The sequence below is a fragment of the Pistacia vera genome, unplaced genomic scaffold (genome assembly GCF_008641045.1).
Source record: "Pistacia vera cultivar Batoury unplaced genomic scaffold, PisVer_v2 Contig557, whole genome shotgun sequence".
Lineage (NCBI taxonomy): Eukaryota > Viridiplantae > Streptophyta > Magnoliopsida > Sapindales > Anacardiaceae > Pistacia > Pistacia vera.
The window spans coordinates 204,120-312,232 of record NW_022196398.1 but is presented as its reverse complement, the minus strand read 5'-3'; the positions used below and the strand labels follow the sequence as shown (position 1 = coordinate 312,232).

At 33.6% G+C, this 108,113-nt stretch overlaps 9 protein-coding genes, 1 long non-coding RNA gene and 1 pseudogene across 10 annotated transcripts; 8 read left to right on the top strand and 3 right to left on the bottom strand.

The window, feature by feature from the left end:
* Positions 1-16,697: 16,697 nt before the first annotated feature.
* On the top strand, positions 16,698-21,052 carry LOC116108213 (probable pectate lyase 8). Its single transcript, XM_031394480.1, has 6 exons — positions 16,698-16,912; positions 17,320-17,373; positions 18,052-18,120; positions 19,139-19,781; positions 19,870-20,112; positions 20,202-21,052. The coding sequence occupies exons 1-6, from the start codon at positions 16,809-16,811 to the stop codon at positions 20,424-20,426; spliced, it is 1,338 nt and encodes a 445-aa protein (XP_031250340.1). The 5' UTR covers positions 16,698-16,808; the 3' UTR covers positions 20,427-21,052.
* A 1,695-nt stretch (positions 21,053-22,747) lies between these two features.
* Positions 22,748-27,696, bottom strand: LOC116108226 (inosine triphosphate pyrophosphatase). The gene is made up of 8 exons (XM_031394493.1): positions 27,491-27,696; positions 27,353-27,417; positions 27,201-27,264; positions 27,087-27,096; positions 24,851-24,882; positions 24,652-24,764; positions 23,110-23,186; positions 22,748-22,980 (listed from the first exon to the last, which is right to left on the bottom strand). Exons 1-8 carry the CDS (start codon positions 27,621-27,623, stop codon positions 22,860-22,862), a joined length of 615 nt encoding a protein of 204 aa, XP_031250353.1. The 5' UTR covers positions 27,624-27,696; the 3' UTR covers positions 22,748-22,859.
* A 6,150-nt stretch (positions 27,697-33,846) lies between these two features.
* LOC116108224 (receptor-like protein kinase 2) lies at positions 33,847-37,620 on the top strand. The gene is made up of 2 exons (XM_031394492.1): positions 33,847-36,815; positions 37,048-37,620. Exons 1-2 carry the CDS (start codon positions 33,893-33,895, stop codon positions 37,557-37,559), a joined length of 3,435 nt encoding a protein of 1,144 aa, XP_031250352.1. The 5' UTR covers positions 33,847-33,892; the 3' UTR covers positions 37,560-37,620.
* Positions 37,621-56,225: 18,605 nt separating this feature from the next.
* On the top strand, positions 56,226-56,756 carry LOC116108194 (glycine-rich protein 5). The gene has a single exon (XM_031394463.1). The coding sequence runs from the start codon at positions 56,226-56,228 to the stop codon at positions 56,754-56,756; it is 531 nt and encodes a 176-aa protein (XP_031250323.1).
* Positions 56,757-58,899: 2,143 nt separating this feature from the next.
* On the bottom strand, positions 58,900-59,548 carry LOC116108193 (glycine-rich cell wall structural protein 2-like). The gene is made up of 2 exons (XM_031394461.1): positions 59,527-59,548; positions 58,900-59,297 (listed from the first exon to the last, which is right to left on the bottom strand). Exons 1-2 carry the CDS (start codon positions 59,546-59,548, stop codon positions 58,900-58,902), a joined length of 420 nt encoding a protein of 139 aa, XP_031250321.1.
* Positions 59,549-62,935: 3,387 nt separating this feature from the next.
* On the top strand, positions 62,936-67,117 carry LOC116108192 (annotated as a pseudogene).
* A 331-nt stretch (positions 67,118-67,448) lies between these two features.
* LOC116108191 (mitogen-activated protein kinase kinase kinase 17-like) lies at positions 67,449-68,426 on the bottom strand. The gene has a single exon (XM_031394460.1). It carries the CDS (start codon positions 68,424-68,426, stop codon positions 67,449-67,451), a length of 978 nt encoding a protein of 325 aa, XP_031250320.1.
* Positions 68,427-69,959: 1,533 nt separating this feature from the next.
* Positions 69,960-70,785, top strand: LOC116108222. The gene is made up of 3 exons (XR_004124606.1): positions 69,960-70,050; positions 70,128-70,220; positions 70,715-70,785. It is a non-coding gene; the product is annotated as an uncharacterized LOC116108222 (long non-coding RNA).
* A 133-nt stretch (positions 70,786-70,918) lies between these two features.
* On the top strand, positions 70,919-76,628 carry LOC116108221. Its single transcript, XM_031394490.1, has 4 exons — positions 70,919-71,008; positions 71,902-72,051; positions 73,218-74,809; positions 75,268-76,628. The coding sequence occupies exons 1-4, from the start codon at positions 70,925-70,927 to the stop codon at positions 76,163-76,165; spliced, it is 2,724 nt and encodes a 907-aa protein (XP_031250350.1). The 5' UTR covers positions 70,919-70,924; the 3' UTR covers positions 76,166-76,628.
* A 4,549-nt stretch (positions 76,629-81,177) lies between these two features.
* On the top strand, positions 81,178-81,757 carry LOC116108178 (S-protein homolog 6-like). The gene has a single exon (XM_031394449.1). The coding sequence runs from the start codon at positions 81,218-81,220 to the stop codon at positions 81,644-81,646; it is 429 nt and encodes a 142-aa protein (XP_031250309.1). The 5' UTR covers positions 81,178-81,217; the 3' UTR covers positions 81,647-81,757.
* An 18,432-nt stretch (positions 81,758-100,189) lies between these two features.
* On the top strand, positions 100,190-101,711 carry LOC116108189. Its single transcript, XM_031394459.1, has 2 exons — positions 100,190-100,436; positions 101,269-101,711. The coding sequence occupies exons 1-2, from the start codon at positions 100,190-100,192 to the stop codon at positions 101,709-101,711; spliced, it is 690 nt and encodes a 229-aa protein (XP_031250319.1).
* Positions 101,712-108,113: the final 6,402 nt, after the last annotated feature.

Below are 108,113 nucleotides of genomic sequence, written 5' to 3'. Positions count from 1 at the left end.
ATCGCTAGGATGAAGATGGGTCACAGAAAAGAGGAAATTCCAACAAAAAATGGGTCAAATTTGGTCAGGGATGGAGGAGGATGGTGATGGGAGGTGAGTCAGCTGAAAAAGATGAAGTAAAAAGGAAAGAAAGCAAGCAAGAATGCCTACGATGACAACTTTGAAGAAAAAAGGTGGAAGATGAAGAGTTGACAGAAGAAAAGGGTAAAATAACATTATTACCCTTTTATTTATTTTTGAATTTACTATCCTATTATTCTATGATTAAATTTAACAAACAAATATTATCAGAAAGTGGATGTTTATCATTTTTAAACTTTTTAGTTACCAAATTATCTTTACGATAAATTATAAATGAGTGCATGTCGTTTGACCTTTAATTAATTATGAAACCATCTAATTCTTCACCCACAATCAATTATTAGATTGATTCTCGACAGGTCTAAATGAAGCGAATATAAAATTTTTCATGCTATATATTTTTACAGTTGGGGAATCCTGGTTGGATGATCTACTCATCCCGAGGATAACCATAGATAATTAATGTGTTGAAGTTATTTATAACGTTGTAAATACCTATGAAATGGGCACCAGTGGATTTTAATTAATTATTGTTTTATATTTTTTAACATTTTTTTGTTTACTTTTATGGTTTTTTTGACACTAGAATTTAAAGTTTAATTGAGATGATCTTGCGCACGAATTCATACAAATTTCTTCACCTCCATCATTGGAAAATGATTGTTAGTTGGAAGTTGGAAGGTAATTCTCATTTTATTTATCAATTTAATTTGTTTTCATTTGCTCTTTTCGACTTAATTTTTGCTTTTTTTTTTTTTGTTTTTTAATCTTTTCGTAGTTTTATTTTGGATGCAGTTAAATATTTTATTGTTGTATATGTGACAAAAGAACTTTATTTCTTTTTATTCCTATTTCAAATCATTAACATGTAGATATATATAATAAAGTCGATGCTTCATGTTTGAATAGGAAAAAAAAAACAAATAGAAGAGTCTTTTCCATATATATTGATGCAGGGCCGCGGGATGAATACTATCGTTAGTGCCAGAATGCTCTAAAATTTGGCAAGGCACTCCGAAACTGCCAAACAAATTAGGCTCATTGTTTTCGTAACAAGTTTTGTCTTTTTTAATTCTTTTGGCATCGTTTAAATGGGTTTTTGGACGTTTTTATTGTTTCTAGGGGTGTTTTTTAAGTTTCGGAACTTTTTAGAGTTTTTTAATAATTGTTTAATTTTCCTTTTCCTTTGATTTTTCGGATTAGGGTTTTTTTTTGGAAAATTATTTAAAAGTTGGTTTAGCCGTCACAAAGAAGTTTTTTTTTTATGAAATATTGAAAAACCTTTTACGATCTTTTTCAATTTATCCAATATCTAAATCTTAATATAGTTTAATAGTGATTTTTCGTATCCTTATTTTCTTACGTTTAGTCATTTCTTAGTCATTTTGACATTATATATGCCTGTATTTGTAGAGGACTATGTTATAAATTGACAAACATCTCCACATTATTGTCATTGTAATTATTGTATAGTGAATTTTTATGTTACTATATAAAATATAGTCAAAGATAACACGAACAAAATTCACATGTTTTTATAAAATACAATTGAATCATTTAAGTAAAAATAAAATATTGTTTATCATTTTAATTAAAAATTGGTCCAACAACATTATTATTAGTCCCGTACGTATAATTGTCTCTATTGTACATTAGATTAGATACAGCAGGTGAGTCATCGTTATGTGCAAAATAATCACAATTGCTTGCAGATAAAAAAATAACAAAATAAAAGAAATGACAGATATATTATAATTTCAATTAAATAATAAATTTCTATATGTTATACAACTTTATCATTAAATAATCAGTTGGGGATGTATTTATAATTTAGGTTAATTGACAGCCTCAATTGGACTTGGAATGATTAATTTTTGGTTCCATTAATTACTTGATGGAGCATCAAGATCCTAGGGTCTGGGTGTTAATTAATTTGAGATGGGATTGCTTCAATTTATTGCAATATGAAGTTAATTAAATTAATTAATGAAGAAGTCTTAGGTCATTAAAACAATAGCTTATTACTTAGGCAAATTGATTCATTGCTTTGAAAGGGTAAAGGTTAGACTAGGATTTATTATGCTTAAACCACCTAATCATCAGTTTCAACTTCTAGTTAGCACCACAACCATTTTATTTTTTTCTTCGTTTACTTATTAACAAGCTCTTGCTAATTATTATGATATGAAGCCATTTTACTAGTCATTATTGGAATATTGAAAAAGTTGTCTACAATGACATGATTTTATCGACTTCGAAGAAAACATTTATCCAGTACGTCATTCTGTCATCGAACGAAATTAGATTTTTTAACTTATAAACTGATATATCCCAACGCGTTCAATATGAAAACACAACTAAAGTTAGAACAAGTTCTTTCAATATGAAAACTTCCCAACGTTTTTTTTGATAACCAGGGTGTTCGGGTCAACTTTCTCAACTAATTTCCGCGATCCATTAAACACTTTATAAACTCAATGGACTAGGTAAATCATAAATATAGTAAGTGATCACTTTGTGAGACTCGAACATAAAACTTCTAAGTAACTCAACCAGATAGTTAAAGTTTTGTCGTTCAACTACAAGACTAGTGATTAGGACTAACAGATTCCATGCGTAGAAACTTGATAGCTTTGTAAATTAAATGCTCAGATGCCACATTTGCATAGATGTGAAGAAATTAATATTGGAGGAAAAATAAAAATTGAGAGCGAAAAATTGTTGAAAGTTAGATATGAAATGAACATGAACATGATGAAAAGTGCGGTTAATGAGTAATATTTGATATGGGGACTCAATAATGGCTAAGTGAAGATGCAATAATGAGGGGTTATTAGATGTCAAAATATGCGTTAAAGAGTAATAATCAGTGGGGGATTTTACTAATTTGCGAAAGATTTTGGAGCCCACTTTGTGTCCTTGTGTTTATTTTGGTTGGTGGTGTTAGCAGCTATTAACCAAACAAACATCCAAATTCAGGAAAAGTGATTTTAACCCATGTTGCGGTGGGGTTTAGCTTAATTTACCCCAAACCTAATCAAGTTAAATTAAATAATTAAATTATCCATTACTTTTTATAATGTTTGATGGGCTATAAGGGAAGATTATTTGTTATGATTTAAGCATATTGATGGGGCTCAATATTTCTGCTTCAATTCCAAGTTATAATCATAATATGATGTTAATTGCATGAGAGTGCATGCAAACAAGCAATTCAACCTCAAATCATCCATTTTTTTGAAGCATAATTTCATAAATTAAAATGCTTACTTTTTCTCAAGCATAATTGCAATTATAGTTTGTGGGAGCCTAAAATAAATCAAAAAATATATTTTGTTGATTCGTGATCTGAAACTGAAATACAATTCATTTTATGAGTTGTATCATAATATTTGAAAAATATGTTTGATATATATTTAAAAAACTGTAGAAAATTGTGAAAACGACTTTTAATCGTTTTTTAATTTTACATTAGATTTAAGAGTTGTATCCGAAAACATGTTTATAAAACATTTTGGCTCATTTTTATCAAACGAATTATCATAAGATTGGATGGTCAGACAGTCAATTGAGACTTTTGGTTGTATTATTCAAAATGTCTTGAATTTTCTTTTCGGTTGCTATAGGAGTGACCACTGAAGGATTATTTGTAACTTTAGGACTTCGGGGATTAATTGAGGTGGCTGCAAGCTAGTTCGGACACCCCTAGTTAACAAAAAAAAAAAAAGTATCACCTATATTAAAAATAAAAAGTGTATTTAAAATTCTATAGTAAGCAAGGTTTTTTTTTTTTTTTTTTTTTTTATAAATTTAATTTAGCTTATATATTATCATCCAAATCCTTTGCATATTGAAGCCTATTGTAGTAATATATATTCAACATTTATGTGAAAAAAAACTTAGTTAGGTTTGTTTAAATTCTGGTACAACGTCTTATTGATTCTAATAAATGAAATAAATACCAATAAATCCATATAGTATTGTGAAGAAACAAATGGGCCAAATGGAGGGCTAAACGAATGACAATGCAACAACGCCCGAGGAAGATTAAGATTAATGAAGGGGGTGGGGGGGTCTTAACTATAATTAATTAACTTGTAAATTACACCATGAAATGAAACTTGACTTGACTTTGTTTTAATTTAATGATCAATAGCTCCTTAATTAAGTTCTATTCTAATGCCCTTGATTCCCACTACCTATATAAATTTAGATGTAAAAAAAGGGGAGATGATTAGGGCTTTTTCTCTCTGTCAACCACTCACTGATAAACCAACTGGATAAGACATCCTTTATTCTAGCTCAGATTCTTCCGTTACCATGTTTGCCAGTTGCCACAACCTTACCGTACTGCCACCTCCTCATTCTCACATGCTCTTCTTTTGCCTTTTCATTATTCAAATGTAAATTACCACCCACAAAATACTGTCATTGACCCAATAATTCTCTCAAAAGATATTTAAATTAAATTAATAAATTATGTAAAATTCATATAATCATATTGTGGTCAATAAAATTTATCAATTATTGTTATCATTTAGTAAAAAAAAAAAAAAATTGCTTAAATAATTCAAACAATTTTCTTTTTTGTATAGTGTTCCAATTGAAATCTCTCTTTAATTGTAAAAAAAAAAAAAAAAAAAAATCACAAGTAGAATATATATCATATCACCTATATTTTTATTTTCTTCGAATTAAATAATCACCCTTATAACACATGATTAGTTTATTTAATATAAAGTTAATAGATTTCAATGATTTATACGTTTCTCTATGAAACCGTGATCAAAGTGAAAGGGAATATAAATTGAAATACATAATATTACATGTAATATAAATATTCAAATATTTTAAATTTATATTTTAAAGTATAGAGTAAAAAAGGGAATGCCGGCAATCTCCGCAAGCAAGATGAAGAGGAAGAATAAAATTAAATTAGTTGATAAAAGCTGGAGTTGTTAACCAATCAAACACTTCCTTAATGAGCGGTGAGTGGGCATGTGCCATTTTCATCCATATTTGGTCGGCGTTTTTGGTTCCTCATTTATGATGGTTCAACCTTGGGTCTCATTCTTCTATTTCAGATTAGCTGGCTGTATCCTCAAAATTTTAATTTTTAATTCCGTACACGTAACAATATACGATGATAAAAATTATACATTTTAATGACAACAGAAAGATTGAAGCTTGAATAAACAACAATAGATTAGATGAGGATAAAAGCTTGGCACCAGGGATTTGATCATTCTGTGCTTTCAAATTCGAATCATAAGAACGGTTGTTAATATTGTTGATCACGAATTAAGACTTATCTGTTTTGAAAGCCTTGTTCGAGTTTAAAAAACTAATCAAGATGTACATAAACTGATCCAGACATTTCCAATAAAAAAAAAAAATTTGAAGCTTGAAAGCACTATTAACAAAAGGGTTGACCATATTACACTGATTAAAAGGCGTAATCTTTTTGTCAATTGGTCAAATTCCACAACCCCAATTAATGTTAAAGTACAGTCAAAATTAGGTGCCAAATCATTGAATTCATCACACGCAAATTAAATTAAATAAAATATGGTTTTAGCCATAGCAGCGTGACAGATTGTCAATTGGGACAAACAAATATTGCTATACTTTTGTGACTATGACGTCTTCTGGAAATAAATAAATATAAAATGGATAAATGTCTTAATCTATAAGAATGTATTAAAATTCATGCTTGAGTTAGAAGTTGCAGGTATGTTGTTAAATTGATGTTAAAATAATTGGTTGAACCTCTTAAATTGACCCAAGGGTCGTCACTGAAATTGATGGAATAAGTTAAGTATATTTAAAGCACAGTATTATATCTACTGAAACCAAGATGACGTGAAAATGACCCATCCTATAATTTTTTGGGAGGATTTGGTTACTTAAAATTGACAATGACTAGATTAGACATTATGTATTTGTGATTAAAGTATAAAATTTTGTCCAAACCCCAGTATCTAAATTATAACTAATCTCACTACAATGAGATTGAGACCGCGGTTAGTATAAGGATAAGTCGAATTTCACCAGCTTTGTTAAAATTATAATATAGCTATAATAAAAATAATATCAGGATATTCAAATGAGAAGACAAAACTATCTCTAGATGACGAGTGGTTCGATAGGATTTTTTGATATATTAATCAAGAGTTTGAGTCATTCTCCAGTTGCTAATAGGGTAGTCATTGGAGCTCTTATCAGCCGATAGTTTTAGAGTCTTCGAAGATTAGTTGAGGTGCGTATAAGCTGACATGGACACCACCAATATCAAAAGTTATACAAACTAATTACCCAAAAAAAAAAAAAAAAAAATAGTGAAGAACATTATATTTGTTTCTAAATGAAAATTCTATTGTTCGATGACCAATAACTTGATGCATGCAAAAGTGGTTTAGATTTATGAATATGATTTTTTTTTTTTTATCACCAAAGGTGTTCGAGCCAGCTTGCACGCCCTCAATTAATCCCTTGGAGTTTTGGAATTACGACTGGGTAAGAGCTTTAGTGGCTATCCCTATTAGTGCATAGGAGAATTCGAACTAGGAGTATGAAGCTTCCTTTTACTCTTTTACCATCAGACCACCCAATGATGGTTTACAAAATACGATTTTTCCTTTGACAATTCCGTAAAGTTATTTTTGTTACAATTCACTACATTTTCAAAATCAACATATCTAACAATCTACGAATTCACACATAACCAGATTGCAACTGTCCTAAAATTATCTTGTGTGCAACGAGGACCTTCCCTCATGTTGTCTCCTTTGATAATAATTGATACATATCAAGCAAAATTAACCCTTAAAAGCCAAGTTGTATAAAAACAGTATTTAAATGTTCATAAACCTAAGAATATAGAATTCAGTTGGGGTATTACATTCTAAATACAAATGTTTATCCTTCTATATTTAAAGATTGATTTACATAAAACACGCAATTTGGAGTAGACAAAAGAAAGTGGGAAAGAATATTATGAATAGTAATAGGCAAAAATAGAGAAGGGTTCCACCATGCACATGGGACAACATGCATGGTCGATCCATGGTCATTATCCGAACAAATATAGGCAGCAAAAAGATTGGATAAAATCTCCAATACGTGTCGAAATCAGTTGGGGATGGCACATGTGGGTTGGAAACATTTGGGGTCATTTGATAACACTACTTGTTCGTATCTTCTCAAGCACATACCTAATTTTATTAAAACCACCATGTTGTTCTTCAATCATTCAGATAATGACTCTATTCATTGCCACTTTTATCATCAATTAATCCTTCCTAAAATAATCCCATTCATAAATTACTATAATCTTTATTAATTAGGGCCAGCGTTACATGTCCCTTGTATTATTGATCAAAATATTATCCCTTTTTAACTGTGTGAATTGAGAAATAGTCTATTTGTATAAGTCTTTCCGAAAATAATCTTATTCCAAAATTTTATTACTCATTCCACTAAAATACCCCTTTCTTTTCTTTAAATGGAAAACTTAAAGGAATTGACAACAACTAATATCTATCAGTTGGTTATTTGTTTATATCAAATAAAGTTTGTCTTGTTTTAAGATTATATTCGATAAAAACCGATAAAATTTCTATCAAAAAAGGGATCGATAGTCAATCGATAAATACTTTGGAGTTTTTTATTAAAGAGAGCTTTCGTCTCTTAGTGTCAGTACCAGCTCAATGGAGTGCTTTCGCTGTGGGTGTTCTTTCCAATCTCTATACATTTCACCGCTCCATCGGAAATTCCCTTTGCCTCTACCGTTTTGGTAGTTTTCACCGCTTGTCTAGGGTTGAGCCTTGGGATTTGAGGGCATACTAATTTGGTCAAAATGGGTGTTGAAATTTTGAAATATGGTTATTTCCTAAGACACATTTAGAATCATGTTATTTTTCAATTGTGACTACAAAAATGGGTTATTTAATGTAATTTCCCATCAAACAACACCCGGTAAAATAAAGAAGCAATCACTTTAGGGGAAAGATAAAATGTTAAAATCAATTGAATGAGAGAACATTCGAAAGCACAAACTTTGGTCAATTGCAGCTTGAATAACCAACAATAGATTAGATGAGGATAAAAGCTTGGCACCAAGGATTTGATCATTCTGTGCTTTCAAATTCGAATCATAAGAACGGTTGTTAATATTGTTGATCACGAATTGTAAGACTTATCTTGTTTTGAAAGCCTTGTTCGAGTTTAAAAAACTAATCAAGTGTACATAAACTGATCCAGACTTTCCAATAAAAAAAAAAAATTTGAAGCTTGAAAGCACTATTAACAAAAGGGTTGACCATATTACACTGATTAAAGGCGTAATCTTTTTGTCAATTGGTCAAATTCCACAACCACAATTAATGTTAATAGTACAGTCAAAATTAGGTGCCAAATCATTGAATTCATTCACACGCAAATTAAATTAATATAAATACTATGGTTTTAGCCATAGCAGCGTGACAGATTGTCATGGACAAACAAATATTGACTATACTTTTGTGACTATGACGTCTTCTGGAAATACAAATAAATATAAAATGGATAAATGTCTTAATCTATAAGAATGTATTAAAATTCATGCTGAGTTAGAATTGCAGGTATGTTGTAAAATTGATGTTAAAATAATTGGTTAACCTCTTAAATTGACCCAAGGGTCGTCACTGAAATTGATGGAATAAGTTAAGTCTAATTTAAAGCACAGTATATATTCTCTGAAACCAAGATGACGTGAAAATGACCCATCCTATTAATTTTTTTGGAGGATTTGGTTACTTAAAATTGACAATGACTAGATTAGACATTATTATTTGTGATTAAGTATATAAAATTTTGTCCAAACCCCAGTACTAAATTATAACTAATTCTCACCTACAATGAGATTGAGACCGGCGTTAGTTATAATGGATAAGTCGAATTTCACCAGCTTTATTTAAATTATAATATAGCTATAATAAAAATAATATCAGGATATTCAAATGAGAAGAACACCTATCTCTAGATGATCGAGTGGTTCGATAGAGATTTTTTGATTATTACTCAGAGGTTTGAGTCATTCTCCAGTTGCTAATAGGGTAGTCATTGTAGCTCTTATCCAGCCGATAGTTTTAGAGTCTTCGAAGATTAGTTGAGGTGCGTATAAGCTGACATGGCCACCACATTATCAAAAGTTATACAAACTAATTACCCAAAAAAAAAAAAAAAAAAAAGGGAAGAACATATATATTTGTTTCTAATGAAATTCTATTGTTTCGATGACCAATAACTTGATGCATGCAAAAGTGGTTTAGTTTATGAATATGATTTTTTTTTTTTTTATCACCAAAGGTGTTCGAGCCAGCTTGCACGCCCTCAATTAATCCCTTGGAGTCTGGAATTACCGACTGGGTAAGAGCTTAGTGGCTTCCCTATTAGTGCATAGGAGAATTCGAACTCAGAGTTTTGAGCTTCCTTTTACTCTTTTACCATCAGACCACCCAATGATGGTTTACAAATATTTTTATATAAATTTAATTTAGCTTATATATTATCATCCACATTCCCTTTGCATATTTGGAAGCCTATTTGTATGTAATATATATTCAACATTTATGTGAAAAAAAACTTAGTTAGGTTTGTTTAAATTCTGGTAACAACGTCTTATTGATTCTAATAAATGAAATAAATACCAATAAATCCATATAGTATTGTTGAAGAAACAAATGGGCCAAATGGAGGGCTAAACGAATGACAATGCAACAACGCCCGAGGAAGATTAAGATTAAGATTAATGAAGGGGGTGGGGTCTTAATCCTTATTAATTAATTAACTTGTAAATTACACCATGAAATGAAACTTGACTTGACTTTGTTTTTAATTAAATGATCAATTAGCTCCTTAATTAATGTCTATTCTAATGCCTTTGATTCCCACCTACCTATATAAATTTAGATGTAAAAAAAGGGGAGATGATTAGGGCTTTTTCTCTCTGTCAACCACTCACTGAATAAACCAACTGGATAAGACATCCTTTATTCTAGCTCAGATTCTTCCGTTACCATTGTTGCCAGTTGCCACCAACCTTACCGTACTGCCACCTCCTCATTCTCACATGCTCTTCTTTTTGCCTTTTTATTATTTTAATGGGATTCTATATTCAAATCTAAATTACTACCCACAAAATACTGTCATTGACCCAATAATTCTCTCAAATAGATATTTAAATTAAATTAATAAATTATGTAAAATTCATATAATCAATATTGTGGTCAAATAAAATTTATCAATTATTGTTATCATTTTAGTAAAAAAAAAAAAAAAACAAAAAATTGTTTAAATAATGCAAACAATTTTCTTTTTTTGTACTAGTGTTCCAATTGAAATTATCTCTTCAATTTGTTAATTTGTGAAAAAAAAAAAATCATAAGTAGTAATATATATCATGTCACATATATATTTGTTTTCTTCAAATTAAAATAATCAACCTTATAACACATGGTTAGTTTATTTTAATATAAAGTTAATAGATTTCAATGATTTATAACGCGAAACCGTGACCAAAGTGAAAGGGAATATAAATTAGCAAAATAAATAAATTATATATGTAATATAAATCCTCAAATATTTAAAATTATATATTTTAAAGTATAGAGTAAAAAAGGGAATGCCGGCAATCACTCCGCAAGCAAAGATGAAGAGGAAGAATAAAATTAAATTAGTTGATAAAAGCTGAAAGTTGTTAACCAATCAAACACTTGTATTTCCTTTCCTTAATGAGCGGTGAGTGGGCATGTGCCATTTTCATCCATATTTGGTCGGCGTTTTTGGTTCCTCATTTATGATTGGTTCAACCTTGGGTCTCATTCTTCTATTTCAGATTAGCTGGCTGTATCCTCAAAATTTTAATTTTTAATTCCATACACGTAACAATATACGATGATAAAAATTATACATTTTAAGACAAACAGAAAGATTGAAGCTTGAATAACACAACAATAGATTAGATGAGGATAAAAGCTTGGCACCAGGGATTTGATCATTCTGTGCTTTCAAATTCGAATCATAAGAACGGTTGTTAATATTGTTGATCACGAATTAAGACTTATCTGTTTTGAAAGCCTTGTTCGAGTTTAAAAACTAATCAAGATGTACATAAACTGATCCAGACATTTCAATAAAAAAAAAAAATTTGAAGCTTGAAAGCACTATTAACAAAAGGGTTGACCATATTACACTGATTAAAAGGCGTAATCTTTTTGTCAATTGGTCAAATTCCACAACCCCAATTAATGTTAAAGTACAGTCAAAATTAGGTGCCAAATCATTGAATTCATCACACGCAAATTAAATTAAATAAAATATGGTTTTAGCCATAGCAGCGTGACAGATTGTCAATTGGGACAAACAAATATTGCTATACTTTTGTGACTATGACGTCTTCTGGAAATAAATAAATATAAAATGGATAAATGTCTTAATCTATAAGAATGTATTAAAATTCATGCTTGAGTTAGAAGTTGCAGGTATGTTGTAAATTGATGTTAAAATAATTGGTTGAACCTCTTAAATTGACCCAAGGGTCGTCACTGAAATTGATGGAATAAGTTAAGTATATTTAAAGCACAGTATTATATCTACTGAAACCAAGAGACGTGAAAATGACCCATCCTATAATTTTTTGGGAGGATTTGGTTACTTAAAATTGACAATGACTAGATTAGACATTATGTATTGTGATTAAAGTATAAAATTTTGTCCAAACCCCAGTATCTAAATTATAACTAATCTCACTACAATGAGATTGAGACCGCGGTTAGTATAAGGATAAGTCGAATTTCACCAGCTTTGTTAAAATTATAATATAGCTATAATAAAAATAATATCAGGATATTCAAATGAGAAGACAAAAACTATCTCTAGATGACGAGTGGTTCGATAGGATTTTTTGATATATTATCAAGAGTTTGAGTCATTCTCCAGTTGCTAATAGGGTAGTCATTGGAGCTCTTATCAGCCGATAGTTTTAGAGTCTTCGAAGATTAGTTGAGGTCGTATAAGCTGACATGGACACCACCAATATCAAAAGTTATACAAACTAATTACCCAAAAAAAAAAAAAAAAAAATAGTGAAGAACATTATATTTGTTTCTAAATGAAAATTCTATTGTTCGATGACCAATAACTTGATGCATGCAAAAGTGGTTTAGATTTATGAATATGATTTTTTTTTTTTTATCACCAAAGGTGTTCGAGCCAGCTTGCACGCCCTCAATTAATCCCTTGGAGTTTTGGAATTACGACTGGGTAAGAGCTTTAGTGGCTTCCCTATTAGTGCATAGGAGAATTCGAACTAGGAGTATGAAGCTTCCTTTTACTTTTACCATCAGACCACCCAATGATGGTTTACAAATACGATTTTTCCTTTGACAATTCCGTAAAGTATTTTTTGTTACAATTCACACATTTTCGAAATCAAACATCTCTAACAATTACGAATTCACACATAACCAGATTGCAACTGTCCTAAAATTATCTTGTGTGCAACGAGGACCTTCCCTCATGTTGTCTCCTTTGATAATAATTGATACATATCAAGAAAATTAACCCTTAAAAGCCAAGTTGTATAAAAACAGTATTTTAATGTTCATAAACCTAAGAATATAGAATTCAGTTGGGGTATTACATTCTAAATACAAATGTTTATCCTTCTATATTTAAAGATTGATTTACATAAAACACGCAATTTGGAGTAGACAAAAGAAAGTGGGAAAGAATATTATGAATAGTAATAGGCAAAATAGAGAAGGGTTCCACCATGCACATGGGACAACATGCATGGTCGATCCATGGCATTATCCGAACAAATATAGGCAGCAAAAAGATTGGATAAAATCTCCAATACGTGTCGAAATCAGTTGGGGATGGCACATGTGGGTTGGAAACATTTGGGGTCATTTGATAACACTACTTTTTCGTATCTTCTCAAGCACATACCTAATTTTATTAAAACCACCATGTTGTTCTTCATCATTCAGATAATGACTCTATTCATTGCCACTTTTATCATCAATTAATCCTTCCAATAATCCCATTCATAAATTATATAATCTTTATAATTAGGGCAGCGTTACATGTCCTTGTATTATGATCAAAATATTATCCTTTTTAACTGTGTGAATTGAGAAATAGTCTATTTGTATAAGTCTTTCCGAAAATAATCTTATTCCAAAATTTTATTACTCATTCCACTAAAATACCCCTCTTTTCTTTAAATGGAAAACTTAAAGGAATTGACAACAACTAATACTATCAGTTGGTTATTTGTTATATCAAATAAAGTTTGTCTGTTTTAAGATTCTATTGATAAAAACCGATAAAATTTCTATCAAAAAGGGATCGATAGTCAATCGATAAATACTTTGGAGTTTTTATTAAAGAGAGCTTTCGTCTCTTAGTGTCAGTACCAGTCAATGGAGTGCTTTCGCTGTGGTGTTCTTTCCAATCTCTCTACATTTCACCGCCCATCGGAAATTCCTTTGCCTCTACCGTTTTGGTAGTTTTCAACGCTTGTCTAGGTTGAGCTTGGGATTTGAGGGCATACTAATTTGGTCAAAAGGGTGTTGAAATTTTGAAAATAGGTTATTTCTAAGACACATTTAGAATCATGTTTATTTTCAAGTGACTACAAAAATGGGTTATTTAATGTAATTTCCCATCAAAACAACACCCGGTAAAATAAAGAAGCAATCACTTTAGGGGAAAATAAAATGTTAAAATCAATTGAATGAGAGAACATTCGAAAGCACAAAATTTGGTCATTGGGCAAAGAGAAAAAAAAAAAGGTATGGAGCATAGACCCGCCAGATTTTGGTTAACAAAACCTGCCCAACAATATCTAGCTTTACACTTTGTAAAGATGGAATTGAGTAAAACTCCCCTGCTTCTGCGGTCTTTCGTGTGTGTCAAGCTTGATTTCTTAGGTGGGCCTCCCTCTATTATTTAAACAAATAGTGATTGATGGAAATTGTAAAATACAAATTTGAAACAAAATATATAGAGTATGAAATTGACAGATAGTACAAATAATCCATTTAAATAACATTTACTATCCAAGTATTATAATCAAAATACAATTAATTTCGGAAACAAGAATCAAAACCATGATGATTAAGTTGATTTTGGATGATTTCTGATACCCCACCTGCCAAATCTAGACCGTCGAAGGGTATGAGTAATTATTAGATTATAGTTGTAAAAATAAATTGATGATGAAATTTAACTTCTAACTAAAAAGTCAAAACCAAAATAACTAACCCACGCGAGAAATGGTCCACATAATCAATGGTCCTAGTTGTTTCCGTAAGATGATGATGCTGTTGGGTTGAACTTTATAAACGTGAGGGTAAAATGGTAAATAAATATTGTTTACAAAGCGTGAGTGGCTGCTATGATTGGAATCACTTGGTTGTTGCCACGAACATAATCCTGCCCCCAAAAAGGCAATAACCAATTATTAATCAATGAAGGGGTCGAAATACTTTTAAATAATATAAAATCCCAAGATAAAAAAAAAAAAAAATCTTTTATCTCAGTGGTTTTTACAATAATAACTTAAAATTTGACTTCCCGCCTTAAAGTCAGTCAGTCACCACTTGCACCTTTTACTTCATGTGGATGGCCTAAGCAACCAATCCAATTTTATTTTAATTTTTTTTATATTGTCTTATTAGCAATGCAAATTGAGTAGCTAATAAAATGTGAATCTGAGGGAAGAAATGAAATGAAATAAAAACGACGAGGTTTTAGAATTAGAAGCCAACTCAATCCACGTCAATTCCATGTGGAAAGAAGCATTTGTAATATAACTGAGTTGTCTAGAATCAAGCCTTTAATTATGAATTAAACCAAACTTATTTTGGTATTAACATATTCACATGCAATTGCATTTCTTCTTACTCACATGTGTAGCTTTGAGATTTTGGGTCTTGCATTCAAACCAAAACAAACTAATTCTGTTACTCACATGCTACAATCAAAAAAAAAGGGTGACGTGGCTAATCAATTTTTTCTTTTAATGATCAGGAGTGTCTCGATCAATTTACATGCATCCCAATTAATCCCAAGACTTGAAAACTACAATTGGATAAAACTATCGTGATATCCTATTAACAACGTGAAAACTCGAACTCGAAAAACTTGACTAATAAATTCAATCATATAAAATTTTGAAGATTCCAAATTATTTTAAACATAATTATCATTAAAAATAAAATTATAAAACAAATTTCCATTTATGGTGAATATATACATTATATTTGTAATCTATGCATGGAAAAATTCGCGGAGAAATGTTAAAGTTATAAATTAATTAAATATTCTACAGAAGTTGACAATTACGTTAAGTTGGTGGATAACAAAAACAATTAAAATTTGAATAATTCTCTCACATCAAGGTTATGATTGATTAATATATTATAAACCTTTTTCAACCATTGACATTGATGTAACAGAACTTGGAGTTGGTTTAACTTAGTTATATCCCAATCAAAATTTTATTTTCAATCAACTTCTAGATGTATAAGTATAACAATTATCATACATACATTCAATTCAACCCATTTCAATTTTTATTTATCACACTTAACAATAATTCCATCTAATTACAATTATAAATTACTAAACAACAATAATAGTATCAATTTTTTATCACCAATGTAGACACAAATTTTATTTTTTGTCGAAAATTTATTTAAGTAAAAGAAAAAATTTAGAAAGGAAAAAAATAAATAAATAAAGGAAGTGACTAGTGAGAGGTACGAATGGTTCGTTGGGTTGAACCCTGTTTGGGGTCAAAAGACTTTATTGGCCGTGATTGGCGCCTGGAAAAACAAAATCCCACCACCCTCACTCTGCCTGCCTCCCTTAATAGTAATTTTATTTAATATTAAAAAATAAAATTCTCGTGATTTATTAATTTATTTTGTATTTGTATTATTATATGTATACTCACGCCCACACGCAATATATCCTATGCCGCAAAGTCAGCAGAAAACCGTGACATCTGCTCCCGTACGGACATCTCCCCGTAACGTCCTCGCTCACGTGGCAACTAACTCACTGCCTCCGTAATTTTATTATATTTATTCTACCGTAATTGAAACCATTTATTTAGTTATCTTTAATTGTAGTCATTTACCGTTGTTGTTCTCCACTATTAAAATAGATGTTAGTTTAATTTATTTATTTAGAAAAAAAAGGCTACGATTACAACCCCTAAAGTTAGTTGATATTTTTAACTCAATTTATGCAAATTTAGTATATTGATACGTAATTATATGAAATCTTGTGGGATTCGGATTTTATCCAAATAGGAATGATGGCACGGGGTTGGCACGTGAGGTTGTAGCGGTTAGTGAGGTGGTTAAAAGCGGGTGGTGTGGTTAGGGGTTAGTTTGTTTTTAAGATTAAACCTAACCTAACCACGGTAAAAAAACTGAACTCCTACAGTTACTTAACGGCGTTAATTTGAGTGAACTGTTTATTTTTTATTTGGTTACGTTAACGATGGAGTCTATAAAAAGGCCGTTTTGTTGGAGCTCGTACCTGACTCAGTACACCTCACTTCTCTTCTCTTCGCTGCTTCTCTGTTTTGTAGGAGTCTATAAAGTGTGTGTTTGGAGGGTGAGAAAGTGAGGGAAAGTAGAGAAAAAAAAAAAAAAAAAACAGCAATGGCGGTTACTCAACGTGGTGTTTGTCTTTGCTTGGCTGTTGTTCTAATGTTCTTCGTCGGAGTTCTGGCGACTGTACGGAACGATGATCTCTCTGTTTCAAGGTTTCTCTCTGCTCTGTCTGGCTCTGTTTTTGAGAGAACCAAGCATTTCTCTTTTGTTTTCTCGGTTATTACTACTAAAATTCAGCTGCATTACTCAACTTTTAGATTCCATTATATCTCTGGTTTTTTATTCCAAAATTCAGCTACAAATATTCCACATTATGTTTAGAAAAAAATTTCAATATTTTTAGATGTTCTTTTCATTCTCGTAAATTCAATGGAGTCTCTTTGCTTCACATTGACAGCTACTTGTAGACGCCATTAATGGCTGTTTTCAGTTTTCACCGACATTTTAGAGTTTCAATGCTCTCTGTCTTTCCATAGAAAGACCCTTTACAGTCTCCTTACAGTTATATTGTTTTAACTTTTCAAGCTTAAATGTATTTTTTTTCCTTTTATTTTGATAGGAAGGTGAAGACAGAGCAGTTGCAGAGCTTAACCAACTCAACAATGGCCGCCAGGTAAATAATAAAGTGACTACCATCTACCAAAGTAGATCCCAACGTTAAGGCTTTTTGTAAATTTCGATCCGTCGGTTTTGTCTCTGGAGTATTTCGTAACCGTCGGATTCGTCTTGTTTTGTCGGCTTAATAGTAAATAACGATCTCAGCCATTGAGATCTGGATCCTTAGATCTGGATCGTTTATTCCGTTATTTGTTATTGTTAGAAGTCGGTTCCTTGGGATTCATTCCTTCGTTGTTTTTATGACAGACCTAAAACCTTCCATTCTTTTCAACAAAAAAAAAAAAAAAAAAAAAAACCCTTCCATTCTTCCCACATTTCCTTAATTACCCTCACATAATTGTTCTCTATTCCTACCTCCTAAGAGGTCATTTGTGTAATTCTGGCCGACGGTTCCCCTCGCAGTTTATTTCCCTTGAAGCGCTTTTCTAACGGTTTTTATAGGATAGTGAGTGCCTCGTTCTGGAGCAGTGTACTTTTTGTCCATCTTCCTTTTGTTACAACTCGCTTCATTGGACTGACACGTGTCCCCTACCTTAAACAACCAAACATAAATGCTGGGGATCAATTAAGTAAATATATAAATAAATTTTGATGGTAGTAAATGGGTAGTTGTTAGTTATATAATGGAGATTTAAAATGTGTTACATAATTTGGTTGGTTTGGTTGTTTTCAGGAGTGAAGACGATGATGTGCATGCGCATGCCGTGAATAACCCAGAGGAAATTGCTGCGGAGGTTGAAATGTGAGTCTCTCTTTAACGCATAACCTGAAAAATCTCACTCAATTTACTGGTAATAAATAGGAAAGTGGTTGGTGTGGGCAAGGGGTAGCTCTAGTTCAGTTGAGTTGAGTTGAGGGCAGGGTACTGGAGATGGTGGTGGTGGTGGTGGTGGTGGTGGTCCTTCACTCCTTCACTTTGTTGTATTTATTATTAAACAAACTCGCAACAATATTTACTATTTCAATAATGCTCACTTTACTCTTATCCGTGCAAAGATCTTCTTTATTCTGTGATTTCTCCGAATTGCCCTTGTCGTTTTGTGTTTTTTCACTGGCTAGTGAGAAAGGAGGAATCCTCCTCCACGTTCTTCTTCTGCTTTTCATGCTGTCTCCTCAGTGACTCTCTCCAATTCCCACTGTTCACAGATCCGTGTTTAAAGTAAAATTTTCCGTCTCTTTCACGGTCTAGTACTTAAGGGTGCAACTTTAATTTCACATAAATAAGTTCTTAAAAATATTTTACTCGTGAACAAGGAAATTAACGGGTTGGTTAGATTAAGATGGAGCAAAATTGATTGTCAATGTCACTGTCAATGGTTCTTGTGTATAAATATTGCTATATTGGTATTTTATTTTATTTCACATGCGACAAGATTGTGCCATGTGTGGCTAAAGGACGAAACTTCTTTAGCTCTACTCTTTCACTAAAAATTAAAAAATATCAGAGCAACGGAAATTTAATCCGTTACACAGATCGTACCAATAAATTGACAGAAGGAATACTTCTTTTGTCATTACATGATCTTGGTAATGGCTGTCTGGAGCCAATTAGATAGCTAGAAGTCTAGTCTCTTCCACCGACACATACCACATTGGAGAACTACTTGTCTTTCATGTAGCAATCTTATCTGTACAAGACTGTAAACTGTACAGTTTTTTTTTTTTAATACGATAAAGACATTCTAACTGGTATCAATTTGTACGTATGGAGCCTCAAATTAATTTAGATCTAAAACAACAGTGCATTTGATGAATTGTAGGAGCATCCGCAACAGCACTGAGAGGAGGCAATTGGGTTACTTCTCGTGTGGGACTGGTAATCCTATTGATGACTGCTGGAGGTGTGACCCTAACTGGCAGAAGAATCGCAAACGCCTTGCGGACTGCGGCATTGGTTTTGGAAGGAATGCCATCGGTGGTCGTGATGGCCGCTTTTATGTTGTCACTGACCACACTGATGACGATCCTGTTAACCCCCGACCTGGCACTTTGAGGCATGCTGTAATCCAGGACAGACCTCTCTGGATTGTGTTCAAGAGGGACATGGTGATCACATTGAAACAGGAATTGATCATGAATAGCTTTAAGACCATTGATGGTCGTGGAGTGAATGTACACATTGCTAATGGAGGGTGCATCACCATCCAATATGTTACCAATGTCATCATTCATGGTCTCCATATTCATGATTGCAAACCCACAGGTAATGCATTGGTTAGGAGCTCCCCTAGTCACTATGGTTGGAGGACAATGGCTGATGGTGATGCCATATCCATTTTTGGGTCAAGCCATATATGGGTTGATCACAATTCACTCTCCAACTGTGCTGATGGACTTGTTGATGCTGTCATGGGTTCTACTGCAATTACCATTTCAAATAATCACTTAACCCACCACAATGAGGTTCGTAACATTTTTGGGTACATTCCAGATTAATTTAACTTAAACAGAAAGGAGGCTGATAAATCTTGTTTTATGTGGTAAAATGCAGGTAATGTTGCTGGGCCACAGTGATTCTTATACCAGAGACAAAAATATGCAAGTTACAATTGCTTACAACCATTTTGGGAAGGGACTGATTCAGAGAATGCCAAGATGTAGACATGGGTACTTCCATGTAGTGAACAATGACTATACTCACTGGGAAATGTATGCCATTGGTGGTAGTGCTAACCCCACCATTAACAGCCAGGGCAACAGATATGCTGCTCCAACTAATCCGTTTGCCAAGGAGGTATTGCCTCTCTCAACTCTATTGCCCTTTTTCTTTACAATAAACATCACAAACTCAATTTGCTGATTAAACTAAATTTGCCTCAACAGGTAACAAAGAGGGTGGACACCGAATCGAGCCAGTGGAAGAGCTGGAATTGGAGATCAGAGGGAGACCTCTTGTTGAATGGTGCCTACTTCACCCCATCTGGGGCAGGAGCCTCCGCTAGCTATGCTCGCGCCTCAAGCTTGGGAGCCAAGTCTTCCGCAATGGTTGGGTCCATGACTTCTGGTTCTGGTGCACTTTCCTGCCGCAGAGGCCGACAGTGCTCCTAGCTGTACTCAATCAATTAAATTGGCCAAAGCAAAAGGCCAACCAATATCTGTTTGATTTTTTTTCCTTTTTATAATTTTACTACTATATAGTATCATCAATCATCCCATATCCATTCTGTCAATTGTTTCTCAATCAATTATCTTCTATTACATATATTGGCAAGTGTACATTTTTTGCACATGTCATTTATATTATTCCCACCTTTTTCCTTCAAACCACGTTTGCTCAACCTCCGCCTGTTTCAACTGAAAAACAAACAGTACTATTCCAGGTGCGGAAGTGTTGCTGATATTATTCCTTCTCCCTTTTTTGCCATTTCCTCCTCCTAACTACATGTGCCCCTCTATTTGTGTCCAATCTCAATCTTGGTCTCTACATACTCTTCTTTTTTTCTTGGTCTTTTGGGTTTATAGGTTCTGAATGATTTTGTGATTTGTTGTGTCTAGTCATACAAGCAATAGTATTGAATGTCAAACTTGAGTCTTTGAAGAAAAACTTTGTTCCAAAATGATGCATAGACAATATCAGTGATGTTCCTTTACTCTTTTGAGCTTTTGTTTTTTGTTTTTACTTTTTGGTTTGTGGAATTGTGATTATTTCTATAATATGTTTCTTTATGGTAGCAGCAGCAGTTGTGATTTTTTTCATGTGCGCATCCAACACACCCACATGATATAAAGTTGTCAACTAAATAACATCATCTCCTTTTTCTTTCAAAGCTTTTATGGTCTTAGCCAAAATGATGCTATCCAATTCGCCCTTTGGAAACTTTTTTCAACCACTGTGTTTTCCATTAGGTTATTCATTCCAAAACAGTGATTTCATATTTGACTTTTGGCCTTTTCCAATTGACAGGATTAAAATTAAAATGCACACACCTACCAAACCAAACTTATTTCTCAACAACAATTAAATTTAAGGAACAAACTGGAATGATACATGATCCAACCATCAGCAGTAAATGAGGCCTAATTCTTGATGAATGAATTCACATGACATTGCATGTGTAATTGGGGCCCTTCATCATGTGAGCCATTCTTGCACCAGCAAACCGTGGGACCAGTCTCATTCCCTGCACTGCATTCACCATCTCCATCTGCATTTCTCCAAATCTCTTCTATTCTTTTCACACTAAAAATCTTCAGCCTTATAAGTAAAGTTCCATGCCTCGACAAAAGGTCTTTATGACTCTGCAGAAATATCATAGCTGTAAACAATAAACATTGCCGGCAAAAACTATTACAGGAACCTTTTTGTCAACCCAGAAATTTATTTCACTCCTGTGCTTTTACCCAGAATATTGTCAATTAATGAACATATTTTGGCTTGAAACCCTGTGTAAATTCCCAACTGTCTGATACTATGAGGCAACTGCCTAACTGTAAACAGACACCCCAATTTTCATTTTATCTCCTAACCAAAGCCTTAGCATTTTTTTGCTTAAAAATGTTTAGAAGGTGGTGCAAAAAGTGACACCTGATATTAAAAATAAACTACTATAAACATTAACACTCTAGTTTTGGTAGGGTTGGCAAATCTTTTAAACAAGGATATATCACAATCTTCTGGTTCTGGGGCATGCCATACGCAACTAAAAATGAATTCATCTGTCGTATCATTTATGAGCCACATTAATGCTTTTTTCCGATCTGTTCCTGACGCTGGAATATATTTAAGTTTGGATTAAAATTTATTTTACCAAAATCATAATGGTATTGAGATCTTTAAAAGAATGTAGAGTAATTTCAATGCTATGTCTCCGGATTATAAGGTCATTGAGATGGGGAAAATTGACAAAAATTACATTACACTTAAAAGTAGTTTAGTTTCAGCATTTAAAGCAAAGATTCGACACTTCACCCTCGTGCCCTTGTTTCAAACAAAAAACATGTAACAACACGTTTTATAAATAATATAAAATTGGGTGTGAATTGTGAAATCCAAGTGTAAAGAGCCAGTTTATTAGTGACATTTAACATGAAACTTGAGCTATTTTTGACCTAAATGTGGGAATATCTTCATGTGTATACAAATGGTAATTGATTACTTGATTTTGACTTATGTATGTAAATGCAAACAGCTAATAGTTGGAAAAATGGAACACCAGAGAACATGACACTCAAGAAAAAAAGAGGCAAGGTTCACACCAATCATCTTCAGGTTGAAATTCTGCAACTCGAAAAAGATTTTACTCTAAAATGATAACACCTTTCAATTGTAGTTACAAAGCTAACGTCAAGGTTTTCCAAACTTCTCACTCTGGAATTACATATGTATTGAAGCTGCTTGCCAAATTTCTATATGCAACCAAAGCATTAAATATTGTGAAGGTCTCCTTTCATCTATTGCCCCAATCACAACAGGATTATGGGGATAAAGAACATTTAATACTACAAGGAAATGATTTTGGCTGTCTGTCCTATAGCTTACTTTTATATAGAGGTGTCTATCTGGAAAGTATATCCTGCTTCGGCAAAGTGGGCTTTTACCATAGCAAGAGCCTTGAAACGATGTGAAATCTTATTCTTCTCTTCTTTTGGCATCTCTGCATATCTGCCAAAACAGAAAAATTGGCCAACATAAATATATCTACAGCTTCGCTTTATCCTTATGGACCATTAGCACGAAATAATGAATCACCAAGACAAAACAACAGAAATGAAAGCGGAAGAATTGACTTACGTTATCTCGTAACCATCAGGCTGAAAGATTGGATCCCAACCAAAATCATTGGGTCCTCTAGGAGGAACTATCTTTCCCTATAAATCAAACATAAATCACATTTTAGTGCTACTGATGCAAATATCAGTATTGCTAAGTACTTCAACCTACTTAAGTAACTAAACCCATAAATCAGCCATGGGTAGTGCAAAAGAAGCACTATTTCTCAACTTATTTAGCAGGAAAGATAAAACAACAGAAAGTATACTTCTTCAGTAAAACCTAACTCCTATTGTATCAATCTCCAATTAACCTTAAATCAACTAGTTAAAGCTTAAAAGCTATTGTTGAGCACTTACTTATTAACTTAAGCTTCTAGTCAAGTGATTATTTCAATAGTTTAAGAACTAGATTGACCAAGTGGTTCTGTGTTTGAATTCTTCCATTCTTTTAATCAAATTATATTTATAATTGTATTTGTGGTTGTAGCGTTTTCAAACCATGCACAAATTGCAAATAAGAAGCGTGTTAGAGCTTAAAACTTATTGTTAGGCTCTTAATTATTGGCTTAAACTTTTTGATCAAGAGGTAACCCAACACAACCAATTTGAAAATCCTAGCTCTAATTTCCATTTAAGCGTCAAAATCTAGAAATACATTGTATCAAGCTATTTCTTCCATTCGAAAACTTAGCCGAAATCTTCCCAAACTGACAGAAGGCTGAAAGATCAACCTGAGCTAAATATACAGATTCTTAGCTAGTCTGTGCAGCCTTTTTGGTTAGGAGATCGCTTATTGTTTGGTATCAACCTAGATAATCTCATCTCCTAACTAATAATTTCTTTCCTACAATCTGCTCATCTTTTTACTTATACAAAGTTTATGGTTTCTTATCAAAAAAATAAAAGTTCCTAAACAAAAATCAGAATAAATTCATAAAAAGGTGACATTCATTGTATACTTCTTAGCTTCTGGCATACCATGGGGCAAGAAACTGTTGTTACATGTATGAATGGACATAAAAGTGTCACGTTTAGGCTGAAAATTAGTTGGAAATCTAAATTCTGCAGCTTTAGCAAACTTGGGGGTAAGATATATGGTGGAAACTTACCCTACTAGAGGAACAGATAGAAAAGAAAAATACATTGAAATCTGAAATTTTGCCCAAAAAACTTGCACTTGTGATTACAGCTCATATGTATAGTTTCCTCTAATAAACTTGGTTTCAATGCAAGTCAGTAGGACAAACATTATTTTAGTTCTAATTAACTAGTTTAACAAGCAAGCCGACTTATAGAACCAAACCTTATAAAATCAAAACCTAGAAGACTGAACCTATTAAGGCCTTGGAAAATTCCTTAGATACCTTTTAATTGGTAGATACCTCAAAAACAAATCATACAAATTGAAAAAAAAAAAAATTCAAAACTTAATTTAGTGGGGCCAAACATTATTTTAGGATAGCACTTCAGAAAAGAAGTATTACTCTTACAAGCATGTATCCAAACACACACATAAATGTTGCTTTGAAAACAGCCAAAAAAAAAACTCATAAAAGCCTACCGGAGTTTTTCCTAGGAATGTAATAGGCTCAACATTGGGTCCAAGAGCAAAAGCAAATCCACACAATGCATAAGCTGATTTATCTTCATATGCCATCAACAAGTTGTTCAAACCTAGAATACGTGATATACACAGAGGTTTAACCAAATCATTGAAAAAAATATGAGAAGGAAGAAAATAAAACAACGCTAGTGACAACCTTCATGACCAATCTTCTGCAGGAACCACTTGCTGCATCATTTAAAAATAAGATTAAACCAAGCAATACTGTTTTATTAGAAAGATGAAAATGAGTGACCTAGATGGAAGTATTAAATGTTGAAGAAAGTTAGACAGGGGCAAAAAGGGTATAGCAATCCCCGTACATTTTCCGTCTACACTTAATATATAGGCTTTGTCAGAAGGTAGCACTTCACTCAAAGCCAATAAATGTGATCCATATATAACATACCATATTCTACCAAAAAAATTGATCCACAAAACAAAATTTGTGATAATGAGAAATAAATCAAGATTAAGTATCAGTCTATATTTTATTTCATTTCATTTTACATTTGGATGAATACAAAGGAGATATAAGGGATTATAAATTAGCAAAGTATATGTACAATAACCTTTTAAGGAAAGAAAAAAGATATTATAAAAGAATATGACTAGCTATAATTAGTGGCAAGAAAACATATTTTCTAACTTTTAGTTATTATCTTTGTTTATTACAAGAAGAAAAAAAGAAAAGAACTGAAAAGAGAAGAAAAAGAATTATCTCATCGTTAAAAGGAGAAGGAAGCATTGAAGAAAAAGGTACAGAATAGGTAGATTCCTACCACAACCTAGAGAGAACTTAAAACTCAAGCATCGAAAAGATCTTTCCGTCAAAAACGTCCTTAAAGCACAAACATGGCACAACTATGAAACTTAGCATTAAAACCTTGCTGATTCATCGAGATCATGTAACTATAAAAGTTAATGATCTAAGGATCTAATGAATATTAGCAAAAAAAAAAAAAAAAATCCAATAAATTTTGAAAAAGTTATGTTCCACAAATCTGTTCTTTCTCTGGCAAACCAATTTGACACAGGGGTACTGGATATACATTGTCTATGGGGGAACTGGCTAATCAAAATAAGAACATCTCAAAAGAATTATGACATCACAGTATAATTGTTTACAATCACAATCTAAGTTATTAATAATGCATCAAGAAAAGCAAAAGCAATTGCAGATCATTATTCTTCCTTCAAGCATTCTAACACATAATTCCAACTTCTGCTATTCAGCAGCCCAAGATAACTACTGAATTGTTGTGGCACTTTTGAGGACCAGAGAAGAGAAGTAAGACAAAATGATGAAAATAATCACAATTATGGATCATATAAGGAATTTTAGGAGAGAAAACCTTTTGTTCTGTGCCAATCTATAGTTAAGTTTACAATTAATTCCACGAGAAAGCAGAATCAAACATGCTTTCTTAGAGATGGAGAGAACATAAAGACCAAAAGAGATAATAGAAGTAGCAAATTCAACCATAAAAAATCCAAAGAAAAATATATGCCACCACGTTAGTGTAAGCATTATGTCTTCTACGTGCTAGAATAGTAGTATTCAATCAGATAGTTAGGCTCCAGGTTATTGGTAAGTTGCTCTAACAACAAGGACTCCCATCTATTGTAAGCCATAGAACCATTAGGAATTGTTCTTGCATCCATGTTGACAAAACCTAATTGCACCCAATTTGGGGACGACAATACTAAAACGTAAAAATCAAATTTGATAAAAATCAAAAGAGCTTTTCCCTTATCCCCTACGGCCTTATAGAAGACCATAGAAATTCTCCCTTATAAATTTCTAATATGAATCCACTAAAATCTACCTTTAAAATTTTAAACATTCACCACAAAATGTGTACAAGATTTTTTTTAGAGTTAATTTATATCACCACAAGCAAATTAATACAATATCTCAGAACATCATAGTGCATAACATGAGAAAATAAATTTGCTCGTTTATTTCAGCATTCATAAAGTCAGGAGAGTTTTCGCTACAAAAAAAAAAAAAATTCTTTACAGAGTTGAGATACAAATATCATAGTTGAAATTAAATACTGCAGATTTATTGTCGAGATATTAATAGCCAATTTAAACTAGTAAACATTCATACTATTCATCCAAACTTCATTTGCCAGCACATAAAAATTTCCCCTTAAAATTGAAAAAAATATATATATACATTTTCCAATTTATACTAATTGAAAGAAATGGTTTATAAGCATCAACCACACCCATTTTTAATCAATTTGAGCTGATTTTATTTCCATGATTGTGATCCTATTATAATGCCAAAATCCCTCAATTGAAGTAAATACAAAAACTTGAATAAAGAGAGTAAAAACAGAAGATCACCTCAAGAGTAGGACAAGAATAAAATACAAACTTACATGTAAGGCCCTGCAAAAAGAAACTAAGAGGAATGTCATTTGACAATTAAAAAAGCTTGCGACCTTGCGTGGTTGTGTGCAGAGCATAAATTAAAAGACAAAAAGAAGACATACCGGGAAGACCCTTTAAGGCATTGAAGCAGAGGCAAGTATCTTCCACCAGCACCGGCCCATTCACCTGCTCATTCATTCAATAAAAGAACTAACTTTTTACTCTGCTACGAACGTATAAAATAATAGGGATATTGTTATGCATAAAATAGTACCTGAATAGCAGCCAAACGAGCCTTCTCTTTGGAGATATCTTCAGGTTCGCCTTGCAATTCAGGCACTGTAAAACAAATAACATAATTAATTAGAGAAAGCGAGACAATATGTTTAAAATAACAGAGAGTGTTCGTTACAGTCAAGCTTGAGCGACTGGAAGGGAATGGACTGGCCCAAGATGGCTTTGACTTCCTCAAGCTTCTTGGCATTCCCTGTCACGAAAGTGACCGGCCGTGAAATTACAATTCCTGGTGCTCTTGCCGCCGCCATTGGGTTCCGTAGTCAAGCGTGGGAGAGCTGCCAATTCCAAGTTGCAGCGACTGTTTGGGATTCCTAAGCAAAGGTTTGGTTAACACTCGATAAAAATATTGGCAGCTGCAATGGTTTTATGTGAATCTTTTATTTTTAAAAGTATATTAGAAAATGAAAATAAAAAAAAAATAAAAAATTGGAAAATATATTTTATTTGTAATAAAATTGTATTTTCTTATTAGAAGTATGAAATGTTGTAATTATTTTTTATTTCTTTTCTTTTCTCTGTTTCTTATCAATGATGTTGAATGCTTTTAAGTCAATAATTCATATCTAGAAAAATAAGAAGGGAATATTTAGACTTGATTAGGCTTTTTGGAAACTTTTCGAGTTTCTTACTATAATTTAGCATCACAATGTCCTTACCTTTCAACCACCCTTGAATGATTGGATGAAATGATAAGGACTCTTGAGTGTATTACTTAAGAAATCTTAAATTCGATTTTTCTCGATTGCTANGGGTGTTTGTCTGAGCTTATGAAAATTAGCTTATAAGCAACAATTGCTTATAAGCTAAAATTAACTTATAAGCACTTGAAATTTTAAGCAATTACGTGTTTGGTTAAAGTACTTATAAGTGACTGATAAGTAATTGACGTGTTTGGTAAAATGTGGCTTATAAGTATATTTTATTATAAAATTACTAAAAAATATACTACATTAAACAATGTCATACTATGGAATTTTAAAATTAAATAAGGATAATATAGTAATATACTTGGTCAAACTAGCTTATAAGCAAAGTGCTTATAAGCCCAAAAAAAAAAAGTACCTCCCCTCCAACTTATTTTTTTTAGCTTATAAGCTCAACTTATAAGCTCAAAAAAATTATAAACAAACATGTCAGTTTAATTTTACAGCTTATAAAAAGTAAGTTTGATCAGCTTATAAGCTTAGACAAATACCTCCTTAGTGCAAGTACACGGTGGAATGGGAGTCTACAGTCCATTTCACCGTTTTAAGGAGCAAAGTAAACAATGGCGTAAGTTTCTAAACTCGGACTCTTTGTTGCTTAAAAGAATATTACTATGAATTGAAACTGCAATGGCCAAGAATTGCTCCATCTCATTTATTTGTTTCGATATATATAATTAAAATATTATTCATTAAGAAAGTATATGATTTCAGAACAATACTTGATTGAGCCGACATCCCCTAGACCAAACCATTTATAAGTGGACTGGGCCATCCGGGCTTATAAATTTCAACAATTTGGTTGTATATCAAAAGTGCTTATAATATTTTAAATAAGCTATTACATAACTTATCCCATAAATTATTTTTGAGTTTATTTAAAGTGCTGATTTTTTTTTTAATTATTCTATTTTAGATATTTTCTTGTTTATTAAAAATCCTCTTTAGTAAATTAATATATAAACTCTTCTTTGATAACCGGTATCAAATGGACCCTAAACCAAATGTGAAGAACTTGGGCCAACCTGTTAAAGGAAAATTGAACAACCACTCCAATTGACTAGTCATTATTTAGATTTGATAGTCTTATGTCAGCAGCCATCCTAGGCCTTTATTTTGTGGTGAGTGATTTGATATTTAAAAATATTGGTGATGTCAGTATTCAATTTTCATTCTGCTCAACCTTGGATCACTTTCAAAAACTCAGCTTCCCTTTTAAAAATTTATTCCACGCGATTGCCTTCATAGTAAGCCCCAACACCTCCTCCTTCTCACCAATTATTTTCTACTTTAACAAAATAATTCATCTTCGATTCATACGAACATAAATCTAAAGTGAAACATTTCTTATATGAATATTGATAAATAAATATATGATGGAATTTTATAGTTTATTGTCTTTGTAATATCAAATGCTTTCACTATTGTTGAAACCTTTTATATATCAAAAACTTCTTAGAAATATTAAAAACTCTTTGATATGAATACTGAAAACTTTTCAATAATGGAATATTCACTACATATTATGTGATTTTATAGGTAAGGGTGTGCAAAACACACCTGGACTCGAAATCCGACCTAGACTAAACCGACTCTTAACATATTGGTTCCATTCCAGTTATATGAGTATAAAAATGCAGAATTGAATATTTTGCAGTTCGGTTTGGAGTACATCAAACAAAACCGAACTCAACCTTGACCTCAACCACCCGATGACTTGGGTTACAAGGTAAATAAACAAATGATAAAATATGTAGGAAAATAATTGATACGGGGCTTATGATAATTAGTAGACAATCAAAGGGCTGGAAATGAGAGGTAACAATGAGGTTGCTCCTCTTCTGATCTAATCCTCCTCTTAAAAATAAAATAAAGAAAGGTGAGAAATGGGCTTTGGTTGGGCTTGTGACGGAAACAAAAACGTGTGTAGATTCCATTGGGGAAATTCCCAAGGCCACGACCCTTAAAGCAGGGGGCTCTGTAGCCAACTGCGCCGTTTGCCTTTTTTTTTTTTTTTTTTTTTTTTTAATTTGGCCCTTTATGTTTATGGTCCTAAAGTTCTACTCTAATTAAATATTAAATATTAGTTATTAAATAAAAAGAGGGATTTGTTTGTGTTTGGTTAGGGGAAATTAGTGTTTCAGAAAAGATGGATTCTTAAAGACACGTGATATGGCCTCAAAATCAGGGATGTGTTGTGGGTAAAGTTCCACTTCAGTCCAAAAGTCTTCAATATTAATTATTTCTCACTTACCTTATTTTGTTTGTTTGTTTCTTTTGATGATTGACCCATTTGACCTCTCTCACTCTCTCTCTCTCTTTGTCATTTGATTTCTTCATCTTGAGCTTCCTGTAATACTTTTTTTTTTTATTTATTTATTTATGAGGGGTGTTCAGATTGACTTATGTGCATTTCATTATACTCTATATAAACCTCCTGTGTTATTTCATTTTTAAATCACCAAAACCAGTCTCCCTAATTGCAAACTGGGCTATGGCTAAATCTAAACCTGCTTATTCTTATTCTTATAGCAAACTAGTAGTAGAAATTCATAATCTTGACCAGTCCAATGGAATGGACCCCAATTGAATTGAATGTTGTTGCTGACTCACATATAATTAATGTAAGATGCTCCTCTTTTTTTAATACAGGTATTTTCCTTAAAGTCTTAATTCTTCAGAGATTGTATTCACAAATTATATCAACATTTTAAAAACTTTTGGACTATGCTTTGTAAACATATTTAAATAAAATAAAATGCCATTGGATCTAATGGCGATCTGCGCCTTAATGACCTATTTCTCTTCTTTCGAAGGATGCTCTTATACTTACTTAATTGTCAGCTGTCACTTATATTTTATCAAATCATATGCTACCCATACCCCCTTTTGTTAGTGCGGGCTTTGACGCGTTTACATTACAAGTAAATTTTAGGCTTTGTATTTTATTTTTTATTTTTATTTTTTAGTAAAATCGATGTGTTTGGTTCAAACCATTTTAATATCATCTATTATATTTGTGGTTTTCTTAAAATATTGAGTTTGTAGAATGTTCAATGAGTTTCAAATATGAATTGAGGTGTACGTAAATTGATTGATACTCTGATTAAAAAAAAAAAAAATTCACGTGTTTGATTTTTAGTAATAATTATCCGATTAGTTTTGGAAATACGATTCTAATCTTGTGTGTTTGACTTTTCTATAGTGAGCATCTTTTAGTTTCGAAAATATCATCAATGCAACATTCATATTTATCAATAAAACCTTCAAAAAATATATTAATCTCTTAATATTGTTAACAATTTTTTTTGTTAGATTCATTTAATTTGGGTGAATAGTAAAAACGCCATTTTTTTCAAACTTAAATACAATAACCTAATAGTTCGTAAAAAATAGGGGTTAAGGTCGTAATTTCGAAGCTAACAAGTGCTTACTATAAAAACTTGCGAATACTCGTTAAAAAAGGTCAAACATACAAGATTCACATTTTAAAACCCAAATTAAAAAGGAATTTTATTAATATTGATTATTCATACTAGAAATGTAATGTATAGGTTTAAATAATAAGGCAGGCCTTAGGGCGCATGGCATTTGGTGGTTGCGGAAACAGCAATCCACGATCACATTTTGTGATGATAATTTTGCATTTACGAGAGTCAGACTTGTAATGCAGGCAAAACACACGCATTATGTTTAACTAAAATCACTCAGAGATGGTCTAATATCTTGCTGCCATACATCATCATATCTTTATTCTTCAAATCATGCCTCTGGTTTTACTCTCTTATCTCTTCGTCTTTATCGTTTTAAATACTAGAAAACTCTCCTTACTTTTAACACATATTGTCAAATTCGTTACCTAAAACTTAAATGACAAAAATACTCCTAAACAGTAATATTAAAAAAAAAAAATCCTTAAACCTATTATATAAATTGCATAGTTAAAAAAATAATTTATTAAAACATTACTATCTAAAGCTGTAATTAATGGATTTTACAAACTACAATTTCCTAGTCTTTGAAGTAGGGGTAGGCAGGTTTAGGTACTTGCCAAAATTCAAAAGAATTAGAATCGGAATCGGCCGATTCCTTGGATTTGGAACCGAAATCTGAAACATAGATTCCGATTCTGGTTACCCAGATTAATTTAATTACCCCCTATATTTAAAAAAAATGACAAATAAACCTTCTAAAAATTAAATAAATACACCCCCAATAATTTACAAAAGTTACAATTTAGTCTGGGTACCCGGATCTCGATTCCGGTTTAGGCCAGTTCTTTTGCAAACCCATACTTTGAGGTGGCAAATATAAACCCAATTGACCGAAACCTCCTTAGGAAAATGTAGTTAAGTCTCAAATTTATCCAAAATATATATTTAATATTAGTTTGACTTTGGATTGATAAAGGCACAAAAAATTGAAGACATTGAATGAAAAGTAAGATGAAATTTAGTTAGGTAGTGGAAGTAGGTTGTGTGCACAAAACTGAATACGGTCTCAACGAAAGCAAGTAAAGTGTACAATATTAAGAAGAAGACAAGATGAACAGTCACGCACTTCGCAAAACTTTCTCTCTATTTAAAGCCATTAAATTTCTCTCATTCATTCCTTAACCTATTAATGGGTTCTCTGGTGAAATCCTTTACTCATTCATTTTGTTTCAAAAGTATTAAATACTTTTATTAAGGGATTTTCGATAATTTTTATAAAGGGATATTTAATATTTTTAAGGGGTTTTTGTATTTTTTATGAGAGTTTTTGATAATAATATAAGTATTTTTTAAATACTTTGTAAACGAACCAGATAAGTCTAATATTAATCGATCTTTCAGGTGAAAAATACAATAAACCCACCTACTAATCTAATTTTAGTGATACCATTAATGGTTTGGTGAAACTTTTCTGTAAAATTCTACTTAATATGAGTGCTTGTACAAGCCGAACTCTATCTAATGTAACTGATAAAAAAAACATTTATTCCTCTGTAATCATTGATATATTTTCTCTTATTTCAGGTGGGAAAGCTGTCGTTTGCCCAAAATAAGTAACAAAATAACACTTTACTCATCATAACCATAGATCCATAAATAGTTACCCTCTTAATTTGGTATATAAATGGTCCAAATATTTCACTATTTTCCCAGATTTTCTATGAAAAAAATTAAGAATATGCATAAGCTTGAAGCTAAAAGACTAAATAAGAAGTTGCATAGAAATAATGGGTGCCAGAGAGGAGCCGAATGAGAGTAACTGAACCCAGAAAGCTTCCAAAATGAGCAAAATAGGGAAAAGAGTAAAGCTCAGTGTCTGTTTGTGCAGCTAAAAAATGGTTTTATAGTTAAATAATCAAGCACTTTTTTCTTTTTTCTGTAATTAATCTCTGTTTATATTTTTCTGACTGAGCAACAAAGTTAAACAAATTACATGTGTAAATGAAGGCAGAGGTTGTGTCTCTTCATCCCTGCGCGTGAAACCATGTAGCAATGTCTCTATATTATAAAAATATTAATGTGCAGAAAGAAAAAATATATATAAATTAAGAGAGAGGCATCCAAGGAGTAGTGAGGTCGTGGAGGTGGAGGTGGAGGTGGAGGGTTCAGTTTTTTGTTGATCTCAAGGCGTTGGTTTTGATTTTTTTTAATGTTTTACTTTGTTTAAGTGTGTGTTTTATGTTTTGTGAGATGCTGGTTGTTTTGAGTTTTGAGTTCAAAACAAGCAAGAAATATATTCAGCAGCACGGAGAAAGAGAGAAAAACAGCAAAAACCTCAATGATGCAAACCCGAGAAGAAAAGTTTGGAAATTGAGGCAAATGTCGATGCCCAGCTCGAGGCACTCCTCCTTCTTCTCCTTCTACAACGTCTCTTCTTTGCCTTTCTTTCTCTTCTTCTTCACTCTTATTCTCTCTACTCTTTTCACCACCTTCACTGTTGCATCTCAAAACCATGAAGTCTCCATTCTTTTTTCATGGCTACACTCTTCTCCTTCACAACCTTTATCTTCTTTCTCTAACTGGAACATTCTTGATGCTAATCCATGCAACTGGACCTCCATAACGTGTTCTCCACAAGGTTTTGTTACAGAAATTTCTATGCAGTCTGTCCCTCTTCAACTGCCAATACCAACCAACCTTTCTTCCTTTCGCTCTCTCCGTAAACTAGTCATTTCTGATGCAAATCTCACTGGAACTATCCCAGTTGATATTGGTGATTGTGTTGAACTTAAAGTTCTTGATTTTAGCTCAAACAGTCTTGTTGGCTCCATCCCTTCAAGTCTTGGCATGCTACAGAACCTTGAAGACTTGATTTTTAACTCTAATCAGCTTACTGGGAAAATCCCAGTTGAGTTATGTGACTGTAGAAGCCTGAGGAATCTACTGCTTTTTGATAATCGCTTAGGCGGGAATATACCACCTGAGTTAGGGAAATTATCAAATCTTGAAGTGCTTAGAGCTGGAGGGAACAAAGAATTTGTGGGGAAGATTCCTGGTGAGCTTGGAGATTGCAGCAATTTGACTGTTTTGGGGTTGGCTGACACAAGAGTTTCAGGTTCTTTACCGGCTTCATTGGGTAAACTAAGCAAGCTTCAAACATTGTCAATATATACTACAATGATCTCTGGTGAGATTCCTTCTTCTGTAGGTAACTGTTCTGAGCTTGTAAATTTGTTTCTGTATGAAAACACTCTCTCTGGGTCAATTCCTCCAGAGATAGGGAAACTTCAGAAGCTTGAACAGTTGCTTCTGTGGCAAAATAGTCTTGCTGGGTTTATCCCAGAAGAGATTGGCAATTGTAGTAGCCTACAGATGATTGATCTCTCTTTAAATTTCCTATCTGGGACTATACCATTGAGTTTAGGTGGCCTTTTGGAGCTTGAAGAGTTTATGATTAGTAATAACAATGTGTCTGGTTCAATACCTTCCAATCTATCCAATGCTACAAATCTCTTACAATTGCAACTAGATACAAATCAGATTTCAGGGTTGATCCCACCAGAGCTTGGGATGTTGTCAAAGCTTACTGTATTTTTTGCTTGGCAGAACCAGCTTGAAGGAAGCATTCCTTCAAGTTTGGCTAGTTGTACCAGTCTACAAGCTCTAGACTTATCTCACAATTCACTCACTGGTAGCATTCCTGCCGGGTTGTTTCAGCTTCAAAACCTCACAAAACTTCTCTTGATTGCCAATGACATTTCCGGTTGTATACCGACAGAAATTGGCAATTGCCGATCTCTTGTGCGGTTGAGGCTTGGAAATAATCGTATTGCTGGTGGGATTCCTCGAGAAATTGGGGGTCTCAAAAGCTTAAATTTTCTTGATCTATCAAGCAACCGCCTTGCTGGGTCAGTGCCGGATGAGATTGGTGATTGCACAGAATTGCAGATGATAGACCTCAGCAACAACACTTTACAGGGTCCCCTGCCTAACTCATTGTCATCATTATCTGGGCTACAAGTCCTGGATGTTTCAGTGAATCGATTTGGGGGCCAAATACCGGCAAGCTTGGGGCGTCTTGTGTCGTTGAATAACCTAATCATGTCCAAGAACTCCTTCTCTGGAGTGATACCTTCATCTCTTGGCCTCTGCTCAAGTCTCCAATTGCTTGATCTTAGCGCCAATGGACTAACTGGTAGCATCCCAAGGGAGCTTGGTCAAATGGAAGCCCTTGAAATAGCTCTCAATCTCAGCTGCAATGGACTCACTGGGCCAATCCCAGCTCAGATATCTGCTCTGACTAAGCTTTCCATCTTAGACCTTTCACATAACAAGCTTGAGGGAAATTTGGATCCACTTGCAGAGCTAGATAATCTCGTATCTCTCAATATCTCTTACAACAATTTCACAGGTTATCTCCCCGACAACAAGCTCTTTAGACAGTTATCACCAGCAGACCTAGCAGGAAATGAAGGCCTCTGCCCTTCAAGCCGGAACTCATGTTTCTCGAGTGATGTTGGCAGGACAGGACTAGCAAGGAATGAAAATGATGTGAGGCGCTCACGGAAGCTTAAAGTAGCAATTGCATTGCTCATTACTCTGACAGTGGCAATGGCAATTATGGGGACACTTGCATTGATTCGAGCACGTAGGACTATTAGAGATGACGATGATTCTGAGTTGGGAGACTCTTGGCCATGGCAATTTACTCCTTTCCAGAAGCTGAATTTCTCAGTAGAGCAAGTTTTGAGATGCCTAGTAGATGCCAATGTGATAGGAAAAGGATGTTCTGGGGTTGTATATCGCGCTGATATGGAGAATGGGGAAGTCATTGCAGTGAAGAAACTCTGGCCAACAACAATGGCTGCAACTAATGGATGTAATAATGAAAAGAGTGGGGTTCGGGATTCCTTCTCTGCAGAGATAAAAACACTTGGCTCAATTCGCCATAAGAATATTGTTAGGTTCTTGGGTTGTTGTTGGAATCGAAACACTAGATTGCTTATGTATGACTATATGCCTAATGGGAGCTTGGGTAGTCTCCTTCATGAGAGGACTGGAAACTCCCTGGAATGGGAACTTAGGTATCAAATTTTGCTTGGGGCAGCTCAAGGCCTTGCTTACTTGCACCATGATTGTGTTCCTCCTATTGTTCACCGGGACATCAAAGCCAACAACATCCTCATTGGCCTCGAATTTGAGCCTTACATTGCTGATTTTGGTCTAGCCAAGCTTGTGGATGATGGTGATTTTGCTCGGTCATCCAACACAGTAGCTGGCTCTTATGGATATATAGCTCCTGGTAAGCATCTTTTGATTTATGAGATGGTTCAATATTCACTCATTCCATTTTACTGGCACTTTCTTATTCTAATAGCTACTGTTTTGCTTAATAGAATTGTATGGTCAACTTGATTTTAGTTCAAATTAACATGTCCACAATTGAATATGAATGTGCAAACTTTTCAATATGCAAATTAACTGATCCAAAGCTATTTTAACAATCTTGAACTAATATTTTCTGTTCTGTTCAGAATATGGTTACATGATGAAGATCACAGAGAAGAGTGATGTTTATAGCTATGGTGTTGTGGTACTCGAAGTCTTGACTGGGAAGCAACCGATTGATCCAACCATACCGGACGGTTCCCATGTGGTGGATTGGGTGAGACAGAAGAGAGGAGGGATAGAAGTACTTGACCCTAGCATACTATCTCGTCCGGAGTCAGAAATTGATGAAATGATGCAAGCATTAGGCGTAGCCTTATTATGTGTAAGTTCATCTCCTGATGAGAGACCAACCATGAAAGATGTGGCTGCAATGCTTAAAGAGATAAAACATGAAAGAGAGGAGTATGCCAAAGTTGATGTCCTCCTCAAGGGATCACCAGCAACTGATTTTCAAGAAAATAAGAACTCGAGCAGAATTCCAGCACCGTCTTCATCGAAACAACAAAGCATGCATCTGAAAAGCAATAACACAAGTTTCTCTGCCTCCTCACTACTTTACTCATCTTCCTCTAGTACCAAAATGAGTTTCAAGTGATAATCTAAATTGTTAACACCTAAGCAGAGGGGGAGTTTGTTTCATTACCAGATTTTTCAGTTACAAATCTCTTTTGTTTTTTGTTTTTTTTTTTTTTTTTAATGTAAAGAAGAAAAAAAGGGTGTTATTTATTATAACTTAATGCAGCATAACAAATAGAGCTAATACTTGCAGGCTTGGCTTTTGGAGTACTAAGTACATGCAAACAACTTCAACTTCCTTCAAAATTTTCAAGTTTCAGTTTAGAAATTGCAAGCATAACCTAACAGTAGGCAACAATCAAAATAAAGTAATTATTTTTAGCATCTTATGTCTTTATATATTTGTTGAAAAACAACAACATACACTGGCATTGTCATCATAGTCTCATATATATTACCTTGTAGATTAAGCAATTTGATTTGTTAAGACATGGAATTGGTTTTCCTTATTGGCAGAAAGAAAGAATTGGGAAGAGTGTTAAATGATTGTGATAAGCTGAGAGGAGATCTTTGAAATGAAAGCATTTTTAGGAAGGATAGAAAGAATCTAACAAAAAGTTGATGAAAAGTTCAATGACAAGATAATTCACAGAGAAAGATCAAGTGATTGATTTGACACATAAAAATGAGATGGGGCCCTTGATAAAATTGGGTCCCTAATGCCCTTCAGGTGTGCCTGCATGATGAAGTTTGGCTGTTACTGCTTAACTTTTTATCATTCCCCAGGAAGTAAAAGCCCTCATGAGTGTCAAAGAATTGATTCCTCATTTGCTCCACCTTTCCAAACTTGTAGACTGCTGTGCTTCATTTTTCATGGCAGACCCTTTTTTTTTTTTTTTTTTTCAAAAGTACTGCACTTTCAGATGCTAATTATTCAGTAGTACCAAAATATAATGTCTCAGAGAAAATGCTTTTACCTAATTGTACGTATAATTTATTTTCTTTTGCTTCAGATTCCAAAGTATAGTGTACTTCTGATAGAAATTGATGTGTTAATTAGTTTCTAGTTTGATCAAATAAGAATAAAGCATCCTCAGCATGAAAACAAAGCAATGCATTTGCAGAATCTTTTGATGTTTCACTTCACATGAACCTAATTTTGCAAAGGGCAGTGCCCAAAACAAGTAAATTATATATCGTCTTCAAGGATTCCTTTCTGGTAATGACTTCCAGGACACCCTTTGCACTTTTCTTACACAATCTCGTTCCAAAACCAAACATTGGTAAATGGGCAAATTTCATTTTTGAGATTTGGTTAAACTATACACAAAAAAACAAACCCACTTGCTTACTTCACTGCTGACGATTTCTTGAGGAATTATGAAACCAGTAAAATCAATGTGTTTTTTATGGTCAAGGAAAAAAACATTACTGCGGTCATGTGGGCGAGGGAAGTAAAGAAGATTGAGACAACACACCATGACCATATGCAAATGTCACTTCAATATACAAATCATCGCTTTCAAGTTGACCAGACTGAAACGAAGCTCATTTCTTTTCAGGTTTTGTAAAGAGTCCTTCAAGTAACGAACCGACAATTCATTGAATAACAAGTTTGATTAATTTTAGTACACAAACAACTTGATCCACATTATGGGCCTATTTACTTCCAGTTTAAGTATATACATCTCGCCATTAAGCAAATAGACCAGCAACTCAAAATTTGAGAATTATGTATCTAGATTTGCCCAAAAACATTTAGTAGTTTGCCTTAAGTAGGAGGAACAAAGAACCTGTAAACTCATAATAAACAACTTGAAATTGCACAAGATGGATCTCCATTGATGCATATAGCCAGCTGGGCAAACACAGTAACTCTCTCTGGAGTTTCAGTTTAGTCCAATCAACTGATCACCTGGAAAATCTCATATGTTGTGTTGATAAATATTTGATATACAGCTGAAAGAACGTAAATGAAGTTGTACTTTTTAACTTTTTGATGATGAACTTCACGTGGACCCAGTTTCAATACCAGCCATGTTTATTTGCCTAAATTCATTACAACTCTTCACTGATAGATCTACCTTTTTCTCTGATGGGGTATTTTCCCAAGGACTTTTTTGAATCAGTTAACCAAAACTACACGACGTACTGCTTGAATGATTAGCTATCTATACGCCATGCTTAATAATCCACAATTTTATTATTAACAAGAATTAATCCCATATGCTATCATCATTTTCAAGATGCTTCTATACACATAATTTCCCCACCAACATGAATTGTATCCTTTTTAGGAATCAGAGGATGCTAATATGTCCCCGAAAACAGAAAAAAAAAAAAAAAAAAATTCCCTCTTAAATTAACTTCTTTTAAGAGAGATATATATATACACACAAAAATTATCCGATAAAAAGTTTTGCTATTAATTTTCCAAGGATCCTAGATTAAAATATCTGTTGAAATAATATTTTGTAGATATGTAAGAACCTAACGATGATTAAGTATATATATGATCAAGATATAATTAAGATTTAAGACTATGACCTTTTTTATTAGAAGCTTCATTAGCTTTCTTTTTTGTTTTTTTAGAAGTTAACTAAATTATCTTAAAATTGAATTCCCTTGTATCGATCATTTCAAGATTATTAGATTCAAATACAGACATGGAAGATTGAAATGGTGATCTTTATTCTCTTATGTCACGTTCGATACATCAATTAATGAGGAAAAAAAAATACATCAGAAGCTAAATGTAGAGAATAAAATGAACTTAAATCGTTAACCACTGAAATTATGAGAAAATTTTGAAGGTGAGTTAAGAAGATATTGCAGAATAACAAAAGGTATTGTTGATCTTGAGGATGAACAAATTATACAAAATTTTACTTGTCTTTAATTTTTTCCTTGATGGCTTCCCCGGTTGCCTTGGTTGCATCTGAGACGAAGTCCTTTGCTTTATCTGCGATTTCTTCAGTCATTTTGTTCACCTGAATTTCCCAGACCAAAACTTGAGGGGTTTTACATAATTGACCAACTCTCGAATTTCAAGCCAAATATGTTATTTTAAATATCAAAATGCCCTTGTTCCCATCCTTCAACAACGCACAAAAATTTACGTTTTGAGAAAATTTCAATTAACTCCATAAACAATGTTAATGAAGATAACAAACATTCTTGACTGTTAGGTCAACCTCTTGGGGGTTTACATTCTAAAATATTTATTCACACAAAGTGACAAAAGATTTTTTCGCTTCACGTGGTGTTCATCTCTTATGATAAAATGCAAAATTAAACTTCAAACACAATTAAAACTGCCACTTTGCGCGAAAAAACCAAGTTCGCGTGGTGGATCCTCATAATCGTATGATTCACTTTGCATGATACACCACACGAATTGGGTAATTTTACGTGAAGTGGTCGTGAATAAAGGATTCTAACAACAGGGGTTCGATAGTAGTTTCTGAAATTTAAGGGGTCTTTTTGTAGTGTTCCTTTTCATTTTTGAAAAATGGGGAAAACGGCTTTATTTGGCTAGAGAGGTGTATATGGATTGGAAATATTAGTAAATCAACAATTAAATGAATTGAATCACTCACATTGACATATTGTTATAGCATATGTAAATATGTATCAGATTATGGTTTCGGCTCTTACACTTCCAGCAGTAACAGCAACCGTGTCTTTCACATATTTACTAGTCTTTTTCACTACCTTTGCCCCTTCTTTAAATGCATCCGCCGCTTCTTTCACTCTTTGGCACGCGTCTATTATCTCTTCATCCTTTTGGGACTGTGATTGGACATAATTAATTTCCTTTAATTACCTCTTCAATATCATATTATAATTCACAAATAAGACATCAAAATACGTAAACCATGCATGTTATTCATCCAGTAACATTAAAAATCGATTAGAACGTCACTAATTATGTATAATATAATGTAGAATTCACTGAAAATGAGAGTTTTAAACTTACTTGTGAATATCTGCGGATAGCATTGACCCAAAAATTTCTGGCCACAAATGATCTGGGAAATTTTGCAGTTGTCATTTTGTTTAATTCTGATTACACTTACAGGGTTTCCTTATGATGAAGTAGAACTTATATAATGGTGAGGAGGATTCAATGCAATCGACACTTGTCACTTCTCAAACATTTTTTGTTTCTCCATGGATATCTGCCTCATGTTTATCCATGTATTCCGGGTCTGATGGGTCCATTGTTCAGTAATTTCAGGTTTCATGAACCGATTTCTATTCAATTAATGATAATTTTTGTATTAGTTTTGCTGGTTATTTTTAATTTTTGGATTTGACATTGGTAATTAATTATTGATTTCAGATTGGATGTGTTTTTTTGGGTCAACTTTTGAAGGGTTAATCGGTAAAATTTTGAATTTAGAGAGACACACGTGAATATATATGATTTGTTGGGGAAGATGATATAATTTATATTTTTTTTTAAAGAAATTCTTTAGGAAGACTATTTTAACCCTTTCTCAAGTTAAATTTATAGAGATTAGGTATTTAGGTTGTATAGAATAGACCATACATGATATTCCACTTACTAATTTCTCTTATATTTATGTGAAGTAGTAAAAAATCTTGGGGTTGAAGTAAATTACTGAAAATTGCAGGCTGTAAAAGGTTTTGACTCTTTAGAAATAGAATAATGCTAACGGTACCGATAATTTACACCGAATTTTTGTACTGACGTACGTGGCATCCAGTTAGACACAGCCACGTTGGAGACAACATTCGTCTTTCATGAAAGAATGGTCGTCCAACAATTATGGACGCCCGTCTATATTTGATGGACGACCGTTCATCACGAATGAATGACTGTCCAACAATTATAGACGGCCGTGCATTAAAAATGGACCATCGTCCATCAATCTGGACGAATTCTTATATCGAAATAACAATGGACTCCTAGCCATATTATATGGACGGGAGTCCATTTCCTATGGATGTATGTCCACCTTGAATGGACACCCCTTCATAATTTAAATTATAAAATAACAAGGGTGGACGCCTGTCCATATTATATGGACGGGTGCCTATTTTCAATAATAATAATAATAACATACTAAAAAATGTATGAGTTTTTATTGGTCTCTAATATGGGGAAATACAAAGCTGTAGACTTTAGAAGTCAAAAGATGCTTTTGTTTTACACGAAATTCATTGTTGGCCCTGTAAAATAAAAATAAATCAATATACCATTTACCAACATAAGAATATGTCTGTAATCAAATGAGAAGAAAAACTAAAATATTCAAAATAATCAATACCTTGGTATCTGTATGAGGCAAATAAAATCTTTTATTTGCCAATCCTCATCTCCGCTTTTCTTCTTCGTTCTTCGTTCCTCATCTCATCTCAGCTCTTCTTCTTCGTTCTTCTCATTTGCCGTTGTTCTTCTTTGCCGAAGTTCCCCATCCGCTGTTCTGTTTCTTCGTTGAAGTTCCTCATCTGCCATTGTCATTGTGAGTGTTCGAGTTTATTTGGTTTTTGTTTATATGTTTCGTTGGTTTTGATTGATGATTGAGGTTGATTGAATTGTAAAGAACTCAATGAGATGCTAGAAAAAAGTGAAATTTAACTAGTAAATGTGTGATGTGGGTTAGATTGCTTGGAACTTTAACCAGTAAATATGTGAATGTGTGAATTGTTTGGCCGTGATCCTCAATGCAAGCCTATTATAGATTGTTGGAACTCTAATCAAGGGTGATGCCTGTTGTACATTGCTGGAACTTTAATCATGTGTGATGTGGGTCAGAGCTTGGAACTTTAATCATGTGTGTTGTGGGTCAGATTGCTTGGAACTTTAACTAGTAAATCTGTGAATGTGTGAATTGTTTGGCCGTGGTCCTTAATACAAGCTTGTTGTAGATTGGTGGAACTTTAATCATGTGTGATATGGGTCAGATTGCCTGGAACTTTAACTAGTAAATTTGTGAATGTGTGAATTGTTTGGCCGTGGTCCTCAATGCAAGATTGTTGTAGATTGGTGGAACTTTAATCAAGGGTGGTGCTTGTTGTAGATTGCTAGAACTTTAACTGGAACGTTAACTAGTAACTAGCCTGTTGTAGATTATTTTGATTTCTTTTGGGCCTTTGCTTTTGACTAAAAAGACTGAAGGAGTCCTCTTTGAAAACTGAAAGTATTGCTACAAGTTTAGCTCTCTTGTCCTGAGAGTTGAGAAATTGGTATCATTTTTGGTGCAAATGCCACAGTGATGACACAAATACTAAGGCTTTCTGCCATCGTAGGCATGATATGATGCTAATGATTCATGAACTTCTTGACTATGGATCTGTAGAGTTATGTTCTATTGTTCCACCTTAGTCTCTCTAATGTAGACCAACAAAAGCTTAGTTACCCACTTATGGTTCCGTTTTTGCTAATTAATGTCAACTCATTTGCTAATTTGACCCTTTTTTTCATAGCCTTTTTAGATTCCTTATTGAGTGTAATGGGTTGCTACTAGCTAAACCATCTCCGGTTGGTAGAATTATCTCCTAAGTGACCCCTTAAAGATGCTTATGTACAGTGCATTAATGTTATAATATATGCTATTATTATCATTTTAAGGTCATTATCATGAATTCACAACCGTACAATAGATAGCCTACTCATACACAACCAATGACCAAAATACTAAAAACAAAACAGCTGAATCAGCATACAACTCAACTACATTTGTCAGAAATTAACCAAAGCATGAATAATTTCTATCAAATACAATTCTATATGCTTCAACCTGTCAACAATATCAAATCTCTCTCAATGAAACATGTTCATAATTTACAAACTCCTGCCCAATACAGAAATTACTTTTTCCTGCGAGATTCTGAACCGGAGTAGTGGACAACTATCAATGTTTAACAACCGCAATTTAGCACACGTTATAGAAAACTTAAGCCAATTACAATTATACAACATACATAACACATACCTGGGTAGCAACAACATCATTTGACAACACTTGAGTTTCTTGTATACTATTAACAATATTGATGTAATCATGTGGGAGACATCGGCCACGAAAGTAGATGAAAGAAATTGTTCATTTTCTCGCTCTACTGATGATCATTTTCCTAAAAAGTGGCATAACACATTAATAATGAAGCTGATATTATTATAAACTTCAAATATGTTTCAAAAAACAAATATCATGTAAGAATAGGTGTATAACTCATACCAATTCTTTGTTTTTGTAATTTTTTATTTTTAACCGTACGAACAATTTCTTCAACCTTCGATTGCTTTCTTCTACATGGAGGACGACCTTGCTACGAGCTGCCTGTGGACTAATAATTAGACTATTCACCTATTTCGAAGGACTGTCCCATCTTTACTACTAACCAGTTGTGGAAGAGATGTTTACTTTTCTACCAAGCCCTCCCTCACTTTTTTTTTTGCTTCAACTTTTTTCTCATGTCAATCATAAATTCCATCGACATATTATAATCTTCCTCATTGTTTGATGTCATATCGGCTACTGTCAGCATTATATTAGACAACTTATCAAAACGTTGTCTTTCAATGTTAATGCTCCACCTATTATAACTCATCTTAATTTTCATATGACATCTGTTTATATTTTTCCTCCAATGCCGTAAAATGTACTTTTTTGGAATGTGTAAAACCCTTTTATGAATCAACACAATAATGACATGTCTGTATAAAATCCCTTTGAACTCAAACAAATGACAAGTACAACGAATATCACACGAACTTTCTTCAAAGTATATCACAAAGGGAACACAGAGACTACTTTCTCTAAACCAAACATCTTCTAAAACCTGATACTCCTCGTATGAATCACAATTTTTCAAAAAAGATAATTCACAATAAATCTTCCCCGCAATCTCTTCTTGAAACTCTTTAAAATTTGCAGTTGTATATGCACTTTGAAATTGTTTCTCAATAGGGTAATTAGTTATGCATGGTATCCAAGATTTGAAAGATAAAAAATCAGCCTCCCTTTCTTTTTCCACTTTATCTCGCAATGCATTATCATATTGTTCCACAAATTGTTTCAAAGTTGTTTTGGAATTTACATATCCATCAAAAAATGCATGCATACTTTCAGTACGTTGGGTAGTAGACATACTACCCAGAAAGTATCTTTAAGAAATGCAGGCACCCACTATACTCTTTCTTTGTACAATCCACATAACCATTCATTCTCGTGAAGGTTGTGCATATCAACAAATTGGTTCCACCGTTCTTCAAACTCTTCACACGTAAAGGAATCATACACAATATTTTGCAACTTAAACTTTATAGTTTCATATTCCTTATACCCTCTTAACTTTTCAAGCAGTTTCTTCATTATATGCCACAAACACCACCTATGTCTTGTATCAGGGAAAACAATCTCAATTACATTTTGCATAGCCTTATCTTGATCAATGATAATTCCATTAGGAGCAACATCTATGCATTCAAACCAAGAATGAAATAGTCATACAAATATCTCAGTGTCCTCATGAGACATTAACCCACAACCTAACAATGTCGAATGTCCATGATGATCAACGATCGCAAAAGCAACAAATGACATATCATACTTGTTCGTCAGATACATTGTGTCGAAGGTGATAACATCGCCGAATTCTTTATATGTGGCCCTACATCTAGCATTAACCCATAACACATTCTGTAATCGACTCTCTTCATCTACATTAATCATGTACCAGAATTTTGAATTCTCCTTTTGTATTTTCATAAAATACTCAAGTACTGCCGAAATATCTCCAACTCTAAGTCTTAGCCTTCTTAGTTTTTCAATGTAGTTCCTACAATCTTTTTGTAGAAACGTCAAATTCTCTACACCTCTTGCCTCAACTGAATATGACTGAAAATTTTTACACGGTCTAATCCCAGCCACATCATTAACTTCAAGCCTCCTTTTCACATAAGGTTGTATCGTTTAGTTAACCTTGAAATATCTTCTTTTTGTCGGACTTGTAAGACCATGGTTATGTTCAAGTACAACTGATTTAATTTCCTATTTGCATTGCCATTCAAAGTTGCATTAATCCAACTCTTACAATCTGTTTTGGCAACATGTTGCTTTTTCAAGGTACTTCTGGATTTACATCTCTCCTTCCCAGAACAAGAACACGCCATTGTTACATATCTCATCTCCCCATCATCGTCTTTCTTTAACATATGTATCATTGTTTCAAAACCCATTTTGTTACCATACTATTTGTAATATTTCACCAAACTATCAACTAAATCAAACACCATTCCAATATGAGGCTCCACTTCTTCCTCCGCACATCCCATATCTTCTAATTCATTATGTTCATTTTCCTGATCATTTAATAGTTTTATAATAGACAAAATTAGAATGTACTAATACAACACATCATAAGAAACAATATGATATAACACATTTAAAATTATGTTAACAAAAAAGTTAAGGTTTTGAGCACAATTTACCTCAACATCATTGAAATGAGGCAAACTAGACTCTTCCATATTTTGTAATTTCATGCAAAACCAATACTAGTATTTGCGTTCATGAATCTTATTCACAACAATCACCAACAAATATTCTCTATCAATTATTTTCTATTGTAACATATATTCAATCCAAAATAGAATACAAAACTAAATAAATGCATAAGTTAAATAAAAAGCTCTTTAACTACCTCAACAAATCTTTCTAATATGAACAAATTTTGATCTCCCTAAGTCCCTTTCCATCCTAAACGATTGTCTCATGAAAAATTGGTGGCTTTCTTTCTTGTCACAGTAGCTTGTTGTTAAGGAAAAAACCGGTTGTGGCTATTGAGGAAGAAACTGATACAACACTAAATATAACACACATACAAGAAGAGTGCAGACGCGAAGAACAGACGGGAACGATGAAGCAAAAGGTAATAGGTATAAAATGAAGTTTTCTTTTTTTTTTTCGTGTAAAAATTTTGGTGCTTATTTTGGAGAAGTTGTATTAGACAAGCTAATGGTTTTTACAAATAAAAAAATGTAAATTAAAAAAAAAAAACATTTTATTTGCGTATGGACGATCGTCCATATTATATGGATGAGCATCCATTGTTATATTACAAAATGTCTGCGAACCAGAAAACTCAATTGAACAGCCTTCTTCCTTTCATGTGCATCTTCATCTTTCTCCTCTGACTTTCTTGGTTGGACCAACCCAACCCGCTTGGAAGGCTTCATCCAGGTAGCACATCCCTCTTTTTTCGTTTGTTTGGATTACTAAAAAAACCAAACTAAAAGCATGGATGGCATTGAAGAGCCGGATGAGGAAGAAGTGTTCGAAGAGAAGATATACTTTTTTTTCTCCTAATAGGGACACCCATCCATAACATATGGACGGGTGTCCGAAAACTTTGTATTAAAATTTTTATTTTAATTGAAGGTATGGACGAGTGTCCATTTTATGTGGATGCCCGTCCATTATTAAGGGACACCCGTCCATAATATATGGACGGACGCCCATATCTGTTGTTTTAAATATGTTTTTCATTTAAATTATGGACGGGCGTCCATTTAGTATGGACCCCCGTCCATTGATTATGAACAAGAGTCCATTTAAAATGAACGGCCGTCCAATAATAGTGAATAACCATCCATAGTTGGTGAACGATCGTTCACTCGCAAAATATTTTGTTAACGTGATACGTGTTTTGTCTTCCATGAATGAAGATATGTTTTGTCTCCAACGAGGTCGCATTGACTGGATGTCATGTCTTTTGGTACAAAAATTCTATGCAAAAAATCGGTGTCCGTAGCATTATTGTTAGAAATAAGTGGGGTGTTTTTAGCATCACTTCATTTGAAATTTTGAACACTCTTAGAAGGCCGAAAGCTTCATTGAAATGAAGGTTAGGCTAAGGTTTGTAATTTTGGAGGCCATAATAAAAGCAAAGTGCAGTTCATTTTGGATCGACCAAGTCCAAGTTATTTTATTCTTGATTGTTCTATAATTCCAATTTTAATGAAAATCTATATTTCATAAGTCAACAGGTTGTAATTCATTCAATTATATAGTATAAATTGGTTTAGTTTTGACATGTCCTTTTTTTTTTTTTTTTAATCACCAAGGGTGTTCATGTTGGAGTTATCAACCATTTCAATAATAACGGACCAGGCAGATGTATCTGGGGGTCTCATTGCCTCCGGGCTCGTAGGCGGTTTGGGCATATTCCTAGAAGAGTCATTGAAAGATTTCTCTAAATAATTAATTCCTAATTGGGTTTGGGCATAGGAAAAGGGACATTTGTAATATTAGGTTTTACTCTTTAAACCTAGTATATAAACTTATTTTTCTATTGTGAGTGTGATAGCAAATCATAAGACAAATTACATTCATTGTAATGAGAGAGGTGAGACAATATTTCAATAATATTGACTCTGCTGGATGTAGCTTGTTTGTTTGTTTGTTTTTTGGTAATTAATCTTTAAATAGAAACTTAAAAATAATGTACAAAGAGATTTATAAAGGCGGTCAGCCTACCAAAGGACAAACCCCTAAGATAGGATAAAAAACAAAATTCTAACCAAGACAAAAGAGCTACACAAGAATGCATATCCTACCACAGGACAAACTCTGGGTTAGGACAAAAAAAAAAAAAAAAAGCCTATACAAGACCATCTCCAAAACGTACACAAGACAACCATCACCAAAACAAAGCCAACCAACAAAAAATCACCCTTTAAAAATGCACATTAGTAACACCCAATCTTGAGCAAGACTCTTATTACTAATGGTTCTCTTCATCTTCTTAAGATATATAGCTTTATCCTTCACAATTAACTTAATCATAGTAACGATTAAATTTGTATCATTGTACTCCCCACCAAACACTCTATTGTTTCTTTCCCTCCAAATCTAATAGACAGAAGCACTCAAACACAACTTCCCTAAGACATACTTCAAGTTATTCCTCTTCCAATCAAGGGACAAGCCCTTGATATAGTCATTCCAAGACACTCTCCTATAACCCATAGAGTTTATATCAAGAACCCGACACCAAATGGACTTAGTAAAGTTACATGAGAAGAAAAGATGGTCCATTGATTCATGGGCAGAAATGCAAAAACGGCAAGAAAAGTTTTGAGAGATACCATACCTCTTCAATTTGTCCTTGGTGTTGAGCTTCCCTTTGATGGTCATCCAAAGGATCAAAGCATGGCTAGGGATAGATTTAAGAAACCACACAAGATGGCCCCCAATCAACCTTAATGAGTCTTCCTCACCCAAATTTCATTCCAAGCCAAGTTAACTGAAAAGCCTTTAGATACAAAAGGGACCCAAACCACTCTATCCACCCCCATAGTATAGGTTTACGGATCAAATTTATGCGGTGGAATATAAAAAAATATTTGATCCATAAACCTTTGAACCCAACGATCCTTATACTGATTTACATCATTCATGCATATAATTATATTAAACACAAATATAGTTTCATACTAGCGTTTGGAGGCTCCTTTAATTGATTTTGAGTGTGTTTGCTTTCACTCCAAGGAAGGAATGCATGAGCGGTATCCACATAAAGACAGAACGACAATCATCAATAGGTTTATGTGCTAGCTAAACTAATCGGTTCAAGAACAAGAATGCAGAATTTTCCTCTCAGAAAAATTCTCTTCTCCAACAATGAAGGCTCATGGTTTTTTTTGGAAAGAGAGAGAGAGTAGCTAGGGTTTCTTTGATTGAATGAATTCATTTGTTTTAATTTTAGTTGCACTTAAATAGTGCACTAATTAAAACCCTAATCTAATATGGAATAGCCATCTACTTATTCCATATTTAGAGTAGCATTATTCCATTACCAAAACAAAGTAATTTTAATTTTGGTATTTTAATTTTGAATTTGAATTTGAATTTGAATTTATATTATATTCATTAATATTAACATTATTTTAAATATTAATATTAACTAATAATATAACATTTAAATATACATATAATTGTAATATATATATAAATTCAAATTCAAATTCAAAATTAAAATACCAATATTAAAATTACTTTGTTTTGGTAAGTGAGACGGGTATTTTCGTCTTTTAAGATAAAACAATATTTTGGTAATCTCACAGTGTAATTAAATTTGCTGAAGTCGTTGTCTATATTTAATTTTATATGGAAATTAAAATAAGTGACATATATATATTCTCACTTACTTATCCTTTATCTTCTATGTGTGTGACCCGAATACTCCTCATTATATTGGTAGTAAGTAGTATCACAATTGACACTAAATCAATCGTCTCTCTAAACACAGATCAAAATTAGCCTCTAGCAAGACATTGTGGCCACTTAATAGATTTGGATTTAGCGAAACAGCTATCTATCAACGATATGGTTATTTTACAATCAAATCCCTTCATCATTTATTATCTCATCAAGGCTGAGGTATAGATCAAGTAGTGTCAACCTCATATATTGTTGATCTCTTTGTATTCGGTTATTGGACCAATGACGAGAATAGATTGGATGGAGGTACAACTCAATCCCACTGTGGCCACAGATTTAGTATCATTGCCATTTATCGAATTGCTTAGTGAGATAATTTCTCTCATACCCGGGATTGATGAATCCTTTGTTAATCTACCATAGTCTTGATACAATTCTTGATGTAGCAAATCATTACCATTCTGATTGTCCTGAATAAAACTACGTTGAACTAGTGTCAAACTACACCAATTGGTGCACAAGACGCTCTGGTGATCTCAAGTCAAAGGATCACATACACCACCATTCGTTAGAAAATTTATTCCACAGACACTAGAGTTACCATCTATGTGCAATCTTCTAGGGGGTCTGTCCATTGAACTCTATAGCAAGAACTTATGTGTTGCACTAGGTTGTCAGGAAACAACCTTGACAAGTGAGACTAGTCACTGCCTTTCGATAAGATCATTCAACATTATGATAACCTTACTGTATTATCTGTGTCTTTAGTCAGAATAAAATTGGGGCTACGAAATTTTTAGAATGGCCAAACCATATGTGATCATAAGGTCCTCACTTGATACCCTCATCATGATTCTACCATTCTAAAGACATACATCACAACGTATAATGAATACAAATTACATGATGTAGAAAAATGCATTTTATTGATAAACATTCTTACAAAGAGTCAATATTATAATAATGAATTGGCTCTAGGGCACCTACTCTAACAAATAGTGGCGTTGAAATTAACCCGCTTTCATCTCCAATATGGCACAAAAGTTTGCCACCAGCCATTTCCACTCACCAAGGTTACAAATCTCACTAATCTTGGCATCATTGGGTAAATCAAAGTTATAAATGATACGGGGGCTATATTTGAGAGTAAGAGGACCAATATTATGCTAATAATCATGTCGAAGTCTAATGTGCCTCCCATCCCCAACCTCCCACTTGATTCCCAATCTAGCCTCTCCTCTAAGCTTAAGAATATTCCTCGAAACCCAAGAGCAATCATGGGGGATTAGGATTTCCCAAACGCTTCTATTCTTAAGAAGATACGATCTAACCCAAGAAGTCTAACCCGAAATGGAGTGAATTTGGGATGAATTCCAAAGGTGCTGCATCATGGACACTTTGTTCCACTCCTTAGTTCTCATGATGCCAAGCCCCCCTTCATCTTTTGAAATGCACACATCATCCCATGCAACCTTATCTTTAGTCTTCTTCATTTCTGACCTAGACCAAAGGAAAGCCTTTAAGGAGGCCTCAATCTCCTTGTGCACTTTCGAGGGAAGAATAAATAAGGAAGACTAATAGACTTGAATGCTGCACAAGATGACTTTGATAAAGATAACTCTACCCGCATATGACAATAATTTACTTCTCCATGACTTGATCCTAGCAAGGATTTTATCAATAAGAGAAATGCAATCAATATACTTCAACTTACTTGTTATAAGCGGGACACCCAAATACTGAATCGGAAGCTCTCCTTCTCTAAATTTGATAATCTACAAAATATCATCCTTTTCCTCCTTGGATATACCAGAAAAAAAAAAAAGTTACTTTTACTAGGATTAGCCTCCAACCCCCGACCAATTCTTGAAGGTACCCAAAGCTTGTTCAATGAACCCAATTGAGCCCACATCTACATTACTAAATATCATTAAATCATCCACAAAACAAAGCTGAGTGATGTTTACCAACCGACACCTCGGATAGAATTTGAACCTAGGGTCCTTAGCCATTTTCCCCAGAGTTCGAGAAAGCACTTCCCTTGCTATCACAAAAAGGTACGAAGAAATAGGGTCCCCTTATCTCAACCTTCTAGAGTTCCCAAAGAACCCGCCCAACTCGCCATTAATAGATATAGAGAACATAGGAGATTTAATTCAAGCCTCAATCCAAAGAACAATTTTGAGGAGGAAAACCATACCTCCTAAGAATTTCAATGAGGAAGTCCCAATTAACCGAGTCATAAGCTTTCATCAAATCCACTTTCAAAGTGTACATTTCTTGCTTTTGTTCGATTTTCTCCCATAGTTGCGCACCGACTCTTGGCAAAGGAGAATATTATCCCCAATTTTCCTACCCTTAATAAAAGCGGCTTGGGCCAAGTTAAGGAAATCCGGGAGGGACATCTTGATTCTATTTGCAATGATCTTGGATATATATTTATATATAGTATTACAACAAGAAATATGCCTAAAATCATGGCAAGAGGAAGGATTCTCACATTTCGACATAAAAGCTATAATATTGCAATTAATCTCCTTAAGGAGTTTACCAGAAGAGAAAAAACTGAATAGCCCTTATCACAACATTTCCCACAATACTCCAAGCTCGTTTAAAGAAGTAGGCTCCATACCCATCGGGACTAGGGCTTTGTCATTACCAAGCTCAAACATAGTCTTCTTTATCTCATCACTAGTCACCTCGGCTTCCATAAGAGTTTCTTCAATTTGCACAATACGTGGAGCTATAATCTCATCAAGACCTTCAAAATTCCTTTCCGGTTCCTTCTCACAAAAAAGGTGTTTGTAGAAGGCCAGAAATTCCTCTTTTATTCTATCATTCTCCTTGGTTTCCTCACCATCATCAAGCTTCAAGGAAGAAATTTTATTCTTATTCCTCTTACCATTGATAGTTTTGAAGTAAAAAGTTGTATTTTGGTCACCTTCCTTAAGCTAATTAACCCTCACATTTTGCTTAGCAAGGCTCTCTTCTGCCATGCTCAACCGCTTGAAGATAAGAGCTTTAGTATTCTCTTCTTCAATAAGGAGGCTATTGAAAGGATCAATGTCCAATTTATTTTGAACCTCTAGGATGGCTTCCCTAGCTACTTTAACTCTCTCTGATATACACCAATACTCCATCCTATTGAGCATCCTAAGACCTCCTTTAAGCTTCTTTAACTTAGTCACTAATCGGTACATAGGATTTCCATCCACATTATCTCTCCAAACCGACTAAACAATCTCCAAGAATCTCTCATCATGAGCCCAAAAATTGAAGAACTTAAAAGGAGTTTTCCTAACACCCCTAAGCATGCCACACTCAGTGATGGCTGGGCTATGGTCGGACACACCTGGAGGGCGAACGAAGCAATCAAACTTGGGAAGGAAGAAAATCATTCATCGTTGACAAGGACCGTATCAAGCTTGCAAACAATCCTATTACTCTCCTTACTCCTATTACTCCAAGTGAAAAAGCATCGCATATGTCTCAAGAAATCAAGATTAGCATCAACACACATCCTACTCATATCCAAATATTCTGGCTTCCATTTATTAGAACCACCCCTTTAATTGGGTGAAACAGGGTAAATTACCCACATTATTATTTCTCTTTACTTGTGTGTGTTTATTGTTTTTGATTTTGTATCACTCTAGATTGTTTTAGTCCGGATCAGTTTGCGTGCATCTTTACTAGTCCTTCAAGACCTTAGAACTACTGGTTGGGTAAAAGCTCTAGTGGCCACCCCTATTAAGGGTTGTGGAGACTCGAACTCAGAAGCTTATGTAAACTTAGATTACTCATTTGCACTTTTACCATCAAGCCACCAAGTGGCAGTTGACATGTCCTTTTAATGAACTAATACGTTTAACCTATTTATTTTTTTAATACAAAAAAATAAAATGTTAAATAAATTTATTAGTTTAATTCTTTAAATTTATCAATTTTATTGTCCATGTCTTATTTTCAGGAATAAAAAAAGTTTTAAAAAAGAAATTGACAACAAAATTGATTTCTAGGCTAATAATAAAAATGATTTGTTGTATTAGCTTGTTTAAAGTCTTCAAAATTCCAATTTCCAAGCCCAGCCAGTGGCAGATTAATTTCCTGTATCCTGTATAACGAAAATCAGTCATGACTCATGTCTACTTTTATTGCTCCTCTGTATACATCTACTGCGGACCAGAGAGGAAAATTGGTGTGGAGAATTAATGGTTCAGCTAATGTATATGAGGCTGCAGCATCAAAAGTCTGACTTGGTGGGACTCTCCCTTTCTCCTCCCTCTGATATAAAGACTTTACTTCTTCATCATCGTGATCTGCCTTCCTGCAAAATTATTCGATCGATATTGTTTCCTTCCGTTGTCTCTTGAAGTTTTTTCCTCCTGGATGTCCTTTATGAGTTGCATTTTATATGTTCTTGGCTTTCCAATGTCTGAACAATCCTTTCGCACATATTTTGTATATATTTTTCTTTTCTCGGGAATAGCTACCTTTTGAAAACCTTTAAATTGAGCACCATACGTTCCTTTGTTTTGCCAATGCATGCAATGATTCTTATTTTCTTATGGACCATAAAACTTTCCAAGGTACATGAAGAGAAGAAATTAATTGGAAGAAATGTACTTGAAGATCTCAAATCTTGTTAGGCAATGAGCCAATGATAAACTTTTATGTCAATACATGCATAAATACTTCAACTGCACACCAGTTTTGGATCACAATCAAACTTAAACTAACAATGATCTCAAGTCAGCTATTGTATCTAAGTTCTTAGATTCTTCATTTTGTTTCCCAGCGCGATATGCCACTCACAAGTGCTAATCAATCTCAAAATTCATCTAAACCATATTTCATGACCAGTGATATCAGAAAATTAACGTCGACATATTTATTGAGTTGACATTGATTCAACCTTGTTTATTTTGGGATTGGACGGTACTACACAGCAACTTATTATTATTGTTTAAATTCATCAAATGAGGAAAATATATTGAATTTGGAATTCATCAACTATATGTTATTACTACTAGACAATTTGTCAAGCAATGATACCATTTATTAGATTTAATTGTGCCCTTTTGCATATACATTTCAGCCATTTAAACTTCTAAGAATCTTGCAAAATATATATGACCATATATATATATATATATATATATATGATCAGAGTTGTTTTAGTATTTTTGTCAACAATATGAATAAAAAAACTTCATAGATACTGGCTAAAAAACTAAATCCGTAATTAATATGGGAATTTTTGTTGTCCAATGAAGGCATTGCACAAGTCAAACCCCCAAAAAAATCTGACAATTCAATTGAACCGCACAAGACACAGGACCTCCTTAAATTTCCATTCTTTTGATTCACCTAACATCTGATCCCAATTCAAACAATTTCCCTTCTCGAGATCGCCAGAGTAAAGTGTCAAATGCCATTTACTTGAATCCCTTAATTACTCTCAACTGTCACCAACCCCTTCATCGTCTATATAACACACAACCTCGAACCAAACCTGACAGTGTTCTTTTCAGACTGAGAGAAAAATGGCAAGGTGGTCAGTCCTTTTTGTGCTAATTGTTTCAGTGGTTGCTCATGCAGCTTGCGCACGTAATGTGCCTAGCGATGTGGATCTCAATGAGCAAAATCTAGTGAGTGGTAATGCACCAAAAGAAACTACTCTCAACAATGCCCCAAATGAGCAAACTATTATGGATGCTGATGCGCCGAAGGCGGAGTCACCCGGTGGCGCTGGCCTCGCTGACAAAAAGAATTTTATTTATGGTGGCGTTGGAGGTTATGCCGGTGTGGGTGGCTTTGCTGGTGGCATTGGGCTGCCACTTCTTGGCGGACTCGGTGGCATTGGGAAATTTGGTGGAATTGGAGGAGCTGGTGGCCTAGGTGGGTACACTGGCGTTGGTGGTCTCGGAGGTCTCGGTGGTGCAGGAGGTCTTGGTGGTGCAAGTGGTCTTGGTGGTGTCGGTGGTCTTGGAGGTGTTGGCGGTGGCGCTGGTGGTGCTGCCGGTGTGGGTGGTGCTGCTGGTGGAGTTGGTGGTGGTCTTCTCCATCATCCTTGAACTTAATTCCAGTAATGCTTTGCTTTTGGTTATATATTTAAGAGTATGGACTATGGTGTTAGTGATGTTGGGTGTGTGTTGTTTGATTTTGAGGTTTCAGTTATGGTGGTTAATTTGTGTGTTGTTTTATTTTGTCGCTGTGTTTTGGGAATTAAAGTTTCAGCGGCAACAGTCTGAAGTACTTTGAATTTTATGCATGCATGTATTTGATGTTTTTGGTGAAGTAAATTTCGATATTTCTTTCTTTCCCTCTTCCGTTCAATCTAATGAAATTAACATAGAAAAGGATCTAACTCGAATGCATGAAGAAAGCTAAAATGCGACAGATTACGTGCATGCATTTGCATGGAGGATCTTATATAGGTTATATATATGAAACACAATATCTACATAAAAATACAAGGTGAATAAATTTATTACATCAATCACATTCTAAACATTCAACGGAACTCAATACAGAGATAATTAATACAAATTCAGGTAATAGATATTCTCAATAATATCAAAAAATGAATTGAATTATATATACTACACATATAAAGAATTTGCATTGGAAACCTCAAGGGGTGGGGTTGACAATCAAAGAGATTTGTTTTATTCCTTGAATTTTTGCGTTCAAATTTTAGGATCATTTATCATAATATATTGTAGTTTACCTGATCTTTTAGGCTTATAGAGTATTCAATAGATTCCAGAAATTTATTGAGATACACACAACTTGCCCGAACACCCCGTCACCAAGAAAAAAAAAAAAATAAATTTGCCTTGTAACGTCTGATAATATCTTTTTCACCGCTCCCATGTAACACTTCTAATAGAAAAGAATTTTTAAATCTGTAATATCGAAAAAAGAATTGAATTATGATTAATTTAATCCAAACTAATCTGTAAGATTTCTACGCAAGAGGTTTTTAGATCTAACATCACTCTAGCCTAGTATGTCATCATGTCTTTATTAACATATATAACAAAATGAAGGAAACTCCTAAATTAAGTTCTGATACTTTTCATCAGGTACGTATCTAATATTATATACTGTTAAGCGTATATAAACTGTATATAAAACAGCAAAGAAAAAGGATATATAAAACGAATTTAGTGAATATGATATATATATATATATATATATATATTAGCTAGTTTACGACACTACATAGGAATGTGAATGTTATCAGACAATATAGACTTTCCCCTGCGTCTGTGTACAATTAATAACGTATGAGCAGGCACTGTGGATGAAGTAATGATATTCATGCATTAGATGATCACCATCACAAGTGAAGTATATGTACACCAGCCCTATTTATGAAGTAACATGAATTGCAGTAATTGCATTGCATGCTGGAATCGTTAATATGCTCAGAGGTCTTGCATAAAATTTACTTATTACCTCTGCAAACTAGCAAATGAAAAATCATGAAAACTACCATTTTGCATGTCCACCACCTGGCTGTACGCCATCAACCATGCCACATTTTACATCTGCTCCTTTTAATGCCTTCATTGCCGCAAGCCGGCCCAGTGCCACTGCCACTGCCGGCTCAACCATATTGGAGGCCTAAGTCAACTGAGAGCCGGCACTGCCCAATGCTAGCTACTCTCATATTAATGTATGTCTTGAGAGGAGAGCACAGTATACTGAAAACTTTACTGTTTATTTACATTGTTCACTTCCTTTATTAATGGCTGGGTTATTACTTATTACACAGTCTACATCATCATTCATCACTCAATTTCAAATTTCACTTCCTATCTTTTTAAAGGCTTTATAATATTTACATCATCTCTTCAATTGGCCCAATTTTATTTGTGTAGTGAATTTCTTTTATCTTACTCTTTATTGTCTATTACAATGTTTGTATTCATTTACTTAAAAAAGATATCTTCACGCTTTTTAATTTATATATGATAGTATAAACAAATTAAAATGACATTTTATATCATAAAATATAAAATTATTTTTATTATTTCATATGAAAGTGAAGAAAAGGCTCCAGTCACTAGAGACTAATAATATTATTAAAAATCATGCGTTGAGCATTAACTCAAGTAAATTAACAAACATGAGGATGGATTTAGGCTAATTAAACTCCGGTTTGAACAAACACAATATTTTAAACTTGTGATAAGCTGCTTCAATTAATCAGCGTCCATGGCTTCCATTATCTCCACCACCGCCACCTCCACCTCCTCCTCCTCGTCCACCACCACCGCCTCCTCCTCCTCCATATGCACCTCCATAGCCAAAACCTCCCCCATATCCACCTGATCCACCACCACCACCACCACCACCACCTCCACCTCCTCCTCCGCTGGAGTTAGAACCACCATTGTCTCCCAAACCTTTCCCACCACCCCTTTCTGTACCACAAGCATCACCATCATCATAACAATTGCCACTGCCTTCGCCTGGTCCATAATTTTCACCTCCTCCTTCACTACCATCTCCCTCATCATCACAATATTTTCCATACTGCAGCCCATTCCCTTTAGCACCGGGAGTGGAGTTGGAGTTACAAATAGAAGAGAAGAAGGATAATACTATAAGACTCAGAAAAATAAACAGAAAATAAAACTGCTTCATATTGCTGCAGGAATTAAGAATTATTACGATAGTTATTTCTTCAAAAGACGATCATTTATATAGAATTTTAATCAAGTCGAGTTGCATGGCATCATGTGAATCTGTAACTCTTGTGAGAAGCAGACCTCGTGAAAATCAAATGTGTTTGAAAGGATGGGTTGATTTTCAAGAAGACGTGAATCTGACAGAGAACTGGTGTCAGTGTCATTTCATACAATGCCAGATTAGTTGTTGGAGTTTTATCTCTTGAAGTTGAGATAAGGAATCCGATTCCGCCGAGGAATGGTGGGAAGAAAGCTGCAAATTAACCCGTGAGAGGAGGTGGAGGTGGAGATTGTGCATGCAGCTGTTGGCCTGTTAAGTTGAGAAGCGCTTCTAATTATGATCTAACAAGAACAAAACTTTTCTAGAAACAAAAATAAATAAATAAAATTTCTTTTGTATGATGGTATCAAATTAACTAATGCGCTGTGCCTAATTAGATTTAATTTCATTGTAAATCCTTTTAAGATTTTCAAATATCATCGTTGAAATAATACAAGTTTGAAGTTTCAAGCATTGCAGGTTGTCAAAATTTGTTTTCCGGAACCCAAGGGGTTGGCCTGTGGCTGGTGGTCAAAGAGGTGCTGTTTCCTTTCTTGAATTTTTGGGTTTAAACCTTGAGATCATATTATAATGATAACATTATGATTTATTTAATCTTTTAAGTTTATAGGATATTTAAAGCCCCATAATTAGTTGAGAGGTGTCCAAACCTGGTTAAAAAAAGAAAATTTGTTTTCCGAAGATTTTAAACATAATTTTACAAAAATATATTTTATATGAATTTATTGAGAAAATCTAGGGTTGTGTTTGGCTTAATATTTTTATTCATATTCTGGATCCTATTCTCCAAATAATGTTTGGCACATTATTCCAGAAATATTACCCTATTTTTTTAATTACTTTTAAACCCCATAAGGTTATTAATTTCAGTAAATACCCCCTAAAAAAAAAGTTTAAAAATTAACAAAAACACCCCCATCAACCCAACTTGTCAGATTCCGGCAACCACTGTCGGTGATAGTCAAAATCTGTACAACGGCCTAACTTCTGACCAGAAATGGCCGGAAGTTCACCAATGTGGCCTTTTCTGGTCAGATCCACCACGGATCTGGCCGAAAAAGGCCAGATCTGGCCGTCGTTGACCGAAAATGTTTGGCCTTTTCCGGCCGTCGACTACCATAACAGACCGTAGATCTGGCCGGAAAAGGCCATAACGACGTATTACGGCACAGATCCGATCGGTTTGTGCCGTAACGAAATTTTTCGGTCAGATTCCGGCGGTGGTGGCCGGAATCTAGCACTGCAGGTGGTGGGGGTGTTTTTGTCAATTTATATGTTAGGATCTTTAATTAAATTAGTAAACCTAAGGGCTTTTTCATAAATTTTTAAAATTTACCTCGTAATACTCCCCTATTCAATAACACAATACTATCTCCAAAATCCTATCCAAAATACTAAACCAAACGCACCCTAGAATACCCTCAGTCACCAACTCACCCCAAGCCACTTAGAGATTAACACAAGTCAATCTCAACAAATTGATTTGATACCACAAATCACTTAGAGGTTGGCATGTGTCAATCTTATTAAAGAATCAATTTAATGTTTAATATTTTTAAAATTTAAAATTGAAACGTAGTTTCTTTCAATTACTTATTCCGTCTTCTTTCTCATGTCTCATGTTGTCCTCTCCGTTAATGGAATTTCTCTCAGCTTCCCTTACTAACTACAAGATGTTACTAACAAATAGTTTTACCACTAATTGCGAAAATTAATATATAAAACAGAGCAAATAGACAAATTCCTGATGAACATTCAACAACTCAATGCAATCACATTGGCACCAAGTGAGAGTTATTTCAAGTCGATGGACACAATACTGTTATTCCAATTTCTAAATTTAGATTTTTTCAAGAAACCTCTCAAACACCAATAGGAAACATACCCTAAACAAATATTATTCTTAACTCCAACTCACTCGATAAGCTAACCGCAACCTCAGTCTTAGGAGTTGTTTGTCTGAGTTTATAAACTCTAAAATCAAATTGATTTGTTTGTTTTTAATTTTTTTTTTGTTTATAAGTTGGACTTATAAGGGGGGAAAAAACGGTTGAGGGAGCCTACTTTTTTTTTTTTTTCCTCATAAGCACTCTGTTTATAAGCTACTTTGACTAAGTATATTACCACATTACTCTCATTTAATTTTAAAATTCCATCCTATAACTTTATTTATTATTTGATAAAATACTCTCTATCCTAACTTTAATTAATAAATTACAAGCTTTTATATATTTTATTTTTTAATTCTCGCCTCTATTAAGTCTCTTTGTAGGAAAATGCAAAATGAAGAATTAAAATTTAAATAGTCCATTAGATTTAAATAAAAATTTTGTTCATCATATTTAGAAATTAATGAAGAAACTCATTTATTTATATGAAAAATATTTTTTAAAATAAAGAGAATTATTGAAAATGTTCAAAACACTAACTACTTATAAGTTAATTTTTATAAGTTCGGCTAACATGCTCTTAATAATAAATAGGAACATCAACACAATAAACATGATTAATTAAGCAGTGAATTGGTATTTTGTAATGAAGCGACAAAAACAATATTGACTAAGAGTGACTAAGAAAACATAAAGTTGTTTAACAGAAATATCATGTCTTAGAGCATTTTCGATGGTGCTCTTTAAAATAAATAGTATATTTCATATAAATAAAGAGTATCTTCAATAATTTTTAAATATGAAGAACAAATTTTCTAATCAAATCCAATAGACTCTTTAAATTTTAGAAGAGATAATATGTTTTTTCAATAAAAAAAACTTAATAGGAGAGATAAATAATAAATAAAATGCATATAAACTTATAATTTATTATTTAAAATTAGGATACAGAGTTAACTTTGACTTTCTAGATGTGAAGAGTAAATTCACTCTTTAATGTATATTTAAAGAATAAAGAGTCTGTTAGATTCTTATTTTTATGGATAAACTCTTTATAATAAAAAGTTTGAGTCATATAAAGAATCTTTTGAAGATGCTTTTAGGGATTATAATTAAAAAAAAGTAGAGTGTTCAGAATTTAGTTTTAATGAGATTAATAGGTGTCAAATTATAAGTGGTTAGTTTTAATGAGATTAATAGGTGTCAAATTATAAGTGGTTTGTGGTACCAATTCAACTTACCAATTTGGTATCACATGGATATTTTAGATTTTTGTTAATCTAATTTTACTTAATGATGTACAGATACATGGCATTTATATAAATTATATTAAGGATTAATTATTTTTATTTTATTTTTCCTTTTTAATTTTTTAAATAATTTAATTATTGTAGAAAACTATTTTCACGAAACATGGAACGCTAACGCTTTCTTTCTCTTCCATTCCAGACGTCATTCTAATTTCTAATAGGATTAATGGGAATTGAGAAATTTATACTTCAATAAAAATCAAAATCCAAGAGGTTATCTTATGATATTTGGGCCATTGGGCTATTTTAGATTGACCTCAAATTTTCTTTTTATGTTTCCGTTGTGTGTTCATTGGCTCCCATGTTTTGGATATAATAACGGACAAAAAGAGCTCCATTTTATCCAAACAAAAATCTCAAGGTATACTCAAAACTCACCCAGGAACACCCTTTTATCTGTCTAAATTTAGAGTTAAGTTTAAGTTGATCATTGAATTTTCTGGTTATCATGGCTTCTTTTAAGTTGTCAATCTCTTTGGACTCAATTGAATCATGGAAGTTCAGTCTCAGTTTAAACCCAGTTCATTTGTCTGATAACTGTCCCATTTTTTTCAGTTTCTAGATATATTAATTTCACTAGGTGTTGTATAATCTCTACTTTGAATTGGGTCAAACATGCTAATGTTTGTGCTTCAGAAATTGGGTTGTCTAACAGTAATGAAGTAAATGAAACTGATAATGAGACTGTTTTGTGAAAAAAAAAAAAAAACAAAAAAAAAGTGATCTGGGAAATGGCGGTTTAAATGTAGAAAACCCGAATTTTTGGCGTAAAGTTAGGAGGAGAGGTTATGGGGTGAAGTTTGAAGAAAGGGATTAAAAGAGATTTGCGTTTGAGTTTTAGTTTTAGTTTTAGGAATGTTGGGAGCAAGAAAAGGTGGACTTTTTTGTTAATTATGGTGAATTGAATGTTGATTATTCTCTAATTAGGGCTAATTTGAGAGTGGGGCGATGCAATGCATTTTTTAAACGGTTTGAGATGTTTAATGATGGCAACACTTTGAAGTTATTTGAGTGGATGAGCAGGAAATTGGAAAAGAATTTTACTGCTTATGATTTGGTTCTTCGAGTGTTCGGTATGAGAGAAGATTGGGATGCAGCAAAAAGAATGATTGGGGAAGTGAATGGTGACTTGGATAGTGAGATGTATTTTCAGGTTTTTAATACGCTTATTTATGCGTGTAGTAAACATGGTAACTACAGGAGTAGCTTTTGTGTTTGATTTGTGAAGAATGCGTTGCAGGATTGATGCAGCAAAATAATGCTATGGTGTTTTCTTAACAGAAAACTAGAATTCTCAGCGAAAGATACGACTTTAGTAATATATTTCTTTCAGTCATGATTTCATTCTGTCATATTATTCTGTAAAATCATTTGTGACTATTAAGATTCCAGATTTCTGTTCTCCAAATACTGAGATTTATACATCCTTATACATAATCTTCCCCAAGTTTGACATCAAGGATTCCTTGACATTTCGACTCCTCGACTTGATTAATATTTAAGATTGTATAAGATCACTTTGTCTGCATAAGGTAGTGTAAAAATCTCTTGATAATGTAATTCTGGATTTATTTCATATTGAAATTGCTCCTGAGATTGGTTATATGCAGTTCTTTGGATGCCAAATACCTGTTTCTAGAACTTATATTTAAATTCTTCTTTGATTCTAATATGTTGTTTGTTTCTTTTTTCTGATAATCAGACTGCCTCAGTCGAATAATCCGATTGAATATAGTTTAAAAATGTCCACATGTCCTTTAGATAGCTGTCCTAAGAACATTACTTGTGAATGTTATGGTCAGATTTTCCAGAATGATTAATTTTTACTTTTTCTTCTTTCCCTCGTTTGTCTGAATGCAATTATATCTGACAACTATCACCACCTTGCAGTTGCCAACATTCTGTTTTTTTATTCCCCTGCTGGAGTTGGTTTCTCATATTCAAATACTTCCTCTGACCTCTTGAACAATGGTGATAAAATGACTGGTAATACTTATTTTACTTTGTGTCTCATAATTCTACTTTGAACTTCAGGTCATTGTTGCTTGTTTGATTCCCCTGACCTCCTTAACTTATCATATTTGATTTGCAGCTGCAGACTCCCTAGCATTTTACTAAAGTGGCTTGATCACTTCCCACAGTTTAAAGGAAGGGATTTCTCTATCACTGGAGAAAGCTATGGAGGTATGAAATATGCTATGATTTGTATCTCTTCAGTCGACAATTAAACATGTAGTTTTTGTTTTGCTAACGTTCTGTTGTGAAAGCATAATGGTATGAGACTGTACTTTTTAATATAAGATTTGTAGCTTTACATAATTAATGCCTATAATGGCTGAGGATTGTATTAAAGGCTTTAAATGTATTTGACATTATTATATCTTTTTAACTTTAAGCAATGGCATTGGAACTTCTTTTGAGTAGGCTCAAAATGCCGTAACCTGCCAGGACATTATGTTCCTCAATTGAGCCAATCTATCGTGAGGTACAACCAGGCAACGGGAGATAAAACAATTAATCTGAAGGGTTACATGGTATGGATATTTTTTCCTGAAATAACAATGGTTCATGGTCATTTGGAACAGATTAAAATGTTAATTTGCATGTCTAATGCAGATGGGAAAAGCTCTAGTTGATGATTTTCACAACCACTAGAGGATTTTCCAGTTTATGTGGGCAGCTGGTTTGATATCTGATTAATCATTCAAACTACTAAACCTTCTATGTGATTTTCAGTAATTTATCCAGACCTCAAGTTCTTGTGAAAAAGATGCTAGATATTGCTAGTGAAGAACCGGGGAACATCGACCCATGTAGCATTTCACTCCTTTCTGCATTGCACTAATGTTAGCCAGTGAAATCAGCTGCTGAAAAAAGTACGTGTGTGTACACGCTTCATGAGCCATAAACTTGCTAAATTTTTGGAATCTTCTCTTTCTACTTTTTTCATTTATATAAAATTCAGGAAGTTTCTTCTTAAACGTAAACAACATCTGAGATATAGACTTTCTGGAATAGTTTCTCATAAATTTCTCATAGAGTCATAGTGGTCTCAGAAACCGCATAATAATGTCTAAACCAACTATTACTGCATGAAGGAGTTCACTGCTATTCACATTATCAATTTTGAGTTCAAAATTGAACTGTTTCATGTTGACAGTCGGGTATATTACATGATTGAAGCTCTCAGGTGATATTCTGCTTCCCCTTTATATTATTGATTGAAAGATAGTTTGAAACTTTTGATAAACTTCAATGGGTTCATATGGTCTCAAAAGTTGTCAAAATTAACATCACATTCAATGGTGAAAACCTTTAAAAAAATTCCTCTTCCAGTGACGTCGTAATATTTGACAACTTTTCAGATCAGTATTGAATTTTTCATCATATAGGTTGTTGGTCACATCAACGAGAAGTATGATCCTTGCTCTGAGAAGCACTCTGCTGTATACTTCATTCGACCTGAGGTTCAAAAGGCACTTCATGTCATACCAGCAGTTGCTCCTGCAAGATGGGATACTTGCAGGTATAGCACATTTAAGGATATCATTAAATTAATAATTGCCTTGCTATCTTGTATTAAAAGGGAAAATTAATACCTCAGCACCTAGTTCAGTTGGTTGCAAATCCTTTATAAAAAACAGATTTGGTAAATAGTAACTGCATGCCCTCATAATTTTCTTTCTTTTTACTATTTGCAGTGATTTGGTAAATACTAACTGGAAGGATTCAGGATTCTCTGAGGTCAGTGCTGGACATTTATCATGAGCTCATACATCTTGGACTTCGTATATGGATGTCCAGGTGCACTCTGACCTCTGTTTTTGCAATTTATGTCTGTGCAGTAATAATTTTGAATGTAGCTAGTAGCTCTTATGATGACTCAACTCTTGTTTGTTCTTTCACACAACAGTGGTGATATAGATGCTGTTATCGCAGTTATATCCACCCGGTACAGCATAGTTGCTCTTAAGCTTCCAACAGTAACACCCTTGCATTCCTGGTACGATGAAGGACAGGTAAATTATCATCCTCCTTTGCAGTTCTTCCATCTCTGTTCCTCGACAAAGGAAATAGGGAATCTAGTTTCAGCTTGCAAAATAGTATTCCCCCAGAATTAACATGATCTGTCGAACAGGTGGGAGGATTGACCCAAGAGTACACCGGACTCATCTTTGTTTCAGTGCAGGGAGCAGGCCATGAAGTTCCATTGCATAGACCCAAACATGCTCTCACACTTATCAAATACTTCCTATCAGGAAGCTCAGTGCCAATCTTGGAAGAAGTCATCATCATTAATTCCTGAAGTTCATTTCTTCTCTTCTTTGTTGAAATGGATGAAATAAATACTTCACTGAGAATGTAATATTTATGCCTCTCCAGAGGGGAATCTGTAAAATTCAACGTGCATTATACTAAAATTATATTGCAGTTGAATTGTAAAACATAGAAAACATTGGGAGTTCATCTACAAATGGCCTGTTATTTATGAACTGAAGCTTGCTCTTTCACTTATTCTCATCCACTATTGAGCTTATTGAGTTGTAACAAAATTGGAAGTTTGATTATGTACTGTAAAACCAGTGACAAGATAACACAAACAAGATCATCACATTTCAGAAATTCAGACAGATATACTTGGTTTACCAAACAATGGATTGATGAAAGAATTAATTGTATTTCATTCACATAAAAATCCAATGAGTCAGATGAATCTTTGATTCATCATACATCAAATATCGATAAAAGAATCAAGTAGCCAACTAAACTGAATCAGCCTAAACTATTTGTACATCTCCAAAACTCAAGCGTCAACAGAGAGAAAATGATGTCGCAACAACTCTTCAGCAGTCCATCTATGTTGGAAATCCCTGATTAAGCACTTGCTCAAGAAATCTTTGGCATTACCTGATATATTCTTCGGAAACAAAGGCAGTTCTGAAGTGTAACCGATAATTGCAAAAAGTTCCTCTTTAGTGACACACTCCCACCCTGGTTTCCCACTCAACATCTCAATCAAAACACACCCGAGTGCCCAAATATCAGCAGGACATGCCAATGTTTTATCCTTCACCATCTCTGGAGACATATACCTATAAGTCCCCTTATGAGAAATCTCTTCCCAATCCTCATAGTCCAAGTTCTTCGCCAACCCAAAATCGGCAATCTTTGCAATCAACCTCCCATCGCTTCCAGGGGCCAGCAAGATGTTATCAGGCTTTATATCACAATGAACAATCAAATTACTGTGGAGATAATGTAAGCCTCTGACAATATCCCTTGTAAAACACCTTACTTCCTCCTCAAGTAACCCCTTGAAATAACCCTTCTTTATGTGATCATACAAACTGCCGCCACTGCAGTACTCCAAGAACAAGTTATAAATCTTTTCACTCTCACCCCTTTCTGTCTCCATGTCTCCATAACACTTAATCACGTACGGGCACTCTTTAAAGCATGAAAACATCTGTTTCTCATACTTCAGAGTGGATGCCTCCGATGTGATTGCAGTTTTCACTGCCATTTCAAAAGGCAAATCAGTGAGCTCAGGGCCTCCTCCCTTAATGGGTTGTTTTCTTTTCACCAGGAAAACTGTCCCAAAACCTCCTTTCCCAAGAAAACGTTCTCTCACCCAAAAAATCCCATTCCATTTTTCACCATTAGCGATATTCTTCACTGTCTTCTTCCTATTGAACTGCTTGAAGAAGTTTCTTCTGTTGTTAATCGCCCACTTTTTATCACGCACAGGTTTTACAGATTCTGAATGCGATGAGCACTTCATGGTTGATTTTTAATTTCGAAAGAGAAAGGTTGAAGAAATTTGAGAGAGTTTCAGAAGAGAGACAAAACAGAATTTGGAAATTTTTTACCGTTACAAAGACGAACTCTTCGCCGCGTTAAGCCGTAGCGTGAAGTTTAAGAATAATCTATGAAACTATGGGGTTTTGGGTACTTCAGATATCAACATTTTGTCCTAAAACACCCTGCGTTTAAAACTTTTCAAATTTACCCCTAAAGAGTGTCAGGCTTTAGGGTGGAACAATGGACGGGTTAGGCGGGTAACCCAACCGGCCCAAATATACCTCCGAGTGGGTTGGGCCTTCATAGGCCAACCTGATGACTAGCGGGTTGTTTTTGTTTTTTTTTTTCAAACCCATGAGGTTGACCCATGGGTTGGCAACAACCAACTTGGCGGTTGGACAAAAAAAAAAAAAAATTAATTAATTTTTTTGGCAAAAACCCTTGTCTCTTCGGTCATTTCTTTTCCTTTGCCTTTTTTTTTCTTTTTTTTTTTTTTTTCTATAAATAGGGCCTAAACTCTCATATTTCCTCATATTCCAAATTCTCTCATTCTCTCATTTTCTCTATTGAAATCTCTCAATCTCTTTGTTATCAATTTGCTCCCATTTTAATTTTTATTAGCTTTGCAATTTCCAAATTTTAATTCTCATTCTTTAATTCTTTATTTATTTTATATCCATTTTTTTAAACTAGAATTGATAGATATTTCCATCCCATCAATTTCGATGATGAAGAAAATTATCTTAGTCCCCTTGAATTTACTAACGTAAATGCAGTATATTCAAATAGTCTTGCTTTCCCATTCTCAGAATCCGATACACCTCATAATTTCCCCCTCCTCCCCATGCTGCTACAGCTCCCGATGGTTCTAGAAGTTGTCCTTGTAATTGTTGTTCTCGTCCAACTCTATCTCAAGCATAAACGAGTTGTTCAACTGTAGTCGAAACCGACGACAAGCACACATCAGACGTTTATGTGTATTTCGAAAAGTTTTACGAGACAGAAAATGAAATTTAAGTGAAGAAAGTAAGATGCAGGTATTGTGAAAATATTTATAAAGTTGATGTAGGTAATAGTATTAGTACTAGTACTTTAAAAAGACATGCTACTAAACATATGAATCAACTTAGAAATAAAGAAACCAATCAAACTCAAATAATTAATATGGGTACTACTTGACGTTATAATTATGATGTATATAAGGAACAATTAGTTGTATATATTGCTGCAACTGATCAACCTATTAATATGACTATCAGGTTTTTGAAAATTTTATAAAGCCTAATTTTCATTTATTTCTTTAATGTTTAATAAAAATAAGAAATAATTTGTAACTTTACATGCAGGGTAGCATAACCCAAATTTCAAATTAAGTGGGTTAAAGAGGGTTTGGCTAATCCTTGGAAAGGGGAATAAATTAAATTTAAAACACTAGGCAGAAATCCAAGGCGGGAAAGTGAGGCAAAATATTTTTATAATTTAAAAAAAGCGCCTTATATATAAATAAAAGGAGAGAAAACTCCAAAACAAAGAGAGTGAAAATGGAGAGAAAGTGCTTAAGCAACGAGTTGCAGACGCTAATAGAGGCGATCAAGGCTTCAGACGTAAGCTTCTCTAAACCCTAAGTTCTAAACTATTCTCCAATTTGTTCAATCGATTTTGAAATTCATTAAAATTACAGGTTGTTGAGAGCCGCGTTAAACTGCTCAACGAAGTGAGGGATTTGGAGTTATCTGAGAATTCTGACGTAGCTTATCTTATAGAATGCCTAACTGTATCCTTCACTTATTACAGATTTACAGTGTCTGTTAATTTTGAATTATTTTGATGATTTCGTTTGTAATTTAAGGCTTTTGAATTACTCGAAATTTAAAGCTATTTATTGTGTTTATAAGGTCGTTAATTTGATAGAAAGTATTTTTAATGTGATTGGGAATGATTTTGACTCCATAAAGGTGAGTTCAAAAAGTTGATACAGTTTTGTAGTTTTGAAGAAGTACTTTTTGAGATTAGAAACATCACTGAATTACTTGATAAATGTTTTATTGAAAAGTATACTTATAGCAATTGAAGTACTTATTCAAAAAGCTGTTCATAGATACTATCATAGAAAACACCGTGAACTGCTATTGCTCTAAAGTACTTAAAAAGTGCTTTAAGTATTACAAAATGGGGCTGCTTTTAGGAGAAATTGATAAGTAATTTTTCCAAAAGTGCTTTCAGTTGCTTTTGTACTAGTGCACCTGCTGGAACTTAACGAGGTACTAGACATTTTGGGAAGACTTCACTTGTTTGGATGTAACGCAGTGTATGTTGAACAAAAGTATTTTGTGTGTGGCTGCAAAATATGTAGATTCAGACCTATCTGGGTGTTTAGTACAATTTCTTCGTCTGGGGATGAAGGTATGTTTGTTTCTGTACTGTATTTACTTTGCAAGTATAGTATAGTTTCTTAATCTGTGCATATGTTAGGCAAGCATGTGGTGTGGGAAGCATCTGAAGATGACTTGTATGTCAAAAGAGGAGTCTCAAGAGGAAGAGCATTGCAGCTTCTTTTTCCAGGTAGATAAATTTGACATGCTGTTTCATTGCTTCTTCAAGACATTTGACTTTGATGCTTAAATGAATTTTTATGTTTATTAGTTAGTAATAGCTGAGAGATCCGGTATTATATTTGGTTTAAGTTGCAACTTGTCTGTAACCTTATATCTGGATGATAATTAAGGTTTCATTTTTGGTATATTAATGGTGATCTGTATTTATGAATGGTTGTACGTAAGGGCATAATGCAATGTAAAATATGGTTATGTGCAGTAAAAGCAATCTGAAATATCTCCTGTTTTAGCCATTCTGTTATTATGTTGTTGAGTGAATTTATGATACCAATAATTGGATCTTGATTCAATATCCAAGGTTTGATGATTTTGTTTTCCACTTAGGTTTACTCTTGTCACTTTCCTTGCCCATAAGTATCCTACAGTATTGACATTGATGAGACCATATTTCTATCCAAAGAGACAAAATCTTGCAAATTGCAGTTACTGGTTTTCTGAAGGAAATGGTAATAATCTGAAGTAGGAATAGCTCGAAAGCATGCCTGGTCATCTAGGAGAAATTATAGTATCAGTGTGCATTATAAGTTTGTATTTAAGGCTTTCCTATTATTCCTTTGCCTCAGGCATATGTATTCCTATATGCTTAATTTGTCACCATTATCCAGTTTGCAGAATGTTGCATGCTTACTTTCTATTATTTTTTATGAGAAATTTTGCCACCTTTCTTGGTAAGAATGTTTTGTGAAGAATGGACTTAGTGCTTACACAGAACATGTTCATTTGCATTTCATCTGAAACTTTAGCAATACCTTTCTTGAAAAACATTATCTTTTTGCCAACAATGTGCCAAATAGCTTGTACGTGTATAATTTTCTTTGACATTATATTTATCTTTTGCAGCTGCTTTCAGAGTTTCTGAGTTTCTCTGCTGATAGTTTCTCAGCTCTTATGAGATATCCTGTTTCAAACTGTGAGGCATCAATGATTATCATTGAGAAGTTCATTATGGAACAGTTAAATTTAACAAAAGATGCAATATCAGAGAGCAAGGTAACAACTTTTTTTTTTTTATTCGTATCATTAAAAAGATTTTACTTTTTTGATTTGGTATATTAGCTTCATCCATGATTGATTAGCTAAACTCTAAATTTATCATGTTAGGAATATTTATGATTAGGAAGATTCATGTCTTTACTATTCTTTTGCTTATCTTTCTCATGTAAAAGTTTGCAATAACTTGCATCGTTTTGAAGAAATTCAAGATTTTCGCTGCTCAGATGACATTGTTTGAATTACAACCTTCAATTTAAAATATAAGTAAGAAAATAATAATCAAGGTTGTAGATTAAGGGTCTAAACAAGCTGCAACCTTGACTTAATAATGATTTCACCCACTTATCAGGTGACCCAAGTTTGGCCTTGACTTATGGTTATATTCTAGAAAACTAAAAGTTGAAGATATATACCTAAATTTAGTTAGAATTAGGCTTGTGAAAATAAGGATGTAACTAGGATTAAAATTGAGAGTTTTAGTCATTTCTTCCCTAATTTCTTCACACTCTGATTATGATGTAACATTGACCTTTTTTAAAGAAAAAAAATATATTTTCTTGTTCAGAAGTTTTTTTATTGATCGTTGAAAGATATAAGTAAATTCTATAACTTTATGGGGGTTGTTTTCTTTTTACACACTATTTTGTTTTCATATGTGGATGCACATTTTGCAAAATTAATCTCAAGCATGAGGTGTACCATGGGCCTTGTACTATGCTTTATTCTTTATCATGGATTTTTTTAACACTCAATTGGACAGTCAAACTTGAGCTTGACGCCGGAATCAGTAATTGCTGAACAGATTTGCAAGCCAAGGATAATAATTGTGGCTTGACTCTTACAATTTATTTGCTGTACCATACTGTTTTATGTTGTATGAAAAGTTTTCTTCGAGAATACCATTAATCATATCCATTGAGAGGCTAGTATAATTATGATAATAGCAAAAAGCTTTCATTCTCTTCCTTCAAGAAGAAATGTTAGTTGCCTGAAGTTCATATCTTGGAGCTGAACACAGAAGTCTGATCTGTGTCATAACACAAGCTACATTGCACAGTTATTGATAAAGGGCCAAAACTGCATCATGTTTGTGCGTTTATTGTAATCTGAAGAACCAACATGGTTTCTGTTGCTGATAGCACTCTTTTATCAATTTCAACCAGATTATCAATTCAGTAGGCTTGGATATTATAAAAGTTGCACAGACGATTGTTGATGCTGTGATAAGACTTTGCAAAGAGTATTCTCAAGCTGTAAATGTGGAGTCCTGTGATGCAAGATCTGAAAATGATAAATTCGACAGCAAAGAGCCTATAGTTATGAACCATGTTGCAAACATAACAAAATGTGCCGTAGAAAGATTGTCTGAATTGGGCATCCTGGCTGCAAGTGGCGGTGGGACTCTGGTAACAGTACTAAATGTGTCATGGAAAGGTGTGGTTTCCTTGCTTCAGCTTGGCAAGGGAGCATTATCAGTAAAAGTGAATGCAGCAGATATTATAGTGACTTTGATTTCACTGGTCAATGAATCTCTTAGATGCACAGCTGAAGCTTGGTCTTCTTCACTGAAGGAAGCCATTTCTGTAAATGAAGCCAGAAGAACTTTTGTTCCAGTGAAATTTTACCTGATTAATGCTATAAAGATAGCTTCCCTCTTTCCTAGTCAAGCATATACGGTATACAAAGAGATTACGCTTTGTGTAGTGATGATCTCAAGTTTAAGAATTTCACTGAGTCATGAAAAAGGTTTGAAAGTTGCCAGCGAAGTTTTGACAGAACTTCTGGAGAGATCTTCTTTGGATTTACTTAATTCTTTACTGAATTCAGCTCTTGTCAGACAGGAGAAGCTTGAAATTCTTGACTGGTTATTTACTGAGGAATGTAACTTGAACCCTATCCATGGAGATCCAAGTAGTAACTATAGGGCAGCTTCGATTGATGAAATCTTTTCTCTGAGTTGCGAAGCGATGTCTGGGGCAAGAATGTTATTGCCCGGTCGAGTTGGATTGTTTCTTAGTTTTCTTATGTATTCTCCTGATCTTGAAGAAGATACGAAATTTGCAATAACCAGAAAGCTTGGTTGGTTTTTAGAAGTGTTAACAGATGAAGAGGTGTATTCTTCCATTCTTGTCTCCCAAATTCCAGTATTATATAGTTCTGGAAAAACTGTTGAACTAGTCTGGGAGACTCTGTTTTCAGCTCTGTTGCACGCTTTAAAAACCTTCATGATTGTAGTGTCTTCATGTCGTGCTTGGGAGGATTTTATGTTTTTCCTGTTTGAAAATTTCTTCCATCCTCACTTTCTTTGCTGGGAGATTGTGATGGAACTTTGGTGCTTTTTGGTGTGTCATGCTGAGGTAGACTTAGTGAATGGTATAATCGATAAACTTTGCACATTGATGAAGTCTTTCGTATCTTCAGAATCTGTTATTGTTCCTGGTTCTACCCTAAGAAAAATGGCACGATCAATTTGCGTGCTTCTTACTTATAGTGGACAATTTTTGGTAGACAAAGTTTACAATTATGTTGCCAATGAAGACAGATCTCAATCATCATCAATTATGTTTCTTGCTCTCCTTTTGGAAGGTTTTCCGATAAATTCTCTGTCAGATAATATAAGAAGTTTTGCCAAACAAAAAATCATTACTGATTATTGTAACTTCATTGAGAGATTTGCTGACAAATCGTTCAGTGCCTCCAGTTCTGGTGTGTTGGGAGTGCCAGTTTTTGCTCTATCTGCTTCTTTGCCGTCACTGTAAGTATACTGCATTCTTTTTTCTTAAAAATGGTATAAGAGCAGTTTCAGACATCAGGTCCTGAGTTGCATCCCACAATTATTATAATATAGTAGCATTTGCGTAAAAGTCCTGTATTTTATTTCATTTTATAAAATACTAGGCAACTTTTATGAGCATTTGATTGACCTTTCACTAAAATTTCAAATTATTTGAATGACTTCAGAGATAAAAAAATCTGTACTCCACTCATCCTATAGCTGACATTACTTTTTCACTTTAATTTATTTTGTGAAACTTCTTTTCTACATTTCTGGAAATCTTAATATGTTTTGGTTCTACTTCAGGCTATTGAGTGTTTTGAGCTTAATTGTTTTATTTATCTCCAAGGTTAAAATTAGATCTATTGCTGATAATATCTGACTCGTGTCAATAATTTGATGGTAACAATATTAAATGCTGTTATTATGTCCAATAGCCAGGTCGGTATATCTGATATTGACATGAAGACCCTGAAGTTTTTAGTTTCTACTATCCGAAGCTGTAGAAATCCTGCTGACCAGCTGATGAAGAAGCAATACTGTAAGCTTTTGAGTGAAACGCTTGGGATTATTTCGAATATGAAGCATCTATATGCATTTGATGAGATGGAGGAAGTCATCTTGGAGCTTCAGGACCTGTTTATCTCAGGATCAACAGACTCAGATATTCAGGTGTATCAATGCAAAGCAGAATTGGCTCTTTTTATGGCAGGATTTGGTGAGGTGGAGATGTCAGAAAGTGATGATTGTGCTAAGAGCTGTGCTGTGTGGAAGTTGTACCACATGCTCTTCCAAGACCGGCATTGGGCACTTGTTCATCTGGCACTTGCAGCGTTTGGCTATTTTTCTGAACGTACCACTTGCAATCAGTTGTGGAGATTTGTGCCCCAGGATGCTGCTCTTTCATATGATTTGGAGTCTGGAAATGAGCCAAATGAGGAGAGATTTATGTCTGAGTTCAAGGCATTTCTTGAGAAGGAACTGGCTCTTCTTACAGTTACACATAGATCTGAGCAGCTTGGGTTGTTAGTGAAGGAAGGTTTGATGCTTAGAGAAGTAGTCCAAAATATTTCAAATATGGAGTCAGAACCAATGGAATGTCAAAGCATGGAACTTGATGGTGAAAACCAATCTAATAAGAGAAGAAAACTTCCTGATGAATTAAGTAAAGGAATGGAATTACTACGGAATGGTTTAAAAGTTATTGGTGATGGCATTTCCCATTGGCAGCAAAACCAGTTTGACTCCACTGAACTTCAGGAGAAGCTTTTGGCATCCTTTTCTCGTCTTGAAGATGCGATTTCTCACCTAGCAGGCCTGACGGACAGTGGCTAAGTTGTGGTTTTCAGCTCTCCGCTCGTAATTTGCTGCAATGATATAACAGGGTTCTGAATTTATGTTATATGGCAGGCTCTCTGAGGATTATAAGCGAACTGCGTTCTAAGCATGATGGATATGGCTTCCGCAGATATGTCAGACTAACTATCTGTTGGCTTCAGGAAGCCATATTTGACGTTCCAACGGAAATAGAACCATTTCTCAAACCTTACAAGGTAATCTAATACAAGTTCTCTATAATATTGGTCGGTCATATTGAAACCATTACCAATGAGTGTTGCAGTCGTAGAATGATGTGGTTGCATTTGCATGAAAATTTGTCAAGTCTCACTTTGAATATTATGTATATGGTCTGAGGAATCGTCCTGTGTGGCACCTAAACATGTCTTCATAGAGGCACGATTTTTATGTATCCTACACTGACATTTAATGTGGATATTCCAAAGATAGGAAATGGAAGTATGAGTCTATGATGATAACATGGCATTTGACTATTAAACTATCAGGATTTTGGGCAAAAGAATTCTCCTTATTGGATACTAATTGTCTTTAGAGAGTCATTGATTTTTATTTTTATTTGAATGAATTGATCGGTTCACTTACATGATTTAGAAAGAAAATCAGTTTTACAATAATATTATACTAACAAAGATTCTACACAAAGTCGTTTATATAAAGTGATGTGTCAAAATATGATTGAATGAATCAATATAAAAATTAACTTAATAAATGTATATTAAATGATAATGATTGATTTTTATATTAATTCATCCAATCATATGTTGACACGTCATTTTATAAGAAATATTTTATATAATATTTTTATAAGTGTAGTATTACTCTTAGTTTTAAGTCCTAGTCAAATGTGTAAATTTTTTTTTTTTTGTTTTTTGTTTTTTTGAATTTTAAGAGTAATACCATATATATACAACCTTTGCATTTTAAGAGTAGTACCATATACAGTATATACAACCTTTGCATTTTAAGAGTAATACCATATATATACAACCTAATGTAAAAATATGGTGTGGATTCATTGCATGTATCCCTTGCTTAATAATATGGAACGTGGATCTTTTTCCTATTTATCTGTTAATATGTTTTAATATTTTAATAGAGGGATCATTATACATTATAGAGGTCTGCATTATAAATGTGTTTTATTTAATCTTTATCATTAGTCAAGAGGTCACGTTGAGCCAATCTTTTTAACATGGTAACTTTTCGGAGAAGAGACAAAAATACTTCTCCTAGGCTTCGTTTGGCAGCTTATTTTTTTCTTTAAAAATAAATAAATTATAGATATTTAGTGAAGGCTTGTGAGAATGGAGGCATGCACATATTTTATTGTATAAAATAAATAATGAAATATTCTTATTTATAATCATCTAGACTCATTTAATTCTCAAAAGGTCAAGGGTTTATTTAAAGAAAAATCACATGATTTAACTTATTTGTCATTAATAAAAAAATAATAAGGATAAAAATAGTCTGAATGCTTTAGACTACCAGGACTGGTATGGTTTAACATACTTTAACTAGATTGATAAATTATATTGTTAAATGTAAGATTCAATATTTTAATATAATTTAACCTTATATATTAGTAATATATTATTTGTTGGTTCATTAGATGTGTAATTGGTAAGTTATTAGATTTTGTGGTTGGATTTGTATTTCAAATAAGACCTTCATATATTAGGAATTTATAATTATTGAGTTGGTTATATACTAATTAACTTTGTATCTCAACATTTAACTCCAAAGTGATATAGGTTTGATTTAGAATTGACATTATATATGTATAATAGAAATGTGATTTGAGGAATGAATAAGCATTCTCTTTAAAGCTTTTATAGTTTTATTTCCTCTCTACTTCAAACAAAGCTATGCGGAAGCATAAAAATCATAAACTTGTCAAGAATCCAATAGAGTTGATGAAATTCTAGTATAATACTGGGATTCGACATCCATAGTGAAAAGACTTCACTCAAACTTATAGAAACAAACAATTATGTATGTTTTTTTGCGAACTAATGGTGCACATATTTGGGCCGTATAACTGAAAGTCCAATATCTCCCACTCATTAGTGCAAAATTCAAAACACCATCATATCTGTTTTTTCATATCTTTTCAGATAATTGGGACAATTTATACAAGCCGAAGGCTCTCTAAACTACCAACTCCAATAGAGTCAACGTAGAGACATCAAATCACAAAGAAACAAAAACAAAAATAGTGTTTTGTAATGCTCCAAATCCATTCAATCACGTTTAATCCTTCCAAGAGAATAATTTTGTTTTGAAATGCAAATTGTGGAGAGTGGGTATCCAGCCGATACAGAGCTATAAACAAGATTGTGTTTATCTAATTTGGGAGCCACTCTAATTTAAATTAATGGATACTTTTATAGGTCACATCATTGCTTCACGCTGTCAGATATACCAAATATTTGCTTGGATGAGATAACATGAATCTAGAGAAAAGTTTCTTATATAATTTCTCTCCCACCTTACTTTAGCGGGAGAGATTTTTTATTATGTAGAAAAAGCAACATTAAGATTGCCCTTAAAAATTATTTGATAGAGAAATAGTATTTTGATTTCGATAACAGTTGGTCATCAGAATTAAAAATTCATGTTGTTGGAAACATAAAATTATTGGTAACAAACTTCTTGTCCAAAACTATTACCGATCCTCAATTCCTCATATATATGATTCATTCTTCATATACATTAATGTGGGTCATAATTAAACTTTTTTATATTATATATGTGAGTAAACGATTTTTTCTCACCCAAATAATAGCTTAATGATACTTTCTATAGACTTTTAAAATTTTACTTTACTATCTAAATTTATGTTCGGTTTTCGATTCCTGTATCATTGCGATTCCAAACCACCACTATTCTCTTCTTCAATGATCACTCACTAAAACCCTTCAAATCCTACTCCCGTCGACCTTGCCAATTGTTAGAAATCGAGCAATTAGGGTTGCGCAATCACCCCTCCTAAGTTAAATTCTAATAAATTCCAACCATCAAAATCAACCCTTCCACCATTAAAAGATTCATCGGTCTCTCTTCTTCAAAAACCTTAATAGTTTGAACCGAGTTTGATTTCTGTTTACTATAAAAATATAAATTTCAATAAAAAAATAGCATTTTAAAAGTTGGTGGATAGGAAAGTGTCATTAAATCATTATTTGAAAAGGAAAAAGTCGTTAACTCTATACATGTTGATAAGAAATTTTATAAGCTAAACTAATCAATACCCACCATAAAATAAAGGATGTGATCATATTCTTATATAATAAAAACAAAGAAACAACGCATGAATCCTTTGCGGCTTTACCAATGGCAACTTGTGATACAACATAATCCCGTATCTGAAACTACTTGTAAGAGGTCACATCACTACTTGTGTCTTTCCTGTTTAGTATCTCACGGAATATCATATTTACTTAGATACGATAATAAAATAACCTTATTTCAGATTTGGTGTTCTCTTCTTTGATTATTTTGTTAAGAGTAAACGACATAGTTCCCACCCAAGGTTTATTAAAAATACAAGTTCTCACCCCTGATTTCATAAATTCTACATTCGCACCCTTAAATTAACCAAAAATCATTTAATATAACGGTTAAAGAGTATTTATGTCTTTTTACCAAAATTTTCTCACAACCCAGCCCATCTTCAACTCCACCGCCGCTGCCACCGCCACCAACCCACCACCATCCCTTTGCCGCCTCAAACACCATCTCCCAGCCGTCGCTAAACCCAAATCATCTCCCAACTGCTAGAAAACCCACACCATCTACCAGTTGTCGCAAAACCCATCTAAGCGACTTTTCATCTTCCACGGTCGTAGGACTTTTCGGCCAACCTTCGGTGCCAACCTGTCAACAAACCTCGCCACCCACATCATAACCCCAGCACAAGCACCATAACCCCAATCATCATTTAACTCAACCAAACCTTAGGGAAAGGGCCTTCAATCAACGGTGAAAACAGGGTGAACAGGATTGAGAAATAAGGGGGTTTTGGAGAAGGCTGCCCGATGAGTCGAATGGCTGGGTAGGGGATGATTTCTAGTGGAGAGGGTGGCCGAAAAAAGGCTGGGAATTTGGGCAAAAAACACAAAACCCAAATAGGAATGGGAATGGGGTGGTTTGGAATGGGACGGTACAAGGGTAGTTTTGTAATAGCACTTGTCGAAGCTCCACAGTCACTAACAGAGTCACTTTAAGAGTGAGAATCTAGAATAAATGAAATAAATGGTGGAAAGTTGCCATTTCACTTATCTTTGGGTGGGAACATATCGTTTGCTCTTTTGTTAATTGCCCCATCATTCAATATCAAACTTCTTCTTTCCGCCGTTTTTTGATCAGACAGATGTGTTAGAAATTAGGATCCTTATCATAACCATTATCATAATTACTATGTTTTATTTTAAACTATTTCTTCATTTATCATGTCTCAATTCTTTATTTACTATTTTACTCAGATTTATAATGGAGCCTTTGATTAAAGTTTTAATTAGCGTGTGGTGTATGAGAAGATATTATTTAGAAATTTTTTATGTATATAAATTTTAATTAAGGACCATAGTCACATAATTTAAAATATAGACTTTTACGGTATATCGTTTATGTCATACACAAGCATAGTATTAATTAGTCAACATTACTTTTTATTCTTTTTTCTTTCTATAAGGTCTTATGGTATAATTTTTTTCTTTTAAAGATATGATATTTTATACATATATTGAAACAGTATATCGACTGCCCTTTTTTATAATACAATTACTTTTTCTTTTAAATTCTTCCAGTGCACCTCACTTTGATAAAATAGTAAAATTATTCCAAATTAATTAAGTGCAAATATAAGGTAATTAAACATTTATGGGGATTAACATATAAAATCTCTAACCATATTTAGTCCCTAATAAAAGACATTCCAAAAACACCTCATTTTGCATTATAAATCAGAAACACCACAATCCACATCGACAAAACAACACTACCGTTTTTCCACAAAATCACAGCATGAATATTCACAGTAGCATTTTGCTTATACTTCTCGTCGCTTTAGGCATCATTTTCATCTCTCTGTTCCAACCGGAGCAATATTTCTTCGGTACAGAATACGACGTTCGTGTCATAAACGGCTTCTCCAACAACTCCTCATTGCCTTTGGTCATTTGGTGCTCCTCCGAGGACAGTGATCTAGGCGGACGTGCGCTCCAAGAAGGCGACGATTTCAGTTGGAGACTCAAAACCAACTTCTGGGGCACCACAAATTTCTTGTGCACCATGAAGTGGGAAGGAAAAAGAAAACGTTTTGATGCGTTTAAAGTTCGAAGGGATTGCCGCCGGTGTAACCCTTTTAGAAAGTGTTCTTGGCTTGTGAAAGAAGACGGATTTTACTTCAGCAACGATGAAGTGAACTGGAAAAAAGACTTTCCATGGTACTAAATCAATAAATTAATACAGTGCAGTTCGGTTTTAAATTTTTTGCAGTGCGTTATGATGAGGAATAGTGACGCGTATGTTTGCCTTTTTTTTGTGTACTGAAGGTGATAGTCACAGCTACCAATAAGTTAAAACTATGTAAAAGTTTGTCAGTGGTCACTACATCTTATGATTGTTATCTGGTATCATAATGGCCACAATATATTATAATGCTGTTGAGCTTGTGATATCTTTCTCTGCAGATTGTTCTTCTCACTGTAGTTACTGACCAGAAACAGATGGATGACTCTGACAGAAAAATATTTTTGTTCTTTGAATTTCCTCAAAATCAATGTTTTTTAACTGCTGGACAAATCCAATAGAGTAATGTTATATTTGCTCACCATCTTACTAATTATTTTATTATCCTTTATAAATATAACGTATAATACAGGTACCGTACGTATAATATGAATACTATGTATAATTTTAACAAAAGTAATAAGGCAATTAGTAAAACTTGTGAGTAAACATAGTATTTCTGAATCCAATAATATGGGAGATTGCAGTATCCGGTACAGATTTAGTTTTAGTTTTCTCTTTAAGTTCAATTTTGCTATTGCTTTCTGTCGGTAGAAAAACAGTTGTATTTCTTTGGGGACTATTGGTCTATTTTCGGCCCCAGTGCCCTAAAAAAATAGTGCTAAAGGCTCTTCTCTTGGTTTCTTTTATTTGTTTGTTTGCTTTAAAATATTCTATGAATTTCTGTATCTAAATGTTAAGGTATGTTTCAAAAGGAAGATCGATCGTTGGCGTAAAAAATAAGAGTTAAATCTTCTCCTAAACCTAGTTTTCACTATAATAAATATAAAAATGCTATTGATCATTGTCAATAAAAATGTACATATAGTAAAAAAGAAAAATAACTAATTAATTACAAAGATCCTAGAAAAACTCATATTAGGAAAGATATTAATCCCATTAAAAAAATATATTTATTTTAACCTAGAAAATATCCAGAGAGATTGAATGTTAGCTGAGTGTGAACGAACGACCTAGTGAGAGTTATATTCTATTGAGGTTTGCATGAATATTCGTAGATTGGGATTTGACTAATTAGAGTACACTGTGGACTCATATTGGCATGGGCTGTTCATCTAGCAAGCTTATCGTCCTTAGACTAATCTTGAATCACAAAATACACAGGAAAAAAATTGTATGGTGGAGTTATTTTGGATAAATTAAAACAACCCATTTCATTTCACAATAAATGTTTTATAAATATATAAATGAAAAAGATCAGTAAAGAAAGAAAACAAGGGGAGGCAAAAAACCAGATTGTTGTAGGTATACTGCGATGAAGAAAGAAAGGAAAAAAAAAAAAAAACATGAATTGAAAGTCGAAAGAATTAACATCGATCTTTCTTTAGTGGTGGTCAACATCAGCATAACAAAAAAAGGAATGATTCACTTGTTGCAAATGTAATGTTACTTTCAGTTCATCAACCTTTTTATCTCGTCACTGTTCCACAACAGGATATCACTTTTTTTTTTTTTTAATTTTTAAATTTCTTTCTGAATATGTATGCAAACTTTTGGTTTAAGATGATTTGCATGCATGAATATTTTATTATTAGTACGAGTTGATTAGTTGTATATATACATGGTATAAATTAATTAATTGAACAGTACTACTTTTTTTTTTTTATTATCAAGTATATGGTTTTTTGTAAAATAATTGATATATAATTTTGAAATATTTTAATTAATATTTTTAAGTGTTTGTGGAGTGGGGAGTCCACATAATAGTGGGACGCATCAAATGATTTAATAGTGACAATGAAGTAAGTGAGTGACAGAGTAGAATCAATCAAACATATATAGTTGATCTCAGTGTACTACTTCAAACCAAAGCCACTTCCATCGCCATTGTAACTTCATTGCCAAGATGGATACAAATAATAAACCACTACATATAGCACCAACCTCTTTCGTTTCTTCAAAAGAAATCCTCTTTCCTTTTTATATATACATGGTGGCTTTACAGACATTATTATACTACACCAAATTGTATCATATCTTATAACAATTAATAATAAAATTATTGTTCATAAAGGATTTTCTTTAAGGCTTAAATAAATAGCATAACATGAAATCTCATATAGAATAATTAATGGTAGTTTCTGCAAGAAGTCCATATATAATCTTTAGTTTAAAAACGTTTAACATAATGGTAATGTGATATGTGAAATAAAAAGTTTTAGAGTGTGAAGGAACAGTTACATGAGAAGACATATTAAACAATCTTCCTTGATTGTGGTGATCCTACAATAATCATATGATATGTAATTTGTTATTCCTTATAAGCACATTATTTTTGTATAAATTAACACTTTCTGTACAGACAAATTATATAGAAATATATACAATTCGTAGTAAAAGCTCTCTTTCTCTACGGGTGTTCGGATGTCTTTGTTAGTCCACAATTGTTGGTCCACGGACAAATTTGGGCCTCGTGCATAGATGTGTTTTCATAGGGTATCCAATGTACAAAAAGGGTATTGTCTCTACAATCCAGAGGAACAAAGATTTCTAATAGTCGTGATGTGATATTTCACGAGAGTTTTTCTATTCTTTGACCTTGTAAAAGAATCCACTTCAGGGTTACTCACTCCTGCCTGCTCCTATTGTCTGAGCCACTTAATGGCACTCCTCTGACACTCATTCCAATTCCAAAATCTCAACCTCTATCGAGTTGATATTACGACATCAGAGGAACCAATAGAAGATGGCACAAATAGTACATTACCAACACCCACCATCACAGTCAATGATTCCTCCAATGATTGCATCTTGATGGTTCCTTTCACCTAGCATTGAACCAATACTGTTAGAAAATCTTAGAATTTCTAGACCCCTTGTGTGTACATGATTACATTTGTTCCAACACCATAGGTATTATCTATCCCACATCTACATATGTCAGTTTTGATCGCTTGTCTCCTAAGCACAAGGCATGTATGACCAACATTTATGTTGATAGAGAACCTTCCTCTTATTCAGACGCTATACACCATCCATAATGGTGTCTTGCTATAGAGGCCGAACTTAATGGTCTTGTTACAAATCATACTCGGGATTTGGTTGCTTGACTCACTCACAGGAAACCCATTGGCTGCAAATGAGTATACAAAATCAAATACCAAGCAGATCGTTCAGTGGAATGATACAAAGCCCGCCTTGTTTCCAAAGGCTTTACTCAACGAGAAGGTTTTGACTATCAGGAAACATTTTCACCCATGGCTAAACATGTTACTGTACGGGCTTTTCTCTTTGTGGCATTTCATCGTGATTGGGAACTTCATCAAATGGATGTTCACAATGCATTTCTCCACGGTGACCTCGATGAAAAGATTTATATGGACATTCCATCAGGTCTTTGTAATCAAAGGGAGAATCTTGTATGTCGATTGAGAAAGTCCCTTTATGGACTAAGCATCTTGACAATGGAATGCCAAATTTACAGAGGCTCTTACTACTATAAGCTTCATACAATCCAAACATGACTATGCTTTCTACACTCGACATCAAGGTAAATCCTTCATCAGTCTTATGGTGCATGTCGACATATTCTTATCATAGGAAATGATGAAACTGCCGTCAAAACACTAAAAGAGCAATTGCATAAGTCATTTAATATCAAAGATTTGGGAGCACCCAAAATATTTTATGGGCATTGAAATTGCAAGTTCCTCAGCAGCAATATCTCTCAGTTAACAAAAATACGTACTAGAATTAATCTCGGATTTAGGGTTATCAGCTTGTAGACCAAGTATTATTCTCGTGGAATAAAACATGAAAGCTTACTACTCAAGATTCAAAAACAAATCTACTCCTTGATGATAGTTCTAGTTATCAAAATTTGGTCGGTTGTCTCATCTACTTGACAATGACACGACCTGATATCTACTATGCAGTCCAAATTCTCAGCCAATTTATGCATGCACCAAAGCAATTACATAAGGAAGCAATAGTAAAAGTCTTCAAATACCTGAAAGGATGCCCAGGGCTAGGACTCCTCTTGCCTCGAGCAGAAAACTTGAGTCTCAAAGCATATTGTGGTTCAGATTGGGGTCATGCCCTACGACAAGAAGATCCCTCACTGGTTTCTACATCAAATCGAGGAATCATTGATCTCATGGAAGACAAAAAAATAGTCAACAATATCTCTTTCATCAGCAGAAGCCGAATACAGAGCAATGGGCAAAACCACATGCGAGATCACATGGATTCTTAGGTTATTGAAAGATCTGGATATTCAGATAGAAATACCTATTGAATTATACTATGACAAAAAAGTGACGAATGACATTGCGGTTAATCCAGTATTTCATAAGAGGACAAAGCACATAGAAATTGACTGCTACTTTATGAGAGACAAAGTACAGGAAGGGATGATCAAGACTAAGCACATTCGAACCATAGATTAGCCAGCTAACATCTTCACAAAGCCTCTAAGTCACAAACAACATTCACATCTTTTAAACAAGCTTGAAAGTTTGTGATATATATAAGCCACCAGTTTGAAGGGGAGTGTTGATATGTGAAACAAAAGGTTTTAGCTTGATTGAAGGAACAGTTACATGAGATAGATTACACAATCTTCTCCTTGATTGTGGTGATCCTACAATTAATCCTATGATTATATAATTAGTTCTTTACTTACATAGCACATTATTTTTGTATAAATTGACACTTTCTATATAGACAAATACATAAGAAATATATATAATTCTTAGCAAAAGCTCTCTTTCTCTTTCTCTCTATGGCATACTTTGGCAACATAATTGCCTCTCTTGCCCTCTTTTGACAGTAATTGTTATGCTTATTCCCATCGAAGAATGATATTAAAGGTTCCTGAAATGTTACATTTGTTCGATGAAAGATTAAATTTACTCACATGTTTTAATATCAAAAATCTTTTGATGATTTTGGAAACTATATAACGACAGAGTCTTTAAACTAAAGGTTATTGACCTTAATAAAATTATCTACAGGTGAATGAGCAGTATTACTCATACAAAGGTTGTATATAAAGTAAAGTGACATTGCTCTTTACAATTCATTTAATGAGTTCATTTTATTTTTTCACTCTCCTAATCATGGTGTGCAACATCATTTTATATGCGAGATTTTGAATTCAAACTTTGTAAAGGTAGTATTATTCATATAGAATAATAGTACTACTCCTACAATTGCCATAATTTTCGTATGAATTTATTAAAATTTACCCCTGCCTTATCATGAAATAACAACTTTTCTCCTCTGGTATCTAAAATAACAATTTATCTTTTCTAATCACTTTTTCATTATTGTTTTCACCATTTGCCTAATACATTTTAAACTCAATCCATTAAATTAAGAGTTAATGACTTTTTNGATAGAGAACCTTCCTCTTATTCAGACGTTGTACACCATCCATAATGGTGTCTTGCTATAGAGGCCAAACTGAATGGTCTTGTTACAAATCATACTCGGGATTTGGTTGCTTGACCCACTCACAGGAAACCCATTGGCTGCAAATGAGTATACAAAGCAGATGTTCAGTGGAACAATACAAAGCCCGCCTTGTTTCCAAAGGCTTTACTCAACGAGAAGGTTTTGACTATTAGGAAACATTTTCACCCATGGCTAAACATGTTACTATACGGGCTTTTCTCTTTGTGGCATTTCACCGTGATTGGGAGCTTCATCAAATGGATGTTCACAATGCATTTCTCCACAGTGACCTCGATGAAGAGATTTATATGGACATTCCATCGGGTCCTCGTAATTAAAGGGAGAATCTTGTATGTTGATTGAGAAAGTCCCTCTATGGACTAAGCATCTCGACAATGGAATGCCAAATTTATAGAGGCTCTTACTATTATAAGCTTCATACAATCCAAACATGACTATGCTCTCTACACTCGACATCAAGGTAAACCCTTCATCAGTCTTATGGTGTATGTCAACATATTCTTATCATAGGAAATGATGAAACTGCCGTCAAAACACTAAAAGAGCAATTGCATAAGTCATTTAACATCAAAGATTTGGGAGCACCCAAAATATTTTATGGGCATTGAAATTGTGAGTTCCTCAACAACAATATCTCTCAGTTAACAAAAATACATACTAGAATTAATCTCAGATTCAGGGTTATCAGCTCATAGACCAAGTATTATTCCCGTGAAATAAAACATGAATGCTTACTACTCAAGATTCAAAAACAGATATACTCCTTGAAGATAGTTCTAGTTATCAACATTCGGTCGATTGTCTCATCTACTTGACAATGACACGACTTGATATCTGCTATGCAGTCCAAATTCTCAGCCAATTTATGCATGCACCAAAGCAATTACATAGGGAAGCAATAGTGAAAGTCCTCAAATACCTGAAAGGATGCCCAGGGCTAGGACTCTTCTTGCCTCGAGGAGAAAACTTGAGTCTCAAAACATATTGTGATTCAGATTGGGGTCATGCCCTAAGATAAGAAGATCAATCATTGGTTTCTACATCAAACTTGAGGAATCATTGATCTCATGGAAGACAAAAAAATAGTCAACAATATCTCTTTCATCAACAGAAGCCGAATACAAAGCAATGGGCAAAACCACATGCGAGATCACATGGATTCTTAGGTTATTGAAAGATCTGGATATTCAGATAGAAAGACCTATTGAATTATACTATGACAAAAAAGCGACGAATGACATTGCGGTTAATCCAGTATTTCATGAGAGGACAAAACACATAGAAATTGACTGCTACTTTATGAGAGACAAAGTACAAGAAGGGATGATCAAGACTAAGCACATTCGAACCACAGATCAGCCAGCTAACATCTTCACAAAGCCTTTAAGTTACAAACAACATTCACATCTTTTAAACAAGCTTGAAAGTTTGTGACATATATAAGCCACCAGCTTGAAGGGGAGTGTTGATATGTGAAATAAAAGGTTTTAGCTTGATTGAAGGAACAGTTACATGAGAAGACATATTACACAATCTTCTCCTTGATTGTGGTGATCCTACAATTAATCCTATGATTATATAATTAGTTCTTTACTTACATAGCACATTATTTTTGTATAAATTGACACTTTCTATATAGACAAATACATAAGAAATATATATAATTCCTAGCAAAAGCTCTCTTTCTCTTTCTCTCTATGGCATACTTCGACAGCATAATTGCCTCTCTTGCCCTCTTTTGACAGTAATTGTTATGCTTATTCCCATTGAAGAATGATATTAAAGGTTCTTGAAATGTTACATTTGTTCGATGAAAGATTAAATTTACTCACATGTTTTAATATCAAAAATCTTTTGATGATTTTGGAAACTATATAACGACAGAGTCTTTAAACTAAAGGTTATTGACCTTAATAAAATTATCTACAGGTGAATGAGCAGTATTACTCATACAAAGGTTGTATATAAAGTAAAGTGACATTGCTCTTTACAATTCATTTAATGAGTTCATTTTATTTTTTCACTCTCCTAATCATGGTGTGCAACATCATTTTATATGCGAGACTTTGAATTCAAACTTTGTAAAGGTAGTATTATTCATATAGAATAGTAGTACTACTCTTACAATTGCCATAATTTTCGTATGAATTTATTAAAATTTACCCCTAGCTCATCATGAAATAACAACTTTTCTCCTCTGGTATCTAAAATAACAATTTATCTTTTCTAATCACTTTTTCATTATTGTTTTCACCATTTGCCTAATACATTTTAAACTCAATCCATTAAATTAAGAGTTAATGACTTTTTCCCACCCAAAAAATGGCGTAATGACACTTCCCACCCTCAGACTTTTAAAATATTACTTTAATACCCAAAGCAAAAATCTGTTAGTAATTTAAGTTGTGAGGAAGCGCAAGATGGTAAAAAGGCAGTTATAAGTGAGGGCAGAATTCTCATTAAACATTTTCCATCTGAAATCAAATTTTAAAAATAAAGTGAGAGGAATCATAGGGCTAGGAAGATGACATGTGGCCTAGGAAGTTGACTCTAGTAAGGAAACAGAAAGGCAAAAGTCATATCACTTGTTGCGTGTTTTGGAAGAGGTGACATTTGCATTTTCTACTGCCAAACTTCCACCAATTTTTGGTGATTTTGGTAGTTGTTTTCAATGATGTTTGAGTGTTAACGGTGACTTACACTGAAGGGTTAGATTGGTGGGTTGTGGTGGCAAAGTTTCTTTGGCTAACAATAAGGGTTTGACGCAAGTTTGAGTCACGGTTGGATAGCTGAGTGCGAGTTTTGGCTTGCTTCATCGTTTAGATTGCTAAAGAAAGGGTTAACGTTAGTGACCATTCAGACTTCTAGAGGTAGTCGTCTTCTTTTAGTTTCTTGTGGTTTATGTTTATGTACAGCGTGCAAAATAAAGCCATGAGCCATCTATTGTTGTGCCTGTGATAAACTTTTAATGGAGTTGTAATATACTTTTTTAATTTTTTGCTTCTGTCAATTAATAAAGCCATGATAATATGGTTTTCATTCTTTACCCATAGCTTTGTAAAACTTTTTAAAGTCTATGACTATGTGCAAACCTTTGCTGGTGTATGAAGGCTATAAGTTTCCTTGGTTCAGATTATTTATATACATGTATAAATTGCTTGTCTAATATAAATCAAGATATAGTTGGCTTTATAAAATTAGTTTCAAATCATAGTCAAGTTTGGATTTTATTTGAATTTGAATGAGAAAATGCAAGGTTTACTTTGTTCTTTTAATGTGTATATATATATATATATATGAGTAAAGTATATTGGGTATTGCATTTTGTTTGAGGTTATACATATTTAAAATAAAGAACTGCAATTTATGTTCCTTTTTATGTGATTAATTGAAATTGTTATTTGTTGCAATAGTAAAACAATTGAGTGGTGATTTTACTTTCCATCAATGTGTGAACTTGATGAGGTTTAATTCGGAGAAAACTGTGAGTTTTGTGCCTCCTGATGGTGAATTTGAATTGATGAAGTAAGATGAGAAGTTGTCTTAACTTATGTTATGTTGGGAGACTTAAATCTTATAATTGTAGTCATAGGCCATGTGGTTGTATTATATTTTACTAAGGCATGCATATATTTAAGTGAAATTAGCTTCCAAATACACATCCTTCTGTTTAATTTATCTACCATTTATAGAAATACCAATCACTTAGCCATAAATTACAGGTCAAAGAATTGCTAAGATTGGTCAAAAAAATTTGTTCGATAAAATTAGTAGTGGGGCATTAACAGTTGACAATTTTTTCACATCATTGTATTGGTGTAGTTGTTGTTTTCCCCATGTATTTTGCACTATATGTCCTTTTATAGTATTTCATTATGTGATGACATCACTATCATTTAATACATGGAAGTCCTAGAAAATATTAGATTGTATTGTACTTTCTTGGTGGTTATGTAAGTTTTAATTTTCTTGTGTCTGATTATTTGTTTGAATGAATTCGGTGATGTAATCTATTATTTTGAGAAATATTTAGCGTTTTGTTTACTTGCACCAATAGCCATGGAAAAATAAATTTTAATATATATATATATGGTTTTGCCTGCTTTTGCTTTAATATTTAATAAAATGTTAGAATATGGGATAACTTCAGTGGCAATATCATTTCTTTTTTATATTAACTTCTTTTTTATACTTACTTCTTATGCATGATGTTTGTCTATTCATATGATATAAACACCTTATGGAATGGTTAAATTTTACCAACACTCTATTAATGTTTTTTTTTTTCTATGCGTTTTGTTGAAAAGAAAAAAAAAAAAAAGAATTGTTGATTGAATTCCAAATAACATGGGATAATAAGGAATAACATGAAGTCCAAATAAAAGTCATTGAATGGAATGAATAAAACTTTCTTCCGCTTGATATGTAATGAATGGCATGCATTGTGCAACTTTGAACTTAATGTATAACTTGGTATAATGATTGTGTATTTGTATTTTGCAAGATGAAGGCACAAAATTTCAATTTCAAATTCAACTTGTTCCGAGTTGACAATGAGATTCGGAATGTGAACCCAGATGAATTCAGTTACATTGTGTTGATTAAGGACATGAAGAAATGTACGACCAAGGAGAATGAGGAAGTAAACTTTTTTCCTGATGAGAAGTTTAGGGTGGAAGCTATGTTATATGTCTAGGGAAAGATACTTATTAAACAGTGATGATGATGTAATGTTTATTTTTCAAGAGTATGGGTTGAAAGGGGTAGTTGACATTAAGTTGTTTGTCGAAGCTTTGCTTATACAAATAATAGAATCCTTACCAGCTTTGCTAGAAGCTAACACAGACCTAGAAACTACTGATGCACAACCTCAAATTCCCAAACAAAATTCTTTCAAGGATGAGTCCATTGGAGTGATGTGTCTGACAAAGATGGTGGTGATGGTGGGGAGAATGTGCAAGGTGATGTAGATGGTGTTGAGAATGTAAGTGGTGATGTAGATGTTGGGGAGAATGTACAAGGTGAGGTAGATGGTGATAATGGGGATGAGGATGGGGCTAACAATAGGAGTCTTTGGTCTGATTATGAGCCTAACAATGAGGATGAGGATGAAATTGGGGATGATGATAATGAAAGTAGTATGAGTAGGCGTATGAAGCAATATGAGTTTAAGAATGGGGTTGATGAGAAGATTCACTTTAAGGTTTGGTAGGTGTTTATGAGTGTTGACCATTTTAGAAAGGTTTTTAAGGATTACATAATTAAAAGAGGTTTTGCTGTGAAGAAAGTGTATAATGAGAAGAGGAGGATTAAAGCTATTTGCAAAAAAGAGGGGTGTCCATTCCACATTTATGCCACATTAATAGTGGATAAGAGATCGTATCAAATTAAAATATATGAACATAGCTACACGTGCTCAGAGTCTACAATAATCCTAATGCCACTGCCCCATGGATTGCCGAAAAAATGAGGGACTTTATTAGGTCACATAAGGGGGTGTTTTGTGAAGCCATTACATGATGAATTGGGAAGGGCACATTTTCTAGAGGCCTCTAATTGTAAGCTGTATAAGGCTAAGAAAATTGCAACTAGTATGACTGCGAAAGAACATGCTTAGTCATTTATGTGGTTGTTCAAGTACTACCACATTATTCGTGTCACCAATCCTAGGTCAATGTCAAAGCTAAGGGCGATTAGAGAGAATGTTCCAAAGAGTCCAAGGTTCAATTTTTTTTTTCTAAGTTTCTTGGTTCAAAAGAGAGGATTTTTAGAAGGATGTCAACATTTCATTAGGATTGATTGGTGCCATTTGAAGGGTCATTTTGGTGGGGTTCTTCTATCTGCGGTGTCAATGGATGCCAACAGCGAGATTTACCCTTTGGCCATATGCATTTGTGAGGTAGAGAACAATGAGTCATACGGGTTTTTTCTAAGCTTACTCCGTGATTTTCTCGGAGATGTTGTTCTTGTCACATTCATGAGTGACAGGTAGAAAGGAATTTTAGATGCATTATAGAAGCATTGGCTGAACGCAAAGACGAGGTACTGTGTTAGGCATGTGTATGCCAATTTTAGACAAAAAAATTTGGGTATCCACTTAAGAAATTTGTTTGGGGTAGTGAGTAAAGCTTCAAATAGGGTTGATTTTGTTGTAGCCATGGGTAAGGTGAGGGAAGTTGATGAAGATGCATACAAGTGGATATTAGAGAATGAACCTGGCAAATGGTCCATGCATGCCTTTGACCCAATAGCAAAGTCAGACCATGTTACCAACAATATGAGTGAGGTTTTCAACGCATGGTTAGGTGACAATAGAGAGCTCCCAATTATGAGTTTATTGGAGTTGTACAAAATGAGGGTAATGAAAATGATGCAATGTAGGTTCCAAGCTGGTAGTGATTGGGTAACTCTTTTTCCACCAGTGGTGCATAAAAAAAAAAAACAAGTGTGTGATTGTGGCATATGACATATCTCTGGTGTTCCATGTGTGCAGGTTGTTAGTTGTTTGTTACACATGAATGTGAAAAACATTGAAGAGCACGTGGATGAGAAGCTATAAATTCCAATGTACATGCAACATATGCAGATATGATCTATTTTGTTTTAGACAAGTGCACTTGGCCAGATGTTAGTGATGAAAGATTATGGCCCTCGTACAAGCATGCCAAGTCGGGTAGACTAGCAAATGCAAGAAAGAGAGATCTTACTGAGGAACCCAAGAATAAACGGGTTTCTACACATAAATGCAGTTTTTGCAATGTCCTAGGACATAACAAAAGATCTTGCAAGGATAATCTAGCTACAGAAAATAAAAGGAGAAACAAAAGGTATTATTAATTTCTTCATTTTATCTATTTTTACGTTGATGATTTGCTAACAAATATTGTTCTCCAATTTTTATATTATAGAGAACATTTGTAGCAACAATGACCACATCATCCTTAAGATCTAGGCTTGCAACTTCGATAACAATATAATGCTCCACAATCTCACAACACAGGCAACAATATTTACACATTCTACTTTGGATTAGTTCATTTCTAAACAGTCATGAGTCTATAGCATCTAACTTCATGTTATAATTTAATATGCAAGGTCACAACATCTTTAAGACCATGGAACTCTGAACTTGCAATGGCAACGTATGAGAAAGTAATTGAAATTATATATATACTCATTAAGAAAATGGGTTACTAGTTTAATTTTGAGATGCCTTTGATAGTCAAGGAGTGAACGGAAATGGAAAATGAATGAAAATCTTTCGGTTTAATAGGAATTCTAGCATGCACATCCTTTTCCTTAAGCTAATTGTTTCAATTTCTTGAAATTTTGGTTGACTTGCTTGCTTTAAAAAGTCTGGTTCCGGCTACAAGAGAGATGAATTAACATTGTTTTGCTTGAAAAGTGATGTAAGGAAACTTGACACATGTTAAAAAAAATGCCAAATTTCTTTTTAAGTTTTGCATGTTCATACAATTTGATCGAGTAACTTTCAGATATACTATGGCATCATAAGTTGCATATCAATGTTTAGTTCATTAGTTTAATTTTTTTTTTCTCTTTTTTTTTTTATCTTGTTGAATATAGTGTGTAATTGAGTTTTGACTTTGAGACATGTTAGAAAAAGGCCGAACCATTCCTTAAGCTTGCTTTAGTTCTAATTTACGGTGAAATACTTTGATTCATATCTGAAAATTTTTGTTCAATGTTGTGATAAATCCGTCCTGCATGTGCCGGCTAAATTGATTCTTGGATATTGCACTAGCTTTGTTTTTAAGAAATGTGATTATATATATATATATATATATATGTGTGTGTGTGTGTGTGTGTGTGGTTTCAATTGATAGTGCAAAGTCTTATTTTCAATTGAAATTGGTTCCATAAGATGAACTTAAGTTTTGGTTGAATTGGGAGATTATTTTGACAAAATTGATTCTTGGATATTGCACTAGCTTTGTTTTTAAGAAATGTGATTATATATATGGTTCTCATGTGGTTTCAATTAATGGTGAAAAGGCATATTTTCAGTTGAAATTGGTTCCATAAGATGAAGTTAAGTTTTGGTTGAATTGGGAGATGATTTTGTTAATTAAAAAGGTTGTTGAAATTCATTATATATGCTTGTAATTGGTTGGAACAGTACATTGGAACGTGCTTGAATTGCATTTTTTTTATTACAATGTTGTGTTGGATACTTGAGTTGCTTGCAGTCGAATAGTAATACCTTTGGGAAATTGGTTGATTTGAGTTTTCTTTTAAAAAAATGTTTGAAATTAAGGTTGTTCCTTAAACTGATTTTTTCTTCTTCGTTGTCACTGTCCCAAGTGGTTTGTGGAAATTTTACTTTGTTTGTGTATTGGTTAGCTCTCCTGGTTGTTTAACCCTACACCATTTTATTTCTTCATCATTTTCATTGTCTCAGATTGTTTGTGGACTAATCTATTTGGGTTTGACTAAAGATGGGAATTTTGGCCTGGCCTAAAAAACCAGACCCACGACCGGTCCTATAAGGCCCAGACCAAAACCCGGACAAAGCCCAAGGAGGAGGGACCGGTCTTAGAGTTGGTCCCTCCTCCTAGGACCGGTCCCTCCTCCAGGGCCCAGGCCCAAAACCCTTCCCCAATTTCTTTTAAACCCCTGGAAAATATCCATAACCCCCCATATTTTATATGAAATTGATAATAAATATAAGGGTTAAAATAATATTTACAAAAAATAATAATAAGAAAATATTGGACCCTAAACTATAAATAAACCCTTATTTCCACCCATTTTCCTCACAACTCTCAGTCTCTCATTCTCTCTACTCCAATTCTCAAAGTCTCTTCAATTTATATTTATATTTAGTCATCTATTATTCATATTATTATTTATATTATTCAATTCCTTCTATTTTAGTCATTTATTATTTTATCATAAATTCATAATGGATTCCCCAAATTATCCATTTGAATGATCATCATCCCTAAATGAGTATTATGTTATAGTTCCTCCATCCACCTAAGAAATGGAAGGGTTCGATCCATTTTCACCCTTTCCAGATGTAGCAATTCCACCTAAGAAATGGAAGGGTTTTATCTGTGCCAGTTTTGACAATTGCATCCACGTTAACATTCTCAATTAGTGGCCGCATTGTTGAAGACAAAATATGCTCTTTAACCAATGAGATAGTTGAAGTCATAACATGTTTACAAGATTGGACTCATGCAGATAGAAGACTATAACAGTATTCTGAAGATCTCGAACTACTCGATCTCTTTAAAAACACAAATTTGGAGGCTGTAAATTTTGACCATGTAAATTAATAATTTAATAAAAACAAATTTATTTAATTGTTTAATTGTTTAAGTTTAAATTAAATTTGCACATTGTGAAGTGTGAGTATTATATTTATGTTGAAATTGAATTATCTCTTTAAATTAAAACTATATTAATTTATAACCAATTAATCATCCATTTATATTTATTTAATTGTTTAAGTTCAAATTAAATTTTCAAAGCTACAATTAAATTACCTCTTTAAATTAAAACCATTTATTTATATTTATTTACTAATTAATTAAAAAATTTACAAATCACCCCTGAAAAATTACATAAACCCCCTAACATAATTTTAGATATAACCAAATATATAAAAAAAATTAAGGGGGTGAAAAAAAATTCTTAGGCCCATAGGACGGGTCCCAAGATCGGTCCTAGGTTGAGAATTTTCATGGGCCTAAAACCAGTCCTAGCCAAATTGGAACCAATCTTTTTGGGTCTAACTAGTCGGGCCTTGCCCACCTCTAGGTTTGACATTGATTAGTTTTTAATTTGGCTTAAGGTTATTGTAAAATTTTGTTTCAGGTCATAGCAATTCCAAAGATGAGGGTTCAACATCTTGGAGATCCTCAACTTTTTTGTATTATAGGATGCAACAGTATTATCATCTTGGTCACTAAGGACGACTCCTATATTGATCACATTTTGCTCTATGTATATTGAATCAAAATTATGACAATGACAATGATATTTTCCCCCCAACTTTTTGTTCTACCCCTTTTTAAAACTGTTTATTTTAATTATGCGTTATTGAAGAGATTTGTATTGAATTCCCAAATTTTATTTGCATTCTTTTGAGTAAAATACATTTTGATTTTGCAATATGGATTGTTATTGGATTTAAATTGACAAAATTAATGTAATATAATATAAATATTAGCTTAGTTTGCAGCACTTGTAGTGACAAAATGGTAATTTCATGTGTCAAATTTTCAAATTCTCAACGGTTATTCATTGCAAACATTAGGGGTAAATTTGTCACTTAATTTTTACACATTGTTGGGAATATGACAGTAATTTCATTATTAAAAAGTGGGGTATATAGGTAATTGACTGTATGGACTTGACATATAATAATAAAAAACTTTAAAATCAAATAGTCAAGGGTATTTTCATCTTTACAGTGATATTAATGTTTTTAACGTAATCTATTAAGGGAATATGTTGTTTGGGTATTAAAGTGATTTTTTAAAAGTCTGAGGGTGAGAAACGGTCATTACGTCATTTTTCGGGTGGGAAAAAGTCATTAACTCTTAAATTAATGGAATACTAACGGCATGGGTAAATTTTATTTATGACACCTAAGGGGCAAACTTGTTATTTCTTGATACCTTAGGGAAAATTTAGTAAAATTTTAGAATAAGATTTTCCATTAAAATAATAAATTAAAGCTCTAATGTAATTTTATTTTTTATTTTTTATTTTTTGTTTTGGGACATAAAATTCTTAGCATAATACTACATATTGGATAAGGGTACACCCATGATGGGTTACCCCAAGCGACGTGTGTGAAATGAAACTACCAAATGCAGTTTCTCTCTAACCGCTACATATAAAAGAAAAGTTCTTTCTTTTAGTTACTGACTGTCACTCTCAAAATACGCAAAGAAAATAGCTCTCTCTCTCTAGAATTTAGAAAACAGAAATACACTTCGTGGTTTTCTTCCAGATTAACTTTGTTGCTTCAGAGATAAGGAAATGAGGTATTTATGCTGTGTTAATTCATTGTAGTTCATTTATATACAAATGTGATTGCAATGGTGACTATGATCTTGGGATTATGTTAGGATATATGTTATTCTATATTATTTCCAACATTGGTATTAGAGCCGTGGTCCATATTGTTTGAAATTCATATTGTTATATTGAAGCATGTTATTGGTTTATCAAATGCAGTTCTGATTTGTTCAAATTTTGTACGTAAAAAGTTGTCTTTTTGGTAATGATAATTAGACCATTAAATTCCTTATGAAATTATGAAGAAAATGGTTTTTGAATCATAAAAAATAGAGTTAAAATGACTTAGATATGCCTTTTTGAAGTTTCGGGTTTCGAATGGGTTGATTTTCGGGTCGGGTACTCAGTTGCAGACCCGGACAGAGGTTGAAGACGACACGAACCGACATGTCGTTTTTGATCCACCCTTATGAATGACATGTCGTTTTTTCCTGATTTACTTCCTTTTGAAAAAAAATTCAAATTAGCGTGGTTTGTGTGACTTGAACCCAAGTCTCCATGGTTAAAGCCTAATTCCCTAACCACTGGGCTAATTTGTTTTTGTGTTAACTATAGTCACTAGCCCAATATAGTCCTATCCGGCCCAACCCATAACCAAAATAAAAATGGGTCAAGTTGACCCGTGGACCCGACCCATATGACCAAACGGGTTAGTCAAACCCGCTAATTAGTCAAAGCCGACCCGCAAAGTCAAACGGTCGGTCAACACCCGACCCGTAAAGTCAATAAGGTCAACAGGCCAAACTCGAGTTAGGATTGACCTCGGTTGAGTGTGAAACGGGTCGACCAGACCCGAATTTGTCTGAGCGTGTGGGGTACCATGCCGGCGCGTGGACGCTCCTGCCGATGCGTGGCGGCGCGTGGCCGCTTCTGGATGGCGCGTGAAGTATTCTAAATTTTTTTTCTTTTGCTGTAAGGAATAAAAATGAATACTTGGTATGTTGTTATGAGTCTAATTTTTGTTATTAAATCATAAACACGTATATATATTATTTATCAAATATAGTCAACATTTATTTGATAAATAAATAGTTTTTTTTGTATTTGTTACAGAAAAATGTTACGTTATAGACGTGCAATGGTTGCTAGAACACCCGCTCAAAGGGAAAGGGTTATGAACATGATTAGAACTCTACAAACTCACACATTGTTTTTAAGAGACACAGAGGATGAGTTGGTGCAACTCGTAAATCATTTCATTCATGTGAATGAAAAGATTCAGGAAATTGTCTTGATAGGGGGATTAAAGGAAGATGAGTCGAAATATCAAGTTCTAAGAGAGACTCTTGGTTACCCTAATCTCGTTGGTCTCCTTGATATGGTTTGGAGCAAGCTAAAAGTTCATAACTTTAAAGATGACAATAAAAATTATAGACGTTTAGTCAACAACTATATCAAGGAGTACATAAATTGGGGTGCAAAAAAGACAGCTGGTGCATCTATAAGAGTCTCCACTCGTAAAGGACATCACAAGAAACTGGGAGTTCCACTGCCTAGGGTTAATTACAAGTTAGATAAAAACCTTAGGATAAGGATTATTAGATCCTTCCCAGTTTTAGGAATGTGGCTGTACACTTAATTTTTTTTGGAATTTGTTTGTTTTAATTTCATTACAAGTTGAATTCTATTTACATAATGGAATTAATTTTATTTATTTATTTTATTAAAATTTTATGTGAATTTATATTGATTTATATTTATATAATTGTGTCTAAATATAATTTTAGAATTGCAATTAATTATATCTATGATAATTGGAATTTGGAATTTTGGATGATGATTGTTGACATTGTTAACTTTTGATTCCAAATCTAATATACAATTATTATTGGTATAATTAATTAAATGTATATGTATGTTCCGAGCATTGAATAACATGCATTATCCAACGTGTAATTTTGTTTAGAAATGGCATCTGCATCTAAGAACATTGTCGCCAAACTTAACAAAGGAGAAAAATTTAACGGCGACAATTATGAGATATAGAGCATGAAAATCCAATATGTTTTGGAAGAACAAGAGGTTCTTGAAGCTTTTACTACAACCATGGAAGAGCCTGAAGAAGGAGTCACAGCTCAACATAGACTAGACCGTGCAGCTTATGACATATGGAAGAAGAAGAATTCCACTGCTCGCATTACTTTGTTGAGCAGCATGGACAATGATCTCATGAAAAAGTACCGAGATTACGAATTAGCAAAGGACATGTGGTCCGCACTTGCTACAAAGTTTGGCGGTACGTCCATTACCAAACTCCGGTCACTCACTATAAAGTTTGACACATATAAAAATAAGCCTGAACATACTATGAGAGTACATTTACGGCATTTGTCAAACATGATAAGTGAGTTGAGAGATGCATGTCATGTCTTAACTGATGAACAACAGGTTCAAGCTGTCATAAGATCATTGCCTCAAAATTGGAAACATATGAAGATACACCTTACCTACAATGAGGGCNAAAGAAAAAACACATGCATTAAATATTTTGTTATTAATTAGTATGTATTTTGACATTTAATATGTAAATACAACATCATGTTTGGATTTAGACTTTGAATTGTTGTTAAATACTTAAATTATGCTAGGATTGTTGTTGAATTTGAACTTTGAATTATATTGGATTGGACAGTAATTAAGTTGTTATTGTCTTATTAAAAAATAGAAATCTAAAAAAAAAAAAAGTTTTTTAAAAAATGTGTTGATGTCATCATGATGTGTGATGACATCACCGGTCCAACTGACGGTCCAACCGGTTGGACCGGTTGAACCATGACCCGGCCAGCAGAGCGGGTTGCCTGCCGGTCCGGTTTTTAAAACAATGAATTTTGGATGATGATTGTTGACATAGTTAACTTTTGATTCCAAATCTAATATACAATTATTATTAATATAATTAATTAAATATACGTATGTTCCGAGTATTGAATAACATGCATTATCCAATGTGTAATTTTTTTTAGAAATGACATATGCATCTAAGAACATTGTCGCCCAACTTAATAAAGGAGAAAAATTTAACAGCGAAAATTATGAGATATGGAGCATGAAAATCCAATATGTCTTAGAAGAACAGGAGGTTCTTGAAGCTCTTACCACAACCATGGAAGAGCCTGAAGAAGGAGCCACGACTCAACATAGAAGAGACCGTGCGGCTTATGACATGTGGAAGAAGAAGAATTCCACTGCTTGCATCACTTTGTTGAGCAACATGGACAATGATCTCATGAAAAAGTACCGGGATTACGAATTAGCAAAGGACATGTGGTCCGCCTTTGCTACAAAGTTTGGCGGTACGTCCATTACCAAACTTCGGTCACTTACTATCAAGTTTGACACATATAAGAAAAAGCCTGAACATACCATGAGAGTACACTTAAGGCATTTGTCAAACATGATTAGTAAGTTGAGAGATGCAGGTCATGTCCTAACTGATGAACAACAGGTTCAAGCTGTCATAAGATCATTGCCTCACAATTGGGAACACGAAGATACACTTTACCCACAATGAGGGCATCAAAAATTCAGAAGATGCCACACGACATTTGGAACTGGAAGAAGATCGCCTTAATGCGAATAAGGCAAATACTGATGTGTATATGACTGGTTCCAGTTCACATGGTGAGAAGAGATATTTAAATGTAAATTCCAAGGTGGATCCCAAAGAAAAGGCAATACTGATAAGGCTTAAGGGATGAAAAGAAAGTTTTATAAACACAGAAAAGGAAAACATCCTGCCAGGAAGAGAAACATGGCAAAGGTGAAATGCCATAATTGTGGCAACAAGGGACATTTTGCTCTTAATTGTAGTGAGCCGAAGAAGGTAAATTACTTGTTTGCATAAGTAAGTTATATAAATGTTTCCAGTTCTGTTTTTCTAACTGAATCTCATCCTTTTGTCGACTGTAGATTCAGCAGCAACAGACCACATAACAAAAGACATGAGTGCTTTTGTGGAGTTTCGAAGAATACCATGGGAAACAAAATGGATATATGTAGGTAACAATTCAAAAGTGGAAGTTAAAGGGATCAGTACATGCAAATTGATCATGCGTGGAGGTCAAATCCTATACCTACATGACGTGTTATATGCACTCGATATTCATTGAAATTTGATTTCCGTGTTAGAACTTATTAAACTAGGTTTTAATTTAAACTTTTCCAGTACTGGTGTCCATTTACTTTTGGACACAACATACTATGGTTGTGGTTATAGTTCTGATGGTTTTATCGTACTTGACATTGCTCATAATTATAGTAATGCTTGTTTTTCCTTCATTACATCTTCCAATAATGATGATGTGAATGTATGGCATGCACGGCTTGGCCATATTGTCCAACAACGAATGAATGTACTAGCAAGAGAAGGCTTGTTAGGAACCTTAACAAAAGTAGACTTGACTACTTGTGAACATTGCCTAGCTGGAAAAACAGCAAGAAAACCATTTGGAAAAGCGATAAGAGCTAAAGTTCCATTGCAACTAATTCATTCTGACATATGTGGTCCAATGAATGTGAGGGCTAGACATGGGGCTGTTTATTTCATCACATTTATAGATGATTTCACTCGATATGGTTGTGTTTTTTTTTTTTCTCAAAAATCAGAAGCTTTAGAATGCTTTCAGAAGTTTAAAAACTTAGTTGAGAATCAATTAGATAAAAAGATAAAAGTTCTACGAACCGATCGAGGTCGTGAATATTTATCTGATCAGTTCATAAATTTTTGTGATGAAATGAGAATATAACGTCAATTAACTATTCCAAGAACTCCACAACAAAATGGTGTTGCAGAATGAAGAAATAGAACCCTACTTGAAATGGTGAGGTCTATGATGGCACAAGCAAACTTGCCCATCACCTTTTGGGGTGATGCCTTATTGACTGCCACATATATCCTCAATCAAGTACCCTCCAAATCTATTACTACTACACCATATGAGTTATGGACAAATCGGAAACCCGATTTGAGTCTCCTGAAGCCATGGGGATGTGCTGCCTATGTTCATGATCCTTCCTATAAATATGGAAAATTAGGTCCAAAGGGAAAGAAATGTATCTTCATAAGATACTCAGAACATTCAAAGGGATACTTCTTCATAGGAGAACAAGAAAGTGGTAGCATCACTGAGTTTGAATCACGAGATGTCACATTCTTAGAAACCGATTTTCCTAAGAAGGGCAAGATAAGTCAAGACTTGTTTCTGTATGAAACACAAGACCAAGGAAATTATGCTGCTGAAAACCAGTTGGTTATACTACATCCCAGTGGGAGCGATATGGAAGTTGATGAATTAATTTCAGATCCTCCATCATTCCCCACTGACGATCCAACTATGATAGCTGGTCCAAGTGGGAGTAACACCAATCAATCTCTAACACGTTGATCAAACAAGAAACAAGTTCCACGTCGACGATTTGAGATTGAGGGGGAAATTTTTCTAATTACTTCATAAGATGAAGAAGAGCCAAGGAATGTAAATGAGGCTCTCAATTGCCCTTCTAAGAAAAAATGGATGAAAGCAATGGAAGAAGAATTGGAGTCTATGAAATCAAACCAAGTATGGGAATTGGTTGATTTATCGAGAGGACGCAAAGCCATTGGAAACAAGTGGGTTCTCAAAATCAAGCGTAAAACTGATGGCAGTATTGAAAGATACAAAGCTCGCTTAGTCGCGAAGGGGTATACATAACAAGAAGGAATAGATTATCAAGAAAAATTTTCGTCTGTTGTGTGGTTTACCTCAATCTGACTTATTCTAACTATAGTTGCTAGCATGGATCTTGAATTGCATCAAATGGATGTAAAAACTGCTTTTCTCAATGGAAAATTACAAGAAGAAATCTATATGGAACAACCAATAGGTTTTATTAGAGAAGGTTAAGAACACAAAGTGTGTAGACTTTTAAAGTCAATTTATGGCCTCAAGCAGTCCTCAAGACAGTGGTATATTTTATTTCATAATTCGATAATGTTTTATGATTTTAAAATGATAGATGAAGATCACTGTGTATATACAAAGAGATCCAATAACAAATTTGTTATATTATCATTATATGTTGATGATATACTTATAGCTGGAAATGATAAGGGATTTGTCAATGAAATCAAAGGATGGTTATCATCTCATTTTGAGATGAAAGATATGGGTAAAGCTGTATATATTCTTGGAGTCAAGATTTCAAGAGATCGCTCAAGAAAATTAGTATCTCTTTCACAAGAGCCATACATTAAGAAAATTCTTGAACGATTTCATATGCAAGATTGTAAACCCATAGACAACCCTATCGCGAAAAGTGAGACTTTGAGTTGTAAAGTGTGACTGAAGACTCCACAAGAAAAGGAACAAATGAAGAATGTTCCTTATACAAGTGCTGTTGGAAGTCTCATGTACGCCATGATATGCACAAGAGCCGACATTTGTTATGTTGTTGGGTTGGTGAGTAGATATCAGTCCGACCTAGGACAAGCACATTGGAAAACAGTGAAGAAAATCTTAAGATACCTAAAATGAACAGCTGATTACTCATTATGTTATCAAGGAAATGATTTACACTTGAGAGGGTACACCGATGCTGATTGGGGAGGAGATTTAGATGAAAGGAAATCTACTTCCGGATATGTTTTCTTACTAAATGGTGGGGCTATATCTTGGAGCAGTAAGAAACAATCATGTATAGCCTTATCTACAATGGAGGTTGAGTTTGTAGCATTTTCAGTTGCAGTGCAAGAAGCCGTTTGGTTGAGACGGTTCATGAATCATCTGTGAATAATTAATGTTGCTATTGAACCAGTGAGAGTAAACTGTGTTAGTCAAGCAGCAATAGCATACACTAAGGATCCCAAATATCATGGTAAAACGAAACACATAGATATCAAATATAATTTTGTACTTGGTGGCACAAAAGGAGGTGAACATGAAGTACATATCTACACATGACATGGTTGCGGATCCATTTACAAAGCCTATACCAAGAGATACTTTCAATAGACATGTTAGATCTCTAGGCTTTCGTAGGTGTTGAATGTAATACTTTGAGATTTCCCAAAATTGTTCACTTTTGTCTTATCAATATTAAATAACAATATTGTCAATGCTCAATTTTGATTATTATGAAACATACATGAAAGAGTATATATATATATATGTTTATTTTGAAAAGCATGTCGGACAGTTAAAAGATTGGCCTTCTCATACAGGCAATAGCCTCCATTACTTTGTAGGAATGGAGATGAGACTATTTTAAGCTTATTATCTAGGTGATAATAGAGAGCCAAGCTTAAAATGTTTGACGTCGCCTAAAACGAGAATTAAAATAATGTCATAACGAAATATGATCATAAGTGATAAATGATCACTTTATCTGTCTAATTGCCATATTAGAGTTCTGATGAATTAAAAGTATGTAAAGTGAACTCAAGTTAGACATTAGGTATGTTTGAACTAAAATCTTTATGACATTTACAAGAAAAGAGACATGCACTCCATGGGAAAAGAGGAAATGTTGTAGCATGTGATTCATACCACATGTGCAAAATATTGACCAAAGGGATAATGAAAGTCAAAATATCAACTTTAACATTGTGTGAGACCCTGAGATTTTAGGAATAAAATCTCATAGAATACCCTTATTACTCTATTATGTTTCTTGAAAACCTCATTTAATGAGTGATATCCTAGAGTGTTGCCAAAAGATTAAGATAATCCAATCTGTTGGGACATTTCTGGAAAGCAAGTTAAATGAAAGCTGAAAGAATCGAGAAAAGAGGAAGATTACAATTTTGGATTATCACACTATAATCATGTGTATTCATTGGTCGACCAATTATGTTTTACTTTTATGTAAAGACAAAACATGATTAAATACAACTGATGTTTATTATAAATGAGATTGTTAAAAAAAAAAAGTTGTGATAAGTAATCTAGGGTATTGGATACAACATACAACCCAAGTTTCACAATTCGAGAAGTTATATATTCCTAACAGATATATGACTAATGTGCTCTTGAAGTATGCATGGTCACACGACATATTTACTAAAGTATGAACCTTGAAGAAGCACAGAGAGAAATAGTCCCATCATGTGTGAGTGGGAGATATTGGATATGGGTGGGATATCCATGATGGGACCCACCCAAACGACGTTTCAAGTGGAAACTATCAAAGACAGTTTTCGCCTAAAATTGCGTGACAACTGTCGCCCATATATAAGTGAAGAAATTCCTTTTAGAAGGTATTATTCACTCTCTCTAAAAAATGTATTGAAAGGAAAGGCACACATACGGTGGTTATCTCTCTCAAGATACAATTTTGCTTCAGAGTTAAGGAGTAAAGGTATTTATGCTGTGAATTTCATTGTAATTCGTTTAAGTAAAATGTGATTGCAATGGGTGACTATTGATATGATCTTGGGATAATTTAGAATATTTGTTATTATGAGTTTTTAGTTTTTTCCAATAGTTTATTTTATCAATAACCCCCACTTCTTATTTAGATGAGGGTAAAATTATAAATATATTGTTTGTAATATTTGACATCATTTATTTTGTTATCATCTAACTGATATGCAATCAAGTTATCATTTACTTGTAATTGGTATCAAACAAACAATAATCAATCAATTCCTTGACCGTTTCACTCAAATATGATTTTTTGAAGTTTGTTGCTTCTGTTTTTTAACTATTTTTGTTGTTTACTGTTATGCAACAACCAAGAAACAAATCTCAACCCAAACAATCTGAATCAAGAAAGCACACACACAAACAACAACAATTTTACCGTGGTTCACTTGCTCTATTTTTGAGCAAGCTACATCCACGTTGAACTCTGGAAAAGAGGAGTTCGCTGCACTACGATTAATAGATTCAATCACTTACAGTCCTAGATTCGAATACACCCAGAAACCCTAACTCACACACCTCTGATTTAAACCTGCAATCTGACCCTAGGAATACTCTAACCTTGGAATCCCTAAACTAAGAACACTATCGCTCTTTCCTCAAATGATTACACCAAACCACTCAAGATTACACAGATTACACAAGAAATCAGAATCAGAATAACAAGAACGTTAACTGTGTACAAAGAATACAGAACAGACTCTTTCGATGTGAGAAAACCCTCTATTTTGCGAATGAAGACTTTCTCTTTTATATTGTTGACTTGTAGCGAATTCTCATTCGTTGGATTGTCTTTGGATCAAAGGTCAGGATTCATCTTGAAGTTGTCCAAAACGACACCGTTCCACTAATATCTAGTACGTTGTCGTTTCAAGCATTCACTTCAACATTTACTTTAATCCATTCTTTTGCTTTGGTTTTTTTTGGGAGAATCTCTTGTTGATTAATTTCTTTTCCTAGATGTCTTGGGATATTTTAAATGTTGAGTAGGAGAAGGTTTATGAGATAAACCTAACCTCTCCATTGATGATCCCTTTGTAAGGTATATAATAGCTGTTTGAGATTGCAGCTCTTTATATAAAGTTTGATAGTGTACGATTAACCCCAAAAGGGTATACTTACTTGGAAAACCAAACAAATCGAAACAGTGGTCCTACACTCAACTCTAATTTAATTTTTATTCCCTAAAATGATTATTATTTTGTCTTATGAGATACTTGGTCTTAATAATAAAGAATTTTGAATTATCTTTATGGATAACTTGACCACTCTAATGAGGTTGCTTATTTTTATATGTATAACATCTTTGAGTGCATTGTATACTTTTTAGGTACACTACAAAAAATAGACAACGTTGTGACACTTCTCAACTTGTTACAAAAAGGTAGTATGACAATACTAATACAAACTTTATCTCAAAACTTTGACATAACAGCTCGCAATTAGTTAGTTTGTAAATAAGTCTCGTTGTCAAATTACAAGCTACCACGTCGGGGTTGTGAAATAAAGTTTAT

Coding starts and splice junctions, on each gene's coding strand:
- LOC116108213 (XM_031394480.1), top strand. CDS start 16,809: ATGGCGGTTACTCAACGTGGTGTTTGTCTTTGCTTGGCTGTTGTTCTA. Junction 18,121..19,138: donor ATTGCTGCGGAGGTTGAAAT/GTGAGTCTCTCT, acceptor GATGAATTGTAG/GAGCATCCGCAACAGCACTG. Junction 20,113..20,201: donor CTAATCCGTTTGCCAAGGAG/GTATTGCCTCTC, acceptor TTGCCTCAACAG/GTAACAAAGAGGGTGGACAC.
- LOC116108226 (XM_031394493.1), bottom strand. CDS start 27,623: ATGGCGGCGGCAAGAGCACCAGGAATTGTAATTTCACGGCCGGTCACT. Junction 27,265..27,352: donor CTCGTTTGGCTGCTATTCAG/GTACTATTTTAT, acceptor ATGAATGAGCAG/GTGAATGGGCCGGTGCTGGT. Junction 22,981..23,109: donor CCTGATGGTTACGAGATAAC/GTAAGTCAATTC, acceptor CTGTTTTGGCAG/ATATGCAGAGATGCCAAAAG.
- LOC116108224 (XM_031394492.1), top strand. CDS start 33,893: ATGTCGATGCCCAGCTCGAGGCACTCCTCCTTCTTCTCCTTCTACAAC. Junction 36,816..37,047: donor TTATGGATATATAGCTCCTG/GTAAGCATCTTT, acceptor TGTTCTGTTCAG/AATATGGTTACATGATGAAG.
- LOC116108194 (XM_031394463.1), top strand. CDS start 56,226: ATGGCAAGGTGGTCAGTCCTTTTTGTGCTAATTGTTTCAGTGGTTGCT.
- LOC116108193 (XM_031394461.1), bottom strand. CDS start 59,548: ATGACACTGACACCAGTTCTCT. Junction 59,298..59,526: donor GACACTGACACCAGTTCTCT/GTCAGATTCACG, acceptor TGAGTCTTATAG/TATTATCCTTCTTCTCTTCT.
- LOC116108191 (XM_031394460.1), bottom strand. CDS start 68,426: ATGAAGTGCTCATCGCATTCAGAATCTGTAAAACCTGTGCGTGATAAA.
- LOC116108221 (XM_031394490.1), top strand. CDS start 70,925: ATGTGGTGTGGGAAGCATCTGAAGATGACTTGTATGTCAAAAGAGGAG. Junction 72,052..73,217: donor ATGCAATATCAGAGAGCAAG/GTAACAACTTTT, acceptor AATTTCAACCAG/ATTATCAATTCAGTAGGCTT. Junction 74,810..75,267: donor TCTGCTTCTTTGCCGTCACT/GTAAGTATACTG, acceptor TATGTCCAATAG/CCAGGTCGGTATATCTGATA.
- LOC116108178 (XM_031394449.1), top strand. CDS start 81,218: ATGAATATTCACAGTAGCATTTTGCTTATACTTCTCGTCGCTTTAGGC.
- LOC116108189 (XM_031394459.1), top strand. CDS start 100,190: ATGAAAATCCAATATGTTTTGGAAGAACAAGAGGTTCTTGAAGCTTTT. Junction 100,437..101,268: donor ACTTGCTACAAAGTTTGGCG/GTACGTCCATTA, acceptor AATATGTCTTAG/AAGAACAGGAGGTTCTTGAA.